Genomic DNA, 144,179 nt, shown 5'->3' with positions numbered 1-144,179 from the left:
GGAGAGGGAGCCCCGGGGACGCGGCGGACAGGTAAGTGTTTTTAAAACCTTTCAATCTTTTTATTTAAATATTTAGGGAGGGCGGGAGGGAGGCGGGTGGCGGCCGGCTACGCTCCTTCTGCGGAGCGCGCGTAGTGCCGCCTGGCTACGCCCGCTACGCAAAATGCGTAGGAGACGGCACTACGTGCACTCCGTGCACGGAGCGTAGCTGGCCGCCCACCCTTACTTTGAACATTGTCCCCTCTACTTTCAGGTCTTCACCTCTTCAGATCCACCCTTGGATCCACCAGAACTCTTCACATCGAGCCGCCTGCAGCATCTTCAGCTCCAAGCACCATCGACCTGCGTGACGAAACCCGTCAGTACTTCGACCCTGTGCACCCGCTTCCTGTGGGTGAGGTAACTCAGCTCCGCCGGTGTTCCCACACTGGTACACACCTCTAGGGCCTGTGTCTAAAGTTTCAGCTTTCTAGGTCACTCGGAAGGTTCCTTAATAACTAACTATGTAACTTTTACGCACCATTGACATTGCATTGGTATTGCGTGCAATTTCCGCACCGCACCCGAGTCCCGCGGGCCTTTCCCGACTTCTTCACTGCTAGTCCCGATCAGCTCCAGCGATTCCCTAGGCCTCTTCACTTTCCTCATAGTGGTTCTTATACCACTATTTTAGTATATGGTTTAGGTGGCCCCTAGGGCTCATCCATATTCGTGCAACTTTTGTGTATTTAAACTGTGTTTTGTTTTAACGCTTGTGCTTCTGTGCTCATAAAGAGTATAGGGTATCTTTTGAGAAATAAATCTATATATATTTTCAATATATATCTGTGTGGTGTCCTTTCATTTGGTATTCAAGGGGATTGTGTATGGTAAAACAGCTTGCTTCACATGCCTTTACAGAGTTTAGCCTGAGACTGCTTAGTCCATGCTACCCCTAGGATAGCTTGTCTATAAGGTTGACTTTACAACCTGCACCATAAGGGTTGCTTGGCATGGTACAAGGTGATCACTAGAACTAGTGAGCAGCATATACCAGGCCAACTTCTCACAACACTCACTAGTGAAAAGTTCTTTACTTGTTGGACATTTTCGCTGGTCATAGTTTTCCCTGTTTATAGAGTAACGACTGGGTTTAGTGCAATGTTTACTGACTTCATGAAGTAAACCAGTCTGCAAGCTAATTGAATGTCCTCCCCGTTAAAGCAGGCCACCAATGCCTGGTTTGCAGGAGTTTTTGGTTCCACAGCTGTTAGATGTCTCCTTCGTTCAGTATCTAGGGCTTTACAGCTGCATAGCAAATGCAATATATCCTCCTTAGTTTCTTTGCAGAGTCTGCACTTTATGTTGGAATCCAAAGGTTTCCATGGGGGTAGATGTTCTTTTGATGGTATTACCCCATCCTTAACTGCAAGAAGGTTTCCTTCGTCGCCCGAGAGAAGCCAGTACCTAGGTAGGCCTGTGGTTGCAGCCTGGTGAAACTCTGAATCACAAACCATCCATGTGTCCTCCCGGTTAATACTGCTTTGCCTTCTTCTAGGGATAAGATCTTAACAGTTTTGTTAACGGGAAGTTATCCCGAAACCCGAGTCATGTCTCGGGCGATATCCCAAAACCCAGGACATGTATCGGGTCTAGAGATCATCAGTTCAACAAGTACCTACTTGCACCCACTAGGGTGAACCACTCAAGAACTCCATGTACCAGAGACCCTAGGGGCGATCCGGAGGAGGGGCTAGCGGTGTGCGGTCCATTGCGATTGTTTCTACAAATTGGCTCCCTTGAGCTTTGAGCCGACGGGCTCCTGGACGACGCACCTGCGTGCCGCTTCGGGCATCGAGGACTTTGAAGGTTGTTTGGCAGCCTTCTCTTTCACCCCTAACTATTTTCTCTACTGATAAGGGAAGTTAGCCCGAAACCCGAGCCATGTCTCGGGTGATATCTCAAAACCCGGGACATGTATCGGGTCTAGAGATCATCAGTTCAACAAGTACTTACTTGCACCCACTGGGGTGAACCACTCAAGAACTCCATGTACCAGAGTCCCTAGGGGTGATCCGGAGGAGGGGCTAGCGGTGTGCGGTCCATTGCGATTGTTTCTACAAATTGGCTCCCTTGAGCTTAGAGCCGACGGGCTCCTGGATGAAGCACCTGCGTGCCGGTTCGGGCATCGAGGCCTTTGACGGTTGTTTGGCAGCCTTCCCTTCCACCCCTAATTATTTTCTCTACTGATGAGGGAAGTTCTCCCGAAACCCGAGCCATGTCTCGGGCGATATCCCAAAACCCGGGACATGTATCGGGTCTAGAGATCATCAGTTCAACAAGTACCTACTTGCACCCACTGGGGTGAACCACTCAAGAACTCCATATACCAGAGTCCCTAGGGGCGATCCGGAGGAGGAGCTAGCGGTGTGCGGTCCATTGCGATTGTTTCGACAAATTGGCTCCCTTCAGCTTTGAGCCGACGGGCTCCTGGACGACGCACCTGCGTGCCGGTTCGGGCATCGAGGCCTTTGACGGTTGTTTGGCGGCCTTCTCTTCCACCCCTAACTATTTTCTCTACTGATGAGGGAAGTTATTCCGAAACCCGAGCCATGTCTCGGGCGATATCCCAAAACCCGGGACATGTATCGGGTCTAGAGATCATCAGTTCAACAAGTACCTACTTGCACCCACTAGGGTGAACCACTCAAGAACTCCATGTACCAGAGTCCCTAGGGGCGATCCGGAGGAGGGGCTAGCGGTGTGTGGTCCATTGCGATTGTTTCTACAAATTGGCTCCCTTGAGCTTTGAGCCGAAGGGCTCCTGGACGACGCACCTGCGTGCCGGTTGGGGCATCGAGGCCTTTGACGGTTGTTTGGCGGCCTTCTCTTCCACCCTAACTATTTTCTCTACTGATGAGGGAAGTTATCCCGAAACCCGAGCCATGTCTCGGGCGATATCCCAAAACCCGGCACATGTATCGGGTCTAGAGATCATCAGTTCAACAAGTACCTACTTGCACCCTCTGGGGTGAACCACTCAAGAACTCCATGTACCAGAGTCCCTATGGGCAATCCGGAGGAGGGGCTAGCGGTGTGCAGTCCATTGTGATTGTTTCTACCTGCATTAAAGGCATTCCCCTGTATCCTATCTACCCTCGCTTGTAGCTGAGCAGTTTCTACTCTTGAAGCGGCTACTTCCTGTCGGAAGTCTGCTAACGCTGTTTGCACCAATGCCATAGCTGCCATTACGTCTTCTAAGGTAGCCATATATCTAACTCAGCACAATCAAGAAGAGAAAGCAATCTTGGGCTGATAATTACGTCAGGCTCCTCCTTCCGTCATCTTCGGGATTGCGTTGATGCTATATGGGTTCCACCTCTCGACGTCCTCAGAGTCTGAAGTGAAGAAACACAGACTGCCGGGATAGTCAAGCGAGGGAAGGAAAAGAAGGGAACAGCGGGGAGGGGGATCTGAAACGACAACAAAAGATACTAAGAACACACAATAGGTGTTTACATATAACAGGACTATCTTTGTTCCTCCCTTACAGTATCACATACATCATGCCCACACTCCTACCTGTAAAGGAAAATACTGATGCCTCAAATACAGGAAGAGATTAGGGAGATACCAGGGATTTTACCAACTGTAAAGGGAAAACAAAAGAATACATTGGAACCACTGCTTCTGTACCTGCTGTTTCATCCTATGAGCTAGGTTCTACAACATACCAAACACTGATTGTGTTATCTTCTGTAGTTAGAGAAATCCAACCGATATGACACCCTTTATTTCTCTCTCTTGTGATAGGATGACATAGAAAAGATGGTGGAGAGAAATAAAACATGAACAGCAGACATGGTTAATAAATCCTTAACGCAGTCTGCACCACGGAAAAGTTTCTGAAATCCAAAAGCGTCCTGCAACCGCTAGACGGACCAAAACATCAGGCAATCGCTGGGAAATCCAAGGAACATATTGAGCCCAATCCGCTTATAGATATAATCACAAAGACTACAACTGCCCCATGAGAGACCAAGAATTGTAGTCTCCTCCAACAGGGAAGCTAAATATTATTTAGGTTTCCCCGCATCAAGACGGCGGAATGCCAGTCCCGACCAACGGGGAAAGAGCGCTCCCTCAGCCGAGAGATCCCTTAGCACCGGTCCGGATGTCAATGGCAGAAATGTGAGCCGAAGGAACACTCGCTACGGAATCCTCTCGGCACTACAAAGAAGTGCGTACCCAACCCAGAACGGGGTACCGCTAGATTAGAATAGGATTCAACAGGGGTCTTACCGCCTTCCCGTTAGATACCAACCACTCGATCTCTCCAGCAAGAATTATCGGCAGCGCCGGTTTCCCCGGCAGGGCTTTATTTCCTATACTTGCGTGACTCGCGTTGCACACGCGATGTACTTCCCAGGATTGCTGGGAAATGTAGTCTTTCCTGCCACGAACCTCCATGTACAGCGCAAGGAAAGGTCAGCGCTTACCGGAGGCTCAGAGACTCGAATCTGTAGTTGGTTTCATGTTTATTCTGAGGGCCTGAGAAAATAGAGAAATATTTTGTTGTGTTTGTTCATGACTTTTGATTGCACCCTGTCCTTTTTTGTTGACGACGTTGTTTGGCATTGAGGTTTTGGAGTTCTCCATCTCCAGACCATGCTGTCTTCTCAGTGTGCACCTCAAGGTTGTCTTTTAGAACATTGCAGAGTTTTTTTCTATTGGTTGTTCCCTCTATGCTATCGGTGATGGCCAGGTCTTTTGTTGCGTTTTCTGCTGTTAAGTATTTGATATCCCTTTTAAGGCCAGTTAGCATGGAGGGCAGTGTGGATAATTTGTCTACAACCTGGTTGCAATTACAACTAAGATAGAAGTTTGTTTGTGCTCTTGTTATCAGGCCATTCAGGTTTCCCAGTTTTTCGTCAATACCTGCAGTAAAAACTGCCAGTATGTTCAAAAGTGTTAGTTGTATCTCCATCTTTTCTGATTGGTATTGCAATGCTTTGACAGCTAGTTGGATTGTGTTTAATAGAGAAGTCCAAGTGCCAGTGTTTTGTTCTTTTCTGAGCTCTTTCTCGTTCGTGCTTTTATTGATGTTATGTTCTGCCAGGTTGGTGTCCCAGGGGGACTCCTGTGGAGTGTCTTGGTCCGGGTGCGCTCTCTAATCTGAGTTGCTAGTTGCGAGCATGTCTTCCCATTCTTGTGTGTTTAGGTAGGACACAATTGCCATGCCTTCTTCTTTCTGGCTTGGGTCTTGTGACCCTGCACATGATTCTCCATGTTGGATAGACACGCTACCTTGGCATGAGCTTGAGGATGCGGAGTTGGTGACGGTGTTTTGTTCGTTTGATCTGTTGTCTTGATAGGCATGCTGTAATTTCTGATCGACATACTGGTTGAGGGGCTGAAATTACATTTCCTAATTTGTTCCTCTTCTTCTCTCCTTAGTTCTGCCCTGGGCTCCCGCTTGGCCTTGAGCTTTTTGGTGGGCCAGTTTTCAACTCTAGCGTCAAGTTGTGGTGGTTTGATAGCTGTTTTTTTTGGTATGTGATCTGCAGGTGGGGTCCTCTGGCTGCTGCAGGGATGCATCCTGAGGAAATGGTGCTGATTTGTGTCCCTTCTTCTGTCATTGAGTCTGTACTGTCCTTGCACTTGGCCTTGGTTTTGTTGGAGGCCCAGTCTTCCACTCTGTCAGCAAATTGTGACAGAGCATCAGCTATTTCTTGGGGCTTGTCTCCTTTGATCGGGCCTCTCTGGATGCTGCCCTGGTGTCTGTGATTTGATGCCTGGCCTTGATACTGTGGTGCCACATGTTTGTCTGGGGGCAGGGAGCTTCAAACAAGTGCTTTCATTTGTGTTGGTGATGATAATGGTAGCAGTGGCAATTGCAAGCCTTTCACAAATTTGTTGCTGGAAAAAATGGCTGACCCTGCTTTCTTTAAGAAACGGAACTTCATGTAGATCTTTGGTTGGTAGCAGCATGTTGCGCCCGCAGCTTGCAATTGTGCTGTTGACCCATCTGGATCCTGATCCTGCTCGGTTGTGATGAGCTTTAGCTCGGCAATGTTTTTTGCACTGGGGTTTGAATTCTTTCCTTTTTTCCCTTTGATTTAGGTGCAAGGGTCTCCCTGGTTCTTCCTGACCTCATGAGTCCAGCTGAAGACACAGAGATTGTACATAAATGAACAGCCCTTAAACAAGTCCTCAGCAGCTGGCTTTCACGCTTTCACACTGCAGACACTCCAGTTTCCAGAATGAGCAAGCACGCAGAATGGAATCAGAGAGGCACCAAGGGTCTGAAGAGCCAGAGGGCTAAGGGCTGGAGAGAAGAGCTAGGGTTTGGGAGTTCAGGAGAGGCCTGGCCTGCTATCTTGTTCTAAAGTTTGCTCTAATGTTTGCTCTGAGCCTAGGTCCCGGCTCATTCAGCACTTTACTCTGCTTAGCTTTCGTGGAAACGTGGACTGGATCTCCTACAGACGACCAGAGATCATCAAGATCATCAAGAAAGTGCAGGAGGGGGCAGTTAAAGTCTGAGTTGAACAGAAAGTCAGAAACCCCTTGCATCCATCCCAGTGCCAGCTCCTCACCATTTTTTACCCGAGCCTGCTGGTCGCTATCGGATGATGTACTCCATCCCGCTGGGAGGAGCCCCCTGCCAGGTTCTTGCTTAATTGCCATTATGCTGGGCTCCTTGCCGAACACCACAATGCGACCAGTGCCTTCCAGCTCCCTGCCACCTCCTCACAGGCCCCTGAGGTGCGGTGCGGGAGCTGCGGTTCGTGTGCAGCAGTTAAATGCCGATAGTGAGGGTGTGAGGCAGCAGGCCGCTGTGGTTTCACACCACGGCTGTGCTCAGCTGATGCCGGTGGAGAGGTATGTGAGCAATGTGGAGGGCAATGGGCAGGGGAAGGTGAGCGATTGGCTCCCGGCTCCGGCTCGACCTGCGTGCTCCGTGGTCCGCGCTCCACGCTCCTCCTCTGATTCCTGTAGCTGCAACTTCTGGCCACCAGGAATAAATACGTCCTGCAGTAGGGGGGGTCACAAGCAGTGACAGAGTTCAGAAAAGTCCAAATAGGGGGGAAAGAAAGATGGAAACCCCATCTCAAGAGGATTCGTAGACAGGCTTAATTTTGGTCAAGTATATTTAGTGCGTCATCTATTACGTGAGTCATGGCCAATTTAGTACTGTGCCCTGCACGAACGCTGGTTTTGTATTGGTTGAGCAGATTGAAATGTTGAATGCAGTTTCCCAGCTGGCTGTGAACACATTTTTCAAGGGGTTTGGCAGCTTAAGGTGGTCAGGGGATCGAGATAATCTCCATTGGCGTTTAAATTAGTCAAAGGGAACGTCTATCCTCATTGAATCTGCTGGGATACAAAGGTTTAGAATCTTTAGTGGATATCCTTTTCAGTTGTAGAGGTGCAACTGTGTCAATTACTGTGGTCATAGAGATAAAGTAGTGGTTTGTCAACGCTTGGACATCTGATAGATCAGCAGGGGCGCAGCAAGAGGTTGGTGCTAGATGATGGGAGTATGTCTGTGCTGGCACTATTTAGGTTCCTTTTCCATATTTTGGGATTTGTGGGTTGGTCTGAGTGTGTTCTTACTGATTCATTAATAAAGAATGTGATGGAATGGTGATCGGACCAGTCACAAGGGAGGATCGTGTCTATTTGATTGGAGTCTGCATTGGAAATTACTAAGTCTAGGGCTGTGCCCTTGTCATTTGTGGGCCTGTCGCAGATTTAGGTGAGGTTTAGGTTCATAAGGAAATCTTTGAGGCTATTGACTATGGGGTCATTGATGTTGTTCCAATGGAGATGCAGATCTCCAAGGAATATTAGGGCAATCTGGGAGACCGATGTTTGTCATTACAATATCAATGAATTGTTCGACGGAAATGAGGTTGTCACCTGCAGGGTGGTAGAATGTGTGCAATGAGAAATCTGGTTTATTGTTGCTTATGATGTCCATGCAGAGGTATTCACATGATAGTAATGGACAATGTGATTGGTTCACTGATAGACTGTTTTGGTGAATGCAGGCAATACCGCCCCTGGTTTATCGGGAAACATCGTTTACAATGCGGTGTTTACACCGCAGTACCTTTACAACGATGCCATTACAACGCAAGTTGTTACTACGACTTGCGCTGGATGGCGCTCTTGGATAAGGAATATTGTAATTTTATATTCAAACACCTTCCCTACTGTTACGTGGGCTGGTGTTGGAATATAAAATTATAATAATCTTCAATCCGCGCACACCAACGCAAGTTGTTGTAACGACTTGCGTTGTAATGGCAGCGTTGTAAAGTAGCGCGATCTAAAAGATCACGTTGTACTGACGTACATCCGGTCTATCAGATGATTTTGTGATTTGGGGTGACCAGAATGTCTAGAATAGGAGTAGATGATTTATTTAACCAAGTATCTGTCAGTATTAGGAGGTCTGGTTCATGAGTAAGTATGAGTTCTGCTTTGTCAGCTGCATTTCTTGAAGCTGATCTATTATTGAGTAGGATGCATTTGAGATGTGGCTTAATGATGGTTTGATGTTGGGATGGAGACTCGCTTAAGTGTGTCTGTGGATATTTCTCTAGGGTTGTGTGTAGGAGCTCTGTGAGGATTAGAGGTGATGGTTTGGATTAGAGAGGGTGGATTTTTGTGGTTTTTGGAACATTCGGTACTGTGGGTGGGATAGGGGAGCTTGTAGGAGCGGAGTAGGGAGTGTATGTCATTGGATGATGAAGGGACATTTCTTCATACCGGTTGGGATGTGGCATTGGGGTAAAGGACAGTTCTCCATTTCAATGCCAGATACATCACAGGGGGTGGATACAGTTGGTGTGCTGGGTTTAGATGGTGTGGATGTGGGGGGCGGTTACTATGCACGTATCTGGAAGAGTCTCAAACCTTCCTTCTGATGTTCGGTATATTGAGAATCAGATCTTGTAGGAGTTAGATGTCCTTTTTGACTTCTTGCAGTCAAAGTCAAGGCTTTGTGCCTTGTTTTTAAGGCCCTGCATGGACAGGGACCGATACCACTCCAAAATCTTTTTTCCTGGTATCAGGCCGCCAGACTACTGAGATCCTCCTCCGCGTTTCTAGTGACGGTCCCTAGGATCAATAGAGTGAGGATGGGTGGCCGTGCTTTTAGCTTCACAGCTGCTACACTTTGGAACACCCTCCCGCTGGCGTTGAGGAGTAGACAAGATCTCACCTCTTTCAAAAAGGATCTCAAGACCTTTCTGTTTCCTAAAGCAAGGTAATGTGGTCTATCTGTGGGAATGATGTGGTCTCAGCGCCAGGATACCCTTTGGGTGGCAGCTGCGCTTAATATGCAATAAATACATACATACATACATACAAAGTATAATTTCATCAAGTCTGGGGTCAGGAGTGGGTTGTGCGATTATTGTATGGTATGAGTGTAAGGGGGAGGGTGGGTCTGGAATGTGGCTAGGGGGCTTAGGATGGCCTAGTTTGGCGAAATGAGGTCCGAGAGGATGATTAGGGGGAGAATGAAGGGAAAGAGTGGTGGGAGGAGGAGGGAAATGTGACTGGTGGAAGTGAGGATTCGGTGAGGCTGGAGAGATGTTCAGGGTAGTTGGAGTGTGGGTGGGAGGGAAGCTATATCTGTGGATGTTAGGTGAGGAATGAGTGCTGTAGGTTAAGGGCTGTGGTTATTGCATCCTAAGGTATCTATCGGGACTGGTGTGTGTGGCTGTGTACGATGGATCATCAGAGGGGTTTGTTTTGTGGGTGCTTTAGCATGAATACTCCGTGGCGTACTTGAGTTGGGGCGGTCGGGGAGTGGCAGTATGATTGGTTGACTTTTTCCTTAATTAGAGAAAAGATATTGCCAAATAGAAGTACGTTTCGGTCTGAAGATTATATGAGTATGGTTCCATTATGATAAATGGTGATAGTTGCTGCAGCTCTGTAGAATAGGGATGGGATGATCAAGATCTTGAGACCATGTGCAGTTTTCCTAGTGGATGAGAACACGAATAGGGAGAGAAAGGCTTTTCTCTATTGGGCTTGTCTATTTGTGCAAAAAATTTAATCATTAGTTATAAGTCCTTTAATAGTTGAGAAGTAGGGGTCAGAGATAGGGGTCTCGAGTTTTAATTATGTTAATTATGGAAATACATTGAATTTAACATGTTGAAGTGTGTTATTATTGGTGTGGTGTTATAGGGTAGGGAATATAATTAATACATTTATGTATTAATTAATGTTTTTGTTTGTAAATATTTTCCATTTTATGTAAATCATATATCAGTTTTTTAACTGTTGGAGTGTGAAAAGTAATTTTTTCCTCTCCGCTATCCAACACTTTCCCTACTGTTGCAACTCACTGCAGTGAGAATAGTAAATTTAACCCCTCCGCTATCCAAAACTTTCCCTATTGTTGCACTCACTGGAATGGGAATAGTAAATGTTACCCCTCCGCTATCCAACACTTTCCCTACTGTTGCACTCACTGGAGTTGGAACAGTAATTTTTACCCCTCCGCTATTCAACACTTTCAACACTGGAGTTGGAATAGTAATTTTTACCCCTCTGCTATCTAACATGTTCCATACTGTTGCACTCATTGGAGTGGGAATACGATTTTTTACCCCTCTGCTATTCAACACTTTCCCTACTTTCCCTACTTTTGCTCTCACTCGCGTGGGAGTATTATTTTTTGCCTCTCTGCTATCCAACATTTTCCCTACCATTGCACTCACTGGTGTTGGAATAATAATTGTTACCCCTCCGCTATCCAACACATATGCTGTCTGCAAGACCTGCTGTAATCACTGTACAGAGTGTATTTGCAGCTGCTGCTTGCCATTGGTTAGAAACGCTACTTCTTTTATTTCCTGGGTCCTTATTGGCCGGTGTTCCCGATACATCACTTCCATTTGCAAGTGAGGAGCACTGACCAATTACAATTTCCTTACGCTGCAGGCTTATGTCTTTTTGTTTAGGGACTATATATTTTTTTGTAAGCACCCCATTCCATGCTTTACATTTAATGGTAGCTGTGTCCCTTCCTTCAGACAAACCACATCTAAAGAAATGGAGTTGCCGGCCAAGGAAATAACAAGCATTACAAGCATTATTGCATTACAAATGCTTGTTTTATTTCCTGTCATGCTTCAGGAGCTGGAGTCCCGGGTAAGTCTCCCATGTTTAGCTGCACTTCCACCCACACTTCGAGTCCTGTGTTAGCTTGCCTGGTATTGGCGCTGCTGTCCCTGTGACTTTGGTGCTTGTGGCACACAGTTGTGCTTCATTGAATGACTTAGCAGTGAGACTGGCGCATATGGAAAGTCCTGCAGAGTGCTCATGCTGTAGGCTTTGTGAAAAGTGCTGCAGAGACGGCGTGCTGTCGCCTGCTCCTACTGATTATTGCTCTGTGTCGACAACTCATTTCAGGCGTAGCAGCTGGAAGAGAAGGAGCGCCAACTGAAGAAGAAGGATGAGTACTACAAGGAGCAGCTGCCGTACTGGAGGAGAGAGTAAGTGGCCATTCTGCTTGACAATTATGCTGGAATTAGCAACAGTTGCCGACTCCATGCCCAGCTGGGAGTGCAAACAGTTTTATACTATGGCTGTATTGGAAAGCATGCTTAAGACACCTGTTGAGAAGTTGCACATCATTAATACAGACACAACCACAGCCAGTAGTGCATGCTAGACATCATCCTACATGCGTCCAGCACAGCACCCTCATGCCTCAGTCAGCTGGCACGTTGTTCCAAACAGTTTTTGCCACTAAACTGCAACATGTACAAAATTATGGACAGCTGTTACCTTCAGGCCTGCTCCCTCACCCATTACAGGGCAAGGGTCACTTGGCTGACTGAATGAATGAATGAATACACATTTATATAGCACATGGCTACCCATGGGCATCCCAGCGCTTAATGTGGCACCTATTAAACTAAGAGCAGATCAAGAGAAAAGAAAAGTTTTAAGCTGCTTTCTGAAATTAAGATGATTAGATTCCAGATGTATGTGATCGGGGAGCCGGTTCCAAAACTTAGCTGCATTGTATGAAAATCACCAACCTCCAGTACGTGATCACCTGATCCTGGGAACTACAAGTAAATGTTTATTGTTAGATCCCAAAGTCCTATTAGGGTGCTAGAGTTGTTCCATAGAATAAATCATTGGGGAACCATTCCCCGAAATAGCTTTATTGGCAATGCACATTGCATTGAATCTAATTCTTTCCTGGATGGGGAGCCAGTGCAAAATAGTAAGGGCTGGTTTGGCTGAACTACGTTTGAGAATGTTCAGTAATAGGTGGGCTGCACAGTTCTGAACAGTCTGCAGACTCTTAGTGGTGCCCTGTGGTGCTCCCAGATAGACTGCATTCGCATAATCCAGCAGTGAGAGTATCAGTGCCAGAACTGGCGACAAAAGGAAGAAGAGAAAGAATATTCCTTATCATCCTAAAGAGTCCATAGCAATTGGCTGCGCCTTTGCGAGCTTGTTCTTTAAAGTCCAAATTGCAGTCATGCCAGACTTCCAAACTCTTGATCTGATTTTTGGGAGCGGGTGGAGGGCCTAGGCAGCTGGGCAGAGTGACCAAGGAGCATGAGTTCTGTTTTTGCTCCATTCAATTTTTTAAATTACTTGTCCATCCATTCAAAAATCTTCCAGATACATAATGTTAAACCAGAGTCAGTTTTGTCCTGCTGGCTGAGGGATACCACCAGTTGGTTGTCGCCAGCGTAAGTGACGATCTGTATTCCCCTTGGATGCACCATTTCTGCCAGAGAACTCATGTAGATGTTAAACATGGTAGGACTTAAGAAAGATCCCTGGGGGACTCCACACATCAGAGGAATCTGCTTTGAAGCAGCATCATCTTCATAAACTGTAAAAAGTCTTTTTTCAAGAAAAGACTGAAGCCAGTTCAGGGCAATTCCAGCCACACCCACCTCCCTGAGTCTCTGGACCATTAGGTGGTGATTAACAGTATCGAAGACTGCGCTAAGATCTAACAAGATAAGGGCAGCACCGCCTCCATCATCAAGGATTTTCGTAGACTTCTCTATCACAGCAATGAGAGCAGTCTCTGTGCCCTGTTGGCATCTGAAACCTGTCTTCGTGGAGTGAAGGCAATTGTTATTTTCCAGAAATGCTGACAGTACAGAGTTGACATGCTTTTCAGCTAATTTGCTGATTCCTGGCAGCGCCAAGAAACCGTTCGGTATACGAGCGCTCTATAAATGTTTTATCTTCAACTTCAACAGAGAGATGGGTCGATAATTAGCTCATTCCTCGGGGTCAAGATTTGTCTTTTTCAAAAGTGCTTTGACCCTTGCCTGTTTCCAGAGAGGGGGTCACCATTCCTGTTAGGAGAGAGGTGTTTATCACATCACAAATAACCGGTGATACTATTTCAGTGATCTATTTTAAGATGGCAGAGGGTGCGGGGTCTATGGGGAGCCCGATTTTAATTAACTCAGTAGTCGCTGCAGGGAAGGTAAAGTCAGAGGAGGAAACTCTTCCAGCAGAACTTGCTATTTCGGAGTTATGAGATCAGTTGAAGAATTAGTTTATTAAAAAATCCTATAAATGTTTTGGACTTTGGCAGAAGAGAATTCAGCTATTTCATCACACCACCGCCTGGCGCCATCAAAGACGATGGGGGACTGGGAGGTGTGAGGAGGGATTTAGCGATTTAAAACATTTCCCGGAGGAAATTGGCTGCTGAAATAATTTTATCATGATAAACTTTTTAAAGAGTTTTAATGCCTCTCTGAATTTGGCTTTGCTGATAACCGCAAAATCATTTCTCTATGTTCTTTCGCATTGTTGTTTAATGCTTGTTTAAGTTGCCTGAGTTTATGGGAATTCCAGGCATTTTTATTGGTTCCTTCTCGATGGTGGAATTCTTTCCTGGGGAGGACTAAGTCAAGTGAAGATTCAAGCCAACTATTAAGATCATCATTAGCGACAATGGGGTTGGGATGAGGTGTAGGAGTATTGTTTTATAACTTGGTTGCCCAGGTTTCCAAGATAATTTAGACCAGATGCAAGCACATTTTTTAGTTCTGGCAAAAGGCAACAGGGAGTCCTGTGGCATCCAGGTGTTTGGTAATAGGGAATGATCTGACCAGGAAACCGAGATAGGATCATCTACCACAAGGTTCTGTAAATGAGAGAATATGAAGTCAAGGAAATGACCTTGATTGTGGGTGGGGCCATACACTCTTTGCTTAAATTGAAACGTTTCCAAACCTTCGATAAGATCCAATGTAGTGGTGGAATGCAGGTCATCAAAGTGTATATTAAAATCACCCAAGATTGAAAAATTTGGTGCAAGGCTGGCACAGTTAGCTACAATATCTGGGAAATCCTTACAGAAGTGGCCCAGTGCGCCTGGGGGACAATATATTAACATTTCTGAAAAGGTGCAGGAAGACGAAAAACTGATCTTAAAGGCTAAGCTCTCAAAGTCAGGTAAGGGGTTTATGGTAGACCTGCATCTAAAATAATTTTTGTAAATGATGGCAATGCCACCACCTTGGCCGATATCACGTACGTGCCTCAGAATTTATTTATTTATTTATTTATTTATTGGGCTTTTAAAGCGCGACAGCTACCCAAAAAGGGTTTCCCGGCGCTAAGAGATACTTAACCAGTAAGCGTATCGTAAAAACTCAGGGAAAAGGCAGGAGCAAGTTACTGGTTAAAAAGCCATGTCTTAATGGCTTTGCGGAAATGGGTATAGCAGGTTTCCAAGCGTAATTGCTGAGGGAGGGAATTCCAAAGCTTGGGGCCTAATAGGGAGAATGATCCTCCCCCAATCCTCGCTCGGCGCACTTTGGGCACACAGAAGAGGCCTTGAGATGAGGATCTCAGGCAGCGAGCCGGCGTATAGGTTTGCACGAGGGCTTGTAAATATCTGGGGGCATTGACCCATTTAATTCTGTGCATATGCTAATTGTTTTGAATTTGACCCTGTTTTCAATTCGTAGCCAATTGAGTGCCTTGAGATGACCGGACATGCGTGCCATTCTGTGGCACTTGCAGAGCAATCTAGCGGCGGCATTCTGCACAAGTTGAAGGTGTCTCATGACTGCCTGTGATGACCCTAGGTAGAGGACATTACCGTAGTCTAAACGGGAGGTGATTAATGCGTTGACCACAGACTTTTGTGTGTCGTCAGGTAGCCTCCAGATAATTTCCCTGAGCCACCTCAGGATGGTAAAACAGGTTGATGTGAGGTTAGTGACTTGGGACTCCATGGATAGGTCATTGTCGATGATAATGCCTAGATTGCGTACTTGTTGCGACGGGGAGGGTAGGGAACCCATTTCAGATGGCCAGTGTCTTGGGTTCCAGAGATGGTGATTTGGACCCAGTATTAAAACCTCCGTTTTGCTACCATTTAATTTGAGCATGTTGTCACTCATCCAGGTAGCAATGTTCCTGAGGCCTGACTGCAGGAGGGAGGAGGAGTCTTGGTCTCCATTGGACAGTGAAAAAATGATCTGCGAATCGTCGGCATAGGTGAACATGTTTAGACCTGCTGCTTCTGCGATCTGGGTAAGCGGGGTTAAGTATAGGTTAAAGAGCAGAGGGCTCAACACCGAGCCCTGGGAGACTCCATAGGGGGATAGATGGACATTTGAGGCCGAGGTACTGGATGCGATTTGAAATGTCCTGAGTGTCAGGAAAGATGCTATCCAGTCCAATGCTTTGCCCCTGATGCCCATGGCAGAGAGCGATTTTAACAGAATGTTATGGGAGATGGTATCGAACGCTGCGCTGAGATCGAGTAAAATCAGTTTAGCGGAATCCCCTCTGTCTACCAGGAGGCGAAGATTGTCCATCACACCGAGTAATGTCGTCTCTGTCGAAAAGCCTGGGCGGAAACCCGATTGAGAGGGGTGAAGAATGTCGTTCACCTCCGTGTACCTGGCGAGGTGTCCGTGGACATGTTTCTCCAATACTTTAGAGAAGGCAGGTAGGAGGGATATTGGACGGAAATTGGCCAGGATTTTCGGATCTGCCGATGGTTTTTTGAGAAGGGGTGAGACCATGGCATGTTTTCACATGGTTGGGACCTTTGCCGTGGAAAGGGATAGATTCAAAGTCTGGCAGATGATGGAGAGTTGTGGGGTGTCCAGGAGTCTGAGTACGGAAATTGGGAAGGGGTCAATGGGAGAGCCGGATTTTACTTTCCCTAGAATGTCTTGAAGGCCCTGGACATTAATTACTGGCCAGGATCTCAATGGCTCGTAGGACAGGTCTGGCGGAAGGGCAATGACCTCCGCCTTCGGGCCAAGTTCCGGATCCGTCGCTGCTTGTGCTAGGTGATGTTTAACGATATCCTGATAGATCATCTCAATCTTGTTTGTAAAGAACTGTGCCAATTCTTCACATTGAACATTATTCAATGGAGGGGGTTTGGCTGTGGTGTTAGAGCCTGCTAACTCTTTTACAAGATTGAACAATGTTTTTGATTTGTTTGTGGCCTCAGAAATTGTTTTCGCCACGTAAGTGGCTCTAGCTGTGGTGCAGGCTTTGTGGTAAAGCTTGAGTTCATATCTGTAGGTCGATAGATTCAAAAGAATAGCATAGTTATGGGGAAGAGCTTGGGCCCGGTCTGGCACGGATGGGCGTAGACGGGCTTGCCTTAGGCGCCCCTGCTGCGCGGATGTGTCATTGGCTGTCTTTGAAGCCGAGTGTCAGCGTCAAGAACTAGAGCACTGACCTAATTCAAAGTAGTAAAAAGCCCCCCCGAGCATTAAACACAGCTCGTATGTATCAATAAGCCCAGCCCTGAGCTATACACAGCTTGTAAGTACAAGTGCACAGAAACAGTTAAAACACATTAAATATAATGACAAAGAAACAATTTGTTTAAAAAGCGGATTCTATAAAATCACCCCTAACACAGTGCTCAAAGTGAAAAAAGGTGCCACATCGCGGATGCGTCATCGTCTGTTTTTGAAGCCGAGTGTCCGCATCCGCGCCAAGAACTAGAGCGCTGACCTACTTCAAATTAGTAAAAAGCCCCCCCCCGAGTGTTAAACACCGCTCGTATGTAAGCCTAGCCCCTTGCTATAACACAGCTCGTAAGTACAAGTGCACAGAAAATTTAAAACACATTAAATGCAAAGACTAAGAAACAATTCAGTTTAAAAAGGGAATCCTGTAAACTCACTCCTAACACAGTGCTCAAAGTGAAATAAAGGCGTCACCTGACTTGTATACAAATGTGAAATGCTGCCCCTGCACTTATCACAGTGTAGAGAGTGGCTACAAGGGATGTCGTTTGTATATTACTTAAATTAATTCGTTAGCAGACAGTCTTAGAGTTAGTTATTGACAATCCAACCCAAATGTATCCATAGGATAACAGAACAAATTATTGATATTGGTTACATTAAATGAAAAAAGAAAAAAGAAAACAGCACACAGTAAGGTCTATTTATATGAAAAAGGTATTATATTTTGTCAATCAGAAAATGATAAATTCAAAGGGATATACAGAACAAATCAATATAAGCAAAAAAAGCAAAAAGAGTCACAAACAGATGTGTGTGCAAATCAGCAAATCAGTTCATAACAGAACATCAACTCCTTTACTTAACAATGGGTAACCAAGTCCATTCCTGCACAAAGATTACTTTTAAGGAAATAAATTGCTTTGGAGATGATAACAAGGTGGACGTTTCGGTCTTTGTTGCAGATGTCTATAAGACCATCATCAGGACCTTAGGGTTTTGCAGAAAGAGCCCCTTAGCAGTAATGAAAATGGTGTTTATAGGCAATTGAATGACGGGTGGATATAATACACCGCAGAGATCTGTTGGATATCTTTCAATCAGAAATGTTTGATTCAGCTTAGCAATCCAGCACAAATGGAGGAGAGCTCATAGAGTCAAAATTCGACTGTATCAATTTTTGTTGTATTGAAGCGGCACATCAATGTAAATCTTGCTGTCATATGCTTCTTATCAGTCACCAAAATCATACATACATAGCACACTGCACATGATGTGCCACCCATCCAGAGTCTGCCCATAACACAGTACCAGATCATCATGCCAGAGACTCCTGTTCTTGTTTAAATTTGGGGGTATCCAGCACTGTCTGATTGATATCCATACCCAGCTTCACAGATATTGTACAGTAAACATTCCCACAATTAAAGGGCCAATGGGGAATAATTCTTTGTCATTACATTCTGATTCCATTGGTTCAGACAGTATTTCAATGTGTCTGTCTGCATAAAATCAAGGCTACTTCAGGGATCCAGATTGAGCCGACATACTTCGTCTTTGTATTTAGAACTACTAGATCTCAGTTGTGTATATAATTTGCTTACTTATCTGAAAGTAAACATACTTTGCCAGATGAAAGGGTGAGTGCTTAATCCATACTTAAATCTACTTGCAAAGGGTTTTTAGTCAGGGAACAGAAAGGGCGCTCTGATGAACGTGGATGCAGTGGGTTTAGAACCTTCAGGGTAGGGGTGGGGTGCAAATGGGTGAGGGGATAAGTCCTATAACCCCCTAATTGTGTGATGGAAGAAACCACTGCACAACAAAATTGCAACAGGATACCCATGCACACAACAATCGAGTATTACACGGTGTGTCAGTGTGGACACATGTACATTTAAAACAAAGCCTGACGAAGAAGTTTTTTGTATAATTCGTGAGTAATCCGGTGTTTTAATGTTTTCTTAAGCAATCCAGCGGACACGTGTTTCGTTAGTATATAAATAGGTGAATTGCCACATGTTTTAATAGTGATGACAAGGCAACAGCCAGACTGCAGTTCCTGACCACTGGCAAAACAAGCATTTACAATGCAATAGATCTTGCATTTGCGAGCGTTTGAGCTATTGCCATTGTAAATGACAATACCTTTATATTTATGTGTTTTGAAAACCTGCAAGCAATGTATAAACACACATTTTGTACTTATAGTCCTTGCTTATGAGAAGCAAGGCTGGCAGTAAAAGTGGCACAGTTATTGCCAGCCTTGCTTCTCATGAGCAAGGACTGTAAGTACAAAGTGTGTTTACACACTCCTTGCAGGTTTTCAAGACCTAAATAAAAGACTTTGTCATTGTAAGGGAGCAGCTGCTGGTGTGGTGGGAGGGAGCGAGTCTGACACGTTAAACAGATATTTGAAAGACGGTTTTCTTTTCAGATATGCTTTTCGCCGTCTACTAGTCTGTCGAATTCGAGCAAATTCGTCGGGCTCCATCCTGACTCCTTTCGGGAAGGGTGAAAGTTCCAGGGGGCTTCTATCACGCAGTGGTAGAGCGTTCTCCAGACCGGAAATGTTCTGAGGTCGTCGGGGCTCCAAGACCTCAACTCCAGGCATGCGTGGAAAGAAAGGAGGTAACAAGGAGTCAGTCTGACGTCCCTCGTAGTTAGGAAGGGACCAGGGAGTGAGGGACACCAAGTGAAGGAGTGTGTCTTTTAGCGTACCTTATCGTGCCTTTTGTGCTCGTGAGGGAAAGGGTACAGGAGGCTACGCTATGCTAGAAACACTCTCACTCATTTACAGCACAATACGAGTTACCCAGCCTGCCACTTTGCCCCGTACCTTTGCAAGCCACACTCCTCCCTCGGGAGCGTGGCGGGGCGAGTCACCGGGTCGTTGGCCTCCTGGCTTGTAGTCCACAGCTGGGCTCGTCAGGGGTTTCTCTCTGCCGTCCTCCGATTCAGCTCTCAGTCTCCAGATACGTCTGTCTTCTCCTCCTCGGGAAACACTGTCCGCAGATGTCCGGGTTCCACCCTCTTTTGAGGATGTGACGTTGCAGGCGGGTGGAGTCTTGTCTCCCACGACGGCACAGTTAAAGTGTTAAAATCTAGATTGTGGCATAAACATTATCGGCGCCATCTTGTCCCTTTTCAGACTCGTACGTGCGCGTAAGCAGTAGCCATTTTGAATGCCATGGCCTCTCTGCCCACTGCCAATAGCCAGCGTGTCTCTCCCCCTCACTCTCCGGCCTCGCAAGCATCCCCCGCGCCCTGACAGCCCCGATCTCTCCTGCCTGGGCCATAAACGCACCTCCAGCGCGACCCTGCCTCAGAGCCACATCCCGTGCTGAACCCCCACACTCCTTTCATCTCATTTCCCTTTGATAATCTCTTCCTCCTTGTCCGATTGTCCGAACCGTTCCCAGGCCACCACCTAGCCCTACAGCTGCAGTTTATTGCCCCCTACAGTAGGAACTCACCCCACATCAAAGGAGCGGGGATTAATCAATGCCTTCACACCCCTAGATCCGACCGATCAGAGATGCGGTTAGAGCACCTCGAGAAGATACCCTGTTGTCTGATTTGACGTGTTCTGCTCCGTCGGAATAAACTCCTGTTTCCTGCCTTCCTGGCTCCAGCGCCTGCCTCTTTGTTTGGTAATCTTGAGTTGGGTGAGAGGCCGCTAACGCCGGGCAATCCTAAAAGGGTTATCGATCTTATTTTCCTGCCCTTTTTACAATTGGCGCCCAAGTGGGGCCCATCAGCGACACGTGGATCCAGTGGGAGAGGTCCTGACGACAGTGTGAACGACTGCAACAATCGGGAAGAGCTCCTGCCCGATAGACCCTCGTCTGGCAGCCGATCATCCGAACTTCACCGGTTCCGAGCAGACCTCTCTCGAGTGATCTACGGTCCTGACTGTACATCAGGAGTGCCACAGCAACTACGGAGAATAGAGGACGGTCGGGCGCTGGAAGCGGAAGACGAGAAACTGTCCATGCGGTCCGGGTAAGGTCGTGTAACACGACGAATTGCGAATTGATTGTTTGATTGTGTGAAAATACTAGTATTACTCATTTGATTGTTTCTGAGAGATTCTCTGTCTGCAAACGGGGAAGAATAGGAGTATTCTCTCTTTGCAGATAGTGAAGGGTAGGTAACGCAGGCCTATGCCCCCTTTGTAACCCGTCGTGCCTACTTCCCTCTCCATTTGATTGATTGTTTATCCAAACATTGACTGTTTGGAATTGGTTCTCTTTGGATTATTCTCTATTTGCAAACAAGCACAGAGTAGAAATATTCTGTTTAGTCTTTGCAGATAGTGAAGGATAGGTAACGCAGGCTTTTGCCCCCTTTGTAATCCGACCTGCCTATTTTATTCCTCATTTGATTGATTGTTTATCCGAACATTGACTGTTCGGAATTGGTTCTCTTTGGGTTATTCTCTATTTACAAATAAGCACAGAATAGAAATATTCTGTTTAGTCTTTGCAAATAGTGAAGGATAGGTAGTGCAGACTTTTGTCCCCTTTGTAACCCGTCATGCCTATCTTTGCCCCGTTTATTGGTAGTTGGTTCAGCCCGGACCGCTTATTAGAGATGAACCATCCGGCTCCACTGGAAGGCACCCCTAATAAGGACATGTTTACTAAATATGGACTAGTCGCCGTGGCTTATAGTAAGCTGTGGCATAAATACACGAGAAAGGATCGGGAAAGTCAGTGGCCACTGATAGGATCCTTTGATGACGATAAAATAAACATACTGGGAACAGCCCTTTATAACAATAAGACAACACCCACTATGCTTGATAGTTTCGGCATGTGGCGCAAAGAAGCAGAACCGCGGAAAAAGAGAAATGAGGTCAGATTAGAGAAGGAATTACGAAAAGCAGCTCACCTAGCCGCTAACAAATTGAAGGAAGAAATAAAAGAAAGAGAGGAAGCCAAGCTGAAACAAGATTCCGAATCATCGGGCCAGTGTCCCGTTAGGACACCCTCTACACTTTACCCTGAGCTACCTTCGAAACAGCGAACGAACGATGATTTACTACTAGGTCCCCAGATCATCTACATGCCTCCTCCATATGCCCCTTCCCAACCCTTAGCGCAGCACCCACTGCCCCCAACGACAGGCGAGAGTAGTGCCAGAGCCTCGGTCCTCGTGGCCTCTGCGCCGACCGAACCCCTTGTACTCAGCGCAGCACGAGCAGCGACATCAGATGATCCCGAAACTAGGAAGGAAGACCCCACTAGACTGAATTGATTAAGCAAGAATGAACGAGCAGGGATCGATAAGATTGTAAAGACACTGGTGGAACGAAAGGAAAGTGAGGATTACGTAACGGATATGTACAATACATATGCCAATAGCCACAGATGACACTTTGTCGTACGCCTTTGTTACCATACCCTTAATGCCTATGAAGACCGATACCAAGACAAAGGCCCTGAAAACCTAACGACTCTGTATAGGAAAGTTGACATTGGAGATGAAGGCGAGTGTGATGTGACGGACCTCTTCACGAGTACGCTTGAAGTTTTCTGCCACCTCACTGAACAGAAACTAGGGACTAACACTACGACTCCTGTAGCGACTGAACCCCGAGTAGAAAAAATTGACACGATGATGCCCATAAAGGAGGCCGCTCCCTATTGGGTTCCCCCACGAGGACAGGGAACACACGACGATATTAACCACCAAGATGCGAGAGGGAGGGTAGTTTACAACTGGGTTTACCAACCATGGGATCGGCAAGACATCCTGACTTTCCGAAAGTCTTTGCCTGATCTACGAAAGAACCCCACTGCCTTCTATACAGAATTAGGCACCGCCTTGGGTTCAACGATTATGACCCTAGCGGACATCGATTTGTTTTTCGGGCTATGTCTGCCAGCTGATGTGTGGAAGCAAATCCGGAAAGTCGACCACCATGAGCTGTTCGGACATACCTGGGTACAACTCGGTGACATAGACAAGCAGCGAGAGCCCGGACAGAAACCTTTGAAAGCCATTTTAGACCTACCAGATAAGATTGTGCAGAAATTGAAAACCCTAGTCCTAGAAAGGAAGGTGGACTGGTCGATAGTAACGGCCTGCCGCCAGAAACCCCAGGAAGACGTATCAGAATACTTCTCCCTGTTTGAAACGGTGTTCTCCGATTACAGTGGCCAGGACATGACCACTGCAACCGGACATCACTTATTTGTCCAGAATTACGTGAAAGGCCTGACACCAGAAGTCTCGCAAAAGCTGCAGACTAGCGAGAGTAGTTGGGCGGCCTCCAAGCCAGCAGCTATCCTTCAGATGGCTCAATACTATGAACGACAGAAGAACGAGAACGACCGAGTGACTGAGAAAAAGAAAAAGGACTTAAAAGAAAGAGTGATGATTGCTCAGTTGCAAGGGGTGACTATAGGAAGGGAACAGTATAGAGGAAACTACCAGTCGAATGCTCCTAGAAATCCACCCCCTAGAGACCGCACGCCCACGCCCAACGCTCCACGAACAGACATCGATGAGAACCAGTGTGCGTTTTGCAAAGGATTTGGTCATTGGAAGTCTCAATGTCCATTTATGCAAGAAGCAATCAGAAATAGAGACACGAGGGACATAGCGGGTGGGCCAAGAAATAGAGGACAGGGACGAGGGCACACAAACGACACCAACAATGACAGACCAGGCAGACCGAACACGTTTGACCGTCCCCGACAGAATCAGTGCCAACAGTCTGACTGCGACAATGCCCACGACTTCGCATAGGACTGCCAAGGGCAAGGGAGGGATCCAGTCGAGCTCTATGTTGACCAGCAAGGTCCTTATGTCACCGCTAAGGTCCTAGGTACGAAGTCTCCATTTTTGGTAGATACTGGTGCAACACGTAGTGCGTTGTCTAAACGATTGATTCCTAGGGCACCCTTGTCTGGCTCACATATTACATCAATAGGTTTAGATGGAACGACCTCCACTAATCCCTTGTCCACACCGATCTCCTTTAACTTGGATAATAACACCACTGACACGACGTTTTTGCTCTCCTCCAACACCCCCGATGCCATTATGGGACTTAACTTGCTGAAACATTTTCGAGCTACTATTAGGTGTTCACAAGACGGGGTTCGAGTCATTCTGTACGACAACCCAACACTGCTCAGATCTTGTCCCACACGACGCATGTTTTCCATCACTGATGCTGACCTGTCCCTACTCGACACCCTACCTCTGTACCTGTGGGCAAAAACTGACTCGGACGTAGGACGCATGATGATAGACCCTGTGCATATAACTGTTCGACAGGACGCAGTGCTCCCAAAACTCCCACAATATCGGATATCGCCCGAGGGCAAGAAGGCTTTGGTAAAAATCATCCAGTTCCTGGTAGACGCAGGAGTGGTAGAGGAAGTGGTTAGCAATGTTTGCAACAGCCCTATCCTACCTATTGTAAAGAAGCAGGATGAGGGAGATGAAAAAGCGTACCGCTTCATCATCGACCTACGAGAAGTCAACAAAGTAGTTGTACCTCAGTACCCCGTAGTCTCAGACATCACCACCATTCTGACCCTGATTCCTTCCACTGCCACCACCTTCACGGTAATCGATCTCATAAATGCATTCTTCTCCATCCCCATCCACCCAGACAGCCGCTACCTTTTCGGCTTCACCTTAAAATCCCGCTCATATAGATTTTGTAGAGCACCCCAAGGCTACACTGAAAGTCCCAGCATCTACAGCCAGGCCCTCAAGAGACAACTGGACGCAGTCCAGTTACCGGATGGAGTGGTGTTGATACAGTACGTCGATGATATCCTTTTGGCGGCTGACACCACTCCACTTGCAGTCACAGCCACCATCCAACTCCTGCACTTCCTCGCGGAAAATGGCCACGAGGTCTCCAAGAAGAAGTTGCAATTCTGCCAACCCCAGGTCACTTACCTAGGCCACCTCTTGTCCAAAGATGGGAGAAAACTCACACTCGATCGAATTCAGGCCATTCTAGTGTGGAAAAGTAAATTTTGCCATGTTCTGTGTCCCTACGCCTCATCCATCATATGTTATGTGTGCATGACCAATATGCATATGTTATTCCCCATGCCTGATTAATGACGCAATTACAGTTGTGTCCACCTCTAGTATGTTAGTTTCCAGTCTTCGTGAATACTACGAATATCAGGCCTATGTAAAGTAATGTTGCCACGTTTCCCAGTGTGCACGTTATTCCATTATAAAGTCCCCGTTTCTAGGCCTCAAAAGGGCCCGGACCTCAGATTCAGCTCCTGTCTCCTGAAAGCCTCGCTGAGGAGCGATACAGCCCCCACCTGTATCCTCGACCCTTCACTTACTTCCTGCCTCGCAGTGCCCGGTGCAGCTTGGCTCTGCCTCTGAGTCTGCCAAAAGTATGTTATAGTTCCAGTTATCAGTTCAGTCCTCCTCCTCTGCATTCCTAAGCCACTGAACTGCATCAATAGTTTTCGTCATTGTCTAGCCTATTCGGCTCCACGTTAGAGAAATACTGTATTTAATGGTCATTTAGTAGAATAATGCATGGTCCAGTCTTAGAGTCAAGTTAGCTTCTCCCCTCATGACTTCTAGTTTATATCAACATGTTCCCTAAACATCAGATACCAGATAGGGTTTAGGTACATGTCGCTCCGACCCTTCAGACTTTAGTCTCTGCTCCTAGCACAGAGTTCGTAGCCCCCAGCTTCTCCTAGTAACACGTCATTGCCAGTTTTCGCGCACCATTAGGTTAGAGGTCCCGGCTCCTTAGGTAGCCCCCTCCAAAGTTTCCGCCCATTCATGACATATTCTGTTACGTTTGCACCACATGTCTATGTATACTCCCAGTTACACCTCTTTTTACTGTTATCTTTCGCGACTGCTACGCGTCACGCCTTCTGCTCCACCCACTGTTACGCCTACTGCAATGTAATGCTATGTGTTTGCGCTATGTATATATGCCTGTGTTTTGTTATTGAATGTTAGCGCGCTCATCCCAGACCCAGCCCCGGCAGCTGCCGGGCCTTATTGTCCTATTCCCATGCAGGTTGTCCTGATCCTGTCCTTATGCTGTAATAAACCTGCAGAAACTCCTACTACCTCGAATCTTGACTCTTATTTTATTGAGCTATCTGTTATGCTATAAGTCTAGTCAAAAATAGGGTATTATTTATTTATTTACCACATAATGGCGCCCGAACAGGGACTTGCCCTTTCCCCACGCGTCGGTGAAGCCACGCCGACCCCCTGACCCTCTGCAGTCGTGACGGAACCATACCGTGCACTGGCAGATATTTCTGCTCCAAGTATCCCTCAGGCCCACGGAGGAGACGGAGGAGGCGGTCCAGCATCCAAACGAGACGGTGGAGGAACGCGGCGAGTCCCGACCAGAGCCCAAGCCGAGAGTCCAAGGTCCGAGGTATCCGGAGGCCCACCCGTAACTGAAGTCCGAAGTCCGAAGTCCGTCGTAGTCCAGTCCCGTTCGAGGCCTTCCGTTCCGTGCTGCCCGGTGAGTACCATTGCCGGGGTAGTATCTAGACAGGACCAATCTAAATTGACTCCTGGTCCGTGGGTTGGTGGTACCCAAGCCCACAAACGAAGTGTTCACCTAGGTGGATACGGGTCTTGATGCGTTCCTTTTTGGGACCGGTATGTTCCGTACTGTTACAGCAGTGCATCCAGTAACTCTAGTCTGTTCCGTTCTCGAGAATTCTGTTCTGTTTCTGTTTTCAGTATTTTCAGGTAGTATTCTGTTCGAACTGTTATGTTATGATATTGTTTAATGTATTTCCAATGTCGTGGTATGCCTGAATTGTTTTCCCAATTGTTATTGTTTTTCGTGTATTGTATTGTGTTCCGATTCAAGTTTAGAATGCCGCTCTTTTCCAAGTTACGTCAGTTAAAAACTAGAAAGGGTCTGTTAGAGGAAGCAGTTCCTGTCCCGCCTAGGGACAGTCCAGGTCATTTTATGTATCAGAAACATGGCATAAGCGCCATAATGTATCTAGATTTATGGGTAGAGTATACCAAACAGTTAGAAGAAAAGTATAGATGGCCCGTATCGGGTACATGGGATGCCGAATGTATCATGCGAGTAGAAGAAGCATTATGGAAAAAGAAAGCCAGACAGTCACAGAAAGATGCCATCGAGTTATGGCGTAAGGAAGCGCATAGAAGAACGGAAAAGGAAGTCAGAAAGTCAGAGTTAAGTAGAGAATCCCAAGAACGAGCCCAAGAAAGAGAATTAATCGAGATAGGTGAACAAGTCAAAGCCGAACAGTCAGACAGACAGAGGCATGCCCTTATTAAGGGTATGTATCCTCTTCTTGCCGAAGGTTTGCCAAAAGCAACCCCAGAGGCATCCAGTAATTTCCCGCCGCCATTAATTCCGACCAAGCTACGTCACAAACCGACCGCAGCTGATATTTTTATTTCGTCCTATTTGGACGACACAGTCCCCGAATATGCCAATCCTGTTCGCGCTCCGCCAGTCCCTGTAAACCAGGTAATTCATGTTCCTCCAGACACCGGAGTACCTGTTACGGTACCCCCGGTCCAGCCTATAGTTCCACTTCCCACTCTGCCAGGACGTAGAGCCTCAGTAGACGACTCCAGTCTAGGGGCCGCAGGAGGAGCTACTCCTCAAACCCCGCCGCCACACAAGCGTTTATCAGCACTCGAATTACATGCTCAAGCATCACAGCGTACTCCTAAAAGTAATAAGTCTGTCACAAAAATCAGGCAAGCCCTTAACGAATGTGTCTATGATCCAGTTCCAGGCGAATATACTATGGTTTTATATTCCTTACGTGTAAGGAGAGTGACCGAGTATTTAGTCACCTTGCCGAATATGAAAGAAGATCTAGACAGAATATATCGTTTCATCCGTACAGGGGATGATCCAGAAAGTATTGGCGAGATTATGTCTCAAAGGAAAGCCGAGATTCAGCTCATGATATTAAAGTTCCTGATCAATTGTTTAATAAGAGAACAAGATTACCCGTCTAAAGATCCCGCCGAAATGAGAATCCTGACAAGGTGGAGTGATAATATAGCAGAGGGTAAGCACAAGACCGTCAGTGCCATGGAGAGTATGTACAAGAAAATTTGTAAAGAAATAATAAGGTTACACGATCAGCGTAAAACAGCACAAGTAAGCGAGAAAGAAAGTATCTCTGATCCTGAAGAGGAAGAGAACGAGAATCCCGCCAGAATAGCGTATGTAGGAAAATCCAGATTTCCAGATCGCCATTTACGTCTAGAACCCAAGTCTATTTTTCAACATCTAGCACCAGAACAAGGTTCCCTAGAACAAGTATTTCAAGCTACCGATCACATTCTGAAATCACGAGTCGGTTACAGTGAATTAAGTACCATGCATGAACAAGAACTAGCCCGATCAGCAGTCCGATGGATTACTGATTCTACCACTTTTCCAGACGAAATAGTGGCACAAATGTTTCTAAAACTGCCCCCAGCCGAGCAACGACTGGTGGGTATGTATATGATCCAGTACCTCATTACTCTGTACGAGGGTCAACATTCTGATCCAGGCCCGTTGCACGATATCCTGAACGAGTTACTCCAGTATAGATGGAGAGGTCTAGGTACCGATTTAATTAGTGTCATTCTAGAACAGCGCCACAAATATAGAACGTTCCTGAACCCGCATTTTGTTCATGTCTCACCCCCAGAAAATAAATCATTTTACATAGACAGACAGAATCCGTTACGAGAAGTCCACCCAGTCCAAGGGGCGGGTGGCGTAATGCAACGAGTGTTTGTATACACTCCGATTTCAAAGATGGAACTTCTTGAAATGAAGAAATTAATTCCCTGTCATGACAAAGATCCAGCAGGGTTCCATAGAGAATTAAAAGACATGCTCCGTATGGGAGAATACACTTACCCAGATATCATTAAAATGTTAAAGGTCCTGTTACCCGCAGGCGTGTATGAAAAGTTAAAGGAAAAAGAATGGGAGGTGGGAGAGAAAAAGATCGATTGGGCAGCTCTAGAAGCTGAAGACAAGGCACGAGTACCAGGTACCGGTCTTGGAGATAAATGTAAAGATTTACCAGAATTATTGATTCAAGTTTTACCCAGATTATTGACAACTAGGAAAGAAGACTGGGATGCAATCTCAGCCTGTAAACAGAAACAAGATGAAGATATTAGTGATTTTTATTCTAGATTTGAGAAATGTTTCAGTATCAACAGTGGTCTCAAGACAAGTAGTGAGTCATACCCTCACCTTTTCGTTACTAAATTAGTCGAGAATTCAAGTCCGCAAATTAAAAATCGAGTTTTGAAAGTCGAAAGCACCTGGCAAGCAAATACTCCGTCCCAGATGCTCCAGATGCTCCAGTACCACCAGAATAGAATCAGGGAAGAGCAAGAACACGAGAGAAAACGTATGAAAGACACGAAAATGAAAGTGCTAGTTGCACAATCTGTTCCTCAAGACAGTCAGAAGAGGGGTCCGAATCAAGCCAGTCATCCTGCAGCTCCCGTTAAAGGGAACTGCAATTATTGTAAACAGCCAGGTCATTTTATAAACGAGTGTGCAGTTCTGAAACACAACATAGCTACTGGTAAGACTAAAGAAAGACCACGTCCGCCTAGACAAGAACAAGTTTCACAGACTCCTCAGCTACAGAATACACAACAGACAGTTTCCGCACCGCAGCCTATTGCTGCAACACAGCACGTTACATCACAGATGTACCAGTATGCACAGTCCGAGTATCCAGAGTACCAGTCATATTCATGAAACAGCCTAGAGAGGGAGGTAGGCTTGCCTCTCATCGAGATACCTGTAGATCAAGAAGGTCCCTATGTTCACAGTCAAGTATTAGGGAAAGACAGAAAGTTTTTGATCGATACAGGGGCAAGTAGGACCACAATTAGTCATGCCGAAGTTCCAGGGGCTCCGCTCTCAGGCTCAAGAAATGTTTCCCTTGGATTTTCAGGAAAGCCAATAGTTAATGAAATATCTAAGCCAGTTACTCTAGAAGTAGGTCCATTGTCCCGTACTACTGATCTGTTACTTACTAAGTCATGTCCAGAAAATCTATTAGGTATTAAGACACTGAAAGAGTTAGGTGCAGTTATATGCTGTTCCCCAGAGGGAATACGTCTGTTCCTACGTGACTTTAAGGGTCACTATGTATTACGAGATTTTGATTCAAGATTGTCTAATGTTCCACAGCACTTATGGGCGCAAGGTCCAACTGATGTAGGTTACATGCAAATCACACCCCATCGTGTGACTCTCAAACCAGGTGTAGTGTTACCCCGAATCAGACAGTACAGATTGCCACCTGAGGCTGTAGCAGCCTTATCCAAAATTATTGACGAGCTCATGGCTCAAGGAGTAGTTGTAGAAACTGACTCCAATGTATGCAATTCTCCGATCATTCCAGTCATGAAACGTACTGATCCGAATGCACCCCCAGTATATCGATTAGTGATTGATTTACGAGAGCTTAATAAATGTATTATTCCTCAGTACCCAGTTGTCCCAGATATTTCTTCCCTGTTAACAGCCATTGATTCCGAAGCCATGTTTTTCACTGTCATAGACCTCAAGAATGCATTTTTTTGTGTTCCAATTCATACAGACAGCCAGTTTCTTTTCGGATTTTGTTTAAATGGAAGGAGCTATATGTTTACACGCGCTCCTCAAGGTTTCACAGAAAGTCCTAGTATTTACAGTCAGGCACTCAAGAGACAACTAGACAACATTCACATGCCAACTGACACTGCCCTGCTCCAGTATGTCGATGATCTACTGATCACTGCCCGTTCTGAACGTGCTTGCGAGCGAGCATCACTTACAGTTCTGTATTTTCTAGCCGAGATGGGGCACAAGGTGTCACCTTCGAAGCTTCAATTCTGTGTCCAGCAAGTGGTATACTTAGGACACTTGCTGTCCAAGAGGGGTAGGCAGTTGACACCAGACCGTATCCAGTTAATAGCGAGTCTTCCCCAGCCCAGAACCCAGAAGGAGGTACGTGCCTTTATCGGCCTTACTTCTTATTGTAGACAATGGATTCCCCAGTATGCATTTCTAGCCAAGCCACTGATACAGTTAACGACACAGGAGGCAGCCGTATCGACTGTCCTCCCTTGGACGTCTGAACATACACTTAGTTTCAATGAGTTAAAGAAAGCCCTATGTCAAGCTCCAGTTCTAGCTACACCGAACTACAGTAAGCCTTTTACACTTTTTGTTACTGAACGCGAAGGTACAGCATTATCTGTTCTCACACAAGATCAAGCAGGACAATACAAGCCCTGTGCTTATTTTTCGAGCACATTAGATCCAGTCGCCCAGGCGTTGCCTGCGTGCCTCAAGTCAGTTGCAGCCACAGCACTAGCTATCAGACAAAGTGATTCCATAGTTTTAGGACACTCCCTGACAGTACAAGTCCCACATTCAGTAGAAGTTCTTTTAAACCGAACACAAACTCAGCACTTGACAATTGCACGTTTAACAGGTTATGAATTGACACTGTTCCAGCCACACATAGAAATTAGACGCTGCAACGTTCTGAATCCCGCTACACTGTTACCATCAGTTAATCCAAATCCAGACCCACATGACTGTGTGGAAGTAGTTAATATTACGACAAAACCAAGACAAGACCTGACAGACATTCCGTTACCAGATCCTGACCTGACACTTTATGTGGATGGTTCATGTATGAGAACTAGTACAGGAGAACTGGTCGCCGCGTATGCAGTGACTACTGACACTGAAGTTATTGAAACACACCGTATTGACACCCTGTCCGCTCAAGCAGCAGAGCTAGTCGCTCTGACACAAGCCTGTATACATGCCAAGAACCTGAAAGTTAATGTTTACACAGATTCACGTTACGCATTCGGAGTTGTACACGACTTCGGAGTGCTCTGGCAGGAGAGAGGTTTCATGACTTCTCATGGAACCAAGATTCAGCATGGTCTCCTTATTCAAGCCCTGTTAGATGCCATACATTTACCGACATCCATTGCTATCATGAAATGCAAAGCACATACGAAAGTCACTGACATTATTTCCCAAGGTAATGATCTAGCAGACCGCACAGCCAAGCTTACAGCACAGACTCCAGACATTCCAGTTAATCAGACACGTACTCCAGATCCGATTACATGTATGACAGTTAAGGACCCTACACAAGATGTCATAGATATCCAGTTACATGCTACCCCCGATGAAATCAAGAAATGGTCTGAACAAGGAGGGGTCCAGACAGATCAAGGATGGTTAACGAAGGGTAGAGCCACATGGTTTCTCCCCGATTCTATGGTTCAAGTCATTATCAATACCGCACATAGTCCAGCCCATTTAGGAGAAAAAGCTATGTTAGACAGTATCCAGAACATTTACGAGCTGCAGCCAAGCAGAAAGTCCGTACCTGTATGATATGTTGTCAGTTTAATCCAGGTAAAAGTGTCCCGGTGGAACAAGGTGGTTTCCAACCCCCTGACCACCCTTTTGAGGTCCTCCAGATGGATTATATTCAAATGGAGCGATGTCGAGGTTTCAAGTATGTCCTTGTAGTAGTATGCGCTTTGTCCAGGTGGACAGAAGCATATCCAGTCCCAGATTACACAGCCGCGACCACTGCCAAGCAGTTGGTTCGTGAATTTTTCCCTAGATATGGACTCCCTAGAGTCGTATATTCTGATAACGGTCAGCCATTCTCTTCAGAGTTAATGAAGCACGTTTCCCTTTTGTTAGGGTACCAGTGGAAGTTTCATTGTGTACGCCATCCTGAAGCAGCCGGTCTCGTAGAGAGACATAATCAGACTCTGAAAATCCGCATTGCAAAAGTCTGTAAGGACAAAGGTGTAGACTGGTTAATAGCTCTGCCAGTCGCTTTATTTTATATGCGTATGGTCGCACATTCCAGATCAGGTCTGTCCCCGTATGAGGTCGTATTCGGCCGCCCCCCTAACATGTGGGGTACTCCTAGACCCCGAAGTATTACCGATGTTTCATGTAATATGCTGACAGATTACCTAGCTTCCTTGATGTCTGCCCTCAACTCATGTCGTTCACAGGTTGCTGCCGCATTTCCAGACAATACCGAGGTGGCACCGCACGAGATCGTTCCAGGCTCCCTTGTGATGATCAGAAATTTTGACAGATCAAGTCCGCTGGAACCACGTTGGAAGGAGCCACGCCAGGTCCTCTTGACCACCCGAACTGCCGTCAAGTTGGAAGGCAGAAAGGGGTGGGTCCACCTTTCTCATATAAAACTTTTCAATCCATTGAAATCAGTCTCCAAGAACATTTCCAAGGATTTCCAGGATTCGAAGGACTACCAGAACATTGTTTTAAAGGACTGTCCCGCACAAGACATTATTACAACCCCTCCCTTGTTAGAGAAAACTCCGCAACAAGAGTATAAGCTCAAATTAAGGTCTAGTAAAATAAGTCAGTCAGTTTGATTGTATAAGTCCTCCCCTAGGTGAAACGGTTAAATTGTTTCTGACATGTATAAAATAGACCCCCATAGTGAGAGAGTCAGTCGAAGTTCACTTCAATGTATCGTTTTTCTGAGTTTCGTATTATTCATCAGCATTTTGATTTCCTGCACCAGCTATGCGTTCTATCTGTATTTACCAGTTCCTCATGTAAATATGTCTGCTAATGCTACAGTAGAGCACACGTTTAGTGATCTGCCTCCTCACGAATATTCTTACCGCCTCGCTATGCGCAATAACACATTCATCCGTATGTTACATTATTCACACCAGACCAGCAATGCCACTAATTGTTGGGTGTGTGGTCGACTCCCCCCTTTCCAGACACCGAAGGGAGTTCTGCCACTGTTTCCTTATCCATTCTCACACAATGGTTCGTGTGGAGCATGGTCCACGTTAACGTCATCCTCAACAGATATGTCTTTTCTTAACAGTACATGTTTTCCAGACAAGCAAGGTTTCCCCCACAGAACAGGTTTAGATCTAGAAAATGAAGTATATAATTTAGGTAATTATTCGTCGAATTTCATGGTCCTGAATGTTCAGTCTGATACTACTCCAGACTTACCTGCTATTTCAGTACTACCTGTCAAAGGCGAATTATGTGTCCGTAATTATGGTTCCATACACATAGGTCATAGTGAATGTACTACTGTTATCAAGTATAGTGACAGTGGGAAATCTATTTTCAAAGCTTCACGTCATTCTTATTTTATCTGTGGTCAAACCGCATATGTCCGTCTGCCCCTCGATTGGGAGGGAACCTGTTACATTGCCTTCCTACTGCCACCTGTTTTTCTAGCCCCATCTGATTATCACAGAAACACACATCTAGTACACATTAGACATAGAAGGGAGTCCCCAATTGTCGATTATACTGAAACTACTCTAGAACAGTATACAGATTTCAATAAAGGTTTCTTCTTCTTTGTAGGACCTGTCCAGAATAGTAAACTGATCCGTAGGTTAACTAGAACCCTTGAAGCTGTAGTTAATGAGACTGCCTCTGCTCTAGGTAACCTAACCGAAGAACAATCTGCTATGAGATTTGTCGTTTTGCAAAATCGTCTCGTCCTTGACGTCATACTGGCCGATAGGGGCGGGGCCTGTAGAGTCATCGGATCTAGTTGCTGCATTTTCATTCCAAATAACGCGCCGTCTGTTTATTCAGCTATAACCAGACTCCATAAAATTGCCCATCTGTTACATCAAGATCCAGGCACCTGGACATGGTCCGGTTGGTTCTGGAATATAATTTCCGCATGGGGATGGAAAGTCCTGTCCTTTCTAGGTATTGCAGTAGCGATCATATTTAGCTGCTGCCTCTGTATACAATGTGGCCCTGCGATTTGCAGCATGTGTGCTACCTCTTGTATTCCTAGTCCCAAGCCCCGTTCTAAATCCCGTTCCAAGACAATTCGAGACGAGCAAATGGTACTGTATGAAATGATAGATGGTATCATGAAAATTGATGTTTCCTGATGGAAACGTAGTGACAAGGAGGGAATGTGGAAAAGTAAATTTTGCCATGTTCTGTGTCCCTACGCCTCATCCATCATATGTTATGTGTGCATGACCAATATGCATATGTTATTCCCCATGCCTGATTAATGACGCAATTACAGTTGTGTCCACCTCTAGTATGTTAGTTTCCAGTCTTCGTGAATACTACGAATATCAGGCCTATGTAAAGTAATGTTGCCACGTTTCCCAGTGTGCACGTTATTCCATTATAAAGTCCCCGTTTCTAGGCCTCAAAAGGGCCCGGACCTCAGATTCAGCTCCTGTCTCCTGAAAGCCTCGCTGAGGAGCGATACAGGCCCCACCTGTATCCTCGACCCTTCACTTACTTCCTGCCTCGCAGTGCCCGGTGCAGCTTGGCTCTGCCTCTGAGTCTGCCAAAAGTATGTTATAGTTCCAGTTATCAGTTCAGTCCTCCTCCTCTGCATTCCTAAGCCACTGAACTGCATCAATAGTTTTCGTCATTGTCTAGCCTATTCGGCTCCACGTTAGAGAAATACTGTATTTAATGGTCATTTAGTAGAATAATGCATGGTCCAGTCTTAGAGTCAAGTTAGCTTCTCCCCTCATGACTTCTAGTTTATATCAACATGTTCCCTAAACATCAGATACCAGATAGGGTTTAGGTACATGTCGCTCCGACCCTTCAGACTTTAGTCTCTGCTCCTAGCACAGAGTTCGTAGCCCCCAGCTTCTCCTAGTAACACGTCATTGCCAGTTTTCGCGCACCATTAGGTTAGAGGTCCCGGCTCCTTAGGTAGCCCCCTCCAAAGTTTCCGCCCATTCATGACATATTCTGTTACGTTTGCACCACATGTCTATGTATACTCCCAGTTACACCTCTTTTTACTGTTATCTTTCGCGACTGCTACGCGTCACGCCTTCTGCTCCACCCACTGTTACGCCTACTGCAATGTAATGCTATGTGTTTGCGCTATGTATATATGCCTGTGTTTTGTTATTGAATGTTAGCGCGCTCATCCCAGACCCAGCCCCGGCAGCTGCCGGGCCTTATTGTCCTATTCCCATGCAGGTTGTCCTGATCCTGTCCTTATGCTGTAATAAACCTGCAGAAACTCCTACTACCTCGAATCTTGACTCTTATTTTATTGAGCTATCTGTTATGCTATAAGTCTAGTCAAAAATAGGGTATTATTTATTTATTTACCACACTAGAAACCCCTGTCCCTAAAACCCAGAAGCAAGTCCGCTCTCTGGTAGGCCTCACCTCCTTCTGTCGACAATGGTTGCCAAATTTCAGCCTCATTGTGAAACCGCTACTTTCCCTGCTGGCTAAAGATGTCCCCTTCCCGCTCCCTTGGACCCCTGAATGCCAATCCGCCTTCAAAGAACTACGAGACGCCCTTTGTTCTGCACCAGTCCTAGGAACCCCTGATTACACAAAACCCTTCTCTCTTTACACTCACGAAAGGGAGGGATGCGCTTTGTCTGTCCTGACTCAAACCATTGGCCCCAAGCAACGCCCATGTGCCTACTTCTCTGCCACTCTTGACCCTGTAGCGAGAGCTTTGCCTGACTGCCTTCGAGCCGTAGCCGCTGCTGCTGTCTCTATCCGACAAAGTGAGGGGATCGTACTCTCGAATTCCCTCACGGTGTTAGTGCCCCATGCTGTCGACACCCTCCTGAACCAGACTAAGAGACAACACCTGACTAGCGCATGACTGACTGGGTACGAACTAACACTGCTTGCACCCCACATCACGTTGAAAAGATGCACCACGCTGAACCCAGCCACCTTGTTGCCTCTGCCTGAGAACAATCCCAATGTGCCCCCTATACATGACTGTGTGACCCTCACGGACGAACAGACTAGGAGTAGGGTTGACCTTCGAGACACAGCTTTCCCAGATCCTGACGGAGAGCTATGGGTGGATGGCTCTTGCATCAAACTCACCGATGGCACCACCTCAGCTGCGTATGCAGTTACCACAGCCCGAACGGTAGTTGAGACCGCCCGCATCACACAGAAATCTGCACAGGCAGCGGAACTGATTGCCCTCACACGAGCGTGTATCCTAGCAGCAGGGACGACAGCAAACATTTACACAGACAGCCAGTATGCCTTCGGGGTGGTTCATCATTTGGGGCTCCTGTGGAAGGAGAGGGGATTCCTGACCTCACACGGCACACCCATCCTACACGGAGATCTAGTCTCCGCTCTGACTGAGGCGGTCCTCCTTCCCAAACGAATTGCTGTGATCAAATGTCAAGCACACAAAAAGGTGACGGATATCATTGGACAGGGGAATGCACTGGCCGACGTCACTGCCCGGACGACAGCCGAGAATAGGACGACAACACGCATATACGTGACCAGGTCACAAACAGAAAAATGGAAAGACGCTAGGGAGACCATTAGGGACATCCAGATGGCCAGCGCACCACACGAATTGACTGAATGGGCACGGGTGGGACTGAAAGACGATGAAGGCTGCTGGCGGACAAAAGACACGAACAAATGGTTGCTACCCAATTCATACTTAATCCCTATACTGACCATGGCTCACTCCCCTGCACACATAGGATCAGCCCCTATCGCTGAACTTGTCTCAAGAGTTTGGCATAACGACAAAATCACAGACTCAGCCAAACGTCTTGTCAAACAATGCCTAGTCTGTCTGCAACACAACCCTGGGAAAGGAACTGTCGTACCCCGGGGAGGGTTTGGGGTCCCCAACCATCTATTTGAGGTCCTACAGATGGACTATATCCAGTTAGAAAGATGCCAAGGACTGAAGTACGTGCTTGTTGTTGTGTGCGCATTTAGCAAGTGGGTGGAAGCCTACCCGACTCGTGACAACACTGCCATTGCCACTGCAAAAGTACTACTGAAAGAATTCTTCCCTCGCTACGGCCTTTGTCGAATTTTGTGGAGCGACAATGGCCCCCACTTCGTAGCCGAGGTTATCCAACTTATCCTGAAGGGGTTGGGGGTACGACAGAAATTCCATGCAGTCTTCGACCCCCAATCTGCTGGACTGGTTGAACGACATAATGCCACACTAAAGCTCAAGCTAGCAAAGATAGTAGCTACCACAGGGCTAAAATGGCCAGACGCCCTCCCACTGGCATTGCTGTCAATGCGTTCCACCCCCACCAAACACCACTTGACCCCTTACGAGGTCGTTTTTGGCCGACCCATGAGCATCTGGTCTGCACCAAAACCGACATCCATTCACGACGTCCCGGACGTCCTTCTGTCTGACTATTTGTACAATTTGACAAAAACACTGTCTATTGTCCATCAACAGGTGTTGCAGGCCATCCCCGATGCTTCCAGGGGCCCCGGGCACGACCTCCAGCCTGGCGACTATGTTTTAGTCCGGAACTTCCAGCGTGCGAAGAGTCTGGAACCCCAGTGGACGGGCCCCTGGCAAGTCTTGATCACCACCCGAACAGCTCTTCGAGTGGAGGGGAAACGGAATTGGCTGCACGCACACCATTGTAAGAAGATCTCTCCAACCCTGACGTCGACCGAAGACGTGACCACCCAAGAAGAGCTCCTGAACAAAGACCGACCATCCCTGAGCTGCTACCCTGAAACAGAGACACTCGAATTGGCAAAATTCCCCGATCCCACTGTGCCATCCAGAGAAGGGTATAACCTGCGACGAAAGGAGGGAGCTTCGGCTAAGCAGACCACTGACTGAGTTACAATTCTCAGAGCGGTGGCCTAACACTACTAAGGCTGCCAGGAGAGAAGCCAAACGAAGTTTGTGGTTCTGCTCGCTACCGAGCCCCTTGAAAATGATGGAAGCGCCCGATACGAAGATGATGGAAGCAACCGGACATCCGAAGACCCACTACAGAAACCGAAAGACCGACAAGATACACAGCTCAAAGACAATTGCCCTCTTTATCGCCCTTCTCTTTTGCCTCCTCCTCATGACTACCCTCTGGATCGTGGAAGAGAGCGCACCGGCTCATAAGACATTTCTAACAACTGCACAGCCTACCACCATGAAACAACACTACCTGGTCTCTCTTTCACCTCAACTCCGAGAAAGACGTAAGGAGTTCTGGAACAACTCCTTCATACAGTTGCTGCACCAACACAACCTTGCTGCCAATGCCACAAATTGCTGGATTTGTGGGTTGATACCACATGCCGTCGGACATTCCATCCCTTTCATCCCTTCACCTTTCTCTGTTCATGGTTCCTGCCTTGCATGGCTGATCCTCTTGCAAGAGAGTTACAAGGACAATGCCACTTCCAGCGAAACTATGTCACACTTTTATCATGGGGTCTGGCTGAACAAAACAGGAAGAAATGCTGCTCCCTTTTGCCCTCTGACCTCCAACGCCTCTATCCACATGGACATCCCCGCCAAAGAGCGAGTTGAAATGCAGGTATTCAACAACCCAGTCAGACCCACCTTCTCCTATCTCCGGAAACGAACAGCTGCCACCCTAACTGAAGCCCTATCTGTCGTCAATGTCTCGGGCCTTGTATGCATCAAAGGCCTTGGGACACAGATGGTGGGCCACAGTGCTTGCCGCATCACCAGAACTTTGGACTCAACTGATCTACCCTCTTTTGTCACCTCTCCGAACATGTACTTTATCTGTGGTACGAAAGCCTACACCTGGCTCCCAAAGGGCTGGGGAGGTACCTGCTACATTGCCTTCATCCTTCCACCAACCTATGTGGCTCCAGCAAACCATCACCGACAAAAGCGAGCAAGAGACAGAGAGCAAGCCGACTCTGCCAGAGCACAATTCCTGGACGCAGTGAAGGGACTTGTCCCGCTCTGGGGGCCGATGGCGAACAGCCGTGCCATCCGACATTTGACCCAGGCAGTTGAAACGACAATGAACATTACAGCTGGCATCCTCACAAACAACACGGCCGAGCTTCAGGCGGTCCGCCTGGTGGCCCTTCAGAACCGCCTTGTTCTAGATGTGGTTCTAGCGGATCGTGGATGAGCATGCCGTACCATCGGGTCCAGCTGCTGCACCTACGTACCAGACAATTCGCCCTCAGTCTACAAAGCCATTGAACACCTCCACAGACTTTCCTCAGAGGTTCATCAGGAACAAGAAGAATGGTCGCTTGGGAGTTGGTTCTGGAATGCTGTAAAGGACTGGGGGTGGAGGTTGTTTATGATCATATTGATACCGATTGTCGTAATATGTGGATTCTGCCTGGGTATTCAATGCTTGCCACCCCTGTGCTCACTTTTTGCTAACTGTATCTGCCGTAAGACTCTGGACTTTGAAGCTGAACGCATGAAAGCTTTGTATGACCTTGAAATACGAAATATAATGGGGATAGACGTAAATTGACAAGCTGGCTAGATATGTTGAAAAGGGAGGACTGTTAAAATCTAGATTGTGGCATAAACATTATCGGCGCCATCTTGTCCCTTTTCAGACTCGTACGTGCGTGTAAGCAGCAGCCATTTTGAATGCCATGGCCTCTCTGCCCACTGCCGATAGCCAGCGCATCTCTCCCCCTCACTCTCCGGCCTCGCAAGCATCCACGCGCCCTGACAGCCCCCGATCTCTCCTGCCTGGGCCATAAACGCACCTCCAGCGTGACCCTGCCTCAGAGCCACATCCCATGCTGAACCCCCACGCTCCTTTCATCTCATTTCCCTTTGATAACCTCTTCCTCCTTGTCCGATTGTCCGAACCGTTCCCAGGCCACCACCTAGCCCTACAGCTGCAGTTTATTGCCCCCTACAGTAGGAACTCAACCCACATCAAAGGAGCGGGGATTAATCAATGCCTTCACACCCCTAGATCCGCCCGATCGCCCGCATTCCTGTTCCCAGTGGAATGTCCAGCTGCGCGATAGCCATCACATGCTGAGATCGGGGTGGGAACTCCTACTGTAGATGTGTGTGGGAACAGGCCTGAACCGGGGATTCCGAGGATGTCTTTCTATACTTCAAAGAAATGTTACGGATGCAACGTATGCAATAAAACCATAAACCTGTGTATAAGAGGCCAGGCCTCAGAGATGCGGTTAGAGCACCTCGAGAAGATACCCTGTTGTCTGATTTGACGTGTTCTGCTCCGTCTGAATAAACTCCTGTTTCCTGCCTTCCAGTCTCCAGCGCCTGCCTCTTTGTTTGGTAATCTTGAGTTGGGCGAGAGGCGGCTAACGCCGGGCAATCCTAAAAGGTTTATCGATCTTATTTGCCTGCCCTTTTTACAATAGGAGCCGTGTTCCAATTCCCCATCAGCTCCCCATTTTACTTCCGAGTTTGCGCGCATCCATTCGTCCGGCCAGGGAGAGATCGGCGGTTTGGTGGAAACAGAAAGGGGAACAGCTGACCACCAGTCTTTACACCCTTCGATATCGAGTTCTCCGTTGGGGTTGTCATGGTTTAGTCCCGCCCCGTTACCCTCCTCCCCCCCTGGACTCTCCCGATCGGGGAGAGGGAAGACCCTTGACAGGAAGTCCGCATTCCCGTTTTCCATGCCCTTTTTATGTTGCACAGAAAAGGAGTAGGGTTGTAGTGAGAGAAACCAGCGGAGCACGCTCGCATTCACTGTTCGGTTCTGGTATATCCTTTTTAATGGAGCGTGATCCGTCTGGAGGATGAAGGCCTTCCCTTCCAAATAGTAGTGCAATTTGTCTATAGCCCATTTGATCGCCAGGCACTCTCTTTCTACTGTCGAATATCTACACTCACTGGGGAACAACTTACGGCTCGTGAATATGATGGGATGTTCTATTCCATTGTCGCCCACCTGGGATAGAACAGCCCCGATCCCTATGTCTGAGGCGTCAGTGGCCAGTATGAAGGTTTTAGAAAAATCGGGTGACTCCAAGACTGGGGCTGTCGTTATGGTGTTTTTCAGTCTTTGGAATGCATTTCTGGCTTCTTTTGAGGGGTTCTGTAGTTTCCTAAGTCTGGTGGTTTTACGTAAGAGGTCCGTAAGAGGAGCCGCAACCGTCTGTAATATCCGATCAGCCCCAAGAACGCTCTTAGTTCTCTTTTGTTGGTTGGAAAGGGGGTATTCTGAATGGCTTTCACCTTTTCCGTTTGTGGCGCAATCGTGCCTTTTCCCAGGACGTAACCCAGATACTTGACGGAATTGAAGGCTACTCGGGACTTCTTCGAGTTAACATGTAGGCCGGCTTTTTGTAATGCCGTCAGGATGATACGTAGGTGTTGTAAGTGTTCCTCCCACGTTTTACTGTATATGACAATGTCGTCCAAGTAGGCCGAACTGAAAGAAGAAAAGGGTCTCAACACCTGGTTCATAAGGCGCTGGAAGGTGGCAGGTGTGCCATGTAAGCCGAAAGGAAGAACAGTGAATTCGTAAAAGCCCTCATCTGTTATGAAGGCGGTCTTCTTTTTGTCTTCTTCTCGGAGGGGCACCTGCCAATACCCTTTCGTCAGGTCAAGTGTGGTGATGTATACGGCGTCTCCCAATTTTTCTACTAGCTCGTCGACCCTGGGGATGGGGTATGCATCAAATGTAGAGATAGCATTCAGGGCCCTGAAATCCATACAGAATCTCTTCGAGCCATCCGGTTTTGGGACCATTACAATCGGAGAGGCCCAATTCCTTTTAGAGGGCCAAATCACCCCAAGTCTCAACATATCCAGTACCTCATTCCTGACGGCTTCTCGTCTGGCTGCGGGGATCCTGTAGGGCCTTTGCTTCACCGTTTTCCCCACGGGAGTCTCGATGCAATGCTCTACCAAGGTAGTTTTTCCCGGAAGGTCCGAGAAGATGTTGGACAAGGGTTGAAGTACTTCTTGGAGATCCCTTTTCATGTCCTCTGGTAGCTCTTTATTTATGACAAGATGTTCTAGGGTCGTGGTCTTTTCTGATAGAGTAGGGTGTACCAGGTTGTTGCTCTTTGGGACTGGACCGATCCTTTTTTTCAATAGATTTATATGGTATGTTTGGGTCTTGTTGGCTGATAGGCGGAGTCTATAGGTGGTGTTCCCAATGGTCTCAATCACCTCGTAAGGTCCAACCCATTCGTTCTTGTGGGTAACGGATGGCAAGAGAAGTAGGGCCCAATCTCCGACCCCGAGTTTTCTCAGTTTTGTCCCCTTGTCATAATACCGTTTCTGTTTATGCATTTGTTGTTCCAGGTTGGTGTGAGCTAGGTCTCTTAATTTCCCCAACTTAGAGCGTAGTTGTAGAGTATACTCTAAGATGGTCTTCTGTTCCTGTGCTTCTTGTGTCTCCCAGGTGTCTTTCGTGATTTCTAACAGGGACCTTGGAACACGTCCGTATATCAGTTCAAACGATGAACATCCAAGACTGCTCTGCTTCTGAGCCCTGAGCACATATAAGGCTAGCGGGAGCAGGCGATCCCATGCCTGGCCTTCTGAGGATAGCATTTTCTTCAACGTTGCTTTCAAGGTTTGATTATACCTCTCGACCAGACCGTCGGTCTGTGGGTGATAAACCGACGTCTTCAGGTGATGGATGTTCAATGTTTTACAGACTTCTCTCATCATTCGGGAAGTAAAAGGAGTCCCTTGATCGGTTAGAACCTCCTTGGGAAAACCGACACGTGCGAAAAGTTCTACAAACTTCTCTGCCACGTTGGCTGTGGTGGGTGCTCTTAGGGGAAATGCTTCTATGAACCTTGTAGCGTAATCCACAATGACGAGAGCGTATTGATGTCCTTTAGACGACCTGGGCAGAGGTCCAATTAGGTCCATCCCTACTCTCTCAAAGGGGGTACCGATAATAGGCAGCGGTTGTAACAGAGCAGCGGGTGGTCTGTGAGTGTTCTTCCGCTGACAAATTTCGTATTTCCTGCAATAGTCCTGTACGTCTTTGTACACCCCTGGCCAGTAGAAATGGCGTAGTATGCTGTCCGTCGTTTTCTCTTTACCAGCATGACGAGCCGTTAAGTGAGCATGAGCAAAGAAAAGCACCTGCTCACAGAAGGTTGAGGGGACTAACAGTTGAGGACTCCTTCCCATCTCTGCCTCCCTGTACAGGAGGTCGTTTCGAATAACAAACCTGGGAAACACAGAGTTGGATGAATCATGGGCAGCATGAGCGGTTTCCCAAGAATTGTATAGGGTTCTGTCCTCAGCTTGCGCAAAACAAAAACTGCGATCCAACATCCATGGGTCAGGGGTTATGTAAGCTGCCTTGGGACCTTCTTTAGTCAGGGGGCTGTCAAACACTGTCTCTCGAAATAGGGCAAGGAAGTCAGGATTATCTACCCCCAGAATCATGTCCTCAGGAAGGGCGTCCACTACCCCCACCTTCACTACTGCTGGCGCTTTGCCTACTGGCTTTACCAAGATCACAGCTATCGGATAGGGCTTAACGTCCCCATGAACACACCGAACATGCACTATAGAATCAGGGACATACTGACTAGGGAGAATCAGGCGTTTCTGCACAACCGATTGTCTACAACCTGAATCTAGAAGGGCTTTCACTGTAAGGTCATTTATCCGTATACTCACATGAAAGGAAGTTCCTGTTTCTGCAGAGTAGAGAATGGTTTTGGGTAGATAGCCCACCTCCATTGGTTCTTCGGGCGGACGTTTTCGTGGACATAAACGAGCAATGTGGCCCCATGCACCACACTCGAAGCATTGAGGCCCACGAGACATGGGTGATTCCATTCGAAGCGGTCTGGGTTTAAAAGGTTCCAATGTCTGTTTTTTTTTTTCATGTTGTGGTTCTGAAAATTCTGGACTCGTGTAATGAACTTTGTCGTAGTATGACGATTTTGGTATCAAAAGACCGAAAATGGCTAGTACACTATGTACAAGCATTTTCGTCATATTCGAGTGACGATTTCACCTCGAAATCGTCATTTGCGTCCTGAACCCTCGGCTTCCATTTTGTGTACGGCACCCATTTTGTGAGTTGCCCTCACATAGGCCAATGATTAAAGCCAAACATGATTCCAAAGGACACGTACACCTTGGTTGACTTCTCTGCGACCTGGGCAAGCTGGAACCATCGCCCCAGGCCGAACCTGCCCGGCCAGTTCCTTTCCCAGTGGCCGAGCGAGATAGCATCAAGGCACAGCCTACCATAAAACCTTTTCATCGCACACACACCCTGCCTAACCTTGCTCACACTTGTCCCTGTTTCTTTCTCTACGACTTGCTTTACGAGGAGGAGGTGCCCGTTTTTATTGGGTGTCCGTCGATATCTGATGAAAATGTTGGGCCTTGCCGGGTAATTTGTTGTGGGCTGGACAAACTGAAATGTGGGCTTTTCATCATGACTCTGCTTTTTCTTTGTAGTGAAAATATGTGAATGGTCAACTATAAACCTAAGAATGTTTGCCTGAAGCATTATATTTTGTAAAAAAAGAGAAGACTGGCTTTGGAAGATTGAGCAGTCTCCTGAGAATATACATCGTGATGTACTTCTAGGACGCCTGTTACTTGGTTGCAGCCAATAAATTCGATCTTTGACTTCACCTAGAAGACTCTGAGTTTCTGTGTCTGAATGAGGAAAGTACCCGAGGTCTTAGGGTGTACCCTGACACCACTGGGTTCCGAAAAACCCAGTACCTCAGCTGGCGCCCCACGTGGAGCGATACCAGCGGTACCGGTCCAAGCCAGAGGTTCGTAAGGAGCTTCGTGTGAAAATTCTGGAGGAAGGCCGCCACTTCATCGACCCCTGCATGTCGACGTGGTCTGAAAGTCTTTGCTGCGAGGTTCCCCGCTTCCCGACGGCTACGAAGGACTGCTGCCCTGGCTATCGCCCTGATTTGGACCCTTGATGTTTGGTAGAGCGAACCGATAGACGAGTCTTCTGGTGACGTCATCGATACCTCAGTTAAGTATAAGTGGAGCGTCTCCCAGTCCTTAGTTGGTTCTTAGTTTGGGTATCCCCTTGGGATCTTTGATTTGGAACTTGCAAGTACCAAAGCCGAAGGACTCGTGTATTCACGAGACTATCGTATTCGATAATCCTTTGAAGTTTGAAGCTAGACTAGAGAGCGAAGATGCCTGGTCTTAGCAGACTTGGAAACTTGTTTTGTTGTGGTAGTAATAGGGATTTCCGATTGGAGTACTTGTGTCCGGTTCCTCCGATTGGAACTCCAACTTATGAATTGTATGTGAAACATGGAGTAGGCCCCATCACATAAGATGAAGTGTGGATCCGATACACCAGAAAGGATGGTGTTTTAAAATGGCCCCAATATGGTAGCTTTTTAAGAAGAAAGCCCGGCCGGCGATGTTTGACTCTTTCCGCCTATGGCGTAAGGAAGCCAAACAGAAGGAAATTAAATTAGCGAAGAAAAATAAGAGAGAAAGGGGTATCTCGATAATGCAAGCTGCTATGCAGTTCAAAGATAACGAAGAAGAACAGATGAGTGAGCAGTTGCACAGGCAACGTAAAATGGTGATCGATAAATGTTATCCCGTTTTGCCGCCTCTTCAGCAAGATGCAGCAAAAGACCTTGAAAAAGATCCCCTAATGTCGCATTTGTTAAGTTCGCCACCCCCTTATGCGCAGAATGCTACGGCACCTCCGCAACCTTTAGTTGCGCAACCTTTGGTTGTATTGCCTCCTGCTCCTCCACAACCACCAGCTGCTCTTCAGTTGGTGCCTATTCGTCCGGTGCAGCCTCCTCAAGGGCCACCGGCTTTGACATCTGCTCTTCCTTTACTTCCTACAACTTTGACCACTATATCGACTACCACTCCTGGTACTCCTGACACTGCCTCTGCGTCTGCCTTGCCTCACCCTGCTTTTCCGCCTGTCCTTTCATCGACTTCTCCTTCTGTTCGACAGAGAGTGGCTAGTACTGTCACTAGTCTTCTATATCCTCTCTTTGGAGCAACAAGTGCAACCCCTGTTTCTGGGCGTAAACAGTTGCGTAGCCAACTGTCTGATTCTAGGGAGAAGGAAACGTTGAATTATTTGGCACATAAATGGGTTACCGATCTGGTAACATATGAGCTAGAGTCTGTTATGGATGTCTTCCATCAGTGGGAAGCATCAAAGCAGAGGTACGTTTTTGAGAAAATGTGTACTTTCCTTTGTGAGGATAGAGAGGAGAATGATTTGGAGCCCAATACGCCTGAGTTGTATCGCGTACGGTACGAGTTTGGGAAAGGCGCAATTGTGGGTTCAGATGTTAAGAAAGCAGTTGCGACATTGTTGTCATTAAGGACTGAAGGTGTTTCTCGGTCATTGTTCGAGTCTGATTCCTCTGTTAAAAAGAAGGTGAGACAATACCCAATGAGAGAAGTTCCTCCAGTATGGAAGGAAGAAATAGCGGCTGGTCCGAATAATGTTCCCCCAGCTATACCAGCACACTTTCAGCGTGTCTGGGTACATGTTCCTTGGAAGCGAGCTGAAGTTTTGGCCCTTAAGCAGACATTGCCTGATCCCTGTAAAAATCCTGCAGGATATTACAAAGAATTGTCACAGACTGCAGGCTCTTGCATCATGAATTTAGCCGATATAGACATGTTGTTTGGAAATGTTGTTCCACAGCCTTTATGGGGAAAGATTCGTCATGCAGATCATGATCAAGAGTTAGGTGACTCATGGGCTAATATTGCTGCTGCAGATGCCCGACAAGTTGGTGGTGCTAAACCCGAGCCTTTAGTAGCAGATCTCCCTGGTAGGATCATTAATTACATGAAAACTTTAATGCCTGCCATGCGAGTGAATTGGGATAAATTGTCTGCGTGTAAGCAGAAGAAAAATGAAACGGTGTCAGATTTCTTCACCAGGTTTGAAGAAACGTTTGTCGACCACAGTGGTCAAGATATGAGTACAGAAGGCGGACAACGGTTGTTCGTCGATAAATTTGTGCATAATTTGCTTCCCGAGTTGTGTAAGAAGTTAAAGGATTTAGAGAGTTCTTGGGCCGTTTCCTCTTCAGCACAGATATTGGCTACTGCACAGTATTATGAAAATCAGGACAAAGATGAGAAAGATAGAGCAGAGAAGAAAACTAAAGAGTTAAAAACAAAGGTTCTGTTACAGCAAGCGTACCCGCCACGTGGTGGTCAAAATAGTGGTGGTCAGAGTAACTATCAGAATAACCATCAGCAGCCTCAACAGTTTCAAAGGAACTCGCAAAGAGTCCAGTATCCTCAACAGCGTGTTCCTGTAGGTCCCAATCAGTGTTCGTATTGTAAGGAAGAAGGTCATTTTAAGTATAGTTGCCCTATTTTGTTACAGCGTGGAAATGGTGTTTCTGGCTCAAGAGGTCGAGGTGTTCAGCAAGCTCCCAGAGGTAGAGGACGTTGAAATTTCCCCCAGAACGCATGTTCCTTTACGCCTCAAAATTCAACGAATAGTTTTGATCAGCAGAATAACACGTCTGGTAGGACGGCTCAGTACTATGCTGATGATTATTATGCAGAAGATGAGCATATGGAAGGTAATGATTGCTAGGACAGCCATAGACAAAGAGAGGGAGTTGTTTCAGTTCCAGTAGATCAGAGTGGACCTTACGTTGAGGTGATTACATCAGGTGTGTCAGAACCTTTTCTGTTGGATACTGGTGCTACAAAGAGTTCTATTATGCACTCTAAACTCCCTGGCGCATCTTTGTCTGGCGAAACGAATGTATCAGTATGTTTTTCTGGCGCCCCAGTTAGAAATCCGATTTCTAACCCTTTGTCCCTTTCTGTTGGACCTTGTGAATTCGAAGCACCCCTTATTTTAACGACAGGTTGTGGTGAAAACTTGTTAGGATTGGATCTGTTAAAAAGATTGTATGCAACTTTGTACTGTTCTCCTTCTGGAGTACAACTTACACTGGGTAAGAAAGTGGTTTCTCCAATGTACTTGTCAAGGGATAAACTTCCGACAGAATTGTCGTTTCTTCCTAATATTCTTTGGGCTACTGGTCCTAATGATGTAGGTCTTTTGGAAATACCGCCATATGTTGTGACATTGAAAGCCAGTGTTAAAAAGCCACGCATTCCCCAATACAAAATTTCTAGTGAAGGTGAGAGAGCGTTGCTAGCGATCATTTATGATCTGATTGAAAAAGATGTGATTGAAGAGACAAGAGGCAACGTTTTCAATAGTCCTGTTCTGCCTGTTTTGAAACGAACTGACCCTTCACAGCCACCTGTTTACAGATTTGTGATTGACCTTAGAGAGGTCAATAAAATAGTTGTGCCACAATTTCCAGTTGTTCCTGATATCACTGCCCTATTGACTATGATTCCAGGTTCCGCGACCTGGTTTTCGGTGATTGACTTGAAAATGCTTTCTTCAGCATCCCGATAGCCGAGGAGAGTAGGGATATTTTCGGCTTCAGTTTAGGAGGTCGAAGCTTCCGCTTCAAACGCGCTCCCCAGGGCTACTGTGAAAGCCCATCGATATATTAGTCAGGCTTTAAAAACACAGCTTGATACGATTGTTTTACCTGATGGCGCTACCCTCATTCAGTATGTAGTTGATTTGCTGGTTGCTGCAGATACTGATAAAATCTGTAAAGAAGCCACGTCGTCATTGTTGCGTCATTTGTGTGATTTGCATCACAAAGTGTCTCTCTCAAAATTGCAATATTGTCGACAAGAAGTGACCTACTTAGGTCATCTCTTATCGAAGGAGGGAAGGAAACTGACCCCAGAAAGAATTCAGGAAATAGCGAAGTTGAGTGTGCCAAGAACACAGAGAGAAGTGCGTGCTTTCTTGGGCATTACATCATATTGCAGACAATGGATACCGAATTTTTCATTATTAGCCAAGCCTTTGGTGGCATTAACTTGTAAAGATACACCGAATCCCGTTCCATGGTCTGAAGAGTGTCAGAAAAGTTTTTCCAAATTGCGCAGTGCATTATGTTCGGCTCCTGTGTTGGGTACCCCCGACTACAGTAAGCCCTTTACATTTTATGTCCATGAGAAAGAAGGTTGTGCATTGTCAGTGTTGACACAGTTGTTTGGAGACAAGCAGCATCCATGCACGTATTTTTCGTCGACTTTGGACCCGGTAGCTAAAGCATTGCCAAGTTGCTTGAGAGCCACAGCAGCAGCAGCTGTTTCTATTCGGCAGTCTGCTGGTTTAGTGATGAATAATACATTGATTGTGATGGTTCCACATGCAGTGGACACGTTGTTAAACAGAACCAAGACACAGCACTTAACTAGTGCTCGATTGTCAGGTTACGAGTTGACATTGTTAGCGAGTCATGTGCACATAAAAAGATGCAACACGCTAAACCCAGCTACATTGTTGCCGATTGTAGCAGAGTTAGATGCTTCTGAACAGCATGATTGTTTTCTCAGAATGGAAGAAGAAACGAAAGGGAGAATAGATCTCCAAGATACTCCTCTTGTAAAGTGTGATGGTACCTTATGGGTGGATGGTTCATGCTTCAAGCTTCCGATGGTGATACGACTGCAGCATATGCTGTCACGACTTTGCATACGATTGTTGAAGCTGCACGTATCCCACATAATTCAGCTCAAGCAGCAGAGTTGATTGCACTTACACGAGCATGTGTGTTGTCAAAAGGAATGAAAGTGACTATCTATACCGACAGCCATTTGGTGTGGCTCACAGTTTTGGACGATTGTGGAAAGAACATGGGTACCTGACTTCGCATGGAGCTAAGATTCAGCATGGTCAGTTGGTGAATGAGCTTCTTGAATCACTTACTTTGCCGTTGCACGTTGCGATTGTGAAATGCAGTGCACATAAGAAGGTGACTGATGATGTTGGTCGTGGAAATGCATTTGCTGACGAAATCGCAAAAGAAACAGCAAGGAATGTGATGAGTCGAATGTATGTTGCGGGCCCTGCAAGATGGGTTGGTGATGTTGGAATGTGTGATGACACAATAGAGAGTGTGAAATCTATTCAAGCTGAAGCTACAGAGAAAGAATTGAGTGCGTGGAGAGAAAGTACGGGTAAAATGGATGCAAATGGATGTTGGGTTGAATTGTCAGAGCATCAGAGATGGTTGTTACCCAATGCGTATGTGCTTGCAGTGGTTACAATGGCCCATGGAATGGCTCACATCAGTGTGAAAGGGATTTGCAAGTTGTTGGCTCCGGTATGGCAAAATGCTGTAATTTCTAAGTGTGCAGAGAATGTGGTCAAGAATTGCATGGTGTGTCTGAAATACAATCCTGGTAGGGGAACCCCAACTCCAGCTGGTCATTTTGCGCCTCCTACGTATCCGTTCGAGGTTTTGCAGCTAGATTTCATCCACATGGAAAGGTGCAACAATTTAAAATACGTACTCGTTGTTGTTTGTGCCTTTTCGAGATGGATAGAAGCATATCCGCTAAAAGACAACACTGCCTTATCCACAGCTAAAGCCCTTGTGAAAGAATTCTTCCCTAGATTTGGAATGCCTAGAATGGTCTGGAGTGAGAATGGGAGTGAATTTGTGGGTCGAGTGATGAAGAAAGTATGCGAAGGGCTAGGCATTCATCAGAAATTTCACGCTGCAAATCACCCCCAATCAGCTGAACTAGTAGAATTCTACAATGGCACGTTAAAACTTAAATTGGCCAAAATTCAAGCGAGCTCTGGTCTTAAATGGCCTGACGCTCTTCCCTTAGCACTCCTATCAACCAGAATGACTGTGCATTCGCGAGTGGGACTTATTCCCTATGAAATAGTTTTCGGCCGCCCGGCCAACATATGGGGAGTGCCAAGGCCCACCAAATTCAGTGAAATTGAACACCCTGTTTTGCTTGACTATTTGTACGAATTGACGGCTAAATTGTGTGTTTTACACCAACAGGTTCACGATACTCTGCCTCAAGCCTCTGAAGCGATTTTGAAAAAGGGGGGTGGTGATGGACAGAGTTTCTGAATGATGCAGAATACTCTTACCAAGTCAAGAGATCATGGTTTTAATCCATCACCGTTTTTTAGCTCACTGCACCATCCCAGCTCAGAACCTGGCTATATGCAAATTAGTTTGTTCCTGTCCCAGTGCATGATGGGAACAGGGCAAACCAAACTACCAAGCCAATTCTTATACTGGGAAGGAAACAAGCTCCCGGGGACCGGTTTCTGGCATCACAGCCTTCTTCGGCCCGGTTTGCTTGAATCCTGATGGTGCAATGAGCAAGGGACTCACGTCTGAGTATACCCTCCCACACATAGTGTGGATAAAACCGATTTTGAAAAAGGGGGGTGGTGATGGACAGAGTTTCTGAATGATGCAGAATACTCTTACCAAGTCAAGAGATCATGGTTTTAATCCATCACCGTTTTTTAGCTCACTGCACCATCCCAGCTCAGAACCTGGCTATATGCAAATTAGTTTGTTCCTGTCCCAGTGCATGATGGGAACAGGGCAAACCAAACTACCAAGCCAATTCTTATACTGGGAAGGAAACAAGCTCCCGGGGACCGGTTTCTGGCATCACAGCCTTCTTCGGCCCGGTTTGCTTGAATCCTGATGGTGCAATGAGCAAGGGACTCACGTCTGAGTATACCCTCCCACACATAGTGTGGATAAAACCGATTTTGAAAAAGGGGGGTGGTGATGGACAGAGTTTCTGAATGATGCAGAATACTCTTACCAAGTCAAGAGATCATGGTTTTAATCCATCACCGTTTTTTAGCTCACTGCCCCATCCCAGCTCAGAACCTGGCTATATGCAAATTAGTTTGTTCCTGTCCCAGTGCATGATGGGAACAGGGCAAACCAAACTACCAAGCCAATTCTTATACTGGGAAGGAAACAAGCTCCCGGGGACCGGTTTCTGGCATCACAGCCTTCTTCGGCCCGGTTTGCTTGAATCCTGATGGTGCAATGAGCAAGGGACTCACGTCTGAGTATACCCTCCCACACATAGTGTGGATAAAACCGATTTTGAAAAAGGGGGGTGGTGATGGACAGAGTTTCTGAATGATGCAGAATACTCTTACCAAGTCAAGAGATCATGGTTTTAATCCATCACCGTTTTTTAGCTCACTGCACCATCCCAGCTCAGAACCTGGCTATATGCAAATTAGTTTGTTCCTGTCCCAGTGCATGATGGGAACAGGGCAAACCAAACTACCAAGCCAATTCTTATACTGGGAAGGAAACAAGCTCCCGGGGACCGGTTTCTGGCATCACAGCCTTCTTCGGCCCGGTTTGCTTGAATCCTGATGGTGCAATGAGCAAGGGACTCACGTCTGAGTATACCCTCCCACACATAGTGTGGATAAAACCGATTTTGAAAAAGGGGGGTGGTGATGGACAGAGTTTCTGAATGATGCAGAATACTCTTACCAAGTCAAGAGATCATGGTTTTAATCCATCACCGTTTTTTAGCTCACTGCACCATCCCAGCTCAGAACCTGGCTATATGCAAATTAGTTTGTTCCTGTCCCAGTGCATGATGGGAACAGGGCAAACCAAACTACCAAGCCAATTCTTATACTGGGAAGGAAACAAGCTCCCGGGGACCGGTTTCTGGCATCACAGCCTTCTTCGGCCCGGTTTGCTTGAATCCTGATGGTGCAATGAGCAAGGGACTCACGTCTGAGTATACCCTCCCACACATAGTGTGGATAAAACCGATTTTGAAAAAGGGGGGTGGTGATGGACAGAGTTTCTGAATGATGCAGAATACTCTTACCAAGTCAAGAGATCATGGTTTTAATCCATCACCGTTTTTTAGCTCACTGCACCATCCCAGCTCAGAACCTGGCTATATGCAAATTAGTTTGTTCCTGTCCCAGTGCATGATGGGAACAGGGCAAACCAAACTACCAAGCCAATTCTTATACTGGGAAGGAAACAAGCTCCCGGGGACCGGTTTCTGGCATCACAGCCTTCTTCGGCCCGGTTTGCTTGAATCCTGATGGTGCAATGAGCAAGGGACTCACGTCTGAGTATACCCTCCCACACATAGTGTGGATAAAACCGATTTTGAAAAAGGGGGGTGGTGATGGACAGAGTTTCTGAATGATGCAGAATACTCTTACCAAGTCAAGAGATCATGGTTTTAATCCATCACCGTTTTTTAGCTCACTGCACCATCCCAGCTCAGAACCTGGCTATATGCAAATTAGTTTGTTCCTGTCCCAGTGCATGATGGGAACAGGGCAAACCAAACTACCAAGCCAATTCTTATACTGGGAAGGAAACAAGCTCCCGTGGACCGGTTTCTGGCATCACAGCCTTCTTCGGCCCGGTTTGCTTGAATCCTGATGGTGCAGGTCACCACATCGAACCTGGATCTTGGGTGCTAGTGAAAAACTTTCAGCGAACAAAGAACGACCAGCCCCGGTGGACCGGCCCTCACCTCGTCCTTCTGTCAACAAGATCAGCTGTTCGAGTAGAAGGGAAAAAGCACTGGATCCACGGTGTACATTGTAAGAGGGTGCCTTTGCCTCTGCCGTACGACCGGTGGGTCCAGGAGGGTGTCGCTGACTCAGAGACTGAAACTGTGCCTCGTTTTTCACCTTTCAGTGATGCACGTATAAAAGGAACAATTTCCGAACAAGAAAGTGATAATCTCTTGCAAGAAGCTGTGCCACCCTCAAGTCGATTGGACACTACAGAACCTGAACTCCCTTTCCGAGACCAGACAATACCTGGAAAACAAAGATATAATCTGAGGCCGAGAACTATGGACAAATAAAAAATTTTTTATTTTCTATTGCTATTTTTGAAAGTGCAGCTCTCCCATCTGAGAAACTATTTTATTTTTGTTTTTTGAACCACCATCCGGTTTCCGCTGTAGGGTCACGGTTGCCCAAAGTCTTTGGGGTGCAGCTGAAGACGTTAGGTCGACAGTTCTGGTTGGTCTAAGGGAGTTGCCCTGGACTGACAGAAGCATTCCTTAGCATAGAACACCCAACCATCGCGAGCAGCATATTAGAGAGGATGGAGTTTTTCGAGATGGAGAGACCTGCCAAAGAAATGAACTTTAAAAGCAGAATATGTAAAATGATGACCAAGAAAAGCTTTTTGATATTGTGCATTTTCATGTTATTTAATTTGTATTCTCTTTTCGAGTGACATTTGCACCCACTACATCGCCCATACCTCCTCCTTATACTGTTTCCCCTCACTCTTTTCAACCCCTTCCTGAACATGAATCCGCTAGGAGATTAGAGTTTATTAATAACTCCTTTGTTCAGCTTTTGCACCAACACCAACTAGTAATGAACACGACTAACTGCTGGGTGTGTGGTCTTATGCCTCACACAACGGATAAAGGTATTCCCTATCTGGTCCTGCCATTCAGCCACAATGGTTCTGTGTGGGCATACAGAACGATGTTCATCTATGCACATGAAGTCTACCCCCTATGGTCTGAAACAGACAATCCTAAGAATAGTGCTCTAGTTAAGGGTATAGTAGACATGATTAAGGAAGATATTTCCTACGAGACTATCCCTAGAGATGAGACACTAGTATACATAGGATGGAACATGACCGGATATGGAGCTACTCTGAGTGAGAAACAGCAAGCTAAGAGATCTTCCCCGATTTGGATTGTACCCCATCAGGGTCACCTGTGTCTGCAAGGTACTGGCAAGAATCCCAGAGCTCAGTTAGGGAAGAGTATCTGTACTGAAACGTATGTTTTTGCATCTCAGACTTCCCCTTCGTTTTTAGCAGCTAAGGGTACCTATTTCATCTGTCATGATAGAGCCTACACATGGTTGCCCCCTGACTTTCCGGGCACATGTTTTGTTTCGTTCCTGCTGCCTCCCACCTACACCGCTGCGGCAGATTACCATAAGACAAGGATAGTTAGAGGTGTCTTCAGTAAAGAAGACACTGCAGGACAAGAATTTGGGGACTTCGTAAAGGGTTTTCTGCCGTTCTGGGGACCGATGGCTAACAGCAGGAACATAAGGCAATTGACAAGGGTGGTTGAATCCACTGTGGTTGAAACTACCGGTGCCCTTAGTAACTTGACTGCTGAGCTCCAGTCGGATCGTCTCATGACCCTTCAGAACAGGGTAGCATTAGATGTCATACTTGCAGACCGAGGTGGGGTATGTAAATTGATCCAATCGAGTTGCTGTGTTTGCATTCCAGATAACGCTCCAACAGTGTACCAGGCCATCTCCAAACTACATAAGATTTCCGAATCTATTCATGTGGATAAAGGAGATTGGTCGTTAATGGGATGGTTCTGGGAACTGATATGCGCCTGGGGATCGAAAATTCTGATGGTCATTAGGATGATCTTAGCCATTCTGTTCCTGTTCTGTCTGTGCGTGCAGTTTTCTCCTGCAATATGTGGCCTCTGTGCTACATCATGTGTAAGTAAACCTGTATCAAGAGACAAGCTAAGTACTAGGATGATGTTACAGCAACATCTCAATGACTTTAGGAATATAGACCTTGACTCAGATTAGCATGAGGATAGGTTAATTGCCTATGTAAGGACAAAAGGAGGGTTTGTGGTTCTGAAAATTCTGGACTCGTGTAATGAACTTTGTCGTAGTATGACGATTTTGGTATCAAAAGACCGAAAATGGCTAGAAGACTATGTACAAGCATTTTCGTCATATTCGAGTGACGATTTCACCTCGAAATCGTCATTTGCGTCCTGAACCCTCGGCTTCCATTTTGTGTACAGCAGCCATTTTGTGAGTTGCCCTCACATAGGCCAATGATTAAAGCCAAACATGATTCCAAAGGACACGTACACCTTGGTTGACTTCTCTGCGACCTGGGCAAGGTGGAACCATCGCCCCAGGCCGAACCTGCCCGGCCAGTTTCTTTCCCAGTGGCCGAGCGAGATAGCATCAAGGCACAGCCTACCATAAAACCTTTCCATCGCACACACACCCTGCCTAATCTTGCTCACACCTGTCCCTGTTTCTTTCTCTACGACTTGCTTTACGAGGAGGAGGTGCCCGTTTTTATTGGGGGTCCGTCGATATCTGATGAAAATGTTGGGCCTTGCCGGGTAATTTGTTGTGGGCTGGACAAACTGAAATGTGGGCTTGTCATCATGACTTTGCTTTTTCTTTGTAGTGAAAATATGTGAATGGTCAACTATAAACCTAAGAATGTTTGCCCGAAGCATAATATTTTGTATAAAAAGAGAAGACTGGCTTTGTAAGATTGAGCAGTCTCCTGAGAATATACATCGTGATGTACTTCTAGGACGCCTGTTACTTGGTTGCAGCCAATAAATTCGATCTTTGACTTCACCTAGAAGACTCTGAGTTTCTGTGTCTGAATCAGGAAAGTACCCGAGGTCTTAGGGTGTACCCTGACACCACTGGGTTCCGAAAAACCCAGTACCTCAGCGTTTTCCTGGTGGTTGGCGCTTTTGATATTTATCCGGTTCCCAACCTGGTCCTCGGGGTTGAGCCCTCGCATATTTGGCAGCCTTCTCGATAGCTTGCTCCACTGTGAGGCCTGAGTGTTGTCTCAACCATCGCTGAGAACCATACGGAAGAGCGTCCATAAACTGCTCTAGATATATCTTGGCCAGAATATCTTCTTTGGTACAGGCCTCGGGCTTTAACCACTTATCTGCCATCATTTTCAAACGAAAGAAGAGAGTTTTGGGGTTCTCGCCAGGTACCCCTTTTTCTTTCCGGAAGCGTAGTATATAAGACTCAGGGTCCAATCTTAAATGGTCCAATATTAAATTTTTTATCTGGGGGTATGGGGCATTGCCGACAGGGTTGGCCACTTGATCTGCAAACTGCTCCTCACCGGTTAACAATGGGGCAAGAAAGAAGGGCCACTTCTCTTCCAGCCACCCTAGTGCTCTGGCTGCCCTTTCAAAATTCATGAGGAAGGCATCAGGGTCTTCCCCATGTACGTATTTTTGTAGCGCTATACCAGATGGGTTGGGGACAGGTATTCAGCCTTCGACAGCCACGGTGCTTGTGGGTGTCGCCATGTTTTTCTGTAGACTGTCCAACTGGGCTGATATGGTGTTTGTGAACAAGTCTCGGTCGGCTTGCGCTGTAGTTATTTGACGCTCCACTGCCCATTCCAGTTTCTCCTGTCCCTTCACCAGATGTTGTATGAGGGCGTCCATATCGGTTGAACAGACGGACTGTGATGGTGATCCCACTTCTGACACCACTTGTAAGGGAGCAGCTGCTGGTGTGGTGGGAGGGAGCGAGTCTGACACGTTAAACAGAGATTTTAAAGACGGTTTTATTTTCAGATATGCTTTTCGCCGTCTACTAGTCTGTCGAATTCGAGCAAATTTGTCGGGCTCCGTCCTGACTCCTTTCGGGAAGGGTGAAAGTTCCAGGGGGCTTCTATCACGCAGTGGTAGAGCGTTCTCCAGACCGGAAATGTTCTGAGGTCGTCGGGGCTCCAAGACCTCAACTCCAGGCGTGCGTGGAAAGAAAGGAGATAACAAGGAGTCAGTCTGACGTCCCTCGTAGTTAGGAAGGGACCAGGGAGTGAGGGACACCAAGTGAAGGAGTGTGTCTTTTAGCGTACCTTATCGTGCCTTTGAGGGAAAGGGTACAGGAGGCTACGCTATGCTAGAAACACTCTCACTCATTTACAGCGTCGTTGGCCTCCTGGCTTGTAGTCCACAGCTGGGCTCGTCAGGGGTTTCTCTCCGCCGTCCTCCGATTCCGCTCTCAGTCTCCAGATACGGGAAACACTGTCCGCCGATGTCCGGGTTCCACCCTCTTTTGAGGATGTGACGTTGCAGGCGGGTGGAGTCTCGTCTCCTACGACGGCACAGTTAAAGGAACCGTGTTCCAATTCCCCATCAGCTCCCCATATCACTTCCGAGTCTGCGCGCATCCATTCGTCCGGCCAGGGAGAGATCGGCTGTTTGGTGGAAACTGAAAGGGGAACAGCTGACCACCAGTCTTTACACCCTTCGATATCGAGTTCTCCGTTGGGGTTGTCATGGTTCAGTCCCGCCCCGTCACAGTCATTTACAATGTCAATAGCTCAAACTCTCACAAATGCGAGACCTATTGCATTGCAAATGCTTGTTAGTACTGTTTATCAACCGAGCTTGGAGAGCCTACATGGCATAGTTGTTTGATTGGCGCCACATGTCTTTCAAAGCAGGCCAGATCCAAGTCCTCAAATGGTGATAAAGAAGAGATGCTAGGAGTAAAGTGAATGATTATTATGGAACTGATATTGCACTATTTCAGTCATAAAAGCCCTTGCTACAACCAGAACAGAGGTGAGATTGGGAAATCAGGGCAGCAGCACTCAAGGGGATATTGTTTTGCAAGCTTGCTGTGCCATGCATATGTTTGATGGCCAGTCTGGATGCAGATGAAGGAATGCATTTCAACCACAAAATGAATCAATATCACTATTTAATGAATTGCACTTCATTCTGCCTTTCCTCTTTAAGCTAATTATTCTACTGCCTTTTCAAGATCTCTCACGCCTGCACAAACCAGCATCCCTTGCTCACCGGGTCTTTTTTGCATCATGGTATTTGTATTCTTATTTTGCACATTACAAATGCACCACAAGTGTTAGAATGCAAACAAAAAATCAGGACAGGACAATCTACTCACACCTGACGTGGAACAACTACACTGCACTGTGTTCCTTGCTGGATGTTTTCCATTGATTCCTGTTTCACAGGTCTTTCTGCTCACCCTCTGTTTCCCTGTCTGGCCATCTGCTCTTGACTGTTTGGGGTCGATTCCGAACCGGTAAAATCCCCGTCCGTACGAATCGTATCCGGAGCCGTTTCCGTACGAGTCGTACGGACGCCGTACGACCGGACGATTCCGATCCCGATCGGCCGACCCGGGCGCGATTCGTACGGTACACGTCAATTCGTGCGGAAAAGCGCATGATCACCTACACACCGTACGGCGCATACCCCCCATGATCGCAGGGGTACGCGCCGTACCCCTGTGATCATGCGGGGTACGTGCCGTACACCCAGCGTACATGGGGTACGTGCCGTACACCCACCGTACATGGGGTACGGTGCGTACCCCATGTACGCTGGGTGTACGGCACGTACCCCGCATGATCACAGGGGTACAGCGCGTACCCCTGCGATCATGGGGGGTACGTGCCGTACCCGGGGGGGGGGGCGTTTCGTACCTGTTTTGGCGCAAACTCTGCGTTTACGACTGTTTTCGGCTCCCGTAGGAAAAGGGTCGTACGGCGCGTACCCGACACGGATCGTACTTGCTGGGTCGTAAAAACCAGCCGCGAACCGTAGTGATGTCGCGTACAGCCGGTTCCGAGTGAAACTCGTACGGAGATCTGAGTCGTACGGAGTCCTGTAAGACTCGTACGGAGTTTGGCACCTGGTACGGATCGTACTTCGTCGTACGTACGGGACGTCTACGGGTACAATTCGTATGGGGAAAAAACTCTCCGTACGACGATTCGGAGCGCATTTTACCGGATCGGAATCGACCTGTCTGTGTGCTTCTACTTCTTTCAGAGTTACCTGCAATTCTCTACATTTCTGCCCACCTACTTCCATGATGTCCCTGCATCTTTCCTTTGCAGTTTTACAATTCATTTTACACATTTCTCTCTCCAAAGATGATGTTTTGCACTATCCACACGTTTACCTTTCTCCAGGGACTGCTTTCATTTTATTGGTCTCCCAGCTCGCTCTTATTCTGTCTCTTCCTCTTTATGTATTTTGTTTGTGTATTTATTTTTCTAGTTTTGTCATTTGGTGGCTTCCATGTTCTCTTTTCCTTCCTATTTGTCGTTCTCTGCCACTGATTTTTCTCCCTCCACGATTTTCTTGGTGCACAAATAAATGAAAAGTCTATAGTAATGTAGTTGTTTCCCCCAAAAAAGGAACCTCATAAGGTACACAAAGGGCCTTATGAACCTCGAATATTTTAGCTTGTGGTTCCCTCCTTGAGCCTCTTGCCCACATAGACTTCTAGTACTCAACTCTACAATGTTTTTGCCTAATGTTTGGTTGCATTGGTATCCATGTGTTTAAAATTCCTTTTATTAAAAATGATCTTTAACTACAAATTAAGGGTGTCGCGATGGGCACTAGAGATAGATTAGCCCCCAGATTCATCATGCTCCTCTTTTGCGTGTCTTTAATAGCGATTATTAAGGAATCGCTATTAAAGACTCGCAAAATGGGATGCATGTAGAAATCGCAAAATTTATAGCGATTTCTACTGCTTACTGCCAAAGGCCCATAGGAATGAATGGGGAGTCATTCCTTATTTGCGATTAGCAATTAGCGAATCACAAATAAGGAAGCGATTTCAAGGGTGCCAGGGTGTGTAGCACCCCTGAAATGGTGATTTACACTGGTGTTGAACACACACATGTCCAAAGGACATGTGTGTGTGTAACATCCAACTTAGAAAAATGCACTAAAGTGCATTTTTCAAAGTTTTCGCTATTTACCACGAAGTCAGACTTCGCGGTAAATAGCGGCCCAAAATTGCGAATTCGCAATTCAAAAATGGTTCATGAATTGCATTTAAGGAATCTCAAATAGAGATTCCTTAAATGCAATTTCTCGCAATTTAGCGATTTCAAAATTTGCGATTTTTGCATTTAGGATGATGAATCCCAAATGCAAAAAAAGCAGGCCGATTTTTGCTTCATGAATCTGGCTGTATTTATGTCTTTTTTTAAAGAAAGTGGATTTATGGAGAAGACAATACTTTCAAACCATTTATGAAGAAATTGTATTGATACATTGACAATGTTCTTATGATTTGGACAGGAACGCAGCAGGCCTTGGCCAACTTTCATGAACGGATTTAGCAAAAGACTAGCAGCCTGATTCATCAAGCTAAATTGCACTCGCAAAGGGCAAGATTCTCAGAATCTTGCCTTTTGCGAGTGCAATTTTTGCATTTGGGATTCATCATCCCAAATGCAAAATTCGCTATTAAAGAATTTGCACATTTGCGAAGAATTGCATTTAAGGAATCTCTATTTGAGATTCCTTAAATGCAATTCATGAATCATTTTAAAATTGCGAAAGTGCAATTTTGGGCCGCTATTTACCGAGAGGTCAGACCTCTCGGTAAATAGCAAAAACTTAGAAAAATGCATTTAAATGCATTTTTCTAAGTTGCATGTTACACACACACATGTCCTTTGGACATGTGTGTGCGCAACACCAATGTAGATTACATTTCAGGGGTGCTACAGGGTGTCCTTTGGACACCCCTACACCCTTGAATTTGCATCCTTATTTGCGATTAGCTAACTGCTAATCGCAAATAAGGAATAACTCCTCATGCATTCCTATGGGCCTGTAGGCCCATAGGAATGCATGGGGAGTTATTCCTTATTTACGATTAGCAAGTTGCTAATTGCAAATAAGGAACATGTAGGAATCGCAATATTTTTTGCAATTCCTACATGAATCCCGTTTTGCAAGTCCTTAATAGCGATTCCTTATGAATCGCTATTAGGGGCTCGCAAAACGGGAGAATGATGAATCAAGCTGTAAGGTCTTAAAATTTGCTACTAGATATGACTCATACAGAGTCAATTTACTCGATCTTTGGATTGAAGTGAGAGAAGAAATATTAGCATTTAGTCTATTCACTGAACCCATAGAGACGAAGACGCAATTGGTAATTCTAGTGGACATCCTCGAACATTACATTTCTTATTATGTCAATTTCTCCTTCGGATATTTACTTTAAAAATGCAAACAAGTTTGTTGGCAAATTATTAAAAAGAGGTTATCCCCAGAAATGGTCAAAAAAGCCTTAAAAAGAGCTTGTTTTACTCTTTGTGAAACACTTCCAATGCCCAAACTCGATATCAATAGCAATACACCACTCACTCGCAATTTGACCTATAACCTCAAAACTAATAAGGCGAAGCGGATTAGCCAAAATAACTGGAATATTTAACAGATTTTGATAGTCCAAAACCGTTATTTTCATTAAGGAGAGGCGAGATATTTCTGAAATTTTGGGTTTAGTGGACCATTACAGGTTTCAGAGCTGTTTAGCTTGTAGATTCAGTAGTGACACGAATTTTGTAAGATTAAATGGTATAATGCACAAACAAACAACATTTTCCAACTGCAATATGAGAAATGGTGTTATTTTGTGAAATGCTCTTGTAATAAGGTGTATATAGGTCAGACAACACAACCAGTGAAGACATGTATTCTACAACATAGATTTCAAATCAAATGTCATTTGTCCGGGGCGCCAATGGTTGACCACCACAGAAAAATGAATCATTCTCAGGATGACATGAGATGGTCAATTATTATTGTTGCACAAATCCTTAAGAGAAGAGGTTCTATTGCTTCAGTTTTGTCTACAATTGAGTCTAAAATTATTGAAAAATGTGATGCAGCTATAAGTGGCTAAAACAATATTGATGTAATCTGGTCTTTGATATGATGATTGTTCCCAGTAACATATGTGGATGACAACTTATATAAAGTAGTTTGCCTGCACTAGAACAATAGATTTTCAAAGATGGTTCTAACCTATTTATGGGAACCCTAATTTAAAATTGTTATCTACATTGAATATGAATTACAACTATTATTCCATGATTTGAGCTTTGAACCCATTATGACGGTTTTGCAAAATGTGACAAAGTAGTAATGGTCCCCGTATAATTCATATAGTAGGCTACAATGTGTGGGTACAGAAGAGGACCAATCGTAGATGAGGTTTACAGACAAGATTGTGTACAATATGGTCTTCACCTTTACGCGATTGGGGGTTTCTAGAGTAGGGAATAAGTGCCTTATATGTGCTTTTGTGAATAAGTAACTTCTACTTTCTTTTTGTTTTATATATGGATTGGGGAAATATTGTCCCTTATTTTTAAACATCTAAATACTCACGTTTGCCTGGAAAGCCAATCTCACTGGGTAAGATGGCCGCTGCCGGTTCACTCTCCATCATGTAACCCACTCTCAGGATTCATAGCTCACGACTCTCCGGGTCCATACACATTTTGCATAATTTCTAGTGAGGCAGCTTTCACACGTTTCTCTACTGGTTTGCATTTTTAATGCAAGGGAATTTATAATCTCTGATGTTCTCTGTGAGAATGTAACTATGGATTATGTCCCATCTTTTAATTACCATATACAATTGATAGTCAGGTTATGGCACAATGCACAGGATAAGAAGGCTTTGCACGTAAAGAGACTTGCTTGGACTCAGTCCTCTCAAATTAGCATGTCATGTATTAACCCCTTGGGCGCGGCAGCAATTCTGCGCCTGTATGGCACATTCCTATCGCGGGTGCGGTCATGACGGCCGGAAGCCGTCATCAGCACACGAGCACTGTGTGCCATGACGGCTCCCGGCCGTCATCAGCATGGAAGGGGTTAATAAACATGTTTAGTTTACTAATAATTGCACCACACAACATTTCTAGTATCTAGGGGAAGCTTGTCTATGTGCTTTTACTAACAGTAACTCAAATGCATTAAAATGGCCACTGCAAAGCGGGAACTCTTGTGCTCATGCGTCTGCCACGCTCACGTGGTGTGACATATCTGTTGCTTGGTGGGAAATCTTTGCTTCTGCGCAGTAGTGCCAGGAATGGCCACTTAAAACCTCACATGCTAATGCTAATGCTGCTGCATGTACTAAACATTGTTCGTTCTGCTTAAGTATTAATGCTGTAGTTAAAATAAATTAATGGCAATTTAGTAGAGATGAGTGGTATACAGTGCATTCTGTTGTTCTTTGTTCTAAAACTGTTTCTCTTTAACTTTACTACTAGCTCGTGTTTGACCTGATGTGTTATTGCTGAACTCCATATTGAAACTCTCATTGCGCATGTGTGGAAATCTCCAGTATCCACAAGCCATGGCATTGAAACCCTGCCAACGACAGTCTTGTCCCAGATGCGCCTGGGAAGTTCACCTTATGAACTCTCCAGAGGAAGAAGAAAATTACAAATGTTATAAATTTGTATATCTTTTGCTACAATAATGTTGGGTGGAATAAAAGTGCATTGGAAAAATAAAATTATGGGTGAGAATGAAAATTTGCATTAAGGAATGAAATGATCTCATACTGGTATGGTGTGATGACCTCTCCTCACCTTTTAACCAATCAAATTGAGTGAACACACTAATTCACAACACTGGGCGGTGGTACATTGCCTTGGAAAATGGTATAACTAAGGTAGGCTTAGCTAGTTAGATTGTCCGACTTGTCCAAATAGCTGACCTGTCACTGACCCAATGCACTCAATAGGGGATCGAGAGCAGAGGTGCTGGCGAAGCACTCTGTCAGAAGAATCGATAACCCAATCGGAGTTCTGAGGGAGAAGAATCGATAACTCAATCGGGGTACGACTGTTAGCCGCAGAGAGGGGTGTGACGCTGACGTTGCACTTTAGCTAAGGGCACCTGTCCTGCCCTGCATCTGTCCCGTCCTGAATCCATTTTGGTCTGCCCCTGTCTTGGTTCTGGTCTGCACCTACTTATCCTGTTTGCAGCTGAACTGTCGGGAGTCCTGTTTCTTTTGTCCCAGCCCGTGGCCAGGGTTGATGTTCACACCATTCTAGGTAAATTTAAATCTGTGCCGGTATGTTATCGTACTGTTTCCCTTTCTCACCCTCCCTTTGTTTCAATGCCTAAAAGAAGTTTCATAATATTTCTAAACTTTATTGCTTTAATCATTATCTTCCTAATTGAAAAGGCTTTAATCGCTTCTGTATGGACATTGACATTTAAAATTTTACATAGATAATGTTTTGAAACTTTCCAGAGTCTGCGGTTAATTATTAATGTAATGATATTTTCTACCTATTATTCTAACAGCATTGATCCCTTAGGACTTAATACAGGTGACAAGGATTGGTAAGTCAATCTGTATAGTTACAAGTCCTAAAATAAGAATAAACCTGATTGGCAAATTAGTATATACCCTAATTTACCTGTTCAAAGTGTATATGCTTTATGGGCCCAGGTGAGTATGGTAATTGAGCAGGTAACTTTGCGCACCATCAGTATTTCTTTGGTAGCAGAGTAGTTGTTAGGGTTTAGTTAAGGTAGGTAGTTAATTGTACAATGATTATTGATTTTATGTATTACCAAAACCCGTTTGTATTGTTTTATGTTTGTTTGGAAACCCCGGGGTCAGAATAGCGGATGGTAAATGGAAGCCACACTGCAGTGGGGTCACTTGCAAATGAAGTAAGTGCGTAGAGTGAGGTAGAACTTGAAGCACTAATTAGGGATTTCTGTATAAATGTGTGAATAAATGATAGCAAAGGAATTCGCTGGTGAAACTTTGGCCCTATCGCACCTAGAAAGGATAAGCCTGAAGGAGTAACAGGTTCTCTAATACGTGTGTGAAGAGTAAGCGGAAGGGATTTATTCATAGTGAGTGAAGGGTAAACAGAAGGGATTTACTCGCAGTAAAAGAAAACTATCTTTCCTGTGAATTTAGTCAATCGAGCACAGTGGCGAATGTTTGTTGTTAATGAATGAATTGCATTTAAAATTGAAGAGAAATAAGTTTTCATATTACCTTACAATAGAGGTAGTCAGTCACGGTGATGCACTAACATCACAGAGAGCTGCGCTGGTATTGGTTGAGACAGCGGGTGTGTAACTGAGGTAATATTGTAAAGGAGGGGTGAATGCTGGAGCGTGAGAACTTGTCTCAAGGGAGAAGCTGTTGGTATTATCAATTGGCTACTGAAAATAAGAAATGCGCCGGTATCGGGAGGGCTTTTAGTTGAGTATAACAGCAAAGTCAATTTATCGATTCAGATTATATGTGACATCTAGACCGAGCAATAATAGGAAATCGACCTGATAGAAAATATCTAGGTTTTGCTAGAGAACAACAGATTAGAGGAAGACCTTACATCATGTATGCAGGAAAGAGAAAAATGTTGCTTTTAAAAAAAATAAAGAATTATTTCAAAAAGGATAAAAACATTAAGACCAGAGAAGGGATTATTATTCCACCACCAAATACGCCCGCATCATACATGATGGTAGAAAGGGGCTACCACACTCATGTGTGGTTAGAAAACTGGATGGAGTATACTAAGGAAGATGGTATTTTAGCATTTCCAGAAAATGGTGCCTTTAATGGTAAGATTTTGCATAATTTGAGATCATGCATGAATGAGTTAGATCCTAGACAAAGACTAACCAAATATGAAGCATAAGAGGAATGGGAAGCTGAGGCTTTTGAGCGAAAAAGACCTAGAAGTGACAGAAATTGGAGTAAATTCTATCCCAGATTTCCTAAAGAGACAAGAGATAAGTAAATGAAGAAATGGAGACAGTCTATGTTAGTGGAAGGGCTGTATCCTGTACTAACATTAGAAGAACCATCAGGATGTAAGTGCACAGAGAAGATTAGAAATGTAATGACTAGTGGTGATTCAGAAGATGATTATTTAGAGGATTTGTTAATGAAAAATCCGCCGCCTTACCATGAAGAAACAGCTAGAGTTAATCCTAGTGCCCAGTTCTTGAAACCACCTTTGATTTCATAAGTTGTACGTGAAACCTCATTAGAAAAAGTGTTACAGGAAAGGGAAACAGAGGCAATACATGAACAGAGAAATTTGTTAATTCAGAAAATTACCCAATTGAATACTAGTCCTGAAGCCCTAACAATTCCGGTAACCATAGGTCCTGTTGTTCCATTGTATGGAGATAAACAGCCGTGTCCTAAAACCCCTGTTTTGACCACACCTGTAGTACAACCTAGAAAGGAACCCTTGATAGTTGATGACCAGGCAAGTGAGTGCGAGTCAGTGATTTCCCTGATGGATCTACCTATAAGGGAACCTGTGGGAGGTTCAATAAGGAAAAGCACCTCCGGAAGCTCTAGAGAAGTACAGACGGAAACATCTACAGGAACAAGAAGTGCCACAGTAGTAACCCCAGAAGAAATAGAACGGTGGACCCGAGAAGTAGAAAAGCCGAAATCACAGCCAAAAGTATTAGACATTTTTAAATTAAGAATCGTGCTAGAAGAAATGATTGCTGGAAATGTGGGACTGGAAAGGTTAAACACTTTCAGTAAAGACAAATTGTTATTTATATGCAGAAGCATCACTCGAAATACAAAAACGTTTCTTGAAAAATTGATGAGTTTGGCTTCAGATATGGGAACTAAACATGAATGTGTCAGGACGAAAGTTGCAAATAAAAGAATTGTTGTCATTGTTACAAAAATGGGATGATTTGATAGATGGAAAACTAGATGGACAAAGCAAAAAGAAAGAAGCACAAGCGAATCGTAGTACATCTAAATATTTACTAAAGGAACCTGAAAAGGTAGAAAGGTTGTGTCCCATGAAGGAAGGTCCAGGAAGAGGTTATGTACATGCTCCATGGTCCCGACAGGATATTTTGCCATTTAGAAATTATTTCACCAAACCTGGAAAGAAACCTGTTGAATGGTACAGGCAAGTCGAAAGGTTTGTAAATGTTTTGAATGTATTGTTAAAGGATTTAGATGGTTTATTCGACATTGTTGTTCCGGCCGATTTGTGGACAGAATGTAAAATTACAGTAGATTGGCCCAATAATGAGTACCCCAGAGACCCAAAGACAGGAGCCCCATCAGATGATGTCATTAAGAAGTAACATCAAGTAATATCTTATTTGAAAGGAAAGTTACCTCCAAAAGAGACGGATTGTACAAGAATAGACAGAACGACCCAAAACAAAGATGAATCAGTGCATGCATATTATGAACGCCTTTTACAGGTATTCAAGCAGTACAGTGGGTTGGAAAACATTGAGGCAAAAGACATGACTCATTTCATTTATTGTTTTGTGTCAGGATTAATGCCAGAAATTTTGCAAATGATTAAAGATCATAATATTTGCTGGCAGGCAAAACCTGTCGATGAGATTCTCAAATATGCAAAATATTGTGGGATGAAATTGACAACAGATGAAAGAATTTAGAAGAAAAGGTAATATGGGCACAAGTGAGGTTATCAGAGCAACAGGAAATACAACTAAGACAAATGAAAAATAATCAAGGTCAAGGGGACGTAAGTGGGTGCAAACCAATGAGAAGAATGAGCAGAAATGAGGCAAAGAAAAGGTTTCCATTTTCATGGGTGCTGAAAATTGGGGCATTGGAAGAAGGAGTGTAAAGCTGGTCAAAGTAATAATGTCCAAAATGACAATTTGAATCCACAGACGCAGAATGGGGTGTCAACAAAGCAACAACAGGTAATACAAAACCAGTTACCACTTGCACCTATGCCAGATCCTGGGAGTCAAGCCAAGTCAAGTGTGGATACCGCAAATTGGGAGGGAAAATAATAATAATAATAATAAAGGGGTTTATAAAGCGCCTGGTGACGCCATCCCGGCGTGTCCCCGCGCTGTGGAGGGAGTAGCAGTAGAGTGCAGAATCTAAAGGGTATACAGGTAGGATTTTAAAAGTTTCCTAAACATTGTTTCAGTCTCTGCTAGTCTAATGTTCATTGGGAGAGAGTTCCAGTTTTTTGCTGCCAACGCGCGAAAAGAGCGGCCTCCCATTCTGGCCTTTTTTATCCGGGGGACTTTAAGAAGGCCAATGCCCATAGAGCGGAGTGCTCTATTGGGCTCGTAAGGAATGGCTAGATCCTTCAGATATTCAGGGGCTTTCTGAGAGGTTATCCTATAGCATATAAGGAGCGCTTTAAATAGGATCCTCTTTTTTATGGGAAGCCAATGAAGAGCAGCCAAGGTGGGCTTAGAGGCTGCTCTTTTGGGTAATCTGAGGACCATCCGCGCTGCCGTGTTTTGGAGCACCTGCAGCCTTCTAATGTTCTTTTCTGTTGTCCTCAAAAGTAGCACATTACCGTAGTCAATACGGGAGGTGACTAATGCTTGGGTCATGGTGCGTCTGGCCTCTAGAGGAAGAAGGTCCAGAGTTCGGTTTAGGGTCTTCAGCACCCCAAAACATTTCCCTACTACTTTATGGACATGACTCTCAAAGGAGAGTTTGGGGTCAACCCAGATACCCAGGTTCTTTGCTTCCTTGCAAGGGATAGGTAGAGGACCCAGACAAGGAGGCCACCATTCCTGAGTCCAACTCGCATCATTACCTCCTATAACAAGAACCTCTGTTTTAGAGCCGTTGAGCTTCAGGCAGTGTTGGTTCATCCAGCCTGCAAGCTCCTGCATGCAGGTTTTGAAATTGGCGGCTGCTAAGGTGGGTGCCTGGGATAAGGAGATGAGCAGTTGGGTATCGTCGGCGTAGGATACTAATTTTATGCCGTATGATTGAACCACCTCTGCCAGCGGGGCCATATAAAGGTTGAACAGGGTAGGGCTCAGGGCAGAGCCCTGAGGCACCCCCTGCTCCAGGGCGATGCTGTCTGAGAGGAAAGTACCTCTCTGAACCTGGAAGCTGCGGTCTGTAAGGAAAGCTTTTAGCCAACCTAATGCCGTCTCGGTGACCCCAGCTTTGCTTAGACACTGTAGCAAGATGGAGTGTGCTACAGTGTCAAACGCAGCACTGAGGTCCAGCATAATAAGTGCCATTGTGTGACCCTCGTCAGCTCCAGCCCGTAGAGTTTCAGTAGCTCTCAGGAGGGCTGTCTCAGTAGAATAGTTCTTCCGGAAGCCAGACTGGGAGCTGTGCAGGGATTTATTAGATTCTAAGTGATCCATAAGTTGTGAATTGGCTATTTTTTCGGTCACTTTCGCTAAGTAGGGTAAGAGTGAAATGGGTCGTAGGTTCTCCAAAATATCCTGACTCACATTGGGTTTCTTTTTGATTGGTAGTACTATTGCTTTCTTCCAATCTACCGGGAGGCAAGCTGAAGAAAAGGATAATTGGATAACGTGTCTAAAATAAGGTTCCAATACGTGTAGACTTGCTCTAAGAACTTTCGGGGGGGCCGGGTCACGAGGGGAACCTGATTTGACGCTATTGCAGACGTTTACAAGCATTTCAGGAGGGGGAACCGAAAAGCAGCGTAGGCAGGGCTCAGTGAGACTTGCTTCTGCGCTTTCCATAAAGTCATAGCCAGAGGTCAGGTTGCCAGAGAAGTTGGCATAAATGTCAGTAATTTTCCCAGAGAAGTATTTTGCAATTTTATTGCAGGTTTCCACGGAATCGTTACAGGACATATTACCATTTGTAAATACAGAGATTTCTTTAAAAATTTTGAAGAGCTCTTTAGAGGAGTTCTCTGCCTCCCCAATGCGAGTTTTATAATGCAAGGCCTTGGAGCTACGTATTTTTTTATTATATTCCTTTTGCGCTTTTTTGTATTGTATTTTAACAGTCGGGCAAAAGTTGATACGCCATTCGCGTTCTAATTTTTTACAGGCTGATTTAATAGCCTGGAGTTCAGGAGTGTACCACTGGGTAGACTTTCTCGCACTTTTTGAGTTTTTCATACTTCGAATAGGAGCAGTTTTATCTAGGGCCCTTAAGATACGGTTCTGCAAATGACTGTAGGCTGTTTCACAGTCTGTGCCACCTAGAGAACCTCCTGTTTCGAGTAATTCGTTAAAAGTATCATGCGAAAAGTGTTTCCATTTCCGACGCATGTACCGGTGATCAGAGTCTTTTATAGGATCAGACTCAGCTATCTGAATATGAAAAGGAATAGCGGAGTGATCAGACCACGGTACCGGAATTGGAGGTGTAGCCTGTATTCCAGAACCATTCCCAAAAATTGGGTCTAGGAGGTGACCAAGTCTGTGAGTGAGGTCATGATTTATTAGGTCGAGCTGTAAGGAGTGGAGTTCTGACCTAATGTCATTAGCTTCTGTGTCAAGGGGGTCATCGAAATGAACATTCATATCACCGAGCAACAAGAACCTGCTTTTCCTTATTGCTTGGTGTGCTGTAGCTTCTATCAGGCTAGTAATAAAATCATACAGCCTACCTGGGGGTCTGTACACAAGAATGCCTGAGAGAGAGATTTGAGGTCCTATGACAATAGTAAAAGATCCTGCTTCACAGTGATCGATAGAAAGGGGAGATAGGGTGCATTGTATAGGAGTTTTAGTTGCAATAGCAATTCCTCCTCCCCTGCCTTCCTTCCTATCCAGTCTGGAAAGGGAGTAGCCAGGGGGCATAGCCTCTATTATGTCAGGGTCAGAGAATTCTCCCAGCCAGGTCTCCGTGAAAAACAGAATATCAAATTCCTCATCTTCAAGTAGATGGTATATTTGAATACTATGTTTGCTGAGAGAGCGACAGTTTATCAGCCCCGCCTTAATCTGCCTATTGGGGGGTGCCTTAGTAGGTAGCTCCTCAGGCTGGAATGAGCACAGAGGACAGCTATGCAATAATAGCGCCTCCATAGTGTGTTTACAGGGTAGGGAGACCTCCGGACAGAGATCGAGCAGCTCCTGTCTATTATACCATAGCCTGGAGCAGGGAGTCGTGGCCCTGCGCCCCGTCCTGCCGCAGACGGGCGCAGACGGGCTGGACTTTGGCTCGACTTCGGCGCGCTTCCGGCGCGCCCGCTGCACGCGTCCGCTGCGCGGTCGCGGTCCTACGCACATTATATGGGAGAGGTAGGGGAAACTAGAGCGCTGACCATGCAGCCCTGAGCCCGGAAGTGTTGGGCTCCTCCTCCACCCTCCGCAACAAACGCCCAAGATGGACGCGGCGGAACGGGGCGGGAGTTTAAAGAGTGAAATCCCCAAACAAAGTTACTTCAGCCTACAGGTGAGGCGCAATTTAAAATTTACACATGAAATACACTGACAATTAAAATTAGCAGCAATCGCCAAGTTTAAAAAAACGCTATTACAACAGGGCTCGAAGTGCATGACATGTACACACAGCGTTAGCGGATAGAAACAGCCACTGCCACCGGCTAGACTCGTCTCCACCACGCGGGTGTGCCAAAGCAGGGTATTTATTCACAATTCATACAGCGCAACTAGAGCGCTGACCATGCAGCCCTGAGCCCGGAAGTGTTGGGCTCCTCCTCCACCCTCCGCAACAAACGCCCAAGATGGACGCGGCGGAACGGGGCGGGAGTTTAAAGAGTGAAATCCCCAAACAAAGTTACTTCAGCCTACAGGTGAGGCGCAATTTAAAATTTACACATGAAATACACTGACAATTAAAATTAGCAGCAATCGCCAAGTTTAAAAAAACGCTATTACATCAGCGCTCGCAGTGCATGACATGTACACACAGCGTTAGCGGATAGAATCAGCCACTGCCACCGGCTAGACTCGTCTCCACCCAGTAACAGGAGAGACTCAGTGACACCACAATTTATTTTGCACAATACATTTTACGAAGAAGATAGTTTATGAAGGTGCCTGAGAGGTGAGGAAGAGGAATGCGTACTTGCCACATCCTTGCCGGCAGATCAGTCAGGTCCACACATTGAGGGAAAAGTTGAGGGAGATGATGTTACCTTTTTGTTGGACACTGGTGCTACCCGTTCTACTGTGAGAACAGCAGACATTCCAAACCTGCCCCTCTCGGGAGAAGCGATCCAAGTAGTGGGTGTTTATAATAAACAAATTAGGACCCCTGTTACAGAACCCATGGAGGTAAGAATAGGCAACTTTAAAGAAATGCACAAATGTGTCGTGTGTGATTCCAGCCCAGTAAACCTATTAGGCAGGGACTTGCTGTGCAAGATGAATGGCACGATCTTTTGCACCCCAAGTGGTATTGAAATTCAAACCCCAGATGAAGATGGAATCTATAAACTAATGTTAGCCAAACAGGAAGCTGAAGTTACAAAGATTACCAGAACAGACTTACCAGAAGAGCTGCAGCATACCGTAATTCCTGATGTGTGAGATTTTACAGGAAAAGAAGTAGGATTAATGTCAAATGTCGATCATATAAAAGTGATAGTGAAAGAAGGTGCAGTTTATCCAAATATTTAACAGTACAAAATGAGCCCAGAAATAAAAGCAGGTGTTGCCGCAGAAATAGAGCGTTTGGTTGAGCATGGCATTTTACAAGAAATAATGAGCAGTCCATGTAATTCACCTATAATTGGCATAAAGAAACCGAGCGGAAAATACAGGGCCGTGCAAGACCTTCGTAAAATTAATAAAATTGTCATCCCATGTTGTTCAGTTGTGCCAAATCCCGCAGTAATTCTGTATCAGATACTGTGGGGAGCCAGATGGTTCACTGTAATTGATTTATGCCATGCCTTTTTCTCCATTCCATTGCATCCGGAGAGCAAATTTTTATTTTTGTTCAAGTTTGACGAGCATGTCTATGTCTGGAATCATGTTCCTCAGGGGTACACTGAAAATCCATCGATTTTAAATCAGATTTTTAAAAAAAATCTTGAATCTCTGGTACTGCCCGAAAATATGCCCTGGTGAAGTATATAGATGACCTGTTGGTGGTGTCTAAGACTCGAAATGACTGTGTTGTTGACACAATTGCATTACTGAATAATTTGGCTGAAGGTGGACACAAATTGTCACCTTAGAAGTTATAATTCTGCACCACATCAGTGAAATATCTGGGGCACCAGATAGAGAGAGATGTCAGAAGAGTTACTTCAGAAAGTATTAAAATAATAAGAAACATGAATCTACCCCAAACACAGATAGAAATTAGAATGTTTCTAGGGGTTGTAGGTTACTGCAGGCAATGGATTGTGGGATTTGCAGTCCTAATTAAACCCTTGATACAGATGACAAGGAAAAGAGCAAAAGACCCAGTGGAATATTATGTTATGTTATGCTTATTTGTTAAGCGCACAGATGCTCCAGCGAAGGAGCGTCCTGGCGCCGGACAAGGCAGCAGCACAACACAACTGACGACACAAAGAAGGAAAACAGAGTACTAAGGGAACAAAAAGGTTTTAACAGCTCGGCAAAAGGAGAGCAGGTCCCTAAGGGCGCGAATCGCCGGGGGAAGGGCATTCCATAGCACTGCCGCGCGGACTTGAAAAGAGCGGCCGCCAACCCTGCTACGCTTAAAGCGGGGGATGACCGCAAGTTCTAGGTCTGAAGATCTTAAAGACCGGACCGGGACATATCAGGACAATAGGTTGGAGAGGATCATAGCCGGGGGTCCCTTGAGGATTTTGTAGGCAACACAAAGGGCCTTGAACCGGATCCTTTGTGCAATCGGAAGCCAATACAGCGAACGCAGGGTGTTGGTAGTGGAGCAAAATCTGGGTAATCCCACCACAGCTCTCGCTGCGGCATTCTGAATGCACTGGAGGCGGATAATTTCCGCTTGATTCAGGCCCACTAGAAGGGAACTGGCGTAATCCATCCTAGAAATTACTGTAGCTTGGATTACAAGTTGCCTAGTGGTGGCATCAAAAAATGTAAGCACGGGACGTAGTCCACGCAGGATGCCAAAACAGCAGACCGCCGTACGTTTAGTGGATGAAGAGAGCATTTCTGCTTTCTTAAAGTTACACAAATGTCTGTGTTCAGCTCCAGCATTAGGGATGCCTGATTATTGGAAAGAATCTGCACTGTCTGTGATGCACGAGACAATTGTGCACTTTCAGTTCTTACTCAAACCCATGGTCTGATGAGACATCCTGTGGCATATTTTCTGCTACACTGGATCTAGTGGGATCTGCATTGCCAGAATGTCTGAAAGCGGTAGCTGCAACTTGCATGAGCCTTGAACAGAGTGAGTCCATCATTATGGGACATCCTGTAACTGTGTATGTTCCACATGCAGTCGTGATTCTATTGAAAAGAACATGCACTCAGTACCTAACTCCTAGTCGGCTGACTAAGTATGAGCGAATCATTCTAGGTGCATAAAATGTGACAATTGCCAGATGTACTGTTCTGAACCCAGCAACACTGTTGCCTGATTCACATTTTGAAGACGCAAAAGAAGAAGTCGAACATGATTGTGTCGACCTTACAGAAAGCATGGGCGAATTATGCGAACTCGCGGTCCGCGAATTTGCGAATTTGCGATCCGCAAAATTCGCGAATTCGTGCAAATTTACGAATGTGCTGTTTTTGCCAGTTCGCGAGGGTTTTGTACAAGGTCGGAAACGTGAACTTACTTGTGTGGTCGCAACGGTCGCGACCATGTTGTTTCTACGTGTCCAGCCTGTTAGCGACCCTGTGGTTCATCGCGGCCACCCTCCGGTTCATCACTGCCACCCTCTGGTTCTCCAATGCCACCCTCTGGATCATCACTGTCCCCCTCTGGTTTATCACAGCACCCTCTGGTTCATCACTGCCACCCTCTGGTTGATCACTGCCATCCTCTGGTTCATCCCTGCCACCCTCTGGTTCATCACTGCCACCCTCTCATTTGCCACTGCCACCCCCTGGATCATCACTGTCCCCCTCTGCTTTATCAGAGCACCCTCTGGTTCATCCCTGCCACCCTCTGGTTCATCACTGCCTCCCTCTCGTTTGCCACTGCCACCCTCTGGATCATCACTGTCCCCCTCTGGTTTATCACAGCACCCTCTGGTTTATCCCTGCCACCCTCTGGTTCATCAATGCCACCCTCTAGTTCATCAATGCCACCCTCTGGTCGATTGCTGCCATCCCCTGGTTCCTCCCTGCCACCCTTTGGTTCATCACTGCCACCCTCTGGTTTGCCACTGCCACCCTCTGGATCAGCACTGTCCCCCTCTGGTTCATCACTGCCACCCTCTCGTTTGCCACTGCCACCCTCTGGATCATCACTGTCCCACTCTCTCATTTGCCACTGCCACCCTCTGGATCATCGCTGTCCCCCTCTGGTTTATCACAGCACCCTCTGGTTCATCACTGCCACCCTCTGGTTGATCACTGCCATCCTCTGGTTCATCCCTGCCACCCTCTGGTTCATCACTGCCACCCTCTCGTTTGCCACTGCCACCCTCTGGATCATCACTATCCCCCTCTGGTTTATCACAGCACCCTCTGGTTCATCACTGCCACCCTCTGGTTGATCACTGCCACCCTCTGGTTCATCAATGCCACCCTCTGGTTGATTGCTGCCATCCTCTGGTTCCTCCCTGCCACCCTTTGGTTCATCACTGCCACCCTCTGGTTTGCCACTGCCACCCTCTGGATCAGCACTGTCCCCCTCTTGTTCAAGGTTGCCACCCTCTGGATCATCACTGCCACCCTCTGGTTTGCTACTGCCATCCTCTTGTTCACCACTGTAGATTATGGGGGGGAAAGCAAAGCACACCTTCCCAGCCTGAACTGAGATGATTTAATTTGGGGCTGGTTAATGTGTCACTGAATTTGTGCTTCAAGTCTGGCACCTGCTTCCTTAGCTGTAAGACCTTCCTGTTGCAGGTATTTTTTTTACAGGAGCAATGTGCCATACTTGTAACTATTCTCTGACCCTGCTTTGAGGGTCAGAGCAGGGTCATAGAATAGTTGAAAGTAGGCAACTGAACTCTGGAGGGGCCCCTCAGGAAGCACTACAGGGAATGGTTACAAATTAGTTTGAACTTTTGCACCTGCTAAGTGCTTTCAGTTTTCCAAAATTTGTTTTTCTTCCATTTCGCGAGATTTGCGGGACGCGAAATCGAACTTCCAATCCGCAAATTCGTGCGAATTTGCTGATTTCTCTTTTTTTTTGCATGTTCGGGCAGTTTTTCTTTTTTTTTGGGCGTTCGGGCGGTTTTTTGCTTCTTCGCGGGCCGCTTGCAGCGCACAGACTCCGAGGTTGCCCATGCGGTCATGTACGGGCGCGGCCATCTTGTTTGCGTGACGTGTTTCCGTTTCCGGCCGCTCGTTGCGAGTTCGCGTCGTATGCGGCGCGCGATTACGTATTCGTGAGCGTTTTTGCGTGCTCGCGGGGGGAATATCGCACAAACTTACCCACGCGGTCCTCTATGGGCGTGGCCATCTTGTTTTTCATTCACTGCTATGGTTTTCGGCATGCTACCTCTCTATCCACCTTACATCTTTGCAATCCTATGGTTTTTTTTGTTACTTTATTACCTACTTTATTTCTTTTGCTCTCTCTCTTATTTTTTTTCACACCTATTCTTCTTTCCTTCTTCTTGTGCCCAGGACCATGGCTAAGGGAGGCAACAAGGGCAAGGGGAAGGGCCCAGCCCCACGCACCCGGCTCCCTTGCGGGCATTGGAGGGGGGAGGAAGTGCAGCCCAGGGAGATCTTTTCTGCGGTGGAGGTGGCCGCCTTGCTGGTTTTTGTCCAGGTCCACCTCCCTAAGACCGTGGCAGTAGGTGGGTGGATTGCTTCCGGTTACGGCCTCCGGGAGCGTCGCTAGCTGTGGGCCAAGGTGTGCCGATGCATGCATAAGGAGTCTGGGGTCCGGCGCACCTACCACCAAGTGACGCACCGGTGGAGTGACATCTTGGACCGGGAGCATGACCTCGTCGACCTGCTTGGTGTGGAGATCCCTGGGCTTGGTAAGTAGCTATTTAATAACTACTTTTTTTCCTTCTGCTCTGTTATATTGCTAATCTATTTTTTCCTGAAGAGTACGAATGCTTCTGATTAGATTACATTGCAGGTAAATTATTGTTTAAATAGCTTCTGTTCTTGCAGGTGCTCGCCTGGTTATTGGCGTTGATACTAAGCTTACTTGTTTGCAACTTTTTAGTCATTTGAGAGCATTACTACGTAATGCTAGAGACAGTAGACTCAAGTCTAGTCCTTCTTTGTACTCCTGCTGCTGCCACTTTGAAGAGATAGTGGTGGATTGATACGTTGAGTATACTATTTATTACTTGTTCTAGGATATTTGTTAGTGGTCTGCAATCATGATGACGGACTGTGTCTGTCATGCGACGTCTCGTGCTGCTGAGTGATGGCAGTCGTAGTAGAACCTTTTTGTTGTTGATGTAGTTAGTGAATTACATAACTTTCCTATTAGACGGTCTGCGAATCCTGCAATACTGTACTACTATCCTCTTAGTTGACCAGATCAGATGCAATTGATGTAAAATTTGTTTCCCCGACATAATTTTAGATTGAGTACAAAGAAATCAAATATTTCCCAAAAAACAATCATCCATGTTGTGTTTCTTTATTTCATGATCACCAGCAGAAACTCCCAGGGTCAAGCGGACGGCGACAGAGACTCCGGTGGCAGAAGTTGGACAGGAGCAGTCCCTTCCAGGCTCTTGTGCTGGCCCTAGTAAGTTGTCTTATTGTTATCTTAATACTTATACTTCCCTAACTTTTACAGCCCCTATTTATTATAAACTGGTTCCTAATAATTCTATGTTTTACAAAATAGTCTTGGATCTTCTTGTAATGTAGACTACTTTCTACATTCTTATCCTGCCTCTACCATCACTCTCTGTGCTACTACTATTTACAATTATGAGTCGATCTGTGTAGGTAGCTAAGCTTGCCCATTCGGCAAACGGCGTGAAACAAAACTCTGATACAGCAATAGCTCTAGGCACTGAGTGTAGTCCTCTGGGTTGCCCTTGCTGTCTATTCCAGTCTTCTTAATGTAAGTGCTTTGACAATTTGCAACAACAAAATGTAATTGTTTACACCACCTAAACGGTAGCAGTGTCCTTTTTGATTTGAGAGGAGCACATCCCATACCGCTTGTGTTTCAGGGACTATTCTGCACACAAAGAAGTATGGACAAGATGATAGGTGAAGTTCGTCTTTCGACATACCTCAGTCCGAACAGAAGTTGAACCCCCAATCCCCTGACAGACTATCTAGAATGTCTGACCAATGATTTTTACGACCCAGAAGAACAGAAGAAGAGAGACTACCTCCGAGTCCCGGCCTATCTGAGTCACTGAAACATGACTGCCAAGTGCAGTAGTTCAAACCTTTCCGCTCACTCACTCGTAAACAAAAACCACACAGTGTTTGTTAGTTTTAAAGTTTTATTTTCAATTAAGAAATGAAAACACAGTACTGCTGGTGATGACTTACTAGTAGTTGGAGAATTGTCTGGCAGAAGGGCAATGTAATCTTCTTTCTGTAATGAGAAAAATGGTGCCCGTTAAGCAAGCATTCATCAGTTGTCATAAGAACAAGTGTAGCATTTAAAGAAATAAGCATCTAAAAGGTTAACACCCTCCCCAAAACCGTTACTTTTTTTCAATCCCAGTAACAAAAAATGTGTTATGTAACATTTCCTTCCATTACGAGACAAAATAGCGGGTTGTGTATGGCATCTGAAAATATGACATGTTTTTCCTAGACGTCACAACATCTGACGCGGCACAGATGACAACCAGTGCCGGGGCCAGCAGTGCAGAGGGGTCCACTCAGGATGGGGTGGCGCCAACAGGAGGAGCTGGGGGGAAGACTCAATGGCGGCGGACGGTGGTAAGTTATTATACTCCTTACTTATTGAAATATTTTTGAGTAGCCTCGCAAAGGAGTGTATGATGTACTGTACAGTAGTACACAGTACACTAGTATAAGTACACTGTACTGTCAAGAACATTTACTAATTTAGAACTACTTTTTGGACTATCACGTACAAGACAGTCAACCTTGACTGTTAATAGCATTAGCTGCGGTACTTCTCTGGTAACCAATGGCCCCCTCTATTTCACTTCAACTCAGCTGGCCAATTTTTATTGTGATTTGTGAAGCCAAGTCATATCAAATGAAGTTTAGGGATGTGAAGAACGAAAAGTTAAAGAAGGGTGAAACGAAGGACGAGCGAGTCTTAATATTTATGACTGTTGGTAATCAAACAACACAACCAGACAAAAATGTGGAAGTAGTCTTGATAGAAGTTTTTCTTCAATTCAGATTTTATCCACCACGCCCAGCCAACACGTGTTTCGTCAGGGCTAGTACCCCGCGACTTTATCAGGGCTCCCGCGGGCAGCGGTTCCAAAGCTATTGCCACAATGGCTAGGTGCTCTCAACCGCTTCCAATTCCGACCCGGCTACTGAGTAGTGTCGAGGTTCTTGCTGATTCGTCTCAGCCGTCTCAGCTTTACAGCGTCTCCGCGTGTAAACTGTAAATGACTACCGCATTTACACGCGGAGATGCTGGAAAGCAGTACGTCTTCTTAACCTGCCGCTCACACGGATACTCCTATGGTGTGTCGCATCTTTGGTATTAACCATCACACCGACGGCTGAGACGAATCAGCTAGAACCTCAACAGTACCCGGTAGCCGGGTCGGAATTAGAACCGGCTGAGAGCACCTAGCCATTGTGGCAATAGCTTTGGAACTGCTGCCCGCGGGAGCCCTGATGAAGTCGCGGGCTACTAGCCCTGACGAAACACGTGTTGGCTGGGCGTGGTGGATAAAATCTGAATTGAAGAAAAACTTCTATCAAGACTACTTCCACATTTTTGTCTAGTTGTGTTGTTTGATTACCAACAGCCTTTACTCTGTAAAAGGCGACGTGTGCACAGATACCTGCTGCATCAATTATGTTTGGATCTTGGTTCTAATTGGAGGTTTATGTTCTTCCTCCTATCTGGGGCACCCTCAAAATAGTGGTTAGAAATTATAAATAACGTCACATACGGGAGGCACCAGTTGTGGATCGACAATAAAAAAAAAACCTGGTCCGTTATCTTAAAAATGTTATACTGTGTTTGCTACTTGCTGGTGTTACTGAGTGTCAACTTTCTGTTGAATTATTTTGACTTTATGTTAAAGACTATTGGCTACAGTATTTTTCTTTCTTTTTTCGTAGATGCTACTCCCAAAAAGCTCACCCGTAAGGAGATGGCTGTCCGGGCCAGGGCCCGTAAGCTGGAGCCTATTTGTGTCGAGTATCGACGGTTGTGGGCTCGGGAGCATGAGGAGGAAACTACAACAACAACCTCCACATCCTCCTCCACTGCCCCCGGGTCCACCAGCCACAAGCCTCCAGCCAAACGGAGCCATGGCCCGACAGCCTCCCGCCGCCGCCGCACAGCAGCAAAAACACCAGCTGCCCCCCCCTAGAGCCTGGATGGTATGCCAGCGCTGCCTCTGAAAGCGAGTGGACTACCTGGAGCACCAGGTCCAGGACCTCCGCAAAGAGCAGCGGGACATGCAGCACCAGCTCTCTAAACTTAAACGCCACCACAGGAAGTGACTGTCCCTTGTCCCTTTTTTAAAGACTGTTGGGGGGGGTGGGAATTGGGTTTTTGGGAAAGGGTACTTTTTAATTTTTGGACATTGGTTTGCTTAGGGAGGGGGGTGAGTTGGGGTAATTCTATTTTTGTGACGACAACAACATCCATAATTTATATTTCACAATAATTATATTTTTCATCAAAAATACAGTATACGCGCTCATATTATTTTGTGTCGGGGTTGGCGGTGGTTACTGGACGTTTGGTTTTTCAAACTTACCAGCATGAATGAAACATCTTGTCCTAAATGTACCAAAATGCAAGTAACCGAGTTAGTCAATTCAGTAGCCCTACTACTGTACTTTACTAGTAGTACTGTTAGTCTCTGCTCTCCTCCAAACTTAGTCCTAGCCCATTATTCTATATGCTTATCTTACCTGTGATTTGCGAATCACGGTTGGTGAATAAGGTTGGTTGTGGACTTGAATCCTCGACGGATGCAATATCATTGTTGTGCTGGTAGCAGTAGTGGTACACACTGGCAGTCACCATATGAAAAAAAGAGGAAATTAAACATTGAGTGGCCTGAGCGTAGCATTAGAAACAGTACAATAGATAGTACGGTACAGAACAGTGCCCTAAATTGTAGCCTAAGCAGTTCCAACGTAAGGTAAGCATTAAGCATTAGATTGTTCACGTCGTGTAGGAGGAGGATGTTCTTATTATCAATCCAGGATGGCGCACATGAACATCTGGTTGCTTTGACCATATTATCCCCAGCAAGTGTGTGGAATTTATTGTTGTTGTCAGTCACACATCAATGAAATACCACACAGCCCGGGGGAAGAGGGTTAGGGTTTGAAAATTGGATGGGAATTGGTTTTTTTTGGGGGGGAAAGTTTGGTAGAGAGGAAAAAAACACAACTAGGTCAGTAAAACAACAAATGAAGATAAACAAATCTTTGGATTTGAAGATATCGATAAACCTTTAAAGGGACATAAAGAAAGTGCACTACTGCATGTGAGAAGTTGTTTGTTGTTAAATGGATGGTTAGCTTACTGAAAAGTAGTACTACTACTTACTGCAACTTACTAGTACTACGAAGGAACAAGTTAGCAAACTTGGCAGTACAGGGCTGCAGTCATTACGCAATTTCGCTTACCTCTCTGCCCTCAGACAATAAACACTTAGAACATTAAATTAGTGTTAAACATAGCAAAGACGTATCAAATAGCTGGAGGGATGAATTTGAAGCAGAGATCAAACAAACGCACAGAATCACACTCGTGGAAGTAAGTTCAAGTTCACAAGAATATCATTGAAATGATAAGGAGAATTTTGGATACTGTTACTGTTTTTTGTAGTGGTTCCGTTGAATTTTTGAAGTCGATGCATCCAGCCATTCCTCTTACTCGCGGTACTCCTTCATTCCATCGGATGCTCCGTCGATCAATCTTGGTGACCCGACAAACAGTCCAGTGTCCACTGCCTGCCTGATGCGGATTTGCGGATCGCTAATTGTACGCCTGAGTTGTACATCGATGGCACAGGGTAAAAGCCTGCCTGTAATTGATGATGGAAAAATACAACAGTAAGTGTTAAAGACACCTCGGAGAAAAAAATATGTAAGGCATGCTGTGTAGTGCAAAAATGATACTGTCACTTTCAGAGATGACAATCCCCAAAATCTAGAACACCCCACATTACCCTGCCAAAAACGTGCAGAATACTGCTGCTACCTCACAGAGGCCTAATTTTAAATCGTGTCAAAACGCACTCAGAAAGTATGGGCAAAAAGCCCCTTTCCCACCATGGATTATGTTCAAACGATTAGACATTACAACAAGTTTTCCAAGACCCCACCCAGTCATAAAATAACCCCCGCCCAAACACATGCAATACAATACTGCTAACCCTAACGAGCCCTAAGTTAAGAATAGTGGCAAACGCTTTCTTTCACTAGGCAAAATCCACCCTTTCCCACCATGGATTTTCTTCAAACCACTAGTTGCAACCAAGATTACACATTCCCACGAGTGCTGTAAGACCCCGGAACCCAGTTGCAAAAATCTAGAACACCCCCAAACACATGGAATACTGCTGCTAGCGCTAACCCTAACGAACCCTAAGTTACAAAAAATGCCACCATGGATTTTCTCCAAACAACTTGCAACCAAGATTACACATTCCCACGAGTGCTGTAAGACCCCAGAACCCAGTTGCAAAAATCTATAACACCCCAAAACACATGGAATACTGCTGATAGTGCTAACCCTAACGAACCCTTAGTTACAAAAAATGCAAAAGGCTTTTCAGCATGGATTTTGTCCAAACCACTTTTATCCGGTATTAGAACTTCCCAGCAATGCCCCAAGACCCGCCAACCCACCCGCAAAAAAGCACAACACCCACAAACAGGCAAAAAGCAAAAAATGGCAAATCTCATACTTACAATATTTTTGGGCCTTCTTTCAATTCTGTCCAAACGCTCTGTGCAGCTAGGCCATAACTCCCGTTTTCCACCATGGATTTCCTGAAAAAGAAATGCAATCAAAATTAGACTGTGCCAGCAGTTCTCCCAGACCACAAAACCACACCCACAAACACCCGGAACGCCCCCAAAGAGCACCTCAAAGACAAGCGAGTCAGCAAAAAAGCAAAAAAGTTTTCGCCTCCGATTTTGTACAAACCAGTTTTATCCGGTATTAGAGCTTCCCAGCAATGGCCCCAGAGCCGTCAACCCAGGCGAAAACAAGTAGAAGACCCCCAAACACCCAAAAAGCAAAAGTACAAAAATGGGGACTTTGTCACTTTTGGGGAAATTTCCAAAATCACTCAGCGCGCGCTCTGCAGCTAGGCCCTAACTCCCCTCTGCCTCCTTGGATCTCCTTCAAACCTCTTGCTATCAAAACTATCCATACCCAGCAGTGCTCCCAGACCCCGAAACCCACCCACAAACACCAGAAAGCCCCCAAACAGACCCCCAAAAACACTACATTGAGCGAAATGTCAGAAAATGCAAAACCTTTTTCCTCATGGATTTTGTCCAAAGCAGTTTTCTCTGGTATTAGAGATTCCCAGCAATGTCCCCAGAGCCGTCAACCCAGGCGAAAACAAGTAGAAGACCCCCAAACAGCCAAAAAGCAAAAGTACAAAAATGGGGACTTTGTCACTTTTGGGGAAATTTCCAAAATCACTCAGCGCGCGCTCTGCAGCTAGGCCCTAACTCCCCTCTGCCTCAATGGATTTCCTTCAAACCTCTTGCTATCAAAACTATCCATACCCAGCAGTGCTCCCAGACCCCGAAACCCACCCACAAACACCAGGAAGCCCCCCAAACAGGCCCCCGAAAACGCTACATTGAGCGAAATGTCAGAAAATGCAAAAACTTTTTCCTCATGGATTTTGTCCAAACCAGTTTTATCCGGTATTAGAGCTTCCCAGCAATGGCCCAAGACAAGCCAACCCTCCCGCAAAAAAGCACAACACCCCCAAACAGGCAAAAAGCAAAAATGGAAAATCTCATACTTAGAATATTTTTCGGCCTTCTTTCAATGCTGTCCAAACGCGCTGTGCAGCAAGGTCATAACTCTACTTTTCCACCATGGATGTCCTAGAAAACAAATGCAATCAAAATTAGACTGTGCCAGCATTGCTACCAGACGACCCCAAAACCCACCCACAAACACCAGGAACCCCCCCAAACAGGCCACTGAAAACATGATAGTGAGCAAAAAGGCAAAAACTTTTTTTGCTCAGATTTTCTCCAAACCACTTTTATCCGGTATTAGACCTTCCCAGCAATGGCCCAGAGCCGCCAACTCACCCGCAAAGAAGTAGAACACCCCCACAAGTGCAGAGTCTTTCTTCATTGGGCGTAATCCAGCCATCTGCTTTGAGGGAAATAGGAGTCTGGAGGAGGAGGATAGAGGAGCATGTTCTTGTGAACTTGTGAACCTGAGGAATGCAGACTGCGGCACCTTCAAATCAATAAGCAAATAAGTGAAGACAGTTCTGCTGATGGGCTTCTTTTTGTGATTGATTAGGTGATTAAATTTTATATTTATATTGACTTTGCAAAACAGAGAAAGACATACACACAGGAATAAAAGTGAATAAGGACGAAAAATAAAGTTATTGATTCATTGGCTCATTTTCAGGGCAAGGTGTCAGGGAAGCAGAGTTCATCCTCATACTCTGCAAATTCAGGCGGGAGTAGGTCACCTAACAGAGAAGAAATTCCCTCATCTAAGTTGGTGTCCTCCTCGTCTTCTTCCGGCGTGTATTCTCGTACTTTGTAATCTGGTGTCATCATGAATATAGACCTCTGTATTTTTAACCAGCGTTTGTGCCGCCTGTCCCTTCTCTTTGCCCTGCCCTCTCTCGGGCTTTGGAGGACGCATCTTTTGGTGTAATTTTCGGTATAGCTGTAACTGCTGCAGCTGTTGATATTCTGTCAAGTCGGTATCCTTTCGCTGATCGTTTGCTTCTGTCATACCTTGTGTCCAACTCCAACTCGTGATGATTTGTTGTTTCAGGGACCCGAGTAGCTTCTTTAGACTTCCGACGGTATTCCTGAAAATATTACTGTAAATGTCTATATCGAAGCTCCTTAGCCCTGTGGGCAGGCTCGCATGGACCCAAGTTGCGAGGGACATCAGGTACATCAGGGGAAACTCCGGAGTGCTATTTCATCCCCGGGTGGGAGAAAGGGTGAGTGCGACTACTCAGCACCATCCAGCCGCGGCCATCTTGCCTCGCTTTAAAAAGTCAGTTACCACAATCGCTGGTTAAAAATACTGCCTCAGCGGGGACAAATGAGACAGCGATCAATATGGAGGGCCCACCACGCTCTTCTGGGGCAGTACGGAAAAACACCGCCTCCCCCCTCCAAGAAAGAAACCGGAGCCGTGAGGGAAAGCAAACACGCCAGGAGGCCAGGGCATTGCGGCGTCTATGAGCAAGATAGACACGACAAAACCATCCGATGGGGACAAACCCAAATACAAAGAAGCACCCCTACGGCAATCTACCCTAGTTGAAGTATTCTCACCGAGGATCTCTGGGCCAAGCGAGGGAAGCGCGAATGGTAGCGGTGGTGCGGCTGATGCTGCTGATGCCGGCAAGAACGCCCTCGAGGACGCTGAAGACGCAGAGAACGCTGAACGCAGGGTTGCTAAGCAACATCCCAGTCCAGGCCCGGCTGACAACATTAACGCTGCCAATTCTGCTGCAATCACAGAGATACCAGCAGCTCAGACAGTAACCCTTGGCAGGAGAAATTCGGCGCCAGGCTCACCAATAAGTCCTCCAAATCCTGATAATGAGACTAGGCGAAGCTCACAGGGACTAGGTAAGGCTGATATGTTGGGAGCTATAATGATGTTGGAAGCTGAGCTGGGCATGGGCCAGGAAACTGGTAAAACCTGGGGGAGTGACGCAAGCCTGGTTGGGAAAAACACAGTTACCAGCAGTAAATAAAACTATGAAGGAAGGGTAAATGTGAATGGGGAAGGAGCCTCAACAGAGGGAGAGTTTTTTTCGCCTAATGAAGATACAGAAACGGATCAAACTACAGAGGGAAGCTCAGATGAGTACGCTAGCTCAGGATTAAGTACCTCTGGTAAAGACACAACTAGAAAGAAACTGAAAAGATTGTCGATGCTAAGCAGGCGCCATACTGAGACACCATCAGGTGCTGGGAATCGGTTAACATGGGATTACTCTGCAACCTCTTTGACCTATTCTGAGGAGAACAATGCAAAGGAAGTACCTTCTGAGGCTACTGCGCAATCATCCCCTTTTGATATTTTGTTTAATACTCTTAAACAAACGCAAACAGAAGCAAGAACAGAGAGCCGGAGAGCGAGGCAGGCCTCAAAAAAAATACAGAACACAATGCGGAAGATGAACAAACTCTACGATGAAATTGCGGATAGAGTTACGGAGGTTGAGGAACGCACAGGCAAGCTAGAGGATGATGTAGGGAGTTGGCAGACTTTTCAAACTACGCAGGAAAAACTATCCGAGGACTTCCAGTGGAAACTGGAAGATTTCGAAAATCGCCAGAGGCGAAACAACGTTCGTCTTTTGGGTGTGGCAGAAGGACTTGAAAGACAAGGTACAAGACGTTTTGTGGTTAACATACTAAAAGGGGCATTTCCTGAATCAGATTGGCATTGGGAGAAGGAGATTCAGAGGGCGCACAGGTTCCCCTTCACATTGAAGAAAGGCCAAGGAGGAGGGGGGGGGGGGCGGTCAGGGGAATTTGCCCCGGGCGATCCTCGTAAATATAGGGAATTACCTATTAAGAGAAGAAATTATCGAGAAAGCTAGACCTGACAACAGATGTACAGCAGAGGGTGTTACCTTCTTTGCCAGACCCGATTTTTGTCATGCCACGGTGGAGAGAAGGTGGAGGTTAAGGCAGATGATAGCACCTTTACAAGCACAGGGCTCAGAAGCATACCTCCTCTTCCCAGCGAAGCTTAAAGTAATAACGAAAGGGAGAACAAGATTCTTCTTGTCGAAAATCAAAGCCCAGCAGTACTTAGATGAGCTAAAAAGTCAGAAGGGTGGGTAATAGATCAATGTGATATGTAACATTGGCTAGATGGAATTCAGTTAGGGGATCATCACTGGGTAGCAAGATCTCGGGTGGGAGGAGGGTGCGACTGGCACAATCCAAAAAGCGGTCACATATAGGTCTTATTGACCTATTTGGCAGTAAAGGGGGGGAGGGATCAGATGGGGTGGGAAGGGTAAGGGGGGGTAAAAGGGGATTGGAAAGGGGGAAAAATGTGGGTAACTTCATTGATTTGTTTCAGCACATTGTATTTTTTATTGTTATGACGATATCTGTGAGCACACTTGGTATGCGGTATATAAAAATTGCAATCAGTAGCAGAGATGCAGAATATATTGTCTATATCCACCGGAATATTCTTCTAAGTGGCTTGGGAATATGGCGAGGAAATAAGAAAAATCGTAATGAGCTGTAGAATTGCGAGTATCAATGTGTGTAGGTTAAATGAGGCTAACAAGAGAAATAAAGTGGCAGCTTTGCTGGGTATGTTACAGCTGGATTTTGCATGCCTACAAGAGACTCATGTGGAGATGGCACAAGGCTATCTTTTAGGGCAACTAGGATTCAATGTTTTAGCTAAGTCGAAACAAGGCACAAGAAACAGGGGGGTTGCGATTTTAGGGAAAGTTAGGGATGTGGTAGTAAATAAAAAACAGGAGGATGAGTGGGGACGCTGGGTTATGTTGGATCTGACTCTTAGGGGGGAGAAATTTACCCTGGTAACAGTATATGGGTCAACACAAGATGATCCTGAGATATTTCAGTATTTAGATTCGGAATTGGTGAACTGGCCGGAGCCAATAGTGTTATGTGGAGATTTAAATATACACGATTTTAGAAACCCTCTGTTACAGCCAGGGACTCCCTACTCAGGGAGAAAAAAAGGAACTTATAGAGCATTATCCGATTTGGTTAGCAACAACTTCTTGATTGATCCTTGGATAGAGTTACATCCAGCCATAGATGGTAGTACCTTCTACTCTGCCCCTCACAAAGTGATGGTTAGGTTGGACTATTTTTTATTTTCTGGGTCCCTCATAAATGCGATCGCGATAGAAAAATATCCCCGCTTAATCTCAGATCATAGCCCTTTGGTGTTAACTATTAAAATAGGCCAAGATAGGAGAGAAATAAGGGAGTGGACATTTGAAAGGGCATTATTGCAGGAGGAGGGCTACAAAGAGCGAATGGGATCCTGGATCAAAAGCTACTGGGATATTAATAGGGATACAGCTAGTTCGGGGATGGTTTGGGACGCCTTTAAGGCTAGAGTAAGGGGGGAGACCTTGAGTTACGTATTATCTACAAGGGCAAAGGAAAAAAAATAGGATAATGGAATTGAATAGGAAGCTCCTGGAGGCGGAGAGGGGATTGGGAGAAGCGATTCATCAACAGCTGTCTCTTGAGCCATATTTATTGAAAATTGTGTTATTTAAGGCAGAAGCTATAGAGTATATATCAAAGAAGGCGGTGGGGAAATATCTGGCTAAAAAAGAGGGGATATATGAATTTAGTGAAAAAGTTGGGCACCTGTTGGCTACACGTACTAGACAGCGAGTGGCTGCAGCTGACATTTTGGAGATGACAGACCAGGATGGAAATCGTGTAGTAGGGGCTGATGGGATCCGGGAAACTTTTAGGCTGTTCTACGCATCCCTATATAAAGAAAATACGGAGGGGGATTCTCAAGAAGTAGAGAGGTATTTGAGGGGTGTAGTTCCAGTAGGCATCTCTCCAGAAAGCAAAGAAAAGTTAGAGGAGCTGTTTAAGACACAGGAGTTCATGGAGGCACTAAACCTTCTCCCTCCTGGCAAAGCTACGGGTCCTGATCAGCTACCTGTGGAATTTTATAAAGTATTTTTCGGTGTGTTAGGTAAAGACATGTTTGATGTTATGTGTAAGGCACAAATGGGGGAAGCAATTCCTGATTCTTGGGGGGGGGGGGCGGACGTAGTGGTGATCCTCAAAAAAGGGAAACCTGCAAATCAAACAGGATCATACAGGCCAATTACGTTGATGAACACGGACTTGAAAATTTACTCTAAAATTCTGGCTAGAAGGTTGGCAGTAGTTATTGAAAAGCTAGTTGTCAACTCCCAACATGGGTTCATACCAGGCAAGGGGACCACGCAACATACGAGGCAGGTACTAACTTTCTTTGATGCAGCCAGTATCCCAGGAGACTCTATGGCAGCAATTTTTTTAGATGCTGAAAAAGCTTTTGATAGAGTCTCCTGGGAGTACCTATGGGGGGTATTGAGGTGGAATGGCATCGGTAAAAGATACATCAAAGCAATGCAGACGCTGTATAAAAATCCTACTGCGAGAATTAGGGTGTGTAGGGTGCACTCAACAGGAATCAGTATTGAAAGAGGAACAAGGCAGGGCTGTCCATCGTCACCTCTCTTATTCGCACTATATTTGGATCCCTTTCTGCGTCGGCTTGAACTGGACTATGGGATACCTATGATGAGCCTGATTGGATGTGAAGTTAAAACACTGGCATATGCAGATGACGTGGCTATTTTAACCCCATATCCGGAGGAGGCGATGGTGGAAGTAAAGATGGAGGCCGAAATTTTTGGACGAGTCTCCGGTTATAGCTTAAATAAAGCCAAGACCCAAATAGTATGCAATCGATATGTACAACATGGAGTAGATTCAAGAGTGGTAAAATCTGCAGTATATTTGGGGGTAGAAATAACCGCGGACTTGGAAGTAGTAGTGCAGAATAATGTGGGTCCCCTATTGGTGAAAGTAAAATCGGATTTGGAACGGCTCAATAATTTACACCTGTCCTTAGTTGGGTGTACAAATGTAATAAAAATGCTTATACTCCCCACATTTTTGTATTATTTTAGGGCAATCCCGCTATTTTTTGAAGCAAAATGGTTTTCAGCACTGGAAAGAATCCTTATTAAATTTATCTGGGCTCATGGTAAAACACGCAGGGCGTATCGGTACATGACACTTCCCAGAGAAAAGAGGTGGTTGGGTGGCACCCGATTTTAAATTGTATTATTGGGCTGCTGCTATTCAATATCTACAAAGCTTAATAGGGGGGGGAGAAGATCCAAGGGTAAGGGATTGCTCCTCCAGAATCTATAAGGCGGTACTTGGTGAAGAGGTGGAAAACTGTTTTATAGCCTGTGTAGAATACGGGCATTTTAAAAGGACTAGATATAAGACGGTGGAGGCAGGAGTTAAGATATGGATGGCATTTATGAAAAAAGTGGGATTAGGAAGGTTCAATCGATACACGAGGCTGTTTAAAAACAGGTCATTCCCAGACGAGGTGTTTGGAGACATAACAATGGAGAGATGGATGCAAAAGGGAGTAGTAAGTATTGGAGATCTCAGGGGGCTGGAGGGCTTAGACACTTTTTGGAATTGAGTATTAAGTTCGGGTTGAACAATAAGGATTTTTTTAAGTACTTGCAAATTAGGAGTTTTTTGGGAAATAAACAAGGCGGGTTGGTTGGGTATAACAAAGTTAAGATTATGGAAAAGATAAGAGTAGGGGGGGATTGCTCAATAAGAAGCCTATACGCCAGTTTTGTGTGTGGTATGCAGGACGATTTAGATAAATTTAGTGAGAAGTGGGTAGAAAAACTAGAAGGGGATTCAGGGTGGTTTCGGGACTCTCTGGACTTAGGGCGCATAATTCTTTGCTCGGCGTCTCTACAGTCGCAGCATTACAAAATGATATATTCCCTCTACTACACACCAGCAAGGATAGCAAAATGGGGAGGGACGGAAGGCATAACCTGCCCGCGTTGTAATTCAGATGATGCGGACATAATACATATGTTTGCCCTATGTCCACAGTTATATACATTGCTACGAAATCTGGACCACTTCTTAGAGATTTCATTAAAGATTAAGTTAAAACTTAAGCCAGTACATATACTCTTAGGAATAGTACCAGATGAAGGGGAAGGGTATCAAGAGTTTGTCTTTTTGGCAATATCAGTATATAGACTGTGTATTGCTAGGGCATGGCTAGACCCTAACCCTCCTACACTACAAGTATGACTGGCTAGCTTATTGTCCACATATAATTTGGAAAAGCCAATTTATGCAAGGAAGGGCAGGAGGGGAAGGGAAAGAGGGTTGCGTATCTGGAAACCAATAGCAGATTGGCGTACTGGGATAGGATAGGACACATTTGGAGAACAGAAAATTGGATGGGAAGTCGGGGAACCGTTTTTTGTTTTATGTTCATGGTATCTGATGTCAATTGTTTTCGAATATGAACTACATAGGCTGTATATGCATTATGTATGGTTTTTTTTTCCTCTCTCTCCTTTCTCTCCGTTGTAAATGAATAGATTGTATATTACTGTGTATTGTGTTCGATTAAAACAATGTGCTGGGTTGTATGAAAAAAAAAATATATAAAAAAAAAAAAAATGAATATAGACCTCTGTTGGGTCATTCAGATAGTCCTGCACCATCGACTCAAGGTTCTGCAGGGTTCCTCCACTTTGCTTACTTTTTGCTGGGACCTTATCAGAAGCAAACCCAAGCTGAGTTAGCCAATTGTCTTCTTCACACAATGTTCCTGTTGTGTCTGGTGCAGATGATCCGGTTGCTTGTGTCTTTAACGGCTGAGAGGTCACTTCTGCCACAGCCACAGGTGCAGGAGTGGATTCTTTGGGCTCCGGATGGCCTTCTGATGCTGATGTACTGCCTTTTCCTTCAATTTCCTGCCGTTCTCTTTCAAACCTCATGGCTGACAGACCGAGCCAACGTTTGTACTTTGAAACTTCTTCGTCACCAAAAGCAAACAATGCTCTGGCTGCCAGTGCCTTTTTGTAGCGTGGATACAGAATATTAGCTCAAATTTAATGCTGTTCTGTGTTGATCTTTTGAAGACGTTCATCGCAAAGTAGGCGCTGTAATAATTTCTCCGCCAAATCAAAAGCTTCTTGCTTTTCTTCATCTTTTTGCAACGTAGAAGACACCTCCTTCAGTTGGTGCTCTAGCATGCGCAACAATGGGATAGCTTTTCCCAAACTACAGTCCTCCCTGCTGACTGCACGCGTGAAGACCTCAAAAGGACGAAGCATGTCTGTCAGGCTTTTAACTAGCTCCCATTGCTCCGCATGTAACCTCAGGTCCTTCGCAGCTGTACCCAGTGTAAAGAAATACTGATCGAGTACCATGAACTGCTCATACAGACGCTCAAGCATGAAGAAGGTTGAGTTCCAACGTGTTGCCACCTCTTGGATGAGTGCTTTCACTGGCAGTCGACGTTCATGTAGCAGGCCCCTCAGATGCTTCCGGGCCTTAAAAGAGTGGCTGAAATGTGTGCACATTCTTCGGCAGGTGGTCAGTACCTCGCACACTGGACTTTCTTCACTCAAGAACTTTTTAGCAACCAGGTTTAAACAGTGCGCCAAACACGGCACTCTGAAATAGTGACCCTTATCCATGGCCTTAACTACATTGGCGCCATTATCCGTGGAAACATAACCAATCATGCGTTTTTTGGGGGACAGCCATTTCAAGACCTTTGTGTTAAACTCCTGCAAAATGTTTTCTGCTGTATGACTTGTCTCCATGCCAAACATGGCTAGTGTTGCATGTTTCCGAGCAGCTTTAAAAACGTTGTCCGTGTCAACACCTGCCCTTAGCTTTGCTGTAACTCCTGAAAAAGAGACCCAGTGTCCAGTGATGCACATGTAATCAGTGCCTGCGGCACTGGTCCACATGTCTGTTGTCAGATGTATAGTGTGAACATCACTCTTCTTCAAAGCTGCCCCAATCGCCTCCAGCACATCTGCATGTAGTGCTGGAACCGCAACTCTGGCAAAATAGTACCGCCTAGGAACCTTCCATTTAGGGCAGAGCGTTGCCACTAATTCAAGAAAACCAACCTCTTCCACAAAAGAAAAAGGGAGAAGGTCCAGCGCTAGCATTTTAGCCAGCTTAGTGTTATACAGACGCACCATTGGGTGGTTGCGTTCAAATGGCGCATCTGAAAACAACATGCTTCTAAGGGTGGGCTGGACCATTTTTTTACGGGCAGACTCCTTTGACCCAGTTACGCTCGGTGATGAAGTTTTTCGCATTGGTGTCTCTCCCAAACTCTTAGTGTGGCGCACAGGGGCTGTGCTGCTGACAGGGGTACTTGGTGTAGGTGAAGAAATGTTTGACGCTTCTTCCTCCTCGTCATCATCAGATGAAACATTTATTTATTTATTTATTTATTTTTGATATTTGTAAAGCGCATCGTTTACCCGTGGGCGTCTTGGCGCTAATAAACCATTTATCTGTGACTGACAACATAGGAACATGATGCTCATTGGGCAAATAGCCAGGTCTTTAAGAGCTTGCGGAATTGGAGAAGAGAAGGGCTGGCCCTGATGTTCGGGGGAAGCGTGTTCCAAAGCCTTGGGGCGGCCACTAGAAAGCGCCGGTCGCCCCAGGTGACGGTTTTCGTACGGGGAATGACCAGTTGGTTAAGGGTGGCTGATCGTAGAGCTCTATTCGGTTTATATTGTTGCAATTGCTCCTTCAAGAAGTGGGGACCTTGATTGTTGAGTGCTTTGAACACAATACAGAGAGACTTGAAGTGGATTCTGTTTCACACCGTGAGCCAGTGAAAGTCCTTTATATCATTGGATATAGATTCATATTTTGTCTTGCCCGAAAGCAAGCGGGCGGCTGCATTCTGAATCGTCTGCAGTTTGGTAATTACTCTGGACTGAGCATTAAGGAAAAGACCATTGCAATAGTCCAGAGACGAAAGGACAAGAGTGGAAATCAGGGTTTTGATGGCTGAGTCAGGAAGAAAAGGCCGTATTTTCCTTATCATCTTTAACTTCATATGTGCTACAGACACAGTTCTGTTAGCATGATCCATGAAGTTAAGACCCTCATCAAAGATGATACCGAGGTTCCTGACTTTCGCAGTTGGGATGGGAGGAGTGCCGAAAGCCTCTGGCCACCAACTTGATGGCCAGGCTGGGGAAAGGGGTCCGAAAATGAGTACCTCAGTTTTTCCTGAGTTTAATTTAAGACAGTTGGTGGCCATCCATTCTCCTATACCCAGCAGTCCCTTCTTGAATTTTTCAGACACAAGATCTCCATCCCCTTTAATTGCCAACACAAGTTGGGTATCGTCGGCATAGGAGGTTAGGCTCATCCCATATGCTTTGATGGTTTTAGCAAGGTCCGACACGTAGATATTAAAAAGTGTCGGACTCAGGGATGAGCCTTGAGGTACTCCACATGGAGATGACAGTTGGGCCGATTGGAAGGGTCCTAAGATGACAGCCTGTGTTCTTTTAGCAAGAAAGGAAGCTATTAGGTCTTTGGCAGTGTGACAAATGCCAAGTCCCTCGACACGATCGACCAAGATAGTATGGTCGACCGTGTCGAAGGCTGCTGATAGATCTAGCATAACTAAGATGGCTGTACCCCCTTGATCCCTAATTACCCTGATGTCATCAGCAGCCTTAATCAAGGCTGTCTCAGTCCCATGGTATTTCCTAAATCCAAATTGTGTGTTGTCCAGGAGGTCATGTTCCTCAATGAATTCGGAAATCTGGATATTCATAATTTTTTCAGTCACCTTCGCCATGAAAGGTAAATTTGCAATGGGGCGGTAGTTTTTTAAATCGCTTTTATCCAGGGATGGTTTTTTTAAAAGAGGTTTTAATAGGGTGTTTTCAAGGGGGTCAGGGTAGCTACCTGATAGGAGAATGGAGTTGCACACCTCAGTCAGCGATGGTATGATAGAGTCCATTACTGGTAAGAGTACTGAAAGTGGACAGGGGTCGAGAGATGATCCCGATTTAATAGTAGACAGCGTAGTTTTTATTTGTTCTGCCGTAACTGGATGAAAGCTGAGGAACATGTTAGCTGGAGCTAAAGTAGGGGGCTTCACTCTGCTCCCGTTTGAATTAGTGGAGAAGACCTGATAGATATCATCCACTTTGGTGAAGAAAAAGGAGGCTAGTGAATCACATAGCAGTTGTGATGGAGGAGGGGTGAGGTCAGGGGAATTGCCAGACAGTGTTTTAGTAATTTGAAACAATAATCTGCTAGAATTTTTAGCTTTCTGTATCTGGTCGGTGTAATAATCTTTTTTGGCTTTAACAATCATGGCCTTATAAAGTGCCAATGCTTCCTTATAGGCTACTTTGCTAGTTGTATCATATCCTTTTCTCCATTGTCTTTCCTTATTACGGTTAGTTTGCTTTTGTACCCTTAGTTGTTCATTATACCAGGGGGCGGTGGGTTTTGATCTATTTTTGGAGAGTTCTTTAGTAGGGGCTGACTGATTTGTTGCCTGACCCAACCAGGTATGAAATTGCTGAAGCGCTAAGTTTGGCTCTAGCGACAACGTTGGGCGCGTATGATCCAGTGTTAGCTTTAGGTCATCCAAATTGATATTTTTCCAATCTTTGAAGGACTGCTTGGGGATAAAAGGGGGATTATTATTGCAACAAATATTGATAGAGATATTTGCAAAAATTGCATAATGGTCAGTCCATGGCATAGGTAAGATGTTAGATATTTGTAATCCTTCCAAGTTAGAAAAAATGGGGTCTAAAATATGGCCGGCTTGGTGAGTGGCGGACATAACTCGTTGTTTGAGCCCTAGAGTTTCCAAATCGGAAATAAGGGTGGCTGAATCCGTTAGGTGACTTTGATCCAGATGGAAGTTCAAGTCACCTAGAATCGTAAAGGCATTTTCGGTGGCTACTGATTCCATCATAGTATTTATGCTATTTAGAAAGGCTGTTTTGGATCCCGGAGGGCGATATATCAATATTCCCTTAAAATTAAACAGAGGTGAGGGGTTGATAGCAAATTGCATGGCCTCACAGGAGGTGGAAGAAATGGGGGTTGTTTTTACAGGATATGAATCTCTGACTATTATAGCCAACCCACCCCCTCTTTGTCTGGGCCTGTTCTGGCAGTATGCTTTATATCCGTTGGGTACTGCAATGGCTAAGTCTGGCTGAGATGAATCATCGGTCCAGGTCTCGGTGACAAACAGAGCATCTAGTTTGAAATCAATTATCATATCTGAAATCTCCTGCCTGTGCTTTCCAAGTGAACGCGCATTGATGAGGGCAATAGATATAACAGCTCCTTCGTCGTGCTTCATGGGTAGGGTTTTAGCATCTGATAGTAATAACGGGATAATACAGCTACAATGAGGGCAAGAGATCGCTTGAGAGCTGTGGATCTGAGACGGTGTTATTTTGAGACAACTAGTGCTCATGGTTGGCCGAAGAGCCAGTAAACCTTGACTGGTATACTTTATCTTGATATCTGGGCCTTGTTGAACAGGGGACATGGCCCTAGGCCCGGTCCCGGCGCGGACGGGCGCAGACGGGCTTGCCTCTGGCGCGCCTCCGGCGCGCCGCCGGCGCGCCCGCTGCGCCCGCCCGCTGCGCGGACGGGATGTTCCTCCCATTTTATACCTGAAAGGGCGGGAAAGGCGGAAGGGTGGATGAACTAGAGCGCACCCCCTTTACCTCCTCAAGATGGCGGCCGAGGTGGGTCAGATCACGTGACCGCGGCTGAGTAGGGCAGCGCTATAGTGAGAAGACCGCAGTAATCGCGCCTTCCACAAAGCGTCCCTCAAGTAAGTTTTAGTGTTGCTTTACAACCAATAAATGTATTAAAAAACCATACACGTGGGAGTCCTCTACATGGACAATCACGCGCTCGGCAGCATTTAAAAAACTGACTGAGTCCTAAGCACGAACAATTGTAAAGACAAATTAGCTTTTTGTAATTCTAATAAAGAATAGAAGGAGATCCCCCGGCTTCCGCCTCAGGGGAGAGCAGTTCACAGAATAAACAGTTTTGCTTGCAGATGATTTCCGCCCCTTAAGTAATCTAAGAGGGCGGGAGGGTGGATGAACTAGAGCGCACCCCCTTTACCTCCTCAAGATGGCGGCCGAGGTGGGTCAGATCACGTGACCGCGGCTGAGTAGGGCAGCGCTATAGTGAGAAGACCGCAGTAATCGCGCCTTCCACAAAGCGTCCCTCAAGTAAGTTTTAGTGTTGCTTTACAACCAATAAATGTATTAAAAAACCATACACGTGGAAGTCCTCTACATGGACAATCACGCGCTCGGCAGCATTTAAAAAACGGACTGAGTCCTAAGCACGAACAATTGTAAAGACAAATTAGCTTTTTGTAATTCTAATAAAGAATAGAAGGAGATCCCCCGGCTTCCGCCTCAGGGGAGAGCAGTTCACAGAATAAACAGTTTTGCTTGCAGATGATTTCCGCCCCTTAAGTAATCTAAGAGGGCGGGAGGGTGGATGAACTAGAGCGCACCCCCTTTACCTCCTCAAGATGGCGGCCGAGGTGGGTCAGATCACGTGACCGCGGCTGAGTAGGGCAGCGCTATAGTGAGAAGACCGCAGTAATCGCGCCTTCCACAAAGCGTCCCTCAAACATCAACGGATACAGTTTGTTGACTTCCAATTCGGGCTTCCTTGATCTCCTTTAGGTGCGCAAACCATTGGACAGTGTGCTGTCTCTTAAGATGACCTCTCTGGCCTCCGGTACCATAGTTGGTACCAAGCTTAATACGACTAACTGCAACCTTACAAATGCTACAAATGGCTATGTTTTCCCTTTTTCTACAAACACTAAAGAAGTCCCAAACTGCGGACTTCAAATTTCTGTGGGGGGCGGAGGAGGCGATACTGCTGGTCATGCTGCTAATGGCAGATGAAGTGGAGGATGTGTGTTGCCGAAATTTACTACGTTGTGCACTTGCATCACCACTAATTGAGGTGGAGGTGGATGGAGGTCTCTTCTGGCGAGAAAATATGGAAGTGGTAGGTGGTGGTGTACTAGTTAACTGCATTTGTGGTGGTCCCGTCATCACGCTCAGCAGCATTTCGGGATAGGGTAAAAATGTCTGTTTGCTGCATGCCCGCTGAGGCTGGAGTGACACCTATGATGACTGCGTCGTCGTCAGGAGAGTCTTCATCAGCAGGAGTATACGCCACTTCTTCTTCAGCGTCATCATCACACTCCATAACTCTGAGACTTTCGGGGACCTTCCTTTTACGCTTAGCTACCTTTGTCAGATCATGGTGTGCCTCACTCTCAGACGGCAGTGGTGGTTCCCAATTTTCATCCATATCATCCGAAAGAAGGGGGCTTGAAGAAGTAGTAGACACCATCCTTGATCTTTTCCTTGTTGGGTATCTGGAAGACAATGAATCATCAGGAGGAGTGGCTTCCTTATGTGATAACTCGGCTTCAATGTCGGTTTCCTGATGTGCCCCTACTTTGGGAAGAACAACTATTGTGGGCACTTGTGCCGCTCCATGCACCTCTGCTTGCGCCTCTCCTTGCGCCGCCTCGCCTTCCACATGTACTTGGGCTTGTACCTGCACATGTGGTTGTTGTTGCGGCTGTGGTTGTTGAACACTCGTCAGATGAGTTACAACAACCTGTGTTGATTGAGGGACATTGCTGCTACTTTCTTACGATGAGCCAACATCACTGGTCGATGGTGATTGAACAACTATATTGGCTGCCTCTGCAGCACTCAAGGGCTTGGACCTAAGTTGGCGTGGTGGTGGTGGCACTGAGCCCAATGGAGCGGAGGTGCTGCTCCCAGCTTGGTCCCCAGCAGACCCCGCTGCTGCTGCAGGCGTACTTTTCTTTTCCCCAAAAAATGTGGCGGCCGTCATACCAGTCTCCTTGGTAAGTGGCACCAGTTGCTTCTTCTGCTCCTTACTGACAACTTTCTTGCTAGAGGAGCTACGGGCAACTTTTTTTGGGGCCATCTTCTTCAGATGTCACTCAGAACAGCAGGCCGCAGTTGCACAAGTTGCAGAGTTGTCTGTGGCCACACGTGACGTTGTGCTGCACACACCGCTGCAGGACTTCTTCCTGGCACTGGTGGTTCTCTTGTGCACCTAAAAGCAATGGAAGACAGAGGAACATCAGTTATACACCCCAAAAAGTTGAAAAACACAATGATGTTTAAATTCAAGAAGACACCCCACAGAAAGACTAGGCCCATGCACCACTCACTACCCCTGGGCGTAATGGATGAAAGCTAGGCAAAATGGGTGCAGGCCTCAGACACTGCCTCTCTTCAAAATGGCCCCTTGCACCCCAAGCACATGTGCAGGGCCTGCCTGTACCAGCACTCAAGATGGCCACCACCACCCACATGGCCAGTCCCCATCAACAATACACCCCAAAAAAATGAAAAACACACAAAAATCACCACAATCCAATGCCATCCAGGATGTTTACATTAAAGAGACGCCACAGGCAGACTCAGTCCATGCACCACTCACTACCCCTGGGCAAAAGGCCCCAACAGCAGCCCAACCCAAACAAATCAAAAAAACAACAAAATTCAGCATAATCTCAGGCCATCCATGCCCTCAATGATGTTTAAATTCAAGAAGACACCCCACAGAAAGACTAGGCCCATGCACCACTCACTACCCCTGGGCATAATGGATGAAAGCTAAGCAAAATGGGTGCAGGCCTCAGACACTGCCTCTCTTCAAAATGGCCCCTTGCACCCCAAGCACATGTGCAGGGCCTGCCTGTACCAGCACTCAAGATGGCCACCACCACCCACATGGCCAGTCCCCATCAACAGTACACCCCAAAAAAACAAAAGCACACAAAAATCACCACAATCCAATGCCATCCAGGATGTTTACATTAAAGAGACCCCACAGGCAGACTCAGTCCATGCACCACTCACTACCCCTGGGCAAAAGGCCCCAACAACAGCCCCAAAAAAAAACAAAAAAACACAAAATTCAGCACAATCCCAGGCCATCCATGCCCTCAATGATGTTTAAATTCAACGAAACTTTTGTATCATGCACCCAAAACTAACCCTGGTCCTACTGGATACTGTGGCTACCCACAATATATTTTATTTAATGTTCTGAAAAAGTTCCAAAATTGTAGTTGCAGCAACTGTAATGCCCCAAACAAACTTACTTGTGAAAGTTGATTTCTAATCCAAAAGTGATCCATAGAAAGTCAAAAAGGCCTCAAATCCAAATATCCAGCAGCATCCACAAAAAGTAATCCTTCCAGGTCAATATCCAAATGAAAGTGACCAGCACATGAAGAAAGCACTGGGAGGAGCCTGCTGGACAGGAACAGGAAGTTGGAGACTGTGGGGCACTTCCTTCCTCCCACCCCCCCTTGCTAAAAAAAAGTGCAGGCAAATGTCAACCGTAGGAGTTATTCTGATAAAAATCATCATTTTCAGAAGGTTTATGCTGCTTGCTGGTGGATTTCTTGTGCAGAATTGCAAATTTTGCAATTTCGCGAGTGCGAGATTGTTGCTGCCCGCCGCATCTACGTGTTCGCAATTGTTTATTCCCGCGATGCGTGATCGCGAGCCTTTATGACGTACTCGCGTTGACAAACTCTCGCTGCGCAAGGTGGCGGGCGCGATGACGTAATCGCGGTCGAAAACTCCCGCGGGATCTTGCAGCAAGATCCAAAATGGCGTAGCACACGCAAACATGGAGAAAAACAACTCTTCAAACGCCGAATGACGGTAAGTGAACGCCGCACGTCGCAATATTGTATTTGTCAAGCGCGACCAAGCAAAAAAATCCGCTGCGTGCGAATTCACGAATTTTAGGTAAATTCGCGAGAATTCGCGGATCGCGAATTTACAGAAAATCCGCAAATTCCGCGAGCGGAACGGATTTTACGCCCATGCTTACAGAATACTGTACTAAATTACGCTCAGACATACAGGAAGAACCATTAAAAGATTCAGAGTACAGGTTATTTGTAGATGGCTCGTGCATGAGACATCAGGAAAGAGGATTAAGTGCTGCTTATGCTGTGTGTACATTTAAGGGTCCAGTAGAAGCATCCTATTTACCTGGAGTCAGGTCTGCACAAGTAGCCAAATTGATTGCTTTGATAAAGGCTTGCAAAAGTGGGAAAAACTGGAAAGTGACCATATACACTGATAGTCATTATGGTTATTGGGTTGTGCATGTTTTTGGCCAACATTAGATGCATAGGGAGTCCCTGATTTCTTCAGGTACTCCAATAAAAAATGGACATTATGTGAAAGAATTGCTTGAAGCAATTCAATTGCCAAAAGCAGTGGCTGTGGTCAAGTGTGCTGCTCACCAATCTGGAAATGACAGAGTGACAGCAGGTAATCGTTATGCTGACCGGGTAGCCCAACACAAAATGGCTATAAAAAAGAAAATCGAGGCATATGGAAATAGCTGTCAACTTATGTTGCTTGAAGGTGTGAGAATGTGTGAGGAAGTGAGAGACTTGCAAAATGAAGCAGAGCAAAAAGAAAAGGAAGAGTGGGGGAAACTAGGTTGCCAGAGAAGGGTTCGAGATGGTGTTATAGTTTACCTTGATGGTAAGCCTGTGTTACCAGACTGTATGGTGGCTCCCATGGCTAGGATGTACCACGGAGACTCTTACATAGGTAGAGACACAATGATAAGGCTGATCAGGCTAACTTGGTTTATTGCGAAGTTCAGGAATGTAGCAGAGAGTCGTTGCCAGAGGTGCTTAATTTGACAACGAATGAATCCTGGTAGGAAAACTGTAGTTTGCCCAGGGAAGATTGGGAAGGCAGGAGGTCCCTTCATATGACTCCAGATTGATTTCATTCAGTTACCCCCCTGTCGAGGACTGAAGTATGTCCTTGTCATTGTCTGCCTGTTTTCAAAATGGGTGGAAGCCGACCCTACCCGAAGGAATGATAGCATCACTGTAGCCAAACTGTTTTTAAGAGAGCTCATTCCTAGGTTCCGTTTTCCAGTAACGATTGAATCAGACCGAGGGTCTCATTTTAATAATGAAATAATTTGTCTAATCTGTGAAGCATTCCAAATTGAGCAAAAGCTGCACTGTACATACTGACTGAATGGTACAATCAAGTCAAGATTGGGAAAGATGTGTGAATCTACCCGATTGGAGTGGCCTGATGCTTTACCTTTTGTCCTGATGGGAATCAGAAGCATTCCAGACAAGAATTCAGGCTTGAGTCCCCATGAGATACTCATGGGAAGAGCAATGAGGTAAGCATGGGTACCAGGACACCAGCTGATAAATATAACTGATTATTTAGTACTAGAGTACTGCAAATAACTAGCTGACCACGTGCTTTCTTTCTCTCACCAGGTTGGGGAAGATGCTGTCGCCAGACAATCAACTCCAACACATGACCTGAATCCAGGTGACTGGGTAGTGATAAAAGAACATACTCGAGAATCTTGCTTAGCATCAAGGTGGGGAGAGCCACATCAAGTAATATTGGTTACCACCACAGCTGTGAAGTGCAAAGGGATTCCGAACTTGATCCATGCCAGTCACACCAAAAGGGTGACAGAACCTGATGAGATAGAAACTAAATGTTGTGCAGCTGAGGGGTCCCAAGAAATCGATCCTGAAGAAGCTGATGAGGAGCAACCGAGCACCAGTCAAGATGAATGGATTCTAGTAGTTGACCTACCTGCAGAAATTGTAAGAACCAGAAGTCAAACCTATCTAGATATTTAGGATGATAGCGAGGATGAGTCAGGAATAGAAGAACACACTCAGATTACAGAAATAAAAGCCAATGGTAATCCTGAGGAGGGTCAGATAAGGAAAGATCAATGTACTCAGACGTCCGAAACACAAATTAAAACTCCTGAGTCTGAGGAGGGGCAGATAGGTATTAGGGCTAAAGCTCAGGTGGAAGACAATCAAGAGATAAATAGACCTAAGCAGACCATGTTCAGGAAGATGAAGGCGAACAAAATAAAAGTCAAATTCAAAATCAGCAAACTCCTGAACAAGGCCAGATTAGTCTTGAAGAACGCATCCAGGCAGAACTGACAGAAATACGCCCCAGACCAAGTCAGATAGTGAGGAATTCGGAAGTCAACAAAGAACAAATTGTGCCACAACTAAATGAAAATAAAAGAGCCTCTAAAGAAAGTCAAAGCACAGTGCCAGCTAAAAGACTCAGAAAGGGAGATTAGTGGCCTGGTTTTATAAAAAGACTGAAATTTTGCATTAAAACAATAAATGAAGAACCAGAGCAAGTAAATGAAATATCAAGCCAAGCTGGACCTTCCATTGAAAAGCCAAGAAGGAGGTCCCCAAGATTGAAAAGGCTGAATAATAAATTCAGAGGCCCTGAATGGGCATACGTCATCCTTGAAGACTTTGAAAATGTAGAAATGAGTGATGAAATTGATGACAAACTAATTGTTGATCAGATTGACGAAGAAGTGAGACCAACCTGAAAAAGAAAATTCACAGGTTAAAATTCTGTGTAAAAGCTACAAAGAGGTGTTAGGACTCCTTAGTCAAAATGGCTGATTATAATGCTGGTGGAAAACTGAAAAGAAATTGTGTAAAAACATGCTGTAGAATATGCACATATAGTATATTGAAGTTCTCATCGCATGGTTAGGACTGACCTTAGCTATACCCTATCTAATGAGTAAAAACATGCAGAATAACACTAGTATACATGAAAGGATAGATACACATAGAAATTTAAATACACATGAAAACTCAGATAGTCATGAACAAGACCGAGTAGACTTAGAAGCACCAGGTGAGGTAGAACTACAGTATAGTAGAGCTAAGAATAGAACAGATTTGAATGTATTTGCCAATTTGTTAGTACACTATGTAGAAGCAATGGAAATTAGTGATTGCTATGTGTGCATGAAGTTGCCCACATCAGTAGATGAAGGGGTCACATACCTCCATTTGCCCCTGACTTATGGTATCTCATGTAGTATATTAGCTAGTCTTTTCTATAGAACTGGAAAGTTGCAGTATTATTATTCTCATTTTAATGTAATTTTCTCTGAAGTTCCTTTACGTAGAAAGCAGAACCCTGTCATTAGTAATAGAGATTTTACACATTTCATGGTCGAGTATTTTCTAACGGTAGGAATAATAGATATAGCACACAAAAGATAATTTAACATGTAAACTACACGAGAAGAAAAAGATATTCTTGAATTTAGTAGAGAAAAGGAGACAGGATTTCCATCGAAAAGCCACCAGACAGAAACGTAAAATTCACAAATGGACTGAAAGTAAAGAGTTTACCTCAAATGGCAAGACTAAAGCTGCTATATTACTGGATTTCGAAAAGAAAGGGAAACTGTCTACAGAGAGAGAAAACAGATTATTATACCTATATATTAATTGATTCTAGCGAATGTGAACACAGTTTCAAAGTAATTGGGGGTTGGGGTTTCAAAGATGGAACTGAACCAGTATTTCTTGGAATTTATTACATTTGTGTGAACAAAGCATATTTCAAACTGCTTGATCATTGGTATGGGATTTGCTATTTTGTAATAGTATTCCCAAAGGTATATCATGTAAAAAGAATCACTGGAAGCAATGAAGAAAAAAATGGACTAACACGTAATAAAATAACTAGTTTTGCTGAAATTGTAGGTGATATATTTAGTGCATTGATACCTTCAGTGGGAGTGGTTCTGAATACTCAAACAATTTATAAATTGTCAACAGTGGTAGATCACTTATTGACTGACACTGCTAGTGGATTTCTGATGATCAATACCAAATTAGTTGTGGTAAGATCAATGGTTTTACAAAATCGACTTGCTCTTAATATATTATAAGCAAAAGAGGGCGGAGTCTGTAGAATGCTGAAAATGCAACATTGTTGCACATACATACCTGACGAAAGTGTTGAAATTGGGAAATATGCAAGAAGTTTTACACATTTGAAAGAAGAATTGAAACCACTGGAGGTTGATAGTGCATGGAAGAGACTAATTAATGGTCTCTCATCTGTGGGTAGTTGGTTTTCTAATGTAGGAAAGAGTCTTGTAAGTGGAATACTGATGCAAATAACTGGAGTAGCCCTAATGATTTTAGGGATAATGATTTGATGTAAGTGCTGTAGTAAAAAAATGATTTATACAGTGTAGGAAGGTGGATATCTGACTATATGGTTACTCCCACTTTTTGCCTAGTGTTTTGCTGGTTTTTGACTTATTTGGCCTGGGATCCTGCTATTCAGGGCCCCAGGCTATCTGCTCTGCCTATAAAATGGACTCCATGTACTTTAGGTACATATCTGATTGGGTATTGGGGCACCTCTATGAGCCCCTGTATAGTGTACCATAAGTACCCAAGGCACAGGTGCATCCAAGGCCTACCAGGGGCTGCAGCTTGTATTATGCCACCCCTGGCTGGCCATCCAAACTGACACCACAGACGGATCACTCAGTTTGGGTAAGGTGGTGTAATCTCCCCTTACTTAGATATAGTATATCTATATCTACCTTATATATAGACACATATGCACCTATAAGTCACTCCTATGGCAGGCCTTGAAAATCCTGAAGGCAGACTGCTTGGTTTTATGTGAGAGGGTGCCCTACCATGAGCTGAGCCCCTCTGCAGCTTTCAGAACCATCTCCTTTTAGCTGTTCTATGATATAGCCATACCAAATACCCCTAAGTGCATTATAATTCTCGCGGTTAATGCTAACTTTGGTTTGGCTTTATCAAAACATGTCGTGTAAGGTGTCACACACTTTGGAATACTGCCCCTCCGCCAGTCCTGGCGGCGGTGGTAGCATTCCACCATTCTAGAGGGAGAAGACATGCAGTTACTGCTTTACCCGGTTAAAGTTAACCAGAGCCTCAGCATCACAAAATGGATGCTGCTGCCACAGACACGAGTCTGACCTCCAGCTGCTGGGGGAAACTCCAGCAAGGGAGGCCTGGAGAATAGGTTTCCTGTCGAGGTGCCTAGACAGCCTGTAGTGTATTGGGGCAGGGTGGGTTGAATGGAAAGATGCTTCTCCAGACACTGCCTTGGGCACACTAGGTGCTCCATGCATAGCCCGGTTCAAACCAGTTGCTGGGGCACTCCAGCCCTGCTCTGGTGCGAAACTGGACAAAGGGAAAGGGGTGTAACCACCCCCTTCCCAGGTTCACCCATAGGAGGGACTTAGTAGGTAATCCAGCCTATTTTCTTGGTATAAAGATAGGTGCTGTGTCCCCAGGACTTTAGATTATCCTTGAACGAAGCTCTGATACGAAACTCTTGGACCTTCAACGTTCTATTTAGACTAGAAGACTGAAGATATCTCCCTTGTGGTCAAGAAGTGACCACCCTGTGCAAACAGGCACCACCAGTAACTTGCCGGTTTGCTTTCTTGATGCTCCTGCCGGAACCCAAAGATGCAGCAACACAGGATCTGGACTTCCAGACTTCTCTGACTCCGATCCAGTTCCAGAGCAAAGCTGAGACCCGTGGCAGACATGAGAGACGTGGGACCGGACACCCTGTACTTCCTGCATTTTGCTAATGCACCGACTCCTGAGGTAACTCGCAGTTGTGCTTTGGGGTACAAGAAGCCTCAGACCCGAGAACCATTTGCCCCAAAGCTTAGCCCTCCACACTCCACGAGTGCTGTGTGGGGCCTGCTCCTGCATTTCAGCTTGATGCGTCTTCCTGGTTGCCAGCCCACTGGCTAGTTAGCCCTCTGAAGACTTCCTTTTGAATTTACACCACTGGACTAGTTGCTACAGGTTTTCTCCAGATTCCCTGCAAAGCAGAAGCTCTCCAGACCATGCTGGTTTGACTCAAAGCCAATCTTCACTTCCTACATGGGTTGCATTTGCCAAGGCTTGTTGGGTCCAATACGGATACCGACACCGCAGTCTTTTAGATCCTTTGTGGAACAGCTCGAATCCAGCTCCTGGTCATTCTAAATGCCTCTTGGTCCTCGTGGCTGCAGAGACAGGCTTCACCTCTTTACCTAAAATCAACTCGACATCGCCTGGTTCCTTCCTGATTCCTTCCTGGTCACTGGTTAGTGACCCAGACTCTGTCCCCTCTGCCGTCGGATTCTTCAGTTCCTCGATCCACCCTTGGATCTAGCTGGACACTTTCATCTGGTCGCCTGCAGCACTTCTTTACAGATATCCATTGAAACGATCGACAAAATCCGACATCAAAAGGCACCTATGCACCCGGCGTCCCTGGGTGAAGTAACACATGTACTCCGGTGCTCCCGTGGGTCTTGACTCTTGAAGTGTCCTACTCTAAAGTGGTTTTGTTGTAGTCCATCCAGAAGTGCCCTAAATCTTTAACTTCGTAACTTTTACGTTCCCATTATAAGTCAATGGCAACTCGCGAATGTGTTTAGACACTGCACGCGTCTCCCTTGGGTCTCCTACTTCCTAACTTTTGGTTGCCTAGTGTAGCCCCAGCGATTTTCTTGGCCCTAGGCCTATTCACTATTTCTGTAGTGGCTCTTATATCACGGCCCCTAGGGCAAAACTGTATTTGTGCAACTTATAGTATGCTAATTGAGTAACTTGTGATGTACTTTTACCTCTGACGTCATAAAGAGTGCAGAGGGGTTGTGTTAGAAATAAATACATATATATTTGATATATACCTTGTGTGGTGTCCTTTCATTTGGTATTCAAGGGATTATAATTGGTAAAACAAACAGATTCACATGCTCTTTGGAGTTTAGCCTAAGACTGCTGGTCCATGCTACCACTAGGATAGCTTGTCTATAAATAACGGTAGTTTAGACTGGTACAAGGTGCCCACTAGAATAGTGGACATCCGATGCCAGGCTAACTTCTCACATTGGTGTGCAGCAGATGGGATAAAAGCTTGAATTTGTTTTACCATATAATCTTGTAATATCATTTGAAAGATCACATTAAGGTACCAATAGGTACATATAAATCAAGTCTTATAATACTTTAAGTTCTACTGAACAAGTTGTTGTAGAGCAAAGGACTTAGAACCTCGGTGAATTAGGGTGTGCCAAAACTCACCTTAGTATCCAAAATCCCCTACCAGACTAGCAATCAGTGTCTCATTGGTTCTTTCCGACCCCCAATGATTTAGACAACCCAGAACATGGACTTAGAACACCTCAGGTGACGTGGAACACATGAACACTCTGTTATACTAACATATCAATCCAGAACGAGGAGTCAATGAGGACACGTGCAAGTTTGAAAGGTTTATTTCTAATGCAGTGTTCTCAAGCGCAGTATCTTAGATAATACAAGCAAACATATTATAAGGAACAAGGTTATCAGCATGGTTACTATTCCATAAAATACAAAGGGTGAAAGCATGTTAAAATGCTAAAGGAAAAAGGTCTAAATAGAACCTCAGTTTACCCTCCCTAGCTAGTATATTATTTTATATCTACCGAAGGTCTCTTTGGGTTTAGAAGGGCGGGCCCATACCTTTGGGTTCAGTAGAAATGGATCACATCATCTCCTGCACTAACTCTCTGCATGCGGCTATTCATCAAGTGTGTAACTCATGCTCTGTGTAATGCATTATTAATCGAGCCTAAACCCAAAGTTGGCCACAGCTGCATACATATTATGTCTACTCAGTGCGCTGATCAATCCAAACAACAAGCACTGTGTTGAAATAACCTTGAAGGCCTTGGCACTCACTGTAGAGACATAGTTTACCAAGCAAGGCTGATATTATAAGCAAGCATGTTATTCTTATGTGAAGCAAAATATCCAACTAGGTAAAAAGCTTTAATAACAAAATGAGTTGTGTGTAGAGGCAGCAGAAATGGAAAATGGCGTTTAAACTTCTAACAAGCTCATACTAACATAACACAGTGCAAAAGTGAAACCATGGCGCAAGACCGTTCTAGTAGATACCATTTAGTGTAGGTAGGTGCACACACCACACCTACATTAGAAAATGTCCTTAGATGCAGGGCTCAGTGGGTCTCTGCCAGGAGCTGACCCTCCCAGGGCACCTTCTAAATATGACACATTCACTTTTCATGAGTTGAGAAGTTTGTGTACAGCCAGAAGGTTGAGACAAGTCCCACTCTTAAGCATCTGATAGATATATTAGTGGAGTATGATGTAGACAAAACATCCAACCCAGATCCATCAGGTAGTACAGAGGAAAAAAACAAAGGGATGCTGATGCTGAAGTGGATGCTAGCCAGGTGCAAGTCAGGGAACTGAACCAGGTTAACCTAGGACTACTTGGGACTGAGAATGGAAACATCCAAACCAGACCCCCAGGTAGGCCTAACAATTGGCACAGAAGGAGAAGATCACTTTCCAGTGATTCCAACCACTCTGCTGACTCAATAGGGTCCCATGCCTCAGCTCTAGGGAGAATGACTTCCCCTGAGAGAAGAGAGCATAAGGCTAGGATGAGGGAATCCAAGCTTAGAATCAAGAGGCAATAAATTGCACTTGCAAAGAGACCGTGGCTCTTGAGAGAGAGAGATCGTTGTGTGGACTAGAATCCACTGGTGGCAGCATAATTCCAAAAGATAGGAAAGGTCTAATGACCATAAAAACCTAAGTAAGATTGTCCCTCCCTACAAGAGTGGAGATGACATCCACAAGTAGATAACTGCTTTGGAGAGGGCCTGCAAAGTACAGCAGGTAGCCCAGAGTCAGTGGGCAGCAATCTTATGGCACTCCTTTTCAGATAAAGGCAGAGATAAGCTCCTCACAGTTAGTGATGAGGATGCTGACAACTACACTGTCATTAAAAGTGCTCTAATAGATGGGTTTGTCTTAACCACTGAGCAGTATAGGTTGCTGGTCAGAGCCACCAAAAAGACGGGACTGATTTTGTAGATTGTGCTACCAAGGCTCTGGAGGGCTGGTTATTTGGTAGGAAAGTACAAGACTATACAGGAATGTATAATTTGATTATGAGGGAGGAGATCCTTAATAATTGTCAAAACCAGCTTCTACATCAGCACCTGGTGGACTCTGATCTGACCTCTCCCCACGAATTGGGAAAGAAGGCAGACAAATGGGTCAGAACCAGAGTGAGGCGTAAAAATCAGGGTGGTGACCAGAAGAAAGATTCTACCAAGCCTCAAGAGAAAGGTGGGGATACATCTACGGACAAATCAACTACAGGGCCCCAATAATCCTCAAAGGGGGGTGGGTCCCAAACTCCTTCCTCTAATGTTAAGAAACCTTATTGTAATATATGTAAGCAACCTGGCCATTGGAAAACTGAGAGCAGTTGCCCAAAAGCCAACAATAAGGAAAATCTTCCTCCAAGTAATACTCCAACGCCTCCTGTTACTACTAGTAGTAACCCCCCAGGTTATGGGAGTGCCTCCAACAATGGCTGGGTTTACTTGGGGAACTCAGGTGGACAGTGGCCTAACCAGGTCCCCTACTACAGCAACTCTAGTCTGTGAGAATGGCATGGGGTTTGCCAACTTCACTGCTTGTCCCAATACCTTGGGCAAGAACAGACAGGAGCCCCACATCAATGGTCAGAAAGCTGAGGCCTATAGGGACACAGGGGCTAGCATCACTTCGGTGACTGAGAGCCTAGTCCCCTTAGAACAGCTTTTACCTGGGTTCACATACCAGGTGACCAATATTGATGGAGTGCTGAAAGATCATGCCATGGCAGTAGTAAATCTCAGCTGGGGAGGTGTCACTGGCCCAAAGAGAGTGGCAGTGTCTACAAACATGCCTGTAGATTGTTTACTGGGCAATGATCTAGAGATCTCAGCCTGGGCTGAGGTAGAAAAAGAAATCCATTCCAAAATGTTAGGCCTTCCTGAAAAGGTTGGTAGGGCTGTGATGGTCACAGCTCAAACTCAAAGAGATTGTTGTGTTGTGAAGCCGAAACTATGGATCACTCCACTCAGACAGAGAGCATTGGGGAGGAAGAAAAGTATCCCCCACACCAGACATTAGGTGAGGGTCAGCCTCCTTAGGGAACTGACTCTACCTCTTGTGAAGGAACTGCCTCAGAGGTAGTCAGGCCTAGCCTGACAGAACCTCTGATGTCTGTAGACCCTTCCAAGGTGGTACCCAGTCTGGAGCAGGTAACCTGCCCCTCTCTACCCTGCCTCAGTCAGCCCAGGGTTGTAGAGGTCAGCACCATTTACACCAAAGCTCAGACCTCCACACTCCACGAGTGCCGCGTGGTTTCTGCTCGTGCATTTCAGCTTGACACGTCTTCTCGGTTGCTATCCTGCTGGCTAGTTATCTGAAGACTTCCTTTTGAATTTACACCACTGGCCTGGTTGCTCCAGGATTGCTCCAGCTTTCCTGCAAAGGAGAAGTTCTCCAGACCTTGCTGGTCTAACTCGAAGCCAATCTTCACTTCCTGTGTGCATTGGGGTTGCCAAGGCTCGTTGAGTCCAATCCAGATACCAACACCGCAGTCAACTAGATTCTTCTTAGTACAGCTGGAATCCAGCTCCTGGTTGTCGTCGACATCTCCTGGTCCTCGTGACTGCAGAGACAAGCTTCACCTCTTCACCTGAAATCAACTGAACATCGCCTGGTTCCTTCCTCGTTCCCTCCTGGTCACTGGCTTGTGACCCAGACTCTGTCCCCTCTGCTGTCAGCTTCTTCAGTTCCTCGATCCACCCTTGGATCCACCCGGACACTTTTCATGCGGTCGCTTGCAGCACTTCTTTGCAGATCTCCATTGAAATGATCGACGAAACCCGACATCAAAAGGCACCTATGCACCCGGCTTCCCTGGGTGAGGTAACACGAGTTCTACAGTGCTCCCGTGGGTCTTGACTCTCGAAGTGTCGTACTGTAAAGTGGTTTTGTTGTAGTCCATCCGGAAGTGCCCTAAATCTTTAACTTCATAACTTTTACGTTCCCATTATAAGTCAATGGCAACTCGCGACTGTATTTAGACACTGCACGCGTCTCCCGTGGGTCTCCTACTTCCTAACCTTTGGTTGCCTAGTGTAGCCCCAGCGATTGTGTTAGAAATAAATACATATATATTTGATATATACCTTGTGTGGTGTCCTTTCATTTGGTAGTCAAGGGATTATAATTGGTAAAATAAACAGCTTCACATGCTCTTTGGAGTTTAGCCTAAGACTGCTGGTCCATGCTACCACTAGGATAGCTTGTCTATAAGGTTGACTTCACGACCACCATCAATAAGGGTCATTTAGACTGGTGCAAGGTGCCCACTAGAATAGCGGATATCATATGCCAGGCTAACTTCTCACATACAGTAAACAAGAAAGGAAAGAAAAGACATTTTGAAGAAATTGAATGGGAATCTATATAAGAAAATGAAAAACTTCCAAATGAATAATAAGAAAATACCAAATAGAAAGGTTTGAAACAATTGAACTGAGAAAATGTTAAAAGTTGGCATCTGTTTCTGTAATTTGTGATGATATAAAATATCATCAAAGAGGGGATTGATGGAGCAAGGTTTCACACGTAAAGAGACTTGCTTGGATTTAGCCCTCTCAAAACAATATATAATGCATTATTAAACATGTTTTGTTTACTAATAATTGCACCACACAACATTTCTAGTATCATGGGGAAGCTTACCTATGTGCTTTTACTAACAGTAACTCAAATGCATTAAAATGGCTGCTGCAACGCGGAAACTCTTGTGCGCATGCGTCTGCCATGCTCATGTGGTGTGACATATCTGTCACTTGGTGGGAAATCATTGCTTCTGCGCAGTAGTGCCAGAAATGGCCACCTAAAACCTCACATGCTAATGCCAATGCTGCTATTTGTACTAAACATCGTTCGTTCTGCTTAACTATTAATGATATAGTTAAAATAAAGTAATGGGAATAAAGTAGAGTTGAGTGGCATACAGTGCATTCATTTGTTCTTTGTTCTAAAACTGTTTATCTTTAACATTGCTACTAGCTCATATTTGGGCCTGATGTGTCATTGCTGAACTCCATATTGAAACCCTCATCGCACATGTGCTGAATTCTCCAATGTCCACAACCCATGCATTGAAACACTGCCAACAACAGTCTTGTCCGAGATGCGCCTGGGGAGTTCACCTTATTAACTCTCCAGAGGAAGAAGAAAATTACAACTGTTAGAAATTTGTATATCTATTGCTACAATAATGTTGGGTGAAATAAAAGTGCATGGGAAAAATAAAATTATGGGCGGGAATGAAAATTTGCTTTAATGAATGAAATGATCTTATACTGGTATGGTGTGATGACCTCTCCTCGACTTTTAACTAATCAAATTGAGGGAATATACGACTTTGCAACACTGGGGGATGGTGCATTGCCCTGGAAAATGGTATAACTAAGGTAGGCTTAGCTAGTTAGATTGTCTGACTTGTCCGAATAGCTGCCCTGTCACTGACCCAATGCACTCAATAGGAGATTGAGAGCAGAGGTGCTGGCGAAGCACTCTGTCTGAAGAATTGATAACCCAATTGGGGTTCTGAGGGAGAAGAATCGATAACCCAATCGGGGTCCGACAGTTAGCCGCAGAGAGGCGTGTGATACTGGTGTTGCACTTTAGCTGAGGGTAGCTGTCCTGACCTGCATCTGTCCTGTCCTGAATCCATACTGGTCTGCACCTGTCTTGGTTCTGGTCTGCACCTAATTATCCTGTTGGCTCCTGAACTATCAGGAGTCCTGTTACTTTTGTCCCAGCCCATGGCCGAGGTTGATCTTTAAACCATTCTAGGTAAATATAAATCTGTGTGGGTAAGTTATCGTACCCTTTCTCACCCTCCCTTTGTTTCAATGCCTAAAAGAAGTTTCGTAATATTCCTACACTTTATTGCTTTTATCATTATCTTTCTAATTGAAAAGGCTTTAATCGCTTCTGTATGGACTTTAACTTTTAAGAATTTGTATAGATAAAGGTTTGAAACGTTACCGAGTCTGTGGTTAATTATGAATGTAATGATATTTTCCACCTATTATTCTAACACCCTTGATCCCTTAGGACTTAATACAGGTGAGAAGGATTAGTAAGTCAATGTGTATAGGTACAAGTCCTAAAGTAAAAATAATTTAACCTGATTGGCAAATTAGTATATACCCGGATTTACCTGTTCAAAGTGTGTATGTTTTATGGGCCCAGGTGAGTATGGTAAATGAGCAGGTAACTCCACGCGCCATCACATACTCCCAGCATGAATATTTCATGACACGCTGGTAGGATTTGTCTTTTGCAGCATGCAGAGTGGTTGCTGTTCCACAGAATGATTGGAGTCATTTGAGTACTACATGGAAGGATATTCATCACCGGCTACTGGAGCTGCCAAGTTAAAGTCCCTATGTGATTTTTAGACAACTGTACAAGTATGATTTACATGTTGTTTAGGATATGGTTAATTTTGCTGTTTTGTATTTAGGTGTGCTATGTGTTCGCTAGGGAGCCCTTTGTCATTTTTCTCTTTGTCAGCCTAAAGGTGCACGTTGTAGACCGCTTTTGCTTTGCACCTTTTACGAAATATCACACTTTTTTTTGTGCCACATTTTATTTTTGTAAATTGTCTGCACATATTTTCTTATTTAAAGCTATCTGTTGTAAGTGCATTAACCACCTGAGGCATACTGCTAGTAGTATACCCTAAGACTTTTATTAGGGATTTTGGGGATTTGGAAAAATAACGCTAAGTCTGCGATGGCTACAAAAGTGATTTTGAACTGAGAGAGTAGGGCGATTATCACATCAAAGTCCTGAGAGATGTCCCACCCGATAATAGACATTTCAAGTAAAAAGGCGTGGTCAGCCCACCCTCCATGAAGGCAGTTATTGAGCACTTAAATCTGAGACGTCAGTAGTGTAATTTCATGTTGACCATCGCCATGCGTCCCTTGTCTGTAGACTGAATGCATTTGTGGAAAGCAATCTTGGGAAGCTTATTCATTCAAAGGAAGGTGTGATTGTGGGTAGCGAACTTATTGATCCAAGTCTGTAGGATATAATGGGGAAAGTTTAGCAAGTCTTGGAATGTGGCTTATTAGTAGGCACTGTTAGGTACTTACAGGAAGTAGTAATGCCGCTATCACAAATAAGATCCAGTCAACTCTCAATAATGAATGCTTTTTAAACGCTTAGTAGCTTTGCTCACAAGCAGCCAGGCTTAACTTAGGATAAAACACTTGAAAGCATTTAATATCACCAAAGTAAATAAGTAAAAGACACAACACAATATTAATCCAACATCAATTTATAATAATGGAGAATATTGTTATCTTTAAAATGACACCAAAAGGACACAAAATTCAACGTAGGGCATCAGAGTATCAGAGGTATGAATTGTTAAAAGTAAAAATGAGTTTTCTTTAGCACTTACAAGTGTAAAGCACCAACAATAGCTATCTGGTCGTACTAGACCGTGACAGAATGAAGGTTTCTGGCTGACTGTGATGGAGTGCAGGTCTGATATGAAGATTTGTTAGTCAAATTTCTACCTTCTGACTTAGTCAATTTTTTGGAGCTTTTTCTCTCAATATCGAGCAATTGGGTCCTTGGACAGTGAGGATTTCTTGAGATTTCAGTGGGGCTAACCTGTGCGGTCAGGCCGACTCATGGTTTGACGTTGCCGGCTTGACTATTGTCATTGATACTGGTCTTCTCATGGAACATTTTTGCTAAAGTTGCCTAAAAGTTCCTAAGCTGTCAGATCTTCTTCTGAAAGATTCTGTGATCACCAGAAAGGGTAGACTGCACCAGCCAAGGGTTCAGAAGCTCCAATTTGCCTCTTGGGGTCTGTGGCTCCAACTCCTATAATACGCCTGATCAATCCAAGCACAATCCAGGTGAACTGGTCCGCTGGATTTGCCTTCGTAGTAGATGCTGCAGCTGGCTTCTTCTGTTGTGTAGTTCTTACAGAAAATATACAAGATCTGCACGTTTAGCAACATACACAGTAGGATTGGTGTCAGATGAACTCTGATCACCCCCACTGTGTATGCTGGCCTTCTTGTACCAACTAGCTCACAGTGACAATTGACTCTCCGCCTACCAGGGAGAGAATAGTTCTTGGTAACCATCGAACAAGACAACCTTGAGCCCTCAGGACCGTGGAAACAATATACTACCTTTCGCTCCATCACTCCTGCTTGCTCAGTCTGTCTCCGAGAGATGTAACGAATGAAACAAGCAGGGCATTTTCAATAATCATTTATTGAGCAGTTGTTATTTTGGTGTAGAATAGATGTGCTGCAACAACCATTAGACAGTATAGGATATAAATGATTAACAGTTCTGTGGAGGTAAAAGGATGGTAAAGTTCTACTATCTTACTAAAATCATGAATACATTTGAGTTTATAAAACACATGATAAAAGATGCTTACTCCTACGATGCCTCTCTAACTGGATGTACTTAAATATATCCTGCATGGGTGTAGGTATTACGCTAAGAATTTCTCTAGGATCTAGTGAACCCGATTACCGTAAGTGAGACTGTGGGACCCCGTCCTGGTCTTGAGCTGGACACCACGTGAGGGATTTTGGACCACTGCGAGCTGGAGTGTCTGCATGCAGGAACCTCCGCTAAAGTGGTATTTTCAAACACAGAATGTTAAAACCAACTTCACTAAAAGATGTATTTTATCACTCTGAGTTCAGGCATACTAAACTCGAATTTCTACCATGTTCTCTGAGTCAGTTATGATTATAAAATGTAATATTATAACAGCCCATTCTGGCCTATGCAGAACAGGTAGCCTTGCAATAGTGAAAAACGGAAATGGCTGTAATTCACTATTAGGGCATGCCACACTCACCAGGGCATGTCCTGCCTTATACTTACAATGCACCCTGCCCTTGGGCCTACAATTGGGGTGTCTGATATGAAGAAAAGGGAAGGTTTAGGGACTGGCAAGCGGGTTCACTTGCCTAGTCAGCATGACAGTACCAGACTGCACACAGGCTCTGCAATGGCAGACCTTAGACACATTTTACAAGGCTGCTCTTGTGGGTGGCACAACCAGTGCTGCAAGCCCATTAGCAGCATTTGGATTTACAAGCCCTGGGCACTCCTGGTGCACTGCACTAGGGTATGGCAAGTAAACCAAATAGCCAATCATGAAATCACCAATTAATACATTCATTTATAGTAGGGAGCACTTGCACTGTGGCACTGAACAGCAGTGACACAGTACCCAAAGCATCGAACACCAGCAAAAACACATGAGGCAACAGTAAAAAATGGAAGGGAAACCCACACCAATGGTGCCAGGTCTAACACTTGTCCCTTCCAGCTGAAATGTGGGGAGAACTACCCTACCTCCTGGGAGTTCTCAGCACTAAGGCAGGAAAAATCTAGACAGACCATCAGCGTTGGCATGTTCTGTACCAGGGCGGTGTTCCACCGTAAAGTCCATGCCCTGTAGGAAAATGGGCCACCTGAACAGCTTTGGATTCTCACCCCTCATCTGCATCAGCCATATGAGGGGGCTGTGATCTGTCTGAACCCGCCAGTGAGTCACAAACAGGTATGGTCTCAGTTTCTTCAGTGCCCAGACCACAGTAAAATGCCTCATGCTCAATAGCGCTCCACCTCTGTTCCGGTGGAAGTAACCTCAGACTGATAAAGGCTACAGGTTGATCTAGGCCCTCCTCATTTATCTGTGACAAAATAGCCCCCCCACAATGCTCTGAAGCATCTGTCTGGAAGATAAACTCTCTGGAGAAGTTGGGTGCCAGGAGCAAGGGCGCTGTGCGCATGGCAGCTTTCAGGACCTCACAAGCTTTCTGACAGGTGTCAGTCCAAATCACTTTCCTGGGCTGCTTCCTGGAAGTCAGCTCTTTCAAGGGTGCAACAATGTTGCCGTACCCCTTGACAAACCTCCTGTAGTACCCTGTGAGTCCTAAAAAGACTCTAACCTCTGTCTGGGTTTTGGGGGCTCCCAAGCCAGGATGGTTTCAATCTTGAGTTGTTGGGGTGCCACCTGGCCGCTCCCAACTTGGTGTCTCAAGTACACCACACAACCCTGCCTGATCTGGCACTTACTCGCCTTGATCATGATGCCTGCCCCATCTGGCACTTACTCGCCTTGATCGTGAGGCTTGCCTTCCGCATCGCCAACAACACTTCCCTGAGGTGGCGCAGATGTTCCTCCCAGCTGGCACTGAACACTGCAATGCCATCCAGGTAGGTAGCACTGAACTCATCCAGTCCAACCAACACCTGGTTGACCAACCTCTGAAAGGTGGCAGGGGCATTCTTCATCCCAAAGGGCGTAACCCGGAACTGGAAATGCCCATCTGGTGTGGAGAATGCTGACCTCTCCTTTGCCCCATCAGTCAAGGTGATCTGCCAGTACCCAGACGTCAAGTCAAACATGGTGTGGTACCGGGCAGCCCCTAGCCGATCAATGAGCTCATCAGCTCTGGGGATGGGGTGCGCGTCAGTCTTCGTGACTGAATTGAGCCCTCAGTAGTCCACACAGAACCGGAGTTCGGGTGTGGCACCTGGCACTGCAGCCTTTAGGACCAAGACCACTGCGCTGGCCCAAGGACTGCTAGAGGACTCAATCACCCCTAGCGCAAGCATCTTTGAGACCTCCTCTTTTATGCAAGTCCTCACCCTGTCAGTAACCCTGTGAGTTTTGTGCTTCACAGGTAAGCTGTCTCCTGTGTCCACATCATGGACACACCAATCTGTGACACCAGGAACCAGGGAGAAAAGATCAGAAAACTGTCCCAGCAACTGGCGCCAGTCATTCTGTTGCTCTGGGCCCATGGTGGAAGAGAGGTTAACACCATCCACTGACCCATCTTGCTCTTTTGCAGACAGGAGGTCAGGAAGAGGCTCAGTCTCCTCCTCCATTCCAGTTTCTGTTGCTAAGAGCATGCCCACGTCAGACCTCTCCAGCTCGCAGTCATTTCTGGCTAACTCTGGGATCATTTCCTTGGACATTTGGGAACTTATCTGCACGCTTTGCCCTCAGCTGAAACATCCGTGGCAGCGGGAGCCGGCGTGCTCCATCCCGGACTTTGAATTACCGTGCTGCTGACCCTGAGGACTTCTCCAGCGGGAGCGGGACTGCGAGGCCCACAGGTGATTGCGCCACGCCATCGCGCACACCTGCTGCCTCTTCCCGCCCCTTCCTCCCTGAAGGCATTCAAATACGACTCGCGGCCCCCGCTACGCGGGAGCCGCTCGCAGTCGTTTCTGGCTAACTCTGGGATCATTTCCTTGGACATTTGGGAACTTATCTGCACGCTTTGCCCTCAGCTGAAACATCCGTGGCAGCGGGAGCCGGCTTGCTCCATCCCGGACTTTAAATTACCGTGCTGCTGACCCTGAGGACTTCTCCAGCGGGAGCGGGACTGCGAGGCCCACAGGTGATTGCGCCACGCCATCGCGCACACCTGCTGCCTCTTCCCGCCCCCTCCTCCCTGAAGGCATTCAAATACGACTCGCGGCCCCCGCTACGCGGGAGCCGCTCGCAGTCGTTTCTGGCTAACTCTGGGATCATTTCCTTGGACATTTGGGAACTTATCTGCATGCTTTGCCCTCAGCTGAAACATCCGTGGCAGCGGGAGCCGGCGTGCTCCATCCCGGACTTTGAATTACCGTGCTGCTGACCCTGAGGACTTCTCCAGCGGGAGCGGGACTGCGAGGCCCACAGGTGATTGCGCCACGCCATCGCGCACACCTGCTGCCTCTTCCCGCCCCCTCCTCCCTGAAGGCATTCAAATACGACTCGCGGCCCCCGCTACGCGGGAGCCGCTCGCAGTCGTTTCTGGCTAACTCTGGGATCATTTCCTTGGACATTTGGGAACTTATCTGCACGCTTTGCCCTCAGCTGAAACATCCGTGGCAGCGGGAGCCAGCGTGCTCCATCCCGGACTTTGAATTACCGTGCTGCTGACCCTGAGGACTTCTCCAGCGGGAGCGGGACTGCGAGGCCCACAGGTGATTGCGCCACACCATCGCGCACACCTGCTGCCTCTTCCCGCCCCCTCCTCCCTGAAGGCATTCAAATACGACTCGCAGCCCCTGCTACGCGGTAGCCGTTCGCAGTCGTTTCTGGCTAACTCTGGGATCATTTCCTTGGACATTTGGGAACTTATCTGCACGCTTTGCCCTCAGCTGAAACATCCGTGGCAGCAGGAGCCGGCGTGCTCCATCCCGGACTTTGAATTACCGTGCTGCTGACCCTGAGGACTTCTCCAGCGGGAGCGGGACTGTGAGGCCCACAGGTGATTGCGCCACGCCATCGCGCACACCTGCTGCCTCTTCCCGCCCCCTCCTCCCTGAAGGCATTCAAATACGACTCGCGGCCCCCGCTACGCGGGAGCCTCTCGCAGTCGTTTCTGGCTAACTCTGGGATCATTTCCTTGGACATTTGGGTACTTATCTGCATGCTTTGCCCTCAGCTGAAACATCCGTGGCAGCGGGAGCCGGTGTGCTCCATCCCGGACTTTGAATTACCGTGCTGCTGACCCTGAGGACTTCTCCAGCGGGAGCGGGACTGCGAGGCCCACAGGTGATTGCGCCACGCCATCGCGCACACCTGCTGCCTCTTCCCGCCCACTCCTCCTCCTACTTAGCCCTGCCTAGTTGCGCGAACGCGGGACGCGCGCGGGCGAAGCACAGGCGAAGACCGGGCAAAGAGCGGGCCGTTTGAGGCCGTTCGAGGACCGGAGAGACTGGACTGGGCCACTCCTTTTGTAAATAATTTTAATATTCTTATAAATACATCAACTAAATAAGAATTTTAAGTGCTGTTACCATCTGCGCTCTTTTACCCTTACTATTCTATTATGGTAGTTACCAGAGGAAAGAAGATAGTGGCTCCAGGGAGCGTAGGAAAACTGTTAGGTCCCATGGACGACTTCATTACCAAAGCGAACTCGTTTATTGATCAAAGTATTTCCCTAATGGAGAAAAGGGTCTCACTAGATTTAGATTTCGCTAAAAGATCCTCCCTGGGAAATCTTGCAGAAGCCAGAACACCTGCCCCGAGTAGCAACAAAGAAAGGTCAAGGTTAGCTGGTGAGGGAAGACGTAGTTTACCTAACAACGTAGACTTGTCTGTATCTGAGCTCGCAGATTCACACCTAAGCTCAGATATAAAAAAAAACCCTGAGTTACCCCCTCAATCCCCTACACAAACGTCAACCCTGGAGAGAATTCAAGCTAGGGGAAGGAGGGAAGGTGCAATAAGTAAAAGAAAGATTACCCAAACAAACTCTAACAGAACTACAACGGAACCCCTTCCTAGCTCTCCACACACTCCACTTCCAAGATTAGATCAACACGTCGTCACTGCATTAATACATCAGGATGACCAGGAAGGTGCCACCCCCATAATATTAGACTCACCAATTCTAGTATCTACTGACAAGGGTCCGACAGACTGTGATAATGCAATCATTCTAAATAAAATTGCAGAACTCCTTAAACAATTCCTACAACCAGTAGAACAAAAACTAGCAAAACTAGAGAGTCAGATTTCAAAGCTCATTACTTTCTCACAACATAATCAGGGGCCTGCTTCACAGAAAAAAGGGGGAACCAACCCCGCCCAGTTTCCCCTCCCGAACCCCTTGGGCGCTACCACAAAACCTGCTATTCCTCAAGCGAATACACTACAGACTGCAATATCCATAGCACCGACTCCCATTCCAACAGCCTCAGTAATGTCCACCTTGAGCACACCAAACCCAACCATCAACGTGGCAACTACATCGAAACAGGGTAATACTGTACCATCAATAACAACCCTGTTGCAGCCAGCAGCAAGAAATAATGCAGCTCCCAAAACTCCGGCACATAATCCCTTTCCTTAACCAACTAAAAGGAACACACTAAGAGGTCCCGGAGAGGTTAGAGCCCCTCTAGAGTTACCACCTGAGGCTGCACCGTATGTAGCGGTCATGACTGGTGTACCTGAGTTAGCTCCCAACAATGCGGAACCTCCCTGGTCATTAAAAAATAAGGTACAACATTGGCTACAGACAAACCGTCCCATGCCACCAAATTGGCACGGAAGGATCTCCTCATTGCGCAGGACTCCATGGGTGGGAAAAGGTAGGAAACTGCTTCCAGGGGACTGCATTGTTATTACCTTCGAAGATTCCTGGGTAGCTGATTATATTAGCTCCTGGGATCAATCTAATGTAAACGGAGGTATCAGAATTAAACCGCTGTCTTTTTTCTAGCCCATAACTCAACCTAACAATAATAATTTCTTCGAGGATCCTGTCTTTCCCTGGGTTGAACCACCCCCCGTCAGGTTACATTCTACGACAAGAGACAATACGGAGCCCCCCGCTTTCGTGTGTACGAGAATCCTTGGCATATAGTGAGACCACGCCACCAGAGAGGGAATTGTGAGGAATGGGGACAGCAACAGCAGAGGATGGCCCACAGAGAACCGCCCAGATGGGACCCCTGGCACAACATCCCACTAACAAACAGATTCAGCGCTCTAGAAATGGTTGATTCACCATCAAGGGATATGGAGCATATTAATCCCAACCTACCACACTCCCCTTCCCTAAGCGAAAACACGGCGCAGGCCTCAGTAACAGCAATTACAAAAACTGACGTGTTAATTATACCCTTCCTTTCCTGGAATGTGGCGGGTCTACGTCCAAAGATAGAGGACGCTACGGCCCTGAATTTCTTAGAACAAGGGGAAATAATTTGCCTCCAAGAGACTTGGTCCACAACAGAGCTCCATCTTTTGGGTTATAAAACCTATTCCTCTCCAGCTATTCGCAGCACAATAGGCAGGCCCAAAGGAGGGCTAATAATATATATAGCTAACACACTTTCCCTCTTAAAAGTGTCCAAATTATTCACTGATCCCAACTGCCAGATTGTATCCCTCTCTCTTGTAAACAAAGATATTATCCTCCTAGTTAACATGTATAATAATCTAGATGAGAATGATTTTCTGATTCTTGTCAGAAACATACAGGAGAGACTAAGAAGTCTCCATCAGTGGAAGGACCACCCCGGAATGATCCACCTCCAATGGGGAGGTGATTTCAACCTTCACCCATGCTCTATGGCAAACTCCCAATGTTGTGGGTTTGTGGACGAACACGAGGCTCCATTAGCCCATTTCGTCCACAGCAAATCGGGAAACGCAATGAATAATATACTCTCCGACTTTGACCTAGTAATCGCTAACTGCCCAAATTTGAAAAAAAACCTTTTCTATCCGACCTATGTGGGCAGAGGCCATCAAACGACAGTTGATTATATCCTTCTTTCTCCAGGACTGCTTTCGATGGCCAAAGCTTACCACGTCTTGGCTAACCCACTAAGTGATCACTCCGCATTAAAAATGGACCTTCATATTACCGAATCTAAATCCAAGGTCACCGAAATAGCCAACACTCTCACTCAAAACAGGTTAGAACTAGCAAAAAACAACGGCTTTTCTATAAAATGGGAAAAGGTTAATCCCAATGAACTTACAAAAAAGTTAGTGGACCGGGCATACCCAAACATAATTAAATGCTTGGACCCCGCGGTAAACCATGCAGAGGTTTTAAACAATTTTACAGAAATCTTAGAAATAACTAAGGGATTGCTCACGGCAAAAACAACAACTAAACACCCCAGTAAGAAAGGGTGGTTTAACCATAATTGCACTAGAGCCCTATCTGATTTAAAATCTGCTCTCCACAACAAACCAAGAGACGCGGGTCTTATTCAACTCCTTAGACGAAAATACACCCAAGAACGCAAGCGAAGAGCTCAACAACTGAAAGAGAAGCTCTGGGAAGATCTAAACAAGAGCGCTCACTCGAAAAATAGTCAGGCCTTTTGGCGAACGGTCAGATCCCCCTATCTCACAGACAACAATTCCCCTAGGATAGAGGTGGCCATAGATGAGGATACCTGGGTAGCCCACTTCGCAAATATCTTTAAAGATCACGCATGCGCAGATGGGCCAACGAACATTCACATCAAGGCACAATACCCAATTCCATTGTCCTTTGATATCCCTGACATATTAGTGGCCTTAGAAAAAAGTAAGACTGGAAAAGCTCCCGGCCCTGACGGCGTCCCAGTAGACCTTTTTAAATTTAACCAAGATCTATGGGCGCCCATTCTCACAAGAGTGTGTATAGCTGCAGCTAGCGAGGGCGTATTAGACTCTTGGACCAGGTCAATTATGGTCCCCATTTTTAAGAAAGGGGACCGCCAGGATGTGAAATGCTATTGCCCCATCTCACTCCTGGACTCTCTCGGTAAAGTGGTGGGAAGGGTCATCTTGGAGAGACTTCAGCAGTGGGGCGAGGAAAGAGGCATCATTTCGGACTTGCAGTTCGGTTTCCGAGAAGGTTTTGGGACGGTAGAGCAGGCCCTTAACCTTAGCCTGATAATGGGCAAATACATGCAGGCAAAGAAGAGTACGGTGTACATGGTCTATGTGGACCTGTCCGCCGCATTCGACTGCGTCTCGCATTCAAAACTATGGGCAGTCCTAAGACAAATGGACGTGGACCCCTCCTTACTAGATTTTCTGAGAGAGCTCTATTCGGGTGCCTCGGCGAGAGTTCGCTTTGGAAGAAACGGCGAGCTGACGCGTCATTTGGAGTGGAGCGGGGAGTTAGGCAGGGCTGTGTCCTGGCCCTCTTCCTCTTCTCACTTTATACCAATGGTTTGGAGGGGGATATGTTGAGGGGGGCCCAGGACCTCCCAAGAGTAAAACAGCGCCTGATCCCAGCTCTGCTCTATGCGGATGACGCCGTCATCCTGGCGCGAACTCCGCGTGAACTTAGAGCTCACTGAATAGATACACTACTTTCATGAGTAGTTTAGATCTAAAGGTGAATGTAAAAAAAACGTTTGTCATGATCACAGGGGGTGTGAAGAAAGGCACAAAAAAGATGTATCTTGACAATCAAAAACTCGAGACCACCACACAGTACCCATACCTCGGGATTATGATAGATGACAGGCTGACATGGAAACCAGCAGTGGAGACGAGATGTCATCTGTTTAAAAGATCGATAGCGGCTTTACAGATTTTCTCGCAGAAGCTGGGGAGGAGGGCCCCAGTAGAGTTGTTGAAAATCTATAATGCCAAGTGCCAGGCCATCGCTCTTTATGGAGCAGGAGTGTGGGGTCATACAGACGTTAGAGCCCTCCAGGTAATTGAAAACACATTTATAAGATTTCTCCTAGCTACACCAAAAGGCACATCAACCTACGCCTCCCATATGGAACTGGGAATCCCCTACCTTGAGGACCTTCTCAAAATTCAGCCATTAATGTTGTGGAGGCGCATTTGGTCATCTGACACAAACGCGCTAACACAGTCAATTGTTGCTGATACAATGTCACTTGACTACTCCTCAAGGCTGAAGTGGCTTCGTTATATCAGAAACTTTTTTACAGACCTCGGCCTTGAGAACTATTATCTGCAACCTGAGACGATAGTCGGCTTGTCAAAGAAGGGCCTGAAGCAACTAGCTCTTCATCACTTAGAAACAGTGAGACTGACATCAGAGGTTATAAAACCATCAGTTATTCACGCGAACCTGGTCCAGACAACATATGGCATTCAACCGTATTTAACCCTGCAGATCAAAACATACGAGAGAATGCTGATGACCAGGCTCAGACTGGATACTTTTTTCAGATTGGTTGTTTTTCCAACAAATAAAGGCTGGGAACCAAATTTGCCCCCATGTCCCTGTGATGGGAAGTCCATACAATCCAACATACATGTGATCATGTTCTGTAAATTTTACCACCCTCACAGAAAATGTTGGCTTCTCCCCATATTTAGGTGGTGGGGTCTCAGACAGTGTCGACCAGCATTCTACCGACTGCAATTGCTAGAGACTGAAGAAGTGTGTTATGCAGCTCTAAATTTTTTAAAATGCATCATGAATCACAGAAAAAATCTTTAAACATTCTTTCTGCAAAAATAACAACATTGAAACTTATTATTATTTCAATATGCTTGCTTATATTCATTGCATACTGTCTTTTGTACGAATTTTTTTTTAAATTACTGTATAACCTGCACTTTTTTATCTATTGTATTTTTGACTGTTTCTTTTGTGGTTTTCCTTGTGACAAACCGAATAAAGAGTTATTATTAAAAAAAAAAAGACCTCTCCAAGTTGGTCTTAAGGTGGTTGACATGCAGGACCTTCAAGGGATTTCCTGGGAGAACGCAAGTACACCAAATAGGTTACTGGACTCTTGTGCTCCACAACCTCAAATGGTCCGATCCACTTATCCTGGAGCGCACATAGCTCCACTGGGGCCATGACCCATACTTTCTGTCCAGGTTGAAGCTCTACCAGAGTGGCATTCTGGCCATACCAGTGCTTCATCTCCTTCTGGCTGGCTTCCAGATTCGCCTCAGTGAGTTGCCTGAAATGCTTAAGGTCCTGAAGGCGAGCATGTAGCTATATACATCCTGGGGAGGTTGACCAGACTCAGAGGTCCTCTGACTGGGTGTCCATAGAGAAGCCCAAAGGGACTGAACCCTAGAGATTTCTGTTTCACCTCACGGTATGCAAAGAGTAGGCATGGTAAGAGAACATCCCACTTACACCTCATGGGTTCCTCAAGACCCATTATCATGCCTTTCAGGGTTCAATTAAACATTTCAACCAACCCATTTCCTTGGGGGTGGTAAGGAGTGGTAAACTTGTAAGTTACCCCACACTCCTGTAACAGGAACTTCATATACTTAGAGAGGAAGTTAGTTCCCCGGTCAAACACTACCTAGCGAGGGAATCTTACTTGTGAGAAAATTTGTGAGAAAATTCCCACTACGTGGCCGTCACGGTCCTCAGAGGTATGGCTTCCGCGTACCGGGAGGCATGGTCCACCAAGACCAGGATGAACCTGTTGCCCATGGCTGTCTTGGCATGGTCCAGTGGCCCCACAATGTCAATCCCCACCCGCTCAAATGGGGTACTGACCACAGGGAATGGATGGAGAGGAGCCTGCTGCTTCCTACTACTCTTTCCACTTGCCTGGCAAGTCTGACATGTCCTGCAATGAGTGTCTGAACTCTTGTACATTTGGGGCCAATGAAAGTGGGTGACAAGCCTCTCAAAGGTCTTGTCCTGCCCCAAATGTCCTTCCAATGGTACATCATGAGCCAGCCCCAGTAGGAAGGCTCTGAAGCTCTGGGGTACCACTAGCACACGGGCTGACCCAGGCTCAGCAACCTTAGGCTCACTATATAGGAGACCGTTCTCCCAGTAGATCCAACGTCATCCTGACTGATCACCTGCTGCCTGGCTTGCAGCCTGTTGCTGCAAGCCCTGAAGAGAAGGGCATTCTCTCTGCTGCTTGCAGAAGTCTTCCCTGGAGGGGCTTCCTTCCTGCTGCCAATGGGCCAGCTCAGGCAGGTCCCTCAGTTCAGCTACCTGTTCCCCGGGAGGCTCCAGGGCATCCCCCTCAAGGTCGACCTCTTCCTGGGCCATGAGAACTTCAGGGGCCAGTTTCCCGTACCCCCTGCCTTTTCTCTCTAAGGCAGATTCCTGGGCCTCCCTCTTAGGCTCCAGGTCCTCGTGAGCACCACTACTGACTGCCATTGACCGGGTGGTCACGCACGCCCAGTCAGGCAGAGCCACCATCTTCTAGTGAGTACTCTTCTTTACCTTTTCCCAAGGTGAGCTCTCCAAATAGTTTCCCAACAAACAGTCAACAGGCATGGCGGGCCTCACAGCTACCTGCAGAGTACCAGAGACCCCCCCACTCAAAAGGAACCTGAGCCATTGGACAACGGCTCTCTGTGTTGTCGGCAGCAACAGCTTGGCAAAATGCGTGAGGGACAATCTGCTCTTGAGACACCAGGTGACACCTGACAGCTTTCACAGTGTCTCTAAGAGCCTCCACCCTTTGGCCGTTGATGTTCACCCACTGCCCATATTTCATAGTGTTTCTGGGCAGTTGGTTCTCTGGGACCACCTCACAGTGTCCTAAAGAGACAATTGTCATTAGTGTGGGCCCTGACCCACCTTGGACATCAATCTCCTTCCCAAATGCTACACTAGCCATCTGCCGGGGCGGAGCACCAGTTGGTGCTGTTTTTCCAAATAAACGGCACCTGGGATCACTCGCCTTGTGACCCAGGTCCACACAGTTGTAACATTTCAGGGGTACCTGTGAAACAGGACTGCCTGTTGGGACCCCTTGCTTCCTCTCAGGGGGAGGCTGGGAATCTTTCCCTTGGTTCCCTTGGGGACTACTTGGGGCCCTTTACGGAACTCCTTTTGTTTACCTTTGTCCCCCCCACTCTTCTGCTGGGGACTCTGCCCACCTTTAGTTGAGTCTCCCAAGTGACCCTTGTGGACACGGGGTTCACCCAGCGGTCCGCCTCCTCAGCAAGCGTCCTAGGGTTAGTCAGCTTGCTATCAATCAGGTGCTCTAACAAATATTAGACAAGTGCTTTCATGCAATCAAATCAAAGAGACCTTGAAAATCATTAACTTTGCTGCCCTTCACCCAACCATCCAATGCTCTGCAAAAGAAAGTGACATATTCCACCCAGGTATTGTTCTCTATCTTCTTACAAGACCTGAACCTCTGCCTATAGAGTTCAGGGGTCAAACCATACCTAGGCATTAATGCATCCTTCATGTGGCTGTATGAATTGTGGACTTCAGAAGGCAAGTCTAACAATGTATCCCTCCCTTCACTAAGGAACCTTCCCCACAATCCCGCTCCCCAATCTCTCTCAGGGACCCGGTGGGAAGACATGGCTACCTCATAGGCTCTGAACCACTTCCCAATATCCTCATTTTTATAAAACTCTTTCATCACATCTTTGGGAATATACACTCTAGCTTCCACAGGCACTGACGGTGTGCTGCGGCCAGAGGGAGTAATCTCTAAGCTCTTGGCCTTCAATTCCAGCTCCCTCAAAACCTTTTCATGTTCAAACTGCAATTTCTTTTCTTCTATGGCTAACTTTCTAGTTTGCATTTCAAATTCCCACTGCCCATTTAACTTGAGCTTGGTCAGCAACATTTCATGCATCCTACTCTCTTTCCTGTCCTCCAGCTCTTCTGGAGACAGTCCTCTGGCAGAAACACTGCTTCTCGCTGGGGAGACTACTTTCTTCCTCCCTGGACCCAATAACCCTTCCAGCTGCTCATCTGCATTCTCAGCCCCTTCCTCAGGGGTATTCCTTGCTTCAAACCAGGCCCTCAGCGCATTTTGTTACTCCTCTTTCCTGGAGATACCAGTCATAGAAACTTTGAATCGTCTGCAGAAATGCTTAAGCTGTTTTAAGGTGTAGCATACTAGTCTCTCCTCTTCTCAATCAAGATCAACAGATGCTATGGATACTGCTTTCTCCATGACAGTTAAATTTGGCATATCTCTAAAAAATAAAAAATCCCAAAAAGAAATCTACCAACAAGTATGTGGTCATATTTTGGTCTGCACTCACTAAGTAGTGTTCACCAATCACTGTACATGAGTCACAAATGCAAGTCCAGAATCTTCAGCGCTGACCACTAATGTTAGATTTGGGGGTCTCTAGTTGACACAGGTAGGTACTTGTGACAAATAAGGACCCTTGCTTCTAGTCAGGGTAAGTGGGTACACTCCTAAAATAACCCCTACTCACCCCCTTGGTAGCTTGGCACGAGCAGATAGGCTTATCTCAGAGGCAGTGTGTAAAGCATTTGTGACCACATACAGTAACCCAGTGAAACACTACAGATGGACACCACACAGTTGTATATTAAAAATAAGTAATCTTTATATAGACTTAACACAAGACCACAAACGCGGTGGCTGCGGGCCGATTTACAAGGAGGATTCCTTGCCCCGGATGAGCCCCCTACTCTGGATTTACCGCATCATCAACCCTCGCGAGTGCTCAAGCCCGGACTCAGTATCACGCTCACACCGGCACTTCTGGGTGAGCGCCTGTGCCAGCTCCGAGGTCCGTGCTGCCCTGCGATGCGCTCTACAACCACTTAAGTACCGAGGCTGCTTCAGCACTTTGCGACCCAGTCCTGTGGGTGCCCGCTGGTGCCATGACCTCTTTTTACCCTTTCAGTATAGATCCCTTGACCTACTAGCAGCTGGCTGCCTGGCCCTAACATGGCTGCTTCTGAACCATCAGACATCTTTAAAAAAAAATCATGATGTGTGCAACTGACTCTCCATTTTCCTGGGAGCCTGAAAATGTCTTCTCATGCCCCCCCCCCCACAAAAAGGGAAAGAAGACTTCTCCAAAGCAATCATAAGAACAGAAAGAGGACTGACCAATCCCTCTGTCCTCTCATATTCCTACTCAGGGAAAGTGAAAGAGGACTGGTGAAAGTGTATTGTGTTTTTTTTAATCGATTCTAGTACTCCTAGTGATCTGACGCTTTGGCCCGTTACTACATTGCGTACTCTTAGATGGAGCCGTGCTTGGTGACATTATTGAGCACTCGTTAGATAAGCTTAACGCTTAGGACATACCTTTTTGGGGCCTTCAACCTACCACATACCTCACCACTCTCAATATACAAGAGTATTCACACTCTCCCGAACATGGCTGGACCTGGCCTGACTGTCATGCCTCGGGACTCCCCTACGCTGTCCCTTTAAGACACATGCTATTTAAAGAACCAGGAAACAGGGAACGACGCTTCACGTTCTCGCGTCAAGCTTCCCTAGTTTCCGGTTCCGTCTACTCCTTGTTGCCTGACTCAGCAGTTCCTGTTTCACATCCTTGTTCCGTTGCCAGTTAGCGTATTGCGTCCCCTGCCTTCTCCTAACTCGGGAGACGCCTACGCTGCATTGTTTGGCAGTCTTCAGCTGCCTTCGCCGTACCTCGAGACGCCTATCTCCCTCTTCCCCTTTCCGTGTGCCTCGCCCGGCGGCCGGGCTTAGCTCCGCCATCCGGCCGGGCACAGCATTCACCGGTGTTGAGGAAGAGCCTGTACTCAGCGCCGGAGTATTTCTTCCTTGTCATTCTATTGATTGTGTTTCCACCCGGCGGCCGGGCCTTGCTCCGCCGTCCGGTGGGATACATTTCAGAGGGTTCTTCTCAACTCGTCCTCAGGCTGCATTCTCCACCCGGCGGCCGGGCTTTGCTCCGCCATCCGGTGGGGATTGTTTTCCCTATTAATTCTCTGCTACTTGTGTACTGCACCCGGCGGCCGGGCTTAGCTCCGCTGTCCGGTGTCAGTAAATTCCCCAATTATTATTTTCTTTTCTTAGTTAGTTAGTTAGTTGCTCCCTCATCATTTTACCTATTCCTATTCTATTTCCACGAAGTCCCTATTACCCCATATTCCAGTTCATTTCAGCCATATTCGCTGAGATAATACTGAATCCCTCCTTACTTGTTATTTGGTGGCACTCTTGCGTGGATCAGGGTGGGTGCATATTCCACACTACCAAGAATCGCGGTAAGAGCGCACATGCGCTACCAATCTTTTACTAAGTATTATATCTACATATGTAAGACTTATATGTCCTGCTTTGGTTCTTCTAGATGGTGATACACTGTGTAAGATATCTCCAGAAGTGTTGGGTGAAAGTGTCTTCGTAGACTGGTTCATTATAGTTGATGTAAGAGGGGAGTTATATGGGCCGTTATTGTACCTAACACCATCTCACATGCAGGTGCTCAACATTCTATTGTGTCATTCCTGTTATAGCTCCAGACGCTGTGCCTTTGTCTTCACCTTCACATGCTACCTCTGCTACATACTAAGAACCTGGGGTATGTGATATGGTTGTATTTTGTGCATTGGTATATTCTAGTTACTGGATTGGAGCTAGAATTGTTGATTTCCTCTTGTTATTACAGCCTACCTGTTTGTTCCGGTTCCTTACGTAGAGACACCATCGTATTCACTACTGGAGTGTACCATCAATCATCATTGTCTTCCCCCATCTTTCCTTGTTTTGTCTCCCTGTTTTCCCCTGGCGTGTCTCTCGTACTCTAGTGCTTGATAGAGTCGGAAGACCGTAGGGGAAGGCTGCGGATTACTCTTCGGATTCCTGACGCTCCTGTGGAACCAGCCTGCAATCCTTACACTGACCCCACGGGCTTCAATTCCTGCACCGTGAACTATCCTCTCAACCTCTCCAAAACTGTGGCCAAATATTTCAAACACTCCATTCTCAAAAGATATCCTGAGGGAGGTGAGGCCAAGATGGCGAACTAGGCGGACACAACACCTCGAGGCTCCCCGCTCCGAGCCACCCTTCTTGGCCGTTTCTCTGCTTATTATCCCCGAGTAAGCGTGGAAATTGGTGGGGATCTGCGGTGAGGCTGGGAGGCACACTGGTGAGTGGCCAGAGGCGGTGTGAAGCCTCCAAAAGCAGAAGCAGCAGTCCACGGCCTGACACCACAAAATGGCGGCTGTGCAGTCCGGGCACTGAGGAAGGTGCGACTGCGCTAGGCGGGAGGCCCCCGGGGCCGTGAAAGGTCCTCACCCACGCAACAGAGGGCACATCGTGAAGCAGGACCAAGCAGACGGAATCGGGAGTAGTGTCGGTTAATGGAAGGTCGGAACTACCAACATGCAGGTCGGAGCTTAGACGAAGGGTCAATAAGCGCTTAGTGGTACGACAGGATGGTCTAACCCCCTGGGCGAGAAGCCCTAACAACAGGGCGAGTGGTGAGCTAGTCATCCATTGGGGCCTCGGAGGAACTTTTAAATGGCTGGCGTGAGGAGGAAGGGGGAGAGATCTCTCAAGGACATGCTCACACAACCCCCGACAACGGTGGGCAAAGGAGGCCCGTCTCCACTGGCTTCTCAGTCCCAAACCGACCAGACACCTAAGGATAAACCCATCACCAGGGAGTTCCTGGAAATGCCGTTCAATACACTCCGCGATGACTTTCAGTCACTAAAGCAGGAGGTAGCCGGCGAAGTCAAGGAAATGCGCTGTGATGTTGATGAACTGGGGGAGAGGGTTGCAGCTAACGAGGACGGTGAGCACTCCAGAAGCGTAGAAGTGGAGTCCCTGCAACAAGAAATCATCCACCTAAAGTACCAACAAGTGGACCATCAAGCGCACGCCGAGGACCTGGAGAATAGGTCTCGACGCAATAACATCTGCGTCAGAGGGGTCCCGTTGCGCGAAGAGGGGTCAGATGTGGTGGGCTACCTCCAGGGCCTCTTCAGAGACATCCGTGGTGAGACTTCGCACTTCGAGATCCGCATAGATCGCGCACATTGAGTGGGACTGGGAAAGCGGGTACCGGCCCCTCCACCAGACATTCTAGCCTTCCTGCCAGACTTTATGCTGAAAGAACATATCTTGCAGGAGGCTCAGAAGAAACAACCTATCCAGTACCAGGATCACCCCATAGCTCTATACCAAGATCTAGCCTGCATAACATTGCAAAAGAGAAAGGCCTTCAAGGAAGTGACATCTTATTTAAACGATAAAGGGGTGTCGTACTCGTGTGATTCTGAGCTACCTAGATAACTCGGGCCTCAATATGCCTACTGAAAGAGACACATTTGCTATCTTTGGACTGGCATAGAATGAAATCGAGCACATTTCCACACCAGTTTTATTCCTCTACGCCGGATAAGAAAGGGTCGGTGGCCATACTCCTAGCACGACACTTTCACGACAGGATTGGAGACAAGGTGGCAGAGATAAAGGGGAGGTAGCTGGTATATAGGTTATGGGTGGGTGATACCCCTGTCGCCACAGGATCCCTCTATGCTCCTAATTCTAGTCAGGAGTTCTTTCTTACAGACTCCATGTCGGAAGTCCTTCGCTATCATGACAGACAGGCTGAGACCTTAACTTAGTTATGGATTCAGAGAAAGACAGGTCAGGCCACAGATACGGCGCAAGCGGAGCGATATCGAGTGCAGGGAGAGATTGGCTACACAATAGAGGGCTGATAGATATCTGGAGCGGCTCACCCCCACAGCACGCAATACTTCCATGTGCACCACACGTATGCTCGCATTGGCCATTTTATAGGGTCATTCGAACTTAACACCTTGATCCAAACTGTTGATATTGTCCCTGCAGCTTTGTCTGATCATGAAGGCGTGACAGTGACTCTTGACATACGACCCCTATGCAGACCAAAAGGGAGGTGGCAACTTCGGGAATCCCTACTACAGCGACCGGACATTTGCCAAAAGGTGCAGAAATACATTACCGACTACTTAACGTACAATGACTCCACTGACACACCCTTGACGGTACTATGGGGAGCCCTTAAAACAGTAGTGAGGGGAGAATTACTAGCTATCTCCGTAGCAGATAATAGGGCTCGCAGAGAGAAAAGGGAAGAGTTGGCGGCTAAGGTGATGGAGCTCGAACGAGTACAGGGCTCCGGGTATGTGGCGACAGCTGAAAGCTGCCAGAGCGCAACTTGCAAGCCTAGATTTGGATAGAGCAGAGCAGAGCATGCCGCCTTACGGCTCAAACACTCATACTATAAAGGGGGAAAAAAGACAGGGAGGCTTTAAGCGAGCAAACTCCGAGCCCGGACGGAGCACTCAAAAATTACGGTCATCCATACTTCAACTGAGGAATGGGTTGAACGTGACGAGCAGATTGCAGAAGCCCTTCGAGACTTGTATGCATCACTATATAGTAGAGACCCATCAATTGACAGCGCATGCAGGGCTATCTTAGTCAAGCACCAACAACAGCCTCAACGCATCAGGAGCCGTAGCGCTTGATGCCCCAAATAAGAGTAGAAGAAGTGGTCGGTGCGATCTCCCGCCTGAAGCCTCTGAAATCACCGGGACCGGATGGCTTCTCAGCCGGTTTTTATAAAACCTTTTTTCAATCCCTGGCCCCGATTTTAATGCGCTTGTTCAACTCCTTTCAAGGTCCGGGGACGATTCCAGCAGATATGCGTGAGGCGAACATAGTTATAATTCCCAAGCCTGGGAAAGATCCCACTCAGTGTGCAGCGTATCGGCCAATCTCCCTACTCAATCTCGATCTGAAGCTCTTCACAGGGGTCCTAGCTGGCAGACTCGGGCCACGTTTGTTTGGCAATATCGAACCTGACCAATCAGGCGTTTAATCCTAACAGGAAAAGCAGCGACAACACCAAGCGGCTAATGCATTTAATAGATAAATCCCATTATATGGGACTGGACGCCCTAGACGCGAAGAAAGCTTTCGACCGGGTGGACTGGTGCTTCTTGGACAAAATGCTAGCACACTTTGGCATAGGGAATCGGTTTCAAACTTGGGTTGCGAGCTGCTATGACCAACCTAGAGTGACAATACGGGTTAACGGGATCAGCTCACAGCCCTTCGACATCCTGTGCGGTACACGGCAGGGGAATCCTCTTTCACCCCTGCTTTTTGCGCTTTACATCGAGCCCCTAGCGCAACGGATTAGGGACAACCCCCACATCTCTGGTATCCCCTTTGGGTGGAAACAGCACACGTCAGCTTATATGCAGACAATATCCTAGCGACTCTTGTCACGCCCAGACGCTCTGTCCCAGCTTTCTTGCAAGAGTTGGCGGACTTTGGTAAGGTCTCAGGCTTCAAAGTAAAGATGGGGAAGTCAATGCTTCTGCCTCTAGGCCTCAATTAAAATGCTCCTGAGAGCGCATTTCTAGAGCTTGGAGACCTGCAAGCCCAAACCGAAATCCCAAACCTGGGGATCGCTCTAACTCCTTCCACTGGCCAAACAATTGCACATAACTACTCTAACCTCACTACTTAAGTAACGGGAGATCTGCGCCAATGGCGGATGCACACCTATCACTGTTAGGCCGTGTGTCAGCGGTAAAAATGTCCATATTGCCTAAAATACTGTATATATTTCAGACAATACCAGTTGGCCCCCCGCGAAATATCCACGCACTGCAAAAAGAGATACAACATTTCACCTGGGCTGGGAAAATACAGAGGATACGTAGAGATCTGGCATACAGACCACCTGATGAGGGAGGCCTAGGGATTCCCAATCTCCTGAGCTATTATAAAGTATCCCAAGTCCGCTATCTCATAGCCCTGAATCAGAAAAAAGATGGCTCTTCCAGGACAGAGCGATGGCACGACTTTTGCTGTGGAAGATACCATTCCTGAAATCTTCAGACAGACCATCATATCTCACTAATTCTCCCATTACCCGTTCCGTAATGCGGGTATGGGACTCAGTTGCAATTAAATAGAATCTTATTTCCTTTCCCTCGCCCCTCATGGCCCTATTTGATTACCCAGAGTTCCCTCCTGGACTGGAGGCGCGGGCTCTGAATTGGCAGACTGGTACAATGTCAAAGACCCCAAAAGGTTCCAGTACTTCCAACTTCACCACTCGTTACTACAACCCGAAATACGTCCCCTGGTCAGCCGCCGCCTTATGGCCTATGAGAAATGAGACTGCAAGTTGATCTCGGAACTATATCTCCTGCTGCGCCCCCTGGCATCCCAAGAACGCTAAGCTTGGCAGCGCCGATGGGTAGCAGAATTAGGCCGGAGCCTCTCCCTGAAAGAATGGCAGCAAATCTACAATAGGGCAAACCACACTGCAAGAAATATAGCAAGTAAGGAAGCAGCAGTCAAAGTAGCCATTTACTGTTACCTGACCCTGGCTCGACTACATAAAATTCATCCAGATTACAGCTCCACTTGCTGGAGAGGCTGTGGTGGAGAAGGCACACTGACGCACATACTCTGGGACTGTAGGGGCTGGGACTGGGACTGTAGGGAGGTAACAGGGTTCTGGATGGAGGTACTCAATGATATAGACACCCATTTTGAAACTGAAATACACCGCTTTCCTGCATATGCTCTCTTAGGGCTACCGAATGCACTTACCTTCCCCCTCAAATCTATACGAGGGAAACAAATGGGAATAGCACTAGGTGCAGCAGTACATCACATCTTGTCATTATGGGGCACAAGACTCCAACACATACAGGGTTGTTAACCAAATTGTGGTACATCATTCGGATGGAGCGAATACAAGCTAACCTCACACACTCAGCAGCCTCTTTCCACACTTTCTGGCGCCCCATCCTCTAATTGCTGGCACATAAATTTAACGGTGAACAACCTTTACAACGCAACTTTTACAACGCACTATCATTACAACAAAACTTTTACAACGCAAGTGGATTTACAACGCAAGATTTTACAACGCAAGATTTTACAACACAAGTACCTTTACAACGCAAGTACTATTACAACGCAATTATAATGTGTTATATGTAATATGAATTATATATAATTATTTTGAAATTAAATTAATTATATTTTTATTATTATATTGATATATATCTTTTACATTTTTAAGTTTTAAAAATAGTGACAAGATGTAAACATTAACTTTGTAGTATTAATTAAAAAAAAAGATTTATTGTAATTTTAAAATTTATTAAAAGAGTAAATAGTATTGTTTTGAAATTCGGAAAATAAATATAAATAACATTTTGTACTCAAGTTCAAAGAATTAATACTGTAGTATTATTATTTAAAAATGGTTACAAAATGTAAAATTTAATTTTGTAGTATTATTAATTAAAAAAAAATATTAGTATTTAAAATTTTATTATAAGAGTAAATAGTATTGTTTTAAAACTTGGAAAATAAATATAAATAGATTTTAGTACTCAAGGTCAATGAATTAATACTGTAGTATTAATTAAAAAATAAATGTTGGCTGTGTTTATTAAAGTAGTTTTAATTTTAATTTTTTTAAAGAGTTTTAAGGTATTTTTTAAATACTAAAAAATAACTATTTATTTACATTTTAATTTAAAATAATAAATAAATGTATTGAAAAATCTATAAAAATGTATTAAAAATGATAATTTAAAAATAAGATTTATTTACTAATGTATTAATACTAATTTATGAAAAAAAGTTCCCACGATTTTGCATTGATTATAATGGAAGTTATTTATTTCCATAGTTGAAGCTGGTTGTTCCGCGGAACTGAAAATAAAGGTTAAAAGAAGAAGAAAGGCAATCTTATGAAAGGAAATGGGATAAGAATACAGGTAAGGATAATATTACATTTTTTTTAGTAATAACTTATAAAAAAGAGGTTTAGATTAAATAAATACATTATTAAAAATAAAGAATACATTGTTTGGTTTTTTTATTTAAAAAATATAACAAAATAGCATGTTTTTCAAGGAAATTTATACATATTTTTCAGAATTGTATAGTATTTTATTTATTTAAATAATAAAATATGAAAACAATATATTCAAATAGTCCCTTATTAATCTTTGCAGCTTTTGATGACGTAAGTACGTAAACGTGAACATAAGCGGCCATTTTGCAGAGGAACGATGGAGGAAGCAGCTGGAAGCTGATCTGCGTCCAGGTAGGAAACATTTCAAATTATTATTTAAACATGTTAAGTAAAAAAAGTATAAATATATTGTAAAGAAGGGATAAGGAGAGATTGTGATGGTAATATGATGTATGTGATGGTAATATTGTAAAATAGCATGTCGCCGATCATGTAATTAGAGTATACCTATGTCGGGTCGTAGAAAGTAAAAAGTTAAAGAGAAAAATTATTTTTGATAAGATTTTATTGATTTTCATCAAAAATGAAAACTAAAGTTAATGTGTAATTGAAAAAATGGATTACGAAAGGAAGATTTTAAAAATGCATTTTACGATAATTTATTGCTGTTTTTTGCTAAAAAATAACGATTTGTGGTTATTCGATTTTTGAAAAAAGCTTCTTCAATTTATTACTGTAATTTTGGAACTTAGATATTGTCTGATATATAATTTACTTTGTATGCGTTGTTTTTTGAAAATGTTATGATTGACAGAGATAGTATGATTTAGAAGGAGTGAATAATTTTTTACTTTGGATTGGTTCGTTAATAAATATATAATTATCTATATAATTTATTATTGAAAATAGTAGAGGTGGAGATAGGGAGAATATGCTTTATTGGAGGAAGATTTGATTTTTTTATGATAAATTGCATAGTATTTTAGCATTAAATTTGTAAATAGTTAGGGCGATATAGCGAGAAAATGTTTTGTTAGGAGGTAGTATTTCATTTAGGATGCTATTATAATTCTCACAAATTGTTGATATATGAAATATTATTAATAATACGATCGATCAACATAATGTAACAACAAGGAGTGTCAAAGAGTACCGTTTTTGTATATCTAGATTTTTATCTGGATGTTTTTCGAGATACTTTATTTTGAGGTTTACCAACATAGAAGAATAATTGAGTATAATTGAATTATTTTTGGTTATTACAAAAAAGATTTTGTGCTTGTAACCACAATTTTTTGAAAAAATATATGGTAATTTAAAGAAGCTTTTTTCAAGTTTAAATTTTTAAGAAAAAAAAGAAGAAATTATTTTAATTTCAAAATGCATTTTTTGGTTGAAAAAAAAATATGTTGTCAGGTGGATGTCAAATTGGAAAAAGATTTTTCATATTTTCTGAAAATGAAAAAAAAAGTGACATCTTGATATTTCGGATTATTGGGGTATTGTGATGTTTCAAACATTGGTTTTGTACAGTTTGAAAACATAGAAGATATGCAGACCCAACTAATTTAATAAAAAATGTTTTGGAAAAATATGATAGCCAATTGAAATTAGTGTATGTTTAAATTTAGGGCAAAGCAGGAAAGTAAGGTGCAAATGTTATTTAGAAACTTAGAATGTTGGCAACATTTTCAAGGTAGTCTAGAGCCACAGACAACGAAAATTGTTGTATAATACCCAATAGTCTTTCAGACATTTCCTTTGTTTTTTGTGTAACTCCTGGGTTTAGACTGCCAGCTAATGTTTGTGAAAGTCTCAGTTCTTGGAAACTTTGCTCCTTCTTCAAAGTTTCCAAAAAAGAGTAGAAATTAGGGTGTGGTTTCCAATTGTACGGTTGAAAGAGTTATGCCATCCCTCAATGGCATTATTTGTTTTAGCTTCTCCCTCTAAACAGCTTGTGTAACAGTTCCACCACTCCACATGGAAACGTGGCTTCCTCCTGCAACCCGATCTGCTTAGGTGCCCAATCCATGTGTCTTCAAAATAATTTAGAATGGGTGCCAATTTGTCTTCATTTACATTGCAATAATTTGATTCTGTAATGGCAGTGTAGTACTCATCTACACTTTCGGGAGGCACAAAACAAAGAGCTGTTAATTTTTTTAACTCAACTTGTAGTTTGCTATCTGTTGAGTATTCTGCAACCAGGGTTGTTTTCTGTAACTTACGCCAGAATGCCTGGGAAAAATGGAAAAAACAACCCTGAATTTGCGTATCCGTGTACGTTTTACTGATCACATTGATCATGCTCAATTCAAAATCGACAATTATTTTCCTAGGACTTTTGGTTGTTGTATTTTTAATAACTGATAAAAGTTCAGTGTAGGTTGCAGAAGACTTATCAGGCAGTAAACTATATACTAAGGGGATTACATTATGGTTAATTTTAGCGTGTATAGTGTAAATTTCGGTGAAAGGATGGGGTGTACTTTTAAACGTCCCATCCATCATCCAAATTTCACTATTTTCTAACTTAACAAGGTTGCAGGGTGTACTAAAAATTAGAATTCGTTTTTGAGGGTTTTCGTTGTCATGGAGAAGGAATGGTTCATCAGCAAAAGAAATAATGTGTTCATGTGGAATAACAATGTCAGAAAAAGTATGAGGTGTAGTTACTTGTGTGTTACTTGCCTGCTTTTGTCTTTGTATAATTCGCCTCAGATTAGGAATTATAGGCATATTACTAGCTACATGACTGGGGACATGCTGTGCAATCTCTCTGAAAATGGATCCTGTAGAATCATTGGAGGTGCTTGCAAGTTCTTTCATCTCATTTAGGGTTTCCCTTACATCAATCTCCATTGCAGAGGCAGAGTGGTTATAATCAGTTGTTTTAATAATAATATTATCATGGGTAACCGCTCTGCCACTGCAATGGGATGAGTAGTATTGCACGCACCTCCAATGATTTCTGGGAAAACTTATCCTTTCTTTACAATATATGCAACCTGCATGCTTAAGTAATTTGTTTCCTTTTCTGGATTTTATATAAATTGCTGTTTCCTGTGCACACATTATCTGTAAAGAAACAATGTTTTATTTTAGTATGTAAATTTAAATTATAAAAAAGACATAATAATAATTTATATTTTCTAAACTGCTGCACTTTCATGGAGGTAGAATAGTAATTGTTACCCCTGCTCTATCCCACACTTTCCCTACTGCCGCACCTTCATGGAGTGAGAATAGTAATTCTTACCCCTACACTATCCCACACTTTCCCTACTGCTGCACCTTCCTGGAATTGGAATAGTAATTCTTACCCTTATGCTATCCCACACTTTCCCTCCTGCTGCACCTTCCTGGAGTTAGAATAGTTATTCTTACCCCTACACTATCCAACACTTTACCTACTGCTGCACCTTCCTGGAGTTAGAGTAGTAAATCTTACCCCTACACTATCCCACACTTTCCATAATGCTGCACTTTTCTGGAGTTTGAAAAGTAATGTGCTTTGTAACGTGCTTTATAAATACCTTTTGATGTAGATGTTTTCTTCTTGGTCTAGTTTTTGTTCAGGTTTCACGTTGTTTTCTGGTCTTTTTGATTGTCTGGTCTTTTGGGATTCGCTTTTAGATGTTGTTGTAAGAAGATTTATTTGAGTATCTGAAGAAATTGAGACAAAAAAATGAAATGTAATATTTTATTTTAATGTTTGTGATACAGTCAAATATGTTAATACTTTTCTGCATATGTTATTTTACATTCACATTACCATGTAACTTTACTACACTTTCCCTACTGCTGCACCTTCCTGTAGTGAGAATAGTAATTCTTACCCCTACACTATCCCACACTTTTCCTACTGCTGCACCTTCCTGGAGTTAGAATAGTAAATCTTACCCCTATGCTATCCCACACTTTCCGTCCTGCTGCACCTTCCAGGAGTAAGAATAGTACATTTGACCCCTACAATATCCCACACTTTCCCTAATGCTGCACCTTTCTGGAGTTAGAATAGTAATTCTTACACCTACACTATCCCATATTTTCCCTACTGCTGCACCTTCCTGGAGTTAGAATAGTAATTCTTACCCTTATGCTATTCCACACTTTCCCTCCTGCTGCACCTTCCTGGAGTTAGAATAGTAATTCTTACCCCTAACTATCCCACACTTTCCCTAATGCTGCACCTTTCTGTAGTTAGAATAGTAATTCGTACCCCTGCTCTACCCCACACTTTTTCTACGGATGCACCTTCCCTGGAGTATGAATAGTAATGTGCTTTATAATATGCTTTTTAAATACCTTTTGATGTAGATGTTTTCTTCTTGGTCTAGTTTTTGTTCAGGTTTCTCTTTGTTTTCTGGTCCTTTTGGTTGTCTGGTCTTTTGGGATTCGCTTTTAGATGTTGTTGTAAGAAGATTTAATTGAGTATCTGAAGAAATTGAGACAAAAAAATGAAATGTAAAATTTCCATGTAACTTTACTACACTTTTCCCTACTGCTGCACCTTCCTGTAGTGAGAATAGTAATTCTTACCCCTACTGTGAGAAGTTGGCCTGGTATATGCTGCTCACTAGTTCTAGTGATCACCTTGTACCATGCCAAGCAACCCTTATGGTGCAGGTTGTAAAGTCAACCTTAAAGACAAGCTATCCTAGGGGTAGCATGGACTAAGCAGTCTTAGGCTAAACTCTGTAAAGGCATGTGAAGCAAGCTGTTTTACCATACACAATCCCGTGAATACCAAATGAAAGGACACCACACAGATATATATTGAAAATATATATAGATTTATTTCTCAAAAGATACCCTATACTCTTTATGAGCACAGAAGCACAAGCGTTAAAACAAAACACAGTTTAAATACACAAAAGTTGCACGAATATGGATGAGCCCTAGGGGCCACCTAAACCATATACTAAAATAGTGGTATAAGAACCACTATGAGGAAAGTGAAGAGGCCTAGGGCCTGGGGAATCGCTGGAGCTGATCGGGACTAGCAGTGAAGAAGTCGGGAAAGGCCCGCGGGACTCCGGTGCAGTGCGGAAAGTGCACGCAATACCAATGCAATGTCAATGGTGCATAAAAGTTACAAAGTTAGTTATTAAGGAACCTTCCGAGTGACCTAGAAAGCTGAAACTTTAGACACAGGCCCTAGAGGTGTGTACCAGTGTGGGAACACCGGCGGAGCTGAGTTACCTCACCCACAGGAAGCGGGTGCACAGGGTCGAAGTAGTGTCGGGTTTCGTCAAGCAGGTCGATGGTGCTTGGAGCTGAAGATGCTGCAGGCGGCTTGATGTGAAGAGTTCCGGTGGATCCAAGGGTGGATCTGAAGAGGTGAAGACCTGAAAGCAGAGGGGACAATGTTCAAAGTCACTAGCCAGTGACTACCGTGGAACCAGAGTGGAACCAGGCGATGTCGGGTGCAAACAGGCATCGAGGTATACCTTCTCTCTGCAGCCACGTGGACACGAGGGGTCGAA

The sequence above is a fragment of the Lissotriton helveticus genome, chromosome 2_1, assembly GCF_964261635.1.
Source record: "Lissotriton helveticus chromosome 2_1, aLisHel1.1, whole genome shotgun sequence".
NCBI lineage: Eukaryota > Metazoa > Chordata > Amphibia > Caudata > Salamandridae > Lissotriton > Lissotriton helveticus.
This window is presented reverse-complemented; position numbering follows the sequence as displayed.